We start from the raw sequence: 144,179 nt of genomic DNA on the forward strand, positions 1-144,179 counted from the left end.
TGATTCGGAATTTGTTAGAATACTCTATGTGCTTCACTTATATCTTTTAGAGCACGGCGGTGGTTATATTTTATAGAAATTATTGATCTCTCATGCTTCACTTATATTATTTTGAGAGTCCTTGAGAACAGCATGGTAATTTGCTTTGGTTATAAAATCAGTCCTAATATGATAGGCATCCAAGATAAATACTATAAAGTGCATTGAATGCTAAGAGAAGTTTGATACTTGATAATTGTTTTGAAATATGAAGATGGTGATATTAGAGTCATGCTAGTTGAGTAGTTGTGAATTTGAGAAATACTTGTTCTAAAGTTTGTGATTCCCGTAGCATGCACGTATGGTGAACCGTTATGTGATGAAGTCGGAGCGTGATCTATTTATTGATTGTATTCCTTATGAGTGGCGGTCGGGGACGAGCGATGGTCTTTTCCTACCAATCTATCCCCCTAGGAGCATGCGCGTAGTACTTCGTTTCGATAACTAATAGATTTTTGCAATAAGTATGTGAGTTCTTTATGACTAATGTTGAGTCCATGGATTATACGCACTCTCATCCTTCCACCATTGCTAGCCTCTCAAATACCGTGCACCTCTTCGTCGGTACCATATACCCACCATATACCTTCCTCAAAACAGCCACCATACCTACCTATTATGGCATTTCCATAGCCATTCTGAGATATATTGCCATGCAACTTACCACCGTTCCATTTATTATGACACGCTTCATCATTGTCATATTGCTTTGCATGATCATGTAGTTGACATTGTATTTGTGGCAAAGCCACCTTCATAGTTCTTTCATACATGTCACTCTTGATTCATTGCATATCCCGGTACACCGCCGGAGGCATTCACATAGAGTCATAATTTGTTTCAAGTATTGAGTTGTAATTCTTGAGTTGTAAGTAATAAAAGTGTGATGATCATCATTATTAGAGCATTGTCCCATGTGAGGAAAGGATGATGGAGACTATGATTCCCCCACAAGTCGGGATGAGATTCCGGACTAAATAAATAAATAAAAGAGGCCATAAAAAAAGAGAGAATGCCCAATAAAAAGAGAGAGAAAAAGAGAGATGGGATAATGCTACTATCCTTTTTTCCACACTTGTGCTTCAAAGTAGCACCATAATCTTCATGATAGAGAGTCTCCTATGTAGTCATTTTCATATACTAGTGGGAATTTTACATTATAGAACTTTGCTTGTATATTCCAATGATGGGCTTCCTCAAAATGCCCTAGGTCTTTGTGAGCAAGCGAGTTGGATGCACACCCACTTAGTTTCTTTTGTTGAGCTTTCATACACTTATAGGTCTAGTGCATCTGTTTCATGGCAATCCTTACTCACTCACATTGATATCTATTGATGGGCATCTTCATAGACCGTTGATACGCCTAGTTGATGTGAGACTATCTTCTCCTTTTTGTCTTCTCCACAACCACCGTTCTATTCCACCTATAGTGCTATGTCCATGGCTCACGCTCATATATTGCGTGAAGATCGAAAAAGTTTGAGAACAACAAAAGTATGAAACAGTTGCTTGGCTTGTCATCGGGGTTGTGCATGATTTAAATACTTTGTGTGGTGAAGATAGAGCATAGCCAGACTATATGATTTTGTAGGGATAGCTTTCTTTGGCCATGTTATTTTGAGAAGACATGATTGCTTTGTTAGTATGCTTGAAGTATTATTATTTTCATGTTAATATTAAACTTTTATCTTGAATCTTTCGGATCTAAACATTCATGCCACAATAGAGAGAAATACATTGAAGAATATGCTAAGTAGCATTCCACATCAAAATTCTGTTTTTATCATTTACCTACTCGAGGACAAGCAGGAATTAAGCTTGGGGATGCTTGATACGTCTCCAACGTATCTATAATTTTTGATTGCTCCATGCTATTATATATTATGTTTTGGATGTTTAATGGGCTTATTCATACACTTTTATATTATTTTTGGGACTAACCTATTAACCGGAGGCCCAGCCCAAATTGCTGTTTTTTTGCCTATTTCAGTGTTTCGCAGAAAAGGAATATCAAACGGAGTCCAAACGGAATGAAACCTTCGATAGAGTTATTTTTGGAACAAACGTGATCCGGAGGACTTGGAGTGGACGTCAAGAAATCATCGAGGAGGCCACAAGGCAGGGGGCGCGCCTACCCCCTCGTCGTGCCCTCCACCCTCGTGGGCCCCTCGTGGCTCCACCGACCTACTGCTTCCTCCTATATATACCTACGTACCCCCAAACCATCGAGGAGCACCACGAATACCTAATTCCACCGCCACAACCTTCTGTACCCATGAGATCCCATCTTGGGGCCTTTTCCGGCGTCCTGCCGGAGGGGGCATTGATCACGGAGGGCTCATACATCAACACCATAGCCTCTCCAATGATGTGTGAGTAGTTTACCTCAGACCTTTGGGTCCATAGTTATTAGCTAGATGGCTTCTTCTCTCTCTTTGGATCTCAATACAAAGTTCTCCTCGATTCTCTTGGAGATCTATTTGATGTAATCTTCTTTTGCGGTGTGTTTGTCGAGAGCCGATGAATTGTGGGTTTATGATCAAGATTATCTATGAACAATATTTGAATCTTCTCTGAATTCCTTTATGTATGATTGGTTATCTTTGCAAGTCTCTCACAGGGAAATACTTATGCTACTTTGTTGCATCGCCCTTTCCTCTTCAAGGGAAAACCAACGCAGTGCTCAAGAGGTAGCCGAGAGTATTGTAGACATAGAAATTTGCAAAATACATACGGATCTGAATATTGCAAACCCGTTGACTACAATTTCTCTCACAGGCAAAACATGATCATACCTTATTACTCTTGGGTGTTAATCACATAGCGATGTGAACTAGATTATTGACTCTAGTAAACCTTTTGAGTGTTGGTCACATGGCGATGTGAACTATGGGTGTTAATCACATAAAGATGTGAACTATTGGTGTTAAATCACATGGCGATGTGAACTAGATTATTGACTCTAGTGCAAGTGGGAGACTGAAGGAAATATGCCCTAGAGGCAATAATAAAGTTGTTATTTATATTTCGTTATATCATGATAAATGTTTATTATTCATGGTAGAATTATATTAACCGGAAACTTAGTACATGTGTGAATACATAGACAAAACAGAGTGTCCCTAGTATCACTAGTAGAAAAAGGGTCAAATGTTCAGCTCATTAGTCCCGGTTTGTATTTGAGCCGGCACTAATGTGACCATTAGTGCCGGTTCCAACGGCTAGGCAGGCCGCTCTCATTAGTACCAGTTCGTGCGGAACTTTTAGCACCGATTCGTGCCACGAACCGGTACTAAAGAGAGTGGTGGCAGGATGTTGTCAGACTGGGGCCCCTCCAGCACCTTTAGTACCGGTTCTTGCCACGAACCGGTACTAAAGGGCGTCCTATATAAACCCTTCATCCACCCGAGCTCGCTTTGTTTATCCCTTTCCCCTCTCCTCTTTGTTCTTCCCCTCTACCGTCGAGCTCAGCACACATTTTGCCCAAATTTTGTCAAGATTTGAAGGCCCCCATCCATTCAAGTGATCACAAAGGTAAGCAACTTTCTCCTTTCATCTCTCATTGCTAGATTAGCTCTTGCAATGCTTTATATAGTCATTAATTTGTGGGTTTTAGTAATTTGGGAGGAATCATATGTGGTAGTTTATTTTATTTATATGCAATTTGAGCTCAAAATAACTCTTAGTTTGCATATGTAGGTGTGGTTTACTTAGTGCCTTCCCGTCTCCGTCCTAACCACCGTCGATCGTCCGCACCGTCCTATCGCCGGCACCACCTTGTGGTGAGCCTCTTGTTCTAATATTTTTTTATGTAAAAAAACCTTGTTTGTGTGATTTAGATATATAGTTACTTGTATAATTATCTTACTCGTACGTTGTTTGTTATACATAGTGCCATGGTTTTGATATCCGTCCCTGTCGGCCCTCGTCCGTGTTATGATTCGGATGCGGTATATTCTCTTTTAAAACTATTTGTTGCATTTCGTGTTCATGACAAATTATGCCCATCAAGTTGACATAGATATTTTTATCTAGGAGGTATGTGAACCAGAAATTCCAACCGACCCTATTGTCGAGAGGTTAAATTTAGTTGAAAGAGAAAACAAGTATTTGAAAGAAAAATTGAAAACAATTGAGGGGGAGAAGATGGAATTGGAGTTGCATGTTGCCGATGTCATCGATGATCACAAGATCAAGATGGAGAAATGCGCTTGAAGATTAGAAAGATTAGAAAATATGCCATTGATAGTGAGGCTTGGTATCATTATGCTATTGGATCAATTGTTACCTTAGTTGCGATCTTGATCGCATTTGTTGTTGTATTTAAATGCTTCCACACCGACAAATTATGCCTTGTCCATGTGCCGGCTGTAAGAATGATCGGAATTACTCTAAGTTGAAAATCATTCACATCCACCTGTTTGAGTCCGGTTTCATGCCCCACTATAATGTTTGGACCAACCACGGAGAAAGTGGGGTTATGATGGAAGACAATGAAGAAGAAGAGGACGACGACAGCTATCCTGGCCATGGGTTCCCTGAATACGATGGTACAACAATGGGGGAAGAAGCTGAGCCGGCAATGCGGGAAGAAGCTAAAGAAGAGGCATCAGATGAGCCCGCTGATGATCTAGGTCGGGCCATTGCCTATGCAAAGAGAAACTGTGCAAGTGAAAAGGAGAAGAAGAAGTTGCAGCGCATGTTAGAGGATCACAAGAAATTATTGTACCCAAATTGCGAAGCTGACAAGAAAAAGCTGGGCACCACACTGGAATTGCTGCAATGGAAGGCAGAGAATGGTGTATCTCACAAGGGATTTGGAAAGTTGCTGGTATTTGTCGGTGTGGAACGACACCTATGGGATCACAAGAATGCCTACTACGGTTGTCCGGGCGCGGGGTTGCGAGAAGAGCAGGGCTAGTAGACAGCACAAGGATCGTTTACCTAGGTTCGGGCCGCGAGGATGCATAAAACCCTAGTCCTGCTTTGGTGGGTGTATTTCAGAGAGTTCTTGAGCTCTCGAACTAGCTGTGGTGAGTGTGTGGTTCGAAAGAGCCGAATCCTTCTCCAGTATGCCATGGGCCTCCTTTTATAGTCGGAAGGGGCTGCCACAGTGGCACACAGGAGGTGGAAAGGCGTACACTGCCCTGAGCTTCTCGCTCGTATTACAGGACAAGACGCCTTTAATGTGTAGCTTAGGTGTCCCCCTGCTTTATCGGGGATGGGGGCGAGGCCCGTCTCGTCCGTCGCCGCTCCACCTCGCTTTGACACGCGCCTTGGCCAGCGATGCGTGCGGCGCCATGTAGGCAGGCAGGCAGCTGAGGTGGCGCGGTGGTGGAGCCTTCACGAAGATCTGCATGTCGCCACGCAGGCGCTCGATGAGTTGGCCTGGGGGCTGCATGTTGCCACGCGGGTGCCCGCCCAGCTGGTTGGGCTGGCAGCTGCATGTGAACGGCGGTGGAAGCTTGGTTGGCGTGGGCCTGGCGGTGGCCTTGCTGGCGTCCTTGGCGACGGCCTTGCCGGGTGGCCCGGCAAGGGTCTTGCCGTGGCGCGCTGTCGTCCCCGGCAAGGGCCTTGTCGGGGGTCTGGGGGCCTTCCTCGGCAAGGATCTTGCCGAGGATCGTCGTCTTCTAATCCTCATCTGATCTTGAATATGTCTTCACAAAGATCTGCATGCCACCACAGAGGTGCCTTCCTGAGCCCTGGCCCCACGTGGATGATGGCGTTGAGGACCGTGGGCTCAAGGGTGGCTCGCTCTGTTGGTGTGGGGCGAGCTGCCCCGGCAAGGGTCTTACCGGGGGAACCTGCTTTGTCCCTCTGCTCCTTGTGATCTCGGCCTTGGTGTTGCTCTGATTATCTTGGGCTTCGGTCTTACCTTGGCTCACCTCCCCTGTTCTGCTTGGTGCGACCATGGGCGCGGCTCCGACTGCCCGTGCATAGGTAAAGGGGTACAAAAGCGTGCCCCTTTTTTTGTACACCGACAGGAGCCCCCGGGCCTGGGCCACACATAAGCGCGACACGTTGTTGGGCCAGGCCCAAAACGGTGCGCGGGCAGGCGGGCGGTTTTTACTGTGGTAAGACTTTTCGCGTGCTGTGCTTCCCACGACACACGTGCGCGGCGCGGCATGGAGGGGCGTGCGTGACGTGGGCGGCATGCGTGGGGCGGTTTCCACACGCATGCGTCATATCGCAGTAAAGGGGCGGCTCGCGCCTTCCCTGTAAAAAGAGGCAGGCGTGGAGGCGCGTCTCATTTACTGAACGGGGCTGGGTCGCGGTCTTCAAGGCGTCCACTCCCCACGATCACGGGGTGGGGAGATGTCGCTTCACCCGTCCCCTCAGTTCTACACATCCGCCACGCGTCCTTCATGCGCCTGGGGTGGCAAGCGGTGGAGGCGGGAAAATGGGCCGTCGCTGGTTGGGGCAGCGGGTCGGTCCTGATTCCCTGCGCCTCCGGTGGCTTGATTGGCCGAGCGGGGCGGCCGAGCCCCGAACCCGCCCCTTTATAAAGAGGGGGAAGGGGGGATGGCGTCCCGCATTCTTCTGTCATCTATCTCCTCTTGCTTCTGCTTCTTCCTTTCACTCGCCATGGAGAAAGGGAACCCGGGTCCCTCGACGGTGGCGGCGAGGGTCGCCGCTCGACAGCGCGTCCCTCCTTCTCCTGAGCCCGTGGTGGTGGAACCGGCCGCGAGGGGAAGGGGGAGGGGGCGAGGCCGTGGGCGAGGCCGGGGCAGAGGTCATAGTGCTCGGGGAAGAGGAGGACGGGGCGGCGCGCCGGCTTCGCCCCCGCCAATGGTGCCTTTCCCGATGGAAGGCCATGTCGGAGACCAGCCCCGCGAGTTCTTCATTAGGCTGTGTCGGCCTCCGCGTCACCGTCTCCGTCCTCCCGCCCCATTTGCTCGGGAGATGGAGCGTGACCGGCAACAATCCCTCAGATTGTACATGAGGGGTTGTGGGAATGGGGGCACGCGGGTCGACGTCGACTTCCCGGCTCCTCGGGTCATGTACCTCTGTCGCGGATGGAAGACATTCGCTCACATCCATAGCCTGACGGCGGGGCTCGTCCTCTACTTCAAATTAATGGAGGACGGCCTGCACTCCGTAAAGGTGTTCGGAGACTTCGGGACTCGCCTGAAGTGCTGCGTGGAGAGCTCCTCCGACGGAGATTCCGACGATGGAAGCTCTTCCTCGAGCGAAAGTGATGAGGAGGACAGCAGGGCAGATGACGGGGACGAGTCCGACTAGGCGTCGGATGCCCCGCACCCGGCCGCTCCTCCGGCAGAGTTTTGCCGGGGATGGGGCCAGCTCCTTGAACTTCTCGGGGCCGTCTCCTTGGGCGGCTGGCGTCGGGAGGCTGCGAAAGAGGAAGAGGGCGGGCGGCAAGGCCGTCAACTCGGAGTACGCGGGCACCGACGTCTTCATCGCGTATTGCCGGTCCTCCCGCCTCGTCTTCCAGCTCCTTTCCCAACACCGTCATCACCGGCCCGCCCGTGGGCAGCCACCGAGGTGTTCTCTTGGTGTTTTCTGCTGCTCGTAGCTCGCCTAGGCGCCCCTTTTGCCCTTTAGCCTTCTTGACCTGCCTCCTGAGGAGAGGGACAAGAAAGGGATTACGGGCATCTTATCTCTTTTTTAGTCTGTAAGCCTTCGGGCCTTGTTAAATTTGGAACATGTAATCCCCTTGCTCATGTTTTTCATTCCGTACGAACTGTACCTGTATGGGATGTTTTTAATGAAAAAGGGATGCTTGCCGGGTTTTTCGTTCGTGGGTAAATCCCGCGACAAGGAGCGAATCCTTGTTACTGTTTAAGATAAACGTTTTTCGCCCGGCAACAGGCCTTGCCGTCCCCCCACTCCACTCGACCGTTCTCGCGCTCTTGGCGGAGGCAGGGATGAAGTGGGCTTTAGGCTCCTCGTTCTACCTCCTTGCCGCTGCGGCTACAACCAAATCCGGACCTAGGAAATAATCCTTAGGTATAGGAAAAAGGGGAGCACGGCAGCCCAGAGATAAAAACGAGGTTTCACATGTCCCAGTCCTGTTCCGAAATGCATGACAGAGGATAAAAAAACTTATCTGGATCTGCAGCCCCCGGCAATCTCATCTTGCCGCGGTTGGATCCTTGTGCTTGTAGCCCCCGGCAACTCTGGCTTGCCGGGGTCAGGATGCCGGTCCGTTTTCTTCCTTCCAAGTAGCTCGGCAGAAGTGCTCATGTGCCCTGCAAACCAAAGGAGGACAGAAGAAAAACAGATAGACGCACACTCGACCTCTAAGCTAGGGGTTAGTCGCTGCTGAGCACTATCAACCCTAACCAAGGAAGAGACTCGACCTAGCATGCATGCTATGACTTAGGGCGCCAGCGCTTCATTTATTTATGCTCAGGGTCTGCGCCTGGCTTTGTACAAAGGGTCACATGCCTTGCCAGCAAAGCTTGTACAAAAGGTGGCTTGCCGGGGGCCCCGGCAAGCCGCGCCTTACGGGTAAAACTTGCGAAGATGCTCGATGTTCCAGGAGTTTCTCACTAGGACAGCATCTTCGGTCTCCAGGCGGACTGCTCCGGGCCTGGTGACTCGCATTACCCGATAAGGGCCTTCCCACTTCGGCGTCAACTTGTTGGAATTCTTGGCCGACTGAACACGCCGAAGAACAAGGTCGCCTTCCTCAAAGCTTCGGGCATGAACCTTGCGGCTATGGTAGCTGCGCAAGGCTTGCTGGTAGCGTGCTACTCTCACAGCCGCCCGAAGACGATCTTCCTCAAGGAGCATCGCGTCATCTTGGCGCAACTGCTCATGCTCAAGCTCATCATAAGCGAGCACTCGAGGTGACCTGTATATGAGTTCCGTGGGGAGAACTGCTTCTGCCCCGTATACCAGGGCAAAAGGTGTCTGGCTGGTGGCTCGATTTGGCGTCGTCCTCATCGACCAAAGAGCCGCCGGCAACTCATCAATCCAGCGCCTTCCACTCTTGTGCAGCTTGTCAAAGGTCTTCGTTCTCAGGCCTCGCAACACTTCAGCATTTGCCCTCTCCGCTTGGCCGTTGCTCCGTGGGTGTGCCACGGAAGCAAAACAGACCTTGCTACCGAGGTCTTGAATGTATTGCATGAAGGTGTGGCTTGTGAACTGCGTGCCGTTGTCGGTGATGACTCTGTTTGGCACACCAAAACGGCAGACCAGTCCCTTGAAGAACTTGACGGCTGACTGAGCAGTCACCTTTCTCACTGCTTCCACTTCCGGCCACTTTGTGAACTTGTCGATTGCAACGTACAAGTACTCAAAGCCCCCGAGAGTGCGGGGGAAAGGGCCCATTATATCGAGCCCCCAGACCGAGAATGGCCAGGAGAGAGGGATTGTTTGAAGGGATTGAGCTAGTTGATGAAGCTTCTTCGAATGGAACTGACACGCTTCACACTTGGTTACTAGTGCCGTCGCATCCTAGAGGGCGGTGGGCCAGAAGAAACCTTGCCGGAATGCCTTTCCGGCATGGGCCCTCGACCCTATGTGGGAGCCACATATGCCTCCATGTATCTCTGCCAACAGCTCTAGTCCTTCCTCCCGGGGGATGCACTTTAGTTTCACACCGTTCGGCCTTCTCCTGTACAGGACGTCATCGACAAACTGGTACAGGGGGACCGACGGGCTACTTTCTCCGCTTCTTCCTGCTCCTCAGGAAGCTCCCCTGTTTGGAGGAATTGGACGGTATGCTGCGCCCATGCCGGAGCCTGGGGCTCGATGGCAAGGACCAAAGGCATCTCTTCCGCCATGGGAGCGGCTGTCTCTACGGCCAGGGCTTGACGCCCTGCTGGAGCCAGTTGCTCTTGGGCAGGCCCAGCGTTCGCGACAGCACCCTTGCCGGCGGCCCCAGGGGGCTCGGTAGGAAAGTACTTGCCGGGGCCTGACTTCCTCCGCTTGTTCTGCCCCGTTGATGGCTCGACGGATGGTTGAGTTAACCGGAGCAAAAAGGTACCTGGTTTCATAGGTAGCTTGAATGCAGCACGCTTTGACAGGTAATCGGCGATGTCGTTCTCCATTCGGGGGACGTGCTCCGCTTGGATACCGTCAAACCATTCCTCCAGCTTCCTGACCTCATCTACGTAGGCCTCCATCAATGGGCTCTGGTAATCCTTGTTGACCTGCCTAACAACAAGCTGCGAGTCACCCCTGACGATGAGCTTCTTAACCCCGAGGTCTGCCGCGATCCTGAGACCGGCGAGCAATCCCTCGTACTCAGCAGTGTTGTTGGTGGACATCTCCCTGGGGAAGTGAATCTGGATCACATACTTGAGGTGCTCTCCGGTGGGCGCGACGAGCAGCACACCGGCACCGGCGCCTTGCAGTGAGAAAGCCCCATCAAAGTACATGATCCAGTCGCGGTCTGCTTCCTTGCCGGGGAGAGTGGTCTCCTGGATTTCTTCGTCAGGCGTCGAGGTCCATTCTACAATGAACTCCGCCAAGACTCTGCTCTGAATTGTCGAGGTACTTTCAAACTTTAAACCAAAGCTTGACAACTCCAAGTCCCATTCCACAATCCTTCCAGTCGCATCTGGGTTGTGCAGTATCCGTTGCAATGGGAGGCGGGTGACGACAGTGATCTCGTGGGCTTGGAAGTAATGACGCAGCTTCCTCGAGGCCATAAGGAGGCCGAAGAGCAATTTCTGCACACCGGAGTACCTCGATCTAGCTCCCTGCAAGAGGGAGCTGACAAAGTAAACCGAGTGCTGCATCATCTTCTTCTTCTGCACCACCTCACTTGACTGCATGGGCACTGCCTTGGCGGCATCAGACTCTGCCGGGGGCCTCGCCTTGCCGGCACCAGGCCCTGCCGGGGGAATTTTGGGCTTGCCATCCATTGGTTCTGCCGCCGTCACTGCCTCCTCGTTGATCTCCCTCTGTGCCACCAACGCGGCGCTGACCACTTGATTCGTCGCCGCCAGATACAGCAGCAACGGCTCTTGTGGTTTAGGCGCAACCAGTATTGGCGTGGAGGAAAGGTATTTCTTCAGATCCTGCAATGCTGCCTCGGCTTGTGGGGTCCACTCCATTGGGCCTGCCTTTTTCAAGATTTTGAAGAAGGGAAGGGCGCGCTCGGCGGACTTGGAGATGAATCGGCTCATGGCAGCAACGCAGCCGGTGAGCCGACGCACATCTTTGATCCGCTTGGGCGCCTCAATCTACTCAATAGCCTTGATCTTGTCTGGGTTTGCCTCGATCCCGCGCTGTGACACAAAGAACCCGAGAAGCTTGCCGGACGGAACGCTGAAGACACACTTCTCAGGGTTCAGCTTGAGGTTGATCTTGCGCAGGTTGGCAAATGTCTCTTCCAGATCTTGCACAAGAGTTGGCCCGTCCTTGGTTTTGACCACTATGTCATCCATGTATGCCTCCATATTTCTATGGAGCTGAGGTTCAAAACCAATTTGGACTGCTCTTGCGAGCGTTGAGCCAGCACTCTTCAACCCGAAAGGCATCCGTAAAAAGCAATACGTACCACATGGGGTGATGAATGTTGTCTTCTCTTCATCCTCTTTTGTCATGAAGATCTGGTGGTAGCCTGAGTAGGCGTCGAGGAATGATAACAGATCACACCCGGCTGTGGAGTCAACAATCTGGTCGATGCACGGCAACGGGAAGCGGTCCTTAGGACAAGCCTTATTGATATCCGTGTAATCAATACACAGCCTCCACTTCCCATTCGCCTTGCGCACCACTACCGGATTGGCCAACCACGTCGGGTGGAGCACTCCTCTCACCAAACTTGCCGCTTCAAACTTCCTGATCTCCTCCGTGATGAACTCCTGCCTCTCTAGAGCCTGCTTTCTGACCTTCTGCTTGACGGGCCGCGCGTCGGGGCAGACAGCTAGGTGGTGCTCAATCACCTCCCTGGGAACACCGGGGATGTCGGATGCTTGCCACACAAACACGTCGACATTCGCCCGCAGGAAGGTGACGAGCGTGCCTTCCTATTTGCTGTCGAGGGTGGAGCCTATGGTGAAGGCCCCTCCCGTGCCATCCTCCCTGACGGGCACCTTCTTTGTCTGCGGCGGCTCGGCTCTAGATCTCTTGCTCTTGTCGGTAGAGCTCTCTGGCACGTCCTCGACGGTAGCACAACACTCTGAGGAGGTGCGCTTGCCGGAGTGGGTGCGAGAGGTCTTGTCGGGCTTCTTCTTCCCTCCTGGGCCTTCAGCGGCAGGAGCAGGTGCCTTGGCGGCAGCTGCTGCAACTGCTTCCCGGTAGAGTTGGTCGGCGCAGATCAGCGCGTCCTTCTTGTCGGAGGGGACGGAGATGATGGTCAGCGGCCCGGGCATCTTTAGCATGTTGTAGGCGTAGTGCGACGCCGCCATGAACTTGGCTAGTGCCGGGCGGCCGAGGATCCCGTTGTTGGGCAAGGGGATCTCGGCCACGTCGAAGATGATCCTCTCCGTCCTGTAGTTCAACTCTCCACCAAACGTCACGGGCAGTGTGACCTTCCCCTTCGGCTAGCTCCTCCCCGGATTGACCCCTTGAAACGTGCCTGTTTCCTCGAGGTCTCCATCAGGGATTTGCAATCTTTTGATCACGACAGGCGAGATCAGGTTCAGGCCGGCCCCGCCGTCAACCAACATCTTGTTCACCCTGAGGTTGCGTATCGTTGGTGAGACCAACAATGGCAAACACCCGACCGCGGTAGTGCGGTCGGGGTGGTCCTCGGCGTCAAAGATGAGGGGCGTGCTGGACCACTTCAGCGGCTTCTGAGCGTAACGACGGCTCCGCTGCTGTAATCTCACGCGCCCACTGCTTGAGCTGGCGGTGAGAAGTATGCAGCAAGGCGCCACCATCGACGCACATGGCCTCCGTAGCCTTCTGAAACTCTTGCTCACCGGACTCGTCGTCCTCGTCGTGATCATCGTCTTCTTGTTTCTTGTCACGGCCTCGGGCGGGCCTCTCTTGCTGGTTGTCCTTGCCGCCGCGGCCTCCTTGGCCGCCACGCTTCTTGCCGGATCCCTCGGCACCATCCAGGTCCTTCTCCTTGTCCCGCCTCTCGTACTCAGCTTTTTGCTTCTCAGCAAGCAGCTCGACTTGTCGGCACTTCTGGAGGTCGTGGCCCTTGGTGCGGTGGATCTTGCAATATTGCTTGCCGGAGCTTCCTGGCTTGTCGGTAGCCGCCAAGGCCCAGCAGGCGGCGCACCCGGCAATCTCCTTGCCGGGGGCGTCTGCCTTGACCTTCTTGGCAGCGTCGGTGTCGTCGGATCCTTCAACGGCAAGCACGGCCCTGCCTTTGCATTTCCTATTGCGACGCCGGCCCTTCTTCGTTGGGGCGGCAGCGTCTTCGTCGGTACAATCAGTTTCCGCACCGGCGTCTTCGCCGGGGTACTTCCTTCCCTCTTCCGCCCGGGCGCACCTATCAGCCAGAACGTAGAGCTCGGCCACATCCTTAACCTTGGTCATCGCCAGCTCTTCGCGCATCTTGTGGTTGCGCACGTTCTGGTGGAACGCGCTGATCACAGCGGCGGGATGAACGCCGGGGATGTTGTACTGCACCCGGCTGAATCTCCGGATGTACTTGCGCAGGGTTTCCCCTTCCTTCTGGGGAATGGTATGCAGATCACTGGCCTGGCCATGAGCTTGGTGGCCTCCTGTGAAGGCGCCAACGAACTCATGGCACAGATCTGACCAAGAAGAAATGGAATCCGCCGGCAAGTGCATCAACCAGGACATAACATTGGGCTTCAATGCCAGCGGGAAATAGTTGGCAAGCACCTTGTCGTCGCGAGCTCCAGCAGCCTGCATCACGATGGTGTAAATGCTGAGGAACTCGGACGGATGGGTCTTGCCAGTGTACTTCTCGCCGACATCGGGCTTGAACGTGCGGTGGGACGGCCACTGGAACTGCCGCAGCTCACGGGTGAAGGCCGGGCAGCCCACCTCGTAAGGTAGGCCGCCGGAGCCCCCCGGTGCTAGGTGGTCCATAGCGGGTCCCGCCCGCTTGTCCGAATGGTGGCGTGTATCGCGCCGGTGCGCGATGGTGGTCCGAGCATCTTCATGAGCTCGTTCTCGAAGAACTTGGCGCTGGTCGCGGTGGGTCTGCGGGTCGGACGACGCTATAGAGATGTTATCACAAGCGTCGTCACGACGGGCAGACGCCCGCGGCGGCTGGCGAGGAGGAGGAGAGTGCACCGTGGCCGCAGCTCCCCCGGTCCTCCCAGCGCCAGCACGTGGTGGCTCGGTGGAGCGCCGACCCGAGGAACCCGCTGGTCGTGGATCGTCTTTGTTGGCGACGGCGACGAGGCTCGGGATGGTGGCCCTCCACTCGTCGAGCTTCTCTGCGGCAGGAGGGAAGTCGAGGAGCAGCTGCGCGCGCGCCAAAGCTTCTGCTGGCGTGGGCGGCAGCGACAGCTGCATGGATCGCGCCGCGCTTCGACTTCTAACTATGTTAGAAGGAGCTCCGTTACGACCCAGCGGCTGCGTGCCATTTTCGCCAGCGCTTCGGCGGGCATGCTGAACCCCTTCATCCCACGGATGACGCACAGGGCTCTTCCCACGGCGGTGCCCAGGGTCACCAGCGTGGTGACGCTGCTCGGCGCGCACACCATGGGAAGAGCGCGCAGTGGTCGCCGGCGTGGGCGTCTTGGAGGTCGCTGCACCGCCCGGAGGTGGCACAATGACACCCCTGGAGGGCCCCGCGCCGCCTGCGGGGGGCCCAGCTCCGTCTTTGGATCTGGCGTCGTGCGACCGGTCATCTGCGGCGCGAACGATACCGCTCGCCTGGCTCTGACTGCCAGGGCGATGCTGGTGCTCGCGGACCGCGGCCCGGGTCCTGTCCACGACCGGTCCACTGCTCATGCGCACCGGCACGGGCCGTTCGGCTCCCAACGAGCCGATCGCCGTGGTCGTCTTCTTCTTGGGAGCCATGGCGACGAAGAACCGCTAGGCTAACTACTAGACCAGATTCTCACAATTGCACCCCCTACCTGGCGCGCCAAAGATGTCGGTGTGGAACGACACCTATAGGATCACAAGAATCCCTACTACGGTTGCCGGGGCGCGGGGTTGCGGGAAGAGCAGGGCTAGTAGACAGCACTAGGATCATTTACCGAGGTTCGGGCCGAGAGGATGCATAAAACCCTAGTCCTGCTTTGGTGGGGGTATTTCAGAGAGTTCTTGAGCTCTTGAACTAGCTGTGGTGAGTGCGTGGTTTGAAAGAGCCGAATCCTTCTCCAGTATGCCATGGGCCTCCTTTTATAGTCGGAAAGGGCTGCCACAGTGGCACACAGGAGGTGGAAAGGTGTACAGTGCCCTGAGCTTATCGCTCGTATTACAGGACAAGACGCCTTTAATGCGTAGCTTAGGTGCCCCCCTGCTTTATCGGGGACGGGGGCGAGGCTCGTCCCGTCCGTCGCCGCTCCTCCTCGCTTTGACACGCGCCTTGGCCAGTGATGCGTGCGGCGCCATGTAGGCAGGCAGGCAACTGAGGTGGCGCGGTGGTGGAGCCTTCACGAAGATCTGCATGCCGCCACGCAGGCGCTCGATGATTTGGCCTGGGGGCTGCATGTTGCCACGCGGGTGCCCGCCCAGCTGGTTGGGCTGGCAGCTGCATGTGAACGGCGGTGGAGGCTTGGTTGGCGTGGGCCTGGCGGTGGCCTCGCTGGCGTCCTTGGGAAGGGCCTTGCCGGGTGGCCCGGCAAGGGTCTTGCCGTGGCGCGCTGTCGTCCCCGGCAAGGGCCTTGTCGGGGGTCTGGTGGCCTTCCTCGGCAAGGATCTTGCCGAGGATCGTCATCTTCTAATCCTCATCTGATCTTGAATATGTCTTCACAAAGATCTGCATGCCACCACAGAGGTGCCTTCCCGAGCCCTGGCCCCACGTGGATGATGGCGTTGGGGACCGTGGGCTCAAGGGTGGCTCGCTCTGTTGGTGTGGGGTGAGCTGCCCTGGCAAGGGTCTTGCCGGGGCTGCTGAGGCTGCCCCGGCAAGGGTCTTGCCGGGGCTGCTGAGGCTGCCCCGGCAAGGGTCTTGCCGGGGGAACCTGCTTCGTCCCTCTGCTCCTTGTGGTCTCGGCCTTGGTGTTGCTCTGATTATCTTGGGCTTCGGTCTTACCTTGACTCACCTCGTTCTGCTTGGTGCGACCGTGGGCGCGGCTCCGACTGCCCGTGCACAGGTAAAGGGGTACAAAAGCGTGCCCCTCTTTTTGTACACCGACAGTATTGATAAAGAATATGCTTCCAAAGGACAACGAATTGCTCGAGAGTACGTACGAAGCAAAAAAGGTTATCTACCCTCTAGGGTTAGAGGTGTAGAAGATACATGCATGCCCTAATGACTGCATCCTCTACCGCGGTGAGTACGAGGATTTGAACGCGTGCCCGGCATGCGGTGCATTGCGCTATAAGATCAGTCGCGATGACCCTGGTGATGTCGAGGGCGAGCGCCCCAGGAAAAAGATTCCTGCCAAGGAACCCTCTTCTTGGGGGGCTCGCCGTCAACATCACCAGGGTCATCTCGTCTGATCTTATACCACAATGCACAGCATACCGGGCATGCGTTCAGATCCTTGTATGAACCGCGGTAGAGGATGCAGTCATTAGGGCATGCATGTATCTTCTGCACCTCCAATCCTAGAGGGCGTACGACCTTCTTTGCTGCGTATGTACTGTCGGGCAATTCGTTATCCTTTGGAAGCTTCTTCTTCAATATTTTCAATAGCTTCTCAAATCCTTTGTCAGGCACAGCATTCTCTGCCTTCCACTGCAGCAATTCCAGTACGGTACCGAGCTTTGTGTTGCCATCTTCGCAATTGGGGTACAACCCTTTTTTGTGATCCTCTAACATGCGATCGAACTTCAGCTTCTCCTTTTGACTTTCGCATTGCGTCCTTGCATCGACAATGACCCGGCGGAGATCATCATCATCGGGCACTGGTTCCTCTTGATCTTCAGCAGCTTCCCCCGTTGCAGCATCATTGGGCACATCGTCTGGTTCCTCTTGATCTTCAGCAGCTTCCCCCGTTGCAGCATCACCGTATTCAGGGGGCACATAGTTGTCATCGTCCTCTTCTTCTTCGCCGTCTTCCATCATAACCCCTATTTCTCCGTGCCTCGTCCAAACATTATAGTGTGGCATGAAACCCTTGTAAAGCAGGTGGGTGTGAAGGATTTTCCGGTCAGAGTTAGACTTCGTATTCCCACATGTAGGGCATGGACAATACATAAAACCATTCTGCTTGTTTGCCTCAGCCACTTCGAGAAAATCATGCACGCCCTTAATGTACTCGGAGGTGTGTCTGTCGCCGTACATCCATTGCCGGTTCATCTGCGTGCATTATATATAATTAAGTGTGTCAAAACCATTACATAACATCATGAATAGATAATTAAGTGACCAAATTAATAGAAGTTCATCATCACATTAAAACCAAAGTACATACATAGTTCTCATCTAACAACATATAGCTCTCCAGAGCATCTAATTAATTAAACCATACATTGAAACTATGTAAAACATTTCAATGCGAAAAAAATGCGGTCATAATCGCAACCAAGGTAACAATTGATCCAGCGGCATAATGATACCAAGCCTCGGTATGAATGGCATATTTTCTAATCTTTCTAATCTTCAAGCGCATTGCATCCATCTTGATCTTGTGATCATCGACGACATCCGCAACATGCAACTCCAATATCATCTTCTCCTCCTCAATTTTTTTATTTTTTCCTTCAAGAAATTGTTTTCTTCTTCAACTAAATTTAACCTCTCGACAATAGGGTTGGCTGGAATTTCTGGTTCACATACCTCCTAGATAAATAAAATCTATGTCACGTTGGTCAGCATAATTTTCATAAACAATAAATGAACCAATAGTTATAAAGATAATATATACCACATCCGAATCATAGACAGGACGAGGGCCGACGGGGGCGGATACCAAAACCATCGCACTATATAATAACAAGCAATACAATAGTAAGAAAATTAGACAAGTATCTATCTAAAGTAAGAATTTTTTTCTTTCAGAAAGATGATAAGAACAAGAGGCTCACCATGGTGGTGCCGGCGACGAGATCGGCGCGGGCGATCGACGGCGGTGAAGACGGGAATGGGACGTGACGGGCCGCTAAACCTAGACAAATCTCGAGGAAAATGGAGCGTTGAGGTCGAGCTTTGAGAGGAGAAAGCTTAACTACTGTGGCTCGGGCATTTCATCGAACACCTCATGTGCATAGGAGGTGAGCTAGAGCACCACAAAGCCCTCTCCTCGCCGGCCAGAGAAAAACCGAGCACTGGAGTGCTCTGCTCGCGGGCGACGGGTATATATAGGCACCTCATTGGTCCCGGTTCGTGGCATGAACCGGGACTAAAGGGCAGCCTGTGGTCCCGGTTCAAGCCACCAACCGGGACCAATGGTGGTGGGCCAGGAGCGAGGCCCATTGGTCCCGGTTCGTCCCACCAACCGGGACCAAAGGGGCCAGACGAACCAGGACCAATGCCCCCATGAGGCCCGGCAGGCCCCTGGCCTCACGAATGGGACCAGTGCCCCATTGGTCCCAGTTCTGGACTGAACCGGGACTAATGGACTGACCCGGCCTGAACCAAAGCCCTCTTTTCTACTAGTGGTTGTAAGCTTTTGTTAAGTCATAAGAGAGTAGTGCAGATTTTTTTTACCTTCTTTTGCGTTAAGAGTAGTGTAAATTGTTGGAATGTAATCTCGGATGCTTTCTAGTGGTAAGTTTGTTTGGAACTTGTTTTCAGGTATAAATGTGATGGTAGATTGTTGAAACTTCAGCATGTTCAGATATAAATTTTAGGTGCAGATCCAGTCGAAAGTTTGTATTCATTTTTATTTGACCATCTCAATACTTGTTGAAAGTTGCTGTCTGACAGCTGCAAGTTGATTTTCATCGGAAATACTAGTCGGTAAAATGGTGACATGGCGTTGCGCGTGGACCACATGAAAAAAAAATCACGTGTACAAGCTGTGTGCATGCATGTGTGGAGCAGCATTCTGTAATACTGTTCCAACTCAAAACAAAATAGAATAGATAATAGACGACCCAACGTATCCATGCATGCATGTGTGGGCCACCAATATGTTTTGACCGTGCTGCCGAACTGAAGCACGCGTCGTCGTTCATATTGATCTCTACTCCTATCCTAATGTCTGAGTTGGTGAATAGTATTCACGGTTTATTTTTGCTGGTTTTTTTTCGTCTCCTTTCCCACCACAGCGCTTCCTACGTTGGCAAAAAAAAAACCCATCCCCTGCAAAAAAACGCTCCTCTCGATCCCATCTCCGATCTTCCTGCCCCGACTCTTCGTAGCCGCCGCCCACGTACGAACTCGTTCGTTGCCGCCGCCGCCGTCCGAGGGGAGATGCCGCCGCCGCGTCTCCAGGGCAGGGCGGCTTGAATCCCTGTCGCCGGGATCGCCCCCGCCGAACTCCGGGCCATGGTGAGATCCAGCAGGCCATGGCGGCGACCAGCGCCGGGATAGGACCAGGAGGCCGCCGGCGTCTCCCTGATCCGTGACCCCGACGCCATGGAGCTGCTCGTCAAGGTACGACCCCCTTCCCTTCCCGTCCCTAGCTTCAAGGTCTTCGATTCCCTTTCCTGATGCCATTTGATTTGATTCCATTCCTCTTCCTCACGCACGCACGCAGGCACGCGCGGGTCCAGCGGCAGGAAGGGCAGAGAGGAGGACCGAGCCCGCCGGTGCGCGTGACCAAGGGATGTAACTGCCCGGAGCTACTTCGCCCTCGACGAAGAGGAGACCGCGGGCCAGAGCTCCTGGTCTCCCAGGGCCGCCGAGCGCAAGGAGCTATTGCCATGGCACCTCCTCGCTCGCCCTCGGTGCGGCGGCCGTGTATATGGAATTGTGCCCTGGTGGGGCTCCGAGGGAGGAAACCGATGAGCACAAGGCGCTACTGCCATAGCGTCCGGAGGGAGGCATGACGCGCAGGGCTACAGGGAATCCGCCGACGATATATGTGGCTTCTCCTATGCCTGATGGTGCTGTCATTGCAGCGGCGGCAGCGGATCTGAGTCCCACCTGCCGGGATCGAACGACAGATGGCGTGAGGCAGCTGGATGCGAGTCCCACTCCCAACCTGAGGGCTCGACCTTCTCGATTCCTGGCTGCGGCGGGTGCAGAACTCCGAAGTGACGGTGAACTCGCCGGCCTCGCACTGCCCCCACACAAGTGCCATCAGGTCTGCAAACTCTGGTCGCTTGTCTTGATATCAGCCATGTAATCATATCTCACTTCATTGTGCAATCTTGTTTCTGATTCTTGGAGCTTGGACATCTGAAATTCTTTGTTTCGAAGCATATTTTTTCAGATTGTTTCATCTTAGTTTATTGACAACAAAATTGTTAACCTTTCTTAATCTTTGGATGGACCAACTAATTCACAAGCTTTTAGGTCAGAATTTTCACGAGTACTCACTTAGGCTATAGTTTTTCCTTTTCTTTTCTTTAACTCCCAGAAAAACAACAGCGTGCATTGCATCATATTAACCACTTGATATTACAGTGATCAATATGTAGGAATTTCAACGCAAGAAACAACTAATAAGGTTGCTGAAAGGGTTAGGATTTGAACTTAAGGTTTTTTTTCTTGCTTAGCAGTTCAGTCTATTGAATTAAATAGTTGCATATCTCTTCTATTATAATTGGATTTTTGCAAAGATCTTTTCAGACGAAGAGATCACGGGCTTATTGGCTTAAGCAAATGATCAAATCCTTGGGCACTGATAAAAATTACTGATGTGTGTGTGTATGTGTGTGGTGGCAGCTGGCATGTGAGTTTGCACTGACACATCTAAATATATTTTCTTAACAATTAGTGATCAGGGCAATACTGTTTTCTTAACAACTCGTTTGTTGTGCATGCACACTAAATATGTTTGACACAACTGATGTTAAATTGTTAGAGTATTCACGCTTCCGTTGCGACGCACGGATGATTGCCAGATGAATGTGATACAGTATGTTTTTCCCTTGGGGATCTGTAACATTTTGTACTATATTTATTTTAATTGATTTACCGTAGAACATTTTGTTCTACGGTGTTGGGTCAAAAAAAAATGTGATACAGTATATTTCAAATTTTTGTGCAGTTGCATCAGCTACGACTTGTAAGGTATAAACTTTGGGACTGTATATAGAGAAAAAAAGTGGTTTTCCTGCACTACACACTTAAATCATTATATTGCTAATGCAAGTGAACAATCAGCATTTCTTATTGAGCCATGCTAATGTTTCTCTTTGTTTAATTGCGTACTCCTTTTGTTTACTTCTTCAGAAAGCACTTCGCTCTGTTGCACACAAGCAATAACTATTTCTGCACCAATCTGTCCGAAGATATAAAGTTTGAACCAGCCCTTAGCTTGCATTTGGTCAGTTCATCTTTCAGGAGAATATGCATCTTACTTAGTTCGAGGTGAAATTTTGTTTGTCGCATCAGGAATAAAAAAATATGGTGCCTCCGTATCTTTATATAAAGTCCTTACTATATATGTTGCTCCCTTCCATTGAATTGGATGTAACATTGTGTACACTTAATGTCGAGACTAATGCCTATCGCCAATTTCAGTATAGTCGAAACATATTGATGGCACTGAAAATGATTCTGCTTTTGCAGGTCTGACCTGACTCTTCTTTGTACGTATGTAATTGGTTTATTTCTTGATAGGTTGGTACTCTCTGAATTTCTTGATGAGCGTTCCCGTTGCTGCACCGCATTGTGGCCGAGTCCTCTTCTTGGTCATGCCAGTGACATGAGCAGGATGGTGTATACCGGCTTCCCAGACATGTGTCTGTCGAGGCCGCACCGGGTATAGCTACTCTCCCTCTTTAACCAACAGCAAGGACATTCTGTTTATGATGCGTATATGAAATCAATCAATGTTGCAACTCACACAGGTTTGTGGAGGTGATGGCACGAGTATTTACCAGGATGCTTGGAGATGCGTTGGCATATGTCCAGGTAATGAAATTGTTGGGAGTTATTGCTCAACACATATCTGGCTAGACTAAATAATTCAGATGGATTGAAATTTTTTGTCGGTAACGAGTTACACACATCTGTAATGCAGAACAACCTGGTCCACGCATGGGGTCTGACTTGAATATTTCAGGAGATGACTAGATGTAAATTTGACTTTCAGATAATACATCTGTCAGTTGCGCAGAATCATATAGAGCAGATGGGCATCGTTGACACGTAGTGCATGACACATTGCGTGATTAACATGCTCTTAGGCCAGCTAAGTAACATAAGACAACTTTTGTATGAAGATCAGTTGTTCGGTTTCACTCTGACAGTTTAGAAGCTTTTGTTTGGCGTTTCTCTCAGCCGGATAATAGAGAAAAAGAGACTTACGCAGGGTATGTTTTCTCTCTCTAACAATAATTAAATTTTGTACTAAGAAAACTCGTTAGATGTTCTTACTGCTTGATCTCACATCATATTTACGTGCTAAGAAATGAGTTGTAACTGAAACAATAATGTTAATTTATGTAATTATATATTGTGTTGGATATTAGTTTTTTATAAAATTAATTCCGTGTTCAATTGGTTTTTCTGTTTGTGTGTCAAGAATTTTTTTACAATCTGTAACATGAGTAATTTTTTTGACATACATAAATATATATATTTTTGTATACGTGGAATATATTACAAGATCCATCATAAAACTGAAACAGCATCAAGGCTCTTTGAAGTCATAATATCCAGCTTCACCTTCAAATGTCGACGTTCTACCATGATTGTGCAATATATTTCAAGGCCCATGATAAAACTAAAAGAGCGTCAAGGGTTTTACAGGTCATGGTTGCCGGGTTTTGCTGGCGTTGTGGTCCATGCATACCAATTCTTTGAATCAGTGCCACCGTGCAGTGATGTAAGAAAAAGGTGTGTCGTTTGTCGACTGTGGGCAATGGAGTGATGTAGATGTACTGTAGAGTACATATTCAAGGTACAGAGTGGACTATTTTAGTTCTTTCTTGTGCTATATGCCAATCTCAGATTTTATGCTAGGTCTATTTTAGCTCAACGTTGGTGTTAGTAGTAAAAAACACTTGCAAATGTATGTGTCTTGAATACATAAATTTGTGCTCTAGAAGATAAATGTAGAGAATGGTAACAATAATTTAATTCGTTGTTTACTACAATATTTGTATTCAGAATAAGTAGTAGTTATACGCTCCTGTGTAGTTTTAGTACCTAACTTGAGAAATAAATAATAGCCTTTCTCTAAAGAGGTTTGATGCCTTGCTTTTTATAATTCAAATCATTTGTATTTGTTTTCTAATATTTAAACATAATGGTTTGCAGGGAACAGTGAGGTGACTTTAGATAGCTGTAATGAGCTGATAGAGCCTTTGACCTGAAGTTATATTTGTATAGATTACATGATTTGTTGATGAGGATAAGAAAGAGGAGCTGATGGCAAACCAACCGAGGAAGGTCACCGAAGATTGAGGTTGGGCGCGATGCCACATCAGAAGTTATTTAGGCTATGGGTGAGTTCGGGGCCATGGAGTGAGCCGATAGGAGGGTCGAGTATGGTGCATACATGTCAACGTTGGTAGTCAGAACTTGATGCTGAGTGTGGATGGGAATGATGGGGTGAGGATGGGCGTGCTTTACTCCAGCAATTTGTCATTGCCAAATGGTTCAATCCCGGTGATGTCATTGCTGGATATGCAAGGTCTCACTGGGCAAGGTATTCGAAGTTCTTAAGTGCTTAGGAACCTCGTTGTGCTTTCGTATTCACGTGATTAGCAAGTGTATTTACCGAAGCATAGATGTAATGCGGGTTATGTGTAGCACCGAATCTGAGGTGGCTCCAATCCGGTCGGTTCTGACATTGGAGAGTTAAGACTGAATCAGACTTAATCAGATGGCATCAACACTATGTTAATCATTGGAAGGTTTGCCGAGCGTTTGGGAAGAGAAGCATGGTGCCAATACATACTTTTGGTTCTTAACCCAGATGATCTCATTTAAAATTGTTGGCGTTTGTTATAACCATTCTTGATGAGCTGCACAACGCTTCATGTATTGCACTACTAATGTCGTTTATTTGGTGGTCAAACTCCTGTTCCACTCCTATATAGATGCTATGTAAATAATTTGTTTTGTTGAGTAAAATCTGAATATAAGTGAATCTATCTTAAATTAGTACAATGATTATAATTTGTCTTGCGTTGACACGATGATTATAATTTTGAAGTGTGGGTGTGACAGGGTTGAGGGATTGTGAGTCGGATGTGCCATTAATGGCAGCATGCTTGGATTGGGGAGTGGAGATAGTAAGGAAAAAAGTAGTAATCATGGTATATGTTTGACATGATTAGTGTATTATGCACCGTTGCAACGCACGGACAAGGAGCACGTGAAAGTAGATGTTTTGCTGAAATGCATGGTTGGTGGAGAAACATATTTAGAGAAAAGCGAAAGATTGACAAGAACTATTTGTCACGACATAGTGCTAAGCATGTGATGTACACATTGCATATAATTATATTTTGATATATGTTCCCATAAATAAGTTTGCTGTTCCATAGCAATGGAAGGGCATTTAGCCAGATTTAGCTTTCTTGGATCAGGAACAGATCAAGAAGGTGACATGGTCGGGTTTTTTTTTACCGTTCTAGACAACAAAACAATTGACAAGGTGATGGATTGAGAGGATGAATGATGTATAGACAGAGAAGGTGAGGTGATGTATGATAATTTCAGAGGAAAAGAGCAGTTATAGGAGTGTGTGGTGTTTGTAAGAGAGAGAAGATGCCTGCATTTGTGTTGTGGTTGAACATTGCGTGTAATGGGTGGTGGGGGGGGGGGGGGGGGGGGGGTGGTGGGGGTGGGTTGCAAATTTATTTGTTGGCACGAATGTCGATGCATGGCCAGTGGCCACACACGTACGTACGTAACGTATGGACCGTGGAACGCGGTTACTGCTTGGACCGTTAGTTTGGTGCGAGCAAGTAGCTGGCGTGCTGGTCGTCGAACGTGGACGTCTCTTCCTTGCAAAAGAATCTTGGTTTTGCAGGAAATGGCATGTCTTAGTTTGCCCTGACTTTGCAGCGAAAAAAAACACCATCACGTGCATGTCTCAGTTGGTTCATGCCGACACTACCGGCCGGCGTACGTGTTCGGAAGATCTGTCCGACGTCGACGCTACCGGCGTAGGTCTTGTCTCATGCCCTTGTTCGTTGCACACTGGCTGGCATCTGCTGCCTACTTTGTACACGTGACATTTCCATCTTGATCTCCTTTTTTATGGCAAGTTCATCCGCCACGGTTCCCCATTCGTGTCCGCGGCAGGCATGGCGAGCTCTAGCTTCATCGTCTTGCCTTTCACGGCCGCCGCCTCTGCATGCCTTCCTCCAAGCAAGCCCGTAGCCAGGGGCAAACAGGGCCGCCGCACTCGCTTGTCGTGCCATTGCAAAGCCACGGCGGGTGGTGCCGGGGATGACGACCTGGCGGTGAGTCGTCGGCTCGACCGCCGGGACGTGCTCCTCGGCCTCACCGGGGTGGGAGCCGCCGGCGCCATCAACCTCGGAGGACTCGCGCTGGCCGCGGACGACGCCGTGCCGGCCACGTGCGTCACCGTGCCTGTCACGGACCAGGTCATCAGGTGCGTCTCGGCCGACGGCTTCAACTGCCCCGGCGTGTACCGCCCCGAGGACGTCGTCGACTTCAGCGCGCTGCCGCCACCGAACGGCCCCTTGCGCGTCCGCCGGCCGGCCCACCTCGTCGCCGCGGACAAGGAGTACGTGAGGAAATACGAGGCCGGCGTCCGCATGATGAGGGATCTGGACGCCTCCGGCGATCCGCGCAGCTTCAAGAGCCAGGCCGCCATCCACGAGGCCTACTGCAACTTCCACTACAAGGTCACCGCGGTGGCCGCCGCGGCCTCAAGAACAGCCGGGGGCGGCGGCGGCACGCCGGAGATCGACTTCGACGTGCACTTCTCGTCTATCTTCGCGCCGTGGCACCGGATGTACATCTACTTCTTCGAGCGGATCATCGGCGAGCTCATCGGCGACACCACCTTCGCGCTGCCGTACTGGAACTGGGACGCGCCGGACGGGATGATGCTGCCGCCGATATTCAACAACGCGTCCTCGCCGCTCTATGACGCCAACCGCGACCAGGCGCACGTCACCGCCGTCATGGACCTCAACAAGGGCCCAGGCGCGGACAACGAGCTTCCTCTCTGCAGCGACGACGCCTGCGTGAAGGAGAACAACCTCTCCGTCATCTACCGCCAGATGGCCGTCGACACGGCCCTGCAGTTCCACGGGAACAAGTTCTGCGCCGGGGGCACCCCCGGCTCCCCCGGCTCACTCGAGAACGCCGCGCACACCGCCGTGCACATCTGGGTGGGCGGGGACATGGGGGTGCTCGGCACCGCCGGCCGCGACCCCGTCTTCTACTCGCACCACGCCAACGTCGACCGCATGTGGCACCTCTGGACCACCACGCTCGGCAACCAGGACTTCGTCGGCGCCGGCACCGGCGACTGGCGCGACACCAGCTTCGTCTTCTACGACGAGAAGCGGCGGCCCGTGCGCATCAGCGTCCGCGACGTCCTCGACGCCGGCAGGCTCGGGTACACGTACGAGGAGAGGGAGACCTTGGAGTGGCTGGACAAGCGGCCCAAGCCGGCGACCGGCATCGACAGACCGGCCGGCCCAAGCGTCCCCGCCGCCCTCTCCTTCCCCGTGGCTCTGAAGAAGGGCCGGAAGGAGTACGTGACGGTGGAGCGGCCGGAGGAGGCCCGGGCCAGCGGCGGCAGCAGCAAGAAGGCGCCGGAGGTGCTGGTGGTGGACGTCACCATCGACCCCTGCGAGTACGCCAAGTTCGACGTGCTCGTCAACGTGCCCAAAGGCCAGGAGGCGCGGGTGGGGCCGCAGGACACCGAGTTCGCGGGGACCTTCGAGAACCTGCCGCACGGCGGCGGCGACGGCGGCGGCCGGGGCATGGGGCGGCTGACGCTCACGTACCGGTTCGCGCTCCGGGAGCTGGTTGAGGACCTCGGATGCGGCCAGGACCGGCGGCTGGACGTCACGCTCGTCCCGCGAGCCGGTGGGATGGTCGTGGTAGACGACGTGCGAGTTGAACTTTGTAACTAACTGATATGTGCATGAGTCAGCTACATTAGTTTTTTCAAGACGGATGATATACCCGGCCTCTACATCCCAGTATATAGACGAAAGTAAAATAAAACCTTAAACTTCGAATCCTGAAATCGACACATCGAACTCTCTAATCCAGGTATATTTTAAATTTTAAGAGCGTTTACCTGGTATTCGCTCGCTCTGCTCTTGTTTTCTTTTATTTCCTTTGTCTTTTCAAAGGTATTTCTTTAATTATCTTTTTTCCTTCGTTATACTTTGTTATTTCACTGGTTTTCATTCTTCGTTGCATTTTTATTTTATTGTGTTTCTTCCTTGATTTTCTTCGTATTGTTTTTCCTTTACTTTTTGTTTCTTTGTCGGCTCTAACTGATTTCTTTCTTGACACATGTCTAATATTTCGAAGTACATAATGTACATTTTTAGGTCACACATGAAACATTTTTTATACACTTTCAACATTTTCAAATAGATTATCTACATTTTTATAAAAATACATGTTTTCAACACTTTTTGAGTACATGGTAACATTCTTCCAAATATAGGTTTGCATTTTCTTAATGAAAACACATATTTTTTTAAATTACACAAATATTTTTTACATTTTTAAAAATATACCGATGTATAATTTTTTATTGCTATGACATATTTTTTAAAATTACACAAATATTTTTTACATTTTTAAATATACATTGACGTATAATTTTTTATTGCTATGACATATTTTTAACATTACACAATCATTTTTTTACATTACACAATCATTTTTTACATTGCATACACTTTTTTTAAATGGCACAAACACATGTTTTGAAATCATGTAGATTTTTTAAATGTTTCAACATTTTGAGTGTACGAAACAATTTTATTTTTGAATCACACGAATATATTACGTACATTTTTTTTAAACTCATTACATTTTTTAGATGCCACGAACATTTTTCTTGCCAATTTGTTCAGGTTTCCAAATTTGTTCCTATTTTTAAAAGTTTAAAAATATGTTTGCATTTTAAAATTTGGTTCAAGTTTTAAAATTTGTTATCATTTTTTTCGAAAAATGTCTGTGTTCAAAAAGTGTTCCCTTTTTGAAAGTTGATTGTGTTTTTCAAAAGGTATTCACTTTTTTCAAACAGTACACGGACTTTTAAACAAAGTGTTCACTCTTTTAAAAACGTTCAGGGATTTCCAAATTATTCATCTTTTCAAATTTTGGTCCATGATATTTTCGAGACCCGCACACTCAGGTACACGCACACGGAGAAGGAGACCTTAGAGTGGCAGGACAAGCGGCCCAAGCATGGGGAGGCTGATGCTGACATACCGATTCGCCCCGCGGGAACTGATTTAGGACCTCCGGTGCGGCCAGGACTGATGGTTGGAGATCACGCTCATCCCGTGAGCCGGTAAGATGGTCACGTGCGTGTTGAGCTTTGTAACTGAGATTGCCAGCTATTTTCTGCTCCAGAAAGGGTGATATCAAAAGATGAAAACCGACATACTAATATTACATATTAATAGCTAATTGCTTGTGCGTCACAACAGCATGAGAGTACATATAACATAACAAGTAAAATGGGGATGTCCATTATATAGTCAGCTGTTTTCTTCTCCCATTCCTAAACCTGTACGAATAATCAAAGACCGTTTGTTAATTTCATAAATCAAGTAAAATGAAGTACATGTAAACTTAAATAAAATTTAAATTTATTAATGCATAGCTTAAGATAGTGCATAGACTGGTGTTGCACAAATTTAGCTCCATCCCCAATTGTGAATTATGCAGGTGCAAATTAAAACTCAATCATGAAATTTACGTGGGTAATATAGCCACTATTTACTTATAAAAACGTTTTGTAATAAAAAAGTATAACATTAGAATGTTGCATGCATTTCCGCGGGCCATTTAATTTAAAATACAGCCCAACTCCCAGTCCCAGTAGCTCACTAGTCCATTGTCCCGCTAACCCTAACCCGCACGGACATGCCGCCGCCGCCGCCGGCTCCTGTCCTCCTCCCCCATCGTCTTCAACGTCTGATCGATCGATGGACACCAGCAGGATGCTCTCTGAGTCGTACCGCGATGGCGTGAACTCACGGCGAAGTGCAGCCATTCCGATGTCGCGCTTCGGGAAGGCCGTCCTCCTCTGCTTGGCCCTGTTCGCCGCATGGCGCCTCTGCTCCACCCTGTTCACCGCGGCGCTGCCTGGTCCTAGAGCCGACCCTGCGGAAGGCAGCGACGCATCGTGCCTGCCTCTCGCCAGGGAGGTCGGCGTTCGTGCGGCGGCCGGCACGGGGAGCAACTTCGTCTTCTCGCCGCTGTCCATCCACGCGGCGCTCGCCATGGTATCCTCGGGTCAGCGTCGCTCGACGAGCTGCACCGCGCGCCGGCCAACGAGCTCGTCGGCAGGCTCAACGGCCTGGCGCAGACGTCCTTCGCCTGCGGCGTGTGGGTCGACCGGAGGCTGGCGCTCAGGCCAGAGTTCGCGGCCACCGGCGCGTCGGTACGGCGCCACGGCGGAATCCGTGGACTTCGTGTCGGGGGCCGAGCAGGCGAGGCTGCGCGTGAACACCTTCGTGGCGGACGCGACGAAGCAGCTCATCCGCGACCTCCTCCCTCCCGGCTCCGTCGACTCGACCACGGTGGTCGTGCTCGCCAACGCGCTCTACTTCAAAGGAGTGTGGTCTCACCCGTTCGACGTCTTCACCGCGCCGTTCCACGTCCCAGGCGACACCACCGTGGGCGTGCCGTCCATGACGACGGGCCGGTCACAGTACATCGCGCTCTACCCGGGCTTCAGGGCACTCAAGCTTCCCTACAAGAACGACGCGTGGCAAGCTGATGCATTCTACTCCCTCCGTTCCAAAATAGATGACCCAACTTTGTATAGTACAAAGTTGGGTCATCTATTTTGAAAGGAGTACATGCTTATCCTTCTCCCGGACGGCGGCACTCTCAGTCTCGCTGATCTCTACGACAAGGCGGTGTCGACGCCGGAGTTCATCAGGAAGCACACGCCGGTGGAGGAGGTTCCGGTAGGGCGGGTCATGGTGCCCAAGTTCAAGTTCACGTTTGGGTTCAAGGCGTCGTCCGACATGCAAAAGCTTGGTGTCACCAGGGCTTTCTCAGGCGGTGACTTCTCAGGCATGGTGAGCGGCGGAGATGGGCATGGGCGGGTCTCCATCTCCCGAGTGTACCATAAGGCCACCATCGAGGTGGACGAGCAAGGCACCGTGGCCGCTGCTGCCACGGTCATACTACTGGATGGTGCTGCGCTTGAGGAAAGCAAACCACCGCATTTGGTGGATTTTGTCGCGGATCGGCCCTTCTTATTTGCCGTGGTCGAGGAGAGGACGGGAGCCGTATTGTTCCTTGGTCATGTGGTCAATCCTCTCGCGGGCTAACTGAATACATAATGATTCTGTAATATGTGTAATCCTTTGGTTGCGGAATGGATAATTGAACATGTGGAACCTGCTAACTAATATTGTTCCTTAGTCTTCCATAGAGCATTTGGGTGACACACTGCGCGGTGTAAAATATACTCCTACATCATACATTATTTCAGATGTGTGGTTAAGAAGAGAGATTGAGTGGTTAAACAAATTCAAAAAGAGAACAAGTTTAAGAAGAATTTTTTAGCCTGTCATATTCAGACCACCATGTATGGGCATCAGCCAATTGAACTTATGTAGAGATAATGAATGGAAGCCTCGACATCTTTTTGCAGCCAAGGAATGAGTGCTGGACTCTACATTCGCTGAAACAAGCGTGTGGACGAGAGCACCTTGCTGATTACTGATCGACTGTTGGATCCTCATGTACTTATTCTACAAAGACAGTGCTGGATCTCAGAGATTTGTTCCACTTGCTTCTGGCTAAGCAGGCCTACTGCTAATTCAGTGATCTCTGTCAGACAACCTCTGAGCCACCCTGCATCAGTGTGAACTGGAACAGGAACGATCCTCTACAGCCGTTGGATGGTGATCTCTGTACATATCGATGGCGAACTCACCTGGACAGGTATATCAAGTTCTGCCTGCCAGTCACCTCTGTTTCAGTTGTTAGTTTACGTAGCCCTCCTATGTATGCTCTGTCGTTAGTGTGGGACTTGATCTTTTGGATAATATTTCATCAAACTCTTAAGCAAAGAAGCAAGCAATAATCTTGTTTTGTGACCATCATCACACGCTGGAGCATCTTCAAAGCATTACTGCTGGAGCATCTCCAAAGGATTACTGCAGCCCAGCCTTCATAGATGACTGAAAGTTGGCTAATTCAGATGATTAATCCATGGATTTCACCCTGACTTGAAGCTGCAAAATGAATCTATTCTGCATAAGCTTGTAGCCTTGTACTCCTACATGTGGAACAACAACTGAATGTAATTGCCAGATGTTGTACAACCACATCCTAGCTCTACAGCCAAAAAGGAAAAAAAAAGATTTGTGGAGTCTGTCAGACAACCTCTGAGCCACCCTGCATCAGTGTGAACTGGAACAGGAACGATCCTCTACAGCCGTTGGATGGCACCCATCAGGTGAATCCAAGCCGTTAATCACGCTCTGGCCCAGAGGTCAGAATGCATCAACCAGACATGAGTGCTTGCCTCCTTATTGGTAAAGGATGCAGCGGTACGAGCCTATAGAACAGATCCTGTTCAAGTAAGGTCGTGCTACAATCAGCAGCGTCTCACCTTATAAACTGCTCCAGCATCGTCTAAACTAGCGAGGTGGGACTAATTAAGTAGAGCAGGCACATGCAGCAGTGCCTACTCAGCCAGAGCATGGAACGGCTGGAAGGGTACGCGGGTCATGGCCCATGATCAAAGCCCAACCCATGTGAGGAATTATTTATGATCTCTTTCTTTTTTGCGAATTTGAATTATTTATGATCTCGTTCTCCTTTGTCCATTTTTGTTGCATCAGCTGTGCGAGTCTGGAGATATTGAAGCGGTTTAATATCTACTGCTGCATGGCCTATACTTTCCATTTATATTTACGTAAAATAGCAAATTCTTACCTTATTTTTCAGTGACACCTACTCTTTTTTCTTTTCCAAATTAACTTGCTGTTGGCCATTACTCATTAGAAGTAGCAAGACTACACACTGCCAGATTGGAGACATCACACACAGACAGAACATACACTTGTTTGGTATAGTACTTTGCTGGCATATACAGTATCTTTCTGTTTGAACACTACTTGCTGCAACCTCCATTCGGCGATGCTGTCGTCCTCTGCAACCTCCATTCGGCGACGCTCAGGCAAGCCGAAGCACCGAGGCATGCAAAAACTGCCAGCCTGAACATGGTGGCAGCAGAGCTTTCGAAGGTGGCGACTTGCCGATTTCTCAGGCATGGTCAGCGGCGGGCACGGGCATGGCGGTTCTCCATCGCCGGGGTGTACCATAAGGCCACCATGGAGGTGGACGAGCAAGGCACCATGGCCGCTGCTGCCACAGTCATACTACTGGATGGTAGTGCATTTGAGGAAAGCGAACCACAGCATTTGGTGGATTTTGTGGCGGATTGGCCCTTCTTATTTGCCGTATTGTTCCTTGGTCATGTGGTTAATCCTCTCGCTGGCTAACTGAATACATAAGAATACTAGTTAAAGGGCCTTCTGAACCAGGTTCATGTTCCGGTACAACAAAAGAATGGCAGGAGATGCAGAGCATGTGCAGTCCAGAAAACGTGGACCAGCCATTAATCTTAAGCAAGCAATCAACAAACCTTTTTTGGGAGAGCAACAAGCACTCTTACCCCCTGAAGCATCAGGTACAGATGCCATCTGGGTCAATTTCCTTTCCCAGGTCAGTAGTAAAATTATCTCACTGCTACCCTCACTGTCAGATGATCCATCTACTGGTGTTGTACAGTTGTAGTCAATTACCTTGGGTTGTAGAACACTAACTGGATCTTGTTTACTTCACACACATGGATGCCGTGTGACATGTCGTGTCGGATGAAGGCGTTGAATCGACCTGAACGAGAACCAAACCACTACTAATAATTTCCTCTTCCAATGCTATACTGTGAACTGAATCATACATAATTTGAGATGTATGATCATGGAGGAGATTTGTTGGTTAAACAAGTTCGAAAAGGAAAAAAAGTACCTAGATTCCAGATGCATTATAAAACTGAATCATGCATAGTTTCCAAGAGAATTGGGTGCCACAAGATAAAAAAGAGTTGCAAAAGCAAACAAATTATTGTAGTCTGATCAAAGAGAAATGGTTTTCAGAGAGTTGCAAAAGTAAAAAAAGAATTGTTGTAGTCTGTCAGACAACCTCTGAGCCACCCTGCACCGGTGTGTACTAGAACAGGAACGATCATCCATCAGGTTAATCCAAGCCGTTAATCACGCTCTGGCCCAGAGGTTAGAATGCATCAACCAGACTGAAGTGCTTGCCTCCTTATTGGTAAAGGATGCAGCGGTACGAGCCTATAGAACAGATCCTGTTCAAGTAAGGTCGTGCTACCTTTAGCTGCGCCTCGCCTTATAAACCACTCCAGTGTCTTGTAAACTAGTGAGGTGGGACTAATTGAGTATTGCATGCATATGCAGCAGCGCCTCCTTAGGCAGAGCTTGGAAAGAAGGAGGTTAGTGGCCCATGTACAAGGGCACGAGAATGAGCAACTAGTGTAAGTAAATATATGGCAAATGCTGCATAGCCTCTACTTTTGGACTAGTTTAGCTGCATAGCCTCTCCTTATTTCAAGATAGCTAGTCTTTTGTTTTCTTTATCTTATATATATATATATATATATATATATATATATATATATATATGCCAAATTAAATCCAGTCGGCCTTTAGCAAAGTAGCAGACACATTGCTATGTTTGAAAGAGGAGGGAAAAAAGTGATTGATAGGAACAAAACTAGAGAAAAATGGGTGTGGTATAGAACTCCGGAACATCAAAGACAGAACACGCACTTTGCTGAAGTGTCCTTTTGTTTTGTTTTGTTGAGTCAGCTATTCAAATAGTGTTCCAGTGGGAACGCTGCTTGCTGCAACTCTGCTTGCGATCCAGTACGGCCTCTGACCGCCATCCTTCCTCTGTGGGGCGCACGGCGGTGTCATCCTTGCCGCCGCCCTCGATCGCGCCAGAGGGAGGCGCACGACGACGACGCGGCGGGCCGCAGCTTGTGCATGAATGCATATCAGGGACCAACCAAAGTGAAACCCAAAGTGAGGATGGACCCAGGATGAGCAAAGGCAGTACCAAAACCAAGATCAGCGGTAAGGAACAACTGATTTCAAAAAAGAAAAGGCTGTAAGGAATAATTTCTCAGCATCTCTGAAACAGGCTGTCAGTCACTGCAAAACATGTGAAAGGAAGCGCTGACGACGAACATCGACAACCTGATTGACAACAGATAACGTCGCTCGTCAAGGCCTTGCCAAGCTAATGAATACGGCCCAAGGCGTTGATCGGTCGGTCGACAAGGGGCTCGGCTCTATTCTTCTTCTGCAGAGGGTGCAAGCTTCTTGTTATACCTGAAAAACAGAATACATATGGCAGTGAAAAATGGCACACACACACAAGACAATCAGGCTCAGTACCCTTCAACAAATACATTTTATTTTTCGAAACGGAGGCAAATGATTTGCCTCATCGAGTAATTAAGAAGAAGAGAATTAGTTTCTTTAATCAGAATCGTTTTTGTTGCCCGGGCTGTTCTAGGTTATAAAACAAGATTTAGTCACAATTTTTTGTTGTTGCTATTTAAAAAGAAAAAACTAAGATACCATAATAAAACTAAAAAAGAAAGGATGCACCAGCCGGGAATCGAACCCGGGTCTGTACCGTGGCAGGGTACTATTCTACCACTAGACCACTGGTGCTTTTATCGAGCTGTCACTCGAGGGCGCTTAACTAATCATGATTAGTTGGACACATTTTCCTTCGTCAACATACTTTTTCAGCCACTAGTTCCTTGCCATCTTGTTCAGTTTTCTCTCCCAGTTCAGTAGTGAAACATCTCATTGCTACTGTCACTCTCAGCGGTGGCAAATTTCAGACGCTCATCCACTGGACTTGTAGCAGGAGAATCGTTAGCTGAGCAGTGTGACACGTCGTGTCGGATGAAGACTCCAAATCGGCCTCAACGACGAACCAAGCCAAGCATGTGATCCATGGACTGGTAGGTATTGGATAAAACCTTGAGCTGTGAAGCAAGATCTTTCAGCGATGGAGCTCCTGGAACAGGTGTAGATATATGTATGGATCATGCATGTGGTCAGTTGGCTTCTGTTACCTTCGGTTATATTTGCAGTGACCAGTACTAGTGCAGGTAAAAATAAAGTGGGTGCATCTTATCTTACTGGCACTACTAATACTATACTGTGAATTGAACCATCCATAGTTTCAGATGTGTGGTTAAGGAGGAAGATTTGTTGGCTAAGCAAGTTCAAAAGGAAAATAAAAAATAAAAAATATGTTGTGTAGTCTGTCAGACAACCTCTAAGCCACCCTGCACCAGTGTGAACCGGGCAGGAACGATCCTCTACAGCCATTGAATGCACCCATCAGGTGAATCCAGGCCGTTAATCACGCTCTGGCCTAGAGGTTAGAATGCATCAACCAGACTGAAGTGCTTGCCTCCTTATTGGTAAAGGATGCAGCGGTACGAGCCTATAAAACAGATCCTGTTCAAGTAAGGTCGTGCCACAACAACCCCCGCCTCGCCTTATAAACTGGTCCAGTGTCGCTTAAACTAGCAAGGTGGGACTAATTAGAGAGTGGACATGCAGTGCTAAGCACCTCTGGAAGAGCTTGGGACAAGGGTCGTGACCCATGTAGCTGGGCACGAGAATGAGCAAAGCCCAACCCATCAGAGAAATGTTCAGCTCTGGAGATTTTTGAACTGATTTAAATATCTGGCAAATGCTGCATAGTATATAATTTTGAACTTAGTACATAATTTTGAACAATGCTTATTGTAATATTTTTTTCATGACACCTAGTTTTTTTTTGTTTTCTTTAGTTTTTATGCCAAATGAAATTACAGCCGGCCATTACAAAGTTGTAGACACACTGCTAGGTTAGAGAGAAGAGAAAAGAAATGCAGGAACAAAACTGGAGGGAAAACTGGGCGTGTTGTAACTCTGGGAATATACATTTGTCTGTTGAAGTACTTTCGCTGTTCAAAAGTAATACAGCGGGAAAACTATTTGCTGCAACTTCTATTGGGCGACGCTCACGCCGTCCCCTGCGTGGAGCACGGCGATCCTAAGTACTCGGACCGGCAAGCCGAAGCACCTGAGGCATGCAAAAACTGTCAGCCTGAACATGGTTTCAAACTGAACCCACTTTGTAACATGGTTTCAATAAGATGAAGCCAAGATGAGCAGAGGCAGTAGTACCAAAAACAGAGCAAGCAGCAAGGATTAATACATGTTAATTTTCCTACCAGAACCAGCCTTACGAATAATTGAACATGTGGAACCAGCCTTAAGAACAAGATTCGTTTCTAGGAACTCAGAATCCCAACCAAAGGGGTACAACCAAAGAATGGCAGGAGATGCAAGCTATGTGCAGTTCAGAAAAGGGTGGCCCAGCCTTCTCTATACTTTCCATATATAATTACGAACAATGGATAATTCTAACTTTTTTTTCCAGTGACACCTGGTTTTTTCCCCCAAATTAAATCACAGTCGGCAATTACAGAAGTAGCAGACACACTGCCAGATTGGAGACATCACAGACAGAACATATGCTTGTTTAGTTGTTTACTACGTACTACTTTGGTTGCATTTAAAACATCTTTCTGTTTTATTGGCTCGGCTATTCAAAAGCACTCCGGCGGTAAAACTACTTGCTGCAACTTCCCTTTCTACTAAATCTAATATTAACAATAGAATTGAGATCTAGAATTAGAGACCTCTACGACAAAAGGTTGTAAATCTCGATGATCTGCACTGTAATTTATTCAGTAAATATTTACAAATAAATAATAATCAGATGCACACGGTTACCCACGCGAGCCATCGTGCTGTTAATTAACAATCCATGACCCATCTTGAAGTTGTAACAAGTACAGTACTGGATCTGGATGGATTCCTCCATATGAGACTCTCGTATCCTTCGCGTCCGTGAAGCTTTCCGGTCCAAGTCCAGACCTGCTGCATTCCACACCCTCTGCCACTTGTCTTCCATCTCCTGCAGCAGCAGGCTTGTGCGAGGTGGAGATGCTCCACCAGAGGAGACGACCAACGCGAGGAAAGAGATCAGCTGCCGGTCGCGAGCAAAGCCACCGGCTGGTCGCTCCCCTACGCGGACAGATCCGCTCCGTACCCTTCATTCCTGGTTGCTCGCCTGCCATACAGGTTCATCCCATACAAATCGTATCCACACCTTTGCCTTACGAGCTTCAGAAATTTTTCTTTTTCTAGCGTTATTGTTCGCCTTATTTTCCATTTGTATTTTTCGCGGTTTTGGGAAAGCTGGCCATGGTTTGTATGGAGTTGACCCTTTTCTTACAGATTTAGCCACTGTTTTGACCACTAATTTTTACTGTCAAAGTCTACAGCGCTGTTTTATCTCACATCTGTCATTTAGTTGTGAACTAGGGCGAGTGCGTCCGTCCATAGTGTCATGGGAACTGAGGAAAAGACAATCACATGGAGAGAAAATGAAATAAATGCCCCAGACTAGTTACAGTGGTGGATCCTTGAATCCCCAAAAACAAATCCAACTAAAAACTAAAAACTGGTCGCTGTCTCCTGGTCAACGATGAATGGTTCGGGCCGTGGGGAAGAGGAAGATTCCGGCCCCCGGATCCCTTCGGCATTTACTGTGTGTTCTTGGCGCTCCCGTTATCCCACGGCAGGTGCCAGTGGCGAGGCGAGGGTCTACAAAGTTTAATGCTAAAATATAAGCTGCACTCTTTCCTTTTTCTTGTTTTGTAGTACAAGGTATGCTCTCTGTTTTTTTTTAGAGAGCTGAGCTAGTCAATCTAGCCGGAGATATAGGATACCATGGCATTAGCGAACAAGTTCCAACAGGCAAGTGCGACGGCAAGGAAGTTTACACTCGAGTATTTGGAACAAATTACAAATAATTTTTCTGAGGAGCACGTCATTGGTCGTGGTGCTTATGGAGTAGTTTACAAGGTATACTCATATGCATATTACTTAGATCTTGTAATTTCAAATGATACATAGCTGCAAGGACTCATGTATTTTTGTAACAGGGAGTACTGGAAAACGGGGAAGAGATTGCTCTCAAAAAGCTCTATTGGAGGCCCGATACTGACGACGCGCACTTTAGGAATGAGTTTAATAACCTTATGCGGGTCCAACATCCAAATATTACTCGGTTGGTTGGCTACTGCTACCACCAAGGACATCACCTCATTGAGCACCAAGGTGGATATATTTTTCCCCATGTGGAAGAAAGAGTTCTCTGCTTCGAATACTTGGAGGGTGGAAGCCTTGACAAGAAAATTTCTGGTATGGTGCTACTCTACTCAAACTGTTATTTTGCATGTAAAGAAAAATGATCCATGAAATATGCACCTCTTTGAAGGAAATATGCCCTAGAGGCAATAATAAAGTTATTATTTATTTCCTTATATCATGATAAATGTTTATTATTCATGCTAGAATTGTATTAACCGGAAACATAATACTTGTGTGAATACGTAGACAAACAGAGTGTCACTAGTATGCCTCTACTTGACTAGCTCGTTGGTCAAAGATGGTTATGTTTCCTAGCCATAGACATGAGTTGTCATTTGATTAACGAGATCACATCATTAGGAGAATGATGTGATTGACTTGACCCATTCCGTTAGCTTAGCACTCGATCGTTTAGTATGTTGCTATTGCTTTCTTCATGACTTATACATGTTCCTATGACTATGAGATTATGCAACTCCCGTTTACCGGAGGAACACTTTGTGTGCTACCAAACGTCACAACGTAACTGGGTGATTATAAAGGTGCTCTACAGGTGTCTCCAAAGGTACTTGTTGGGTTGGCGTATTTCGAGATTAGGATTTGTCACTCCGATTGTCGGAGAGGTATCTCTGGGCCCACTCGGTAATGCACATCACTTAAGCCTTGCAAGCATTGCAACTAATGAGCTAGTTGTGGGATGATGTATTACGGAACGAGTAAAGAGACTTGCCGGTAACGAGATTGAACTAGGTATTGAGATACCGACGATCGAATCTCGGGCAAGTAACATACCGATGACAAAGGGAACAACGTATGTTGTTATGCGGTCTGACCGATAAAGATCTTCGTAGAATATGTGGGAGCCAATATGAGCATCCAGGTTCCGCTATTGGTTATTGACGGGAGACGTGTCTCGGTCATGTCTACATAGTTCTCGAACCCGTAGGGTCCGCACGATTAACGTTTCGATGACAGTTATATTATGAGTTTATATGTTTTGATGTACCGAAGGTTGTTCGGAGTCCCGGATGTGATCACGGACATGACGAGGAGTCTCGAAATGGTCGAGCCATGAAGATTGATATATTGGATGACTATATTCGGACACCGGAATGGTTCCGGGGGTTATCGGATATACCGGAGTACCGGGGGGTTACCGGAACCCCCCCGGAGGCTATTGGGCCTCATGGGCCCAATTGGTGGAAGAGGAGAGGCGGCCAAGGGGCAGCCGCGCGCCCCTCCCCCCCAACTCCGAATTGGACAAGGAGGGGGGGCGACGCCCCCCTTTCCTTTCCCCCTCTCTCCTTCCCTCTCCTCTCCTAGTCCAACAAGGAAGGGAGGGAGTCCTACTCCCGGTAGGAGTAGGACTCCTCCTGGCCGGCGCACCTCCCCCCTTGCTCCTTTATATACGGGGGCAAGGGGGCACCCTAGACACAACAATTGATCGTTTGATCTTTTAGCCGTGTGCGGTGCCCCCCTCCACCATAGTCCACCTCGATAATACTGTAGCGGTGCTTAGGCGAAGCCCTGCGTCGGTAGAACATCATCATCATCACCACGCCGTCGTGCTGAAAAAACTCTCCCTCAACACTCGGCTGGATCAGAGTTCGAGGGACGTCATCAAGCTGAACGTGTGCTGAACTCGGAGGTGCCGTGTGTTCGGTACTTGATCGGTCGGATCGTGAAGACGTACGACTACATCAACCGCGTTGTGCTAACGCTTCCGCTTTCGGTCTACGAGGGTACGTGGACAACACTCTCCCCTCTCGTTGCTATGCATCAACATGATCTTGCGTGTGCGTAAGAAATTTTCTAAAATTACTACGTTCTCCAACAGTGGTATCAGAGCCTGGTTTTATGCGTTGATGTTATATGCACGAGTAGAACACAAGTGAGTTGTGGGCGATATAAGTCATACTGCTTACCAGCATGTCATACTTTGGTTCGGCGGTATTGTTGGATGAAGCGGTCCGGACCGACATTACGTGTACGCTTACGCGAGACTGGTTCTACCGACGTGCTTTGCACACAGGTGGCTGGCGGGTGTCAGTTTCTCCAACTTTAGTTGAACCGAGTGTGGCTACGCCCGGTCCTTGCGAAGGTTAAAACAACACCAACTTGACAAACTATCGTTGTGGTTTTGATGCGTAGGTAAGAACGGTTCTTGCTAAGCCCGTAGCAGCCACGTAAAATTTGCAACAACAAAGTAGAGGACGTCTAACTTGTTTTTGCAGGGCATGTTGTGATGTGATATGGTCAAGACATGATGCTTAATTTTATTGTATGAGATGATCATGTTTTGTAACCGAGTTATCGGCAACTGGCAGGAGCCATATGGTTGTCGCTTTATTGTATGCAATGAAATCGCCCTATAATGCTTTAATTTATCACTAAGTGGTAGCGATAGTCGTAGAAGCATAAGATTGGCGAGACGACAACGATGCTACGATGAAGATCAAGGTGTCGCGTCGGTGACGATGGTGATCATGACGGTGCTTCGGACATGGAGATCACAAGCACAAGATGATGATGGCCATATCATATCACTTATATTGATTGCATGTGATGTTTATCTTTTATGCATCTTATCTTGCTTTGATTGACGGTAGCATTATAAGATGATCCCTCACTAAATTATCAAAGTATAAGTGTTCTCCCTGAGTATGCACCGTTGCGAAAGTTCTTCATGCTGAGACACCACGTGATGATCGGGTGTGATAGGCTCTACGTTCAAATACAACGGGTGCAAAACAGTTGCACACGCGGAATACTCAGGTTAAGCTTGACGAGCCTAGCATATAACAGATATGGCCTCGGAACACGGAGACCGAAAGGTCGAGCGTGAATCATATAGTAGATATGATCAACATAGTGATGTTCACCGTTGAAACTACTCCATCTCACGTGATGATCAGACATGGTTTAGTTGATATGGATCACGTGATCACTTAGAGGATTAGAGGGATGTCTATCTAAGTGGGAGTTCTTAAGTAATATGATTAATTGAACTTAAATTTATCATGAACTTAGTACCTGATAGTATCTTGCTTGTCTATGTTGATTGTAGATAGATGGCCCGCGCTGTTGTTCCGTTGAATTTTATTGCGTTCCTTGAGAAAGCAAAGTTGAAAGATAATGGTAGCAATTTCACGGACTGGGTCCGTAACTTGAGGATTATCCTCATTGCTGCACAGAAGAATTACGTCCTGGAAGCACCGCTGGATGCCAGGCCTGCTGCCGATGCAACTGACGACGTTAAGAACGTCTGGCAGAGCAAAGCTGATGACTACTCGATAGTTCAATGTGCCATGCTTTATGGCTTAGAACCGGGACTTCAACGACATTTTGAACGTCATGGAGCATATTGTTGGGAAACGTAGTAATTTCAAAAAATTTCCTACGGACACGCAAGATCATGGTGATGCATAGCAACGAGAGGGGAGAGTTTTCTCCACGTACCCTCGTAGACCGACAGCGGAAGCGTTATCACAACGCGGTTGATGTAGTCGTACGTCTTCAGGATCCGACCGATCAAGTACCGAACGTACGGCACCTCCGAGTTCTACACACGTTCAGCTCGATGACGTCCCTCGAACTCCGATCCAGCCAAGTGTTGAGGGAGAGTTTCGTCAGCACGATGGCGTGGTGACGATGATGATGTTCCACCGACGCAGGGCTTCGCCTAAGCTCTGCAACGGTATTATGAAGGTGTAATATGGTGGAGGGGGGCACCGCACACGGCTAAGAGATCTCAAGGATCAATTGTTGTGTCTCTGGGGTGCCCCCCTGCCCCCGTATATAAAGGAGCAAGGGGGAGGCAGCCGGCCAAGGGGAGAGGCGCGCCATAGGGGGGAGTCCTACTCCCACCGGGAGTAGGACTCCTCCTTTCCTTGTGGGAGTAGGAGAAGGGAAGGGGGAAGGAGAAACAAGGAAGGGTGCGCCCCCCTTCCCTAGTCCAATTCGGACCAGATCATGGGGAGGGGTGCGGCCACCTTTTGAGGCCTTTCTCTCCTTTCCCGTATGGCCCATTAAGGCCCAATACGAATTCCCTAACTCTCCGGTACTCCGAAAAATACCCGAATCACTCGGAACTTTTCCGAAGTCCGAATATAGTCGTCCAATATATCGATTTTTACGTCTCGACCATTTCGAGACTCCTCGTCATATCCCCGATCTCATCCGGGACTCCGAACTCCTTCGGTACATCAAAACTCAATAAAACTGTCATCGTAACGTTAAGCGTGTGGACCCTACGGGTTCGAGAACTATGTAGACATGACCGAGACACATCTCCGGTCAATAACCAATAGCGGGACCTGGATGCCCATATTGGCTCCCACATATTCTACGAAGATCTTTATCGGTCAGACCGCATAACAACATACGTTGTTCCCTTTGTCACCGGTATGTTACTTGCCCGAGATTTGATCGTCGGTATCTCGATACCTAGTTCAATCTCGTTACCGGCAAGTCTCTTTACTCGTTCCGTAACACATCATCCCGCAACTAACTCATTAGTCACAATGCTTGCAAGGCTTATAGTGATGTGCATTACCGAGTGGGCCCAGAGATACCTCTCCGGCAATTGGAGTGACAAATCCTAATGTCGAAATACGCCAACCCAACAAGTACCTTTGGAGACACCTGTAGAGCACCTTTATAATCACCCATTTATGTTGTGACGTTTGGTAGCACACAAAGTGTTCCTCCGGTAAACGGGAGTTGCATAATCTCAGTCATAGGAACATGTATAAGTCATGAAGAAAGCAATAGCAACATACTAAACGATCGGGTGCTAAGCTAACGGAATGGGTCAAGTCAATCACGTCATTCTCCTAATGAGGTGATCTTGTTAATCAAATGACAACTCATGTCTATGGCTAGGAAACATAACCATCTTTGATTAACGAGCTAGTCAAGTAGAGGCATACTAGTGACACTCTGTTTGTCTATGTATTCACACATGTATTATGTTTCCGGTTAATACAATTCTAGCATGAATAATAAACATTTATCATGATATAAGGAAATATATAATACTTTATTATTGCCTCTAGGGCATATTTCCTTCAGTCTCCCACTTGCACTAGAGTCAATAATCTAGTTCACATCGCCATGTGATTTAACATCAATAATTCACATCACCATGTGATTAACACCCATAGTTCACATCTCTATGTGACCAACACTCAAAGGGTTTACTAGAGTCAATAATCTAGTTCACATCGCTATGTGATTAACACCCAAAGAGTACTAAGGTGTGATCATGTTTTGATTGTGAGATAATTTTAGTCAACGGGTCTGTCATATTCAGATCCGTAAGTATTTTGCAAACTTCTATGTCTACAATGCTCTACACGGAGCTACTCTAGCTAATTGCTCCCACTTTCAATATGTATCTAGACCAAGACTTAGAGTCATCTAGATTTAGTGTCAAAACTTGCATCGACGTAACCCTTTACGACGAACCTTTTGTCACTTCCATAATATCGAGAAACATATCCTTATTCCACTAAGGATAATTTTGACCACTGTCCAGTGATCTACTCCTAGATCACTATTGTACTCCCTTGCCAAAATCAGTGTAGGGTATACAATAGATCTGCTACACAGCATGGCATACTTTATAGAACCTATGGCCAAGGCATAGGGAATGACTTTCATTCTTTTTCTATCTTCTGCCGTGGTCGGGCTTTGAGTCTTACTCAATTTCACACCTTGTAACACAGGTAAGAAACTCTTTCTTTGACTGTTCCATTTTGAACCACTTCAAAATCTTGTTAAGGTATGTACTCATTGAATAAACTTATCAAGCGTCTTGATCTATCTCTATAGATCTTGATGCTCAATATGTAAGCAGCTTCACCGAGGTCTTTCTTTGAAAAACTTCTTTCAAACACTCCTTTATGCTTTGCAGAATAATTCTACATTATTTCCGATCAACAATATGTCATTCACATATACTTATCAGAAATGCTGTAGTGCTCCCACTCACTTTCTTGTAAATACAGGCTTCATCGCAAGTCTGTATACAACTATATCCTTTGATCAACTTATCAAAGTGTATATTCCAACTCCGAGATGCTTGCACCAGGCCATAGATGGATCGCTGGAGCTTGCATATTTTGTTAGCACTTCTAGGATCGACAAAACCTCCTGGTTGCATCATATACAACTCTTCTTTAATAAATCCATTAAGGAATGTAGTTTTGTTTATCCTTTGCCAGATTTCAAAAATGCGGCAATTGCTAACATGATTCAGACAGACTTTAAGTATAGATACGAGTGAGAAACTCTCTCATCGTAGTCAACACCTTGAACTTGTCGAAAACCTTTTGCGACAATTCTAGCTTTGTAGATAGTAACACTACTATCAGCGTCCGTCTTCCTCTTGAAGATCCATTTAATCTCAATGGCTCGCCGATCATTGGGCAAGTCAATCAAAGTCCATACTTTGTTCTCATATATGGATCTTATCTCAGATTTCATGGCCTCAAGCCATTTCGCGGAATCTGGGCTCACCATCGCTTCTTCATAGTTTGTAGGTTCGTCATGGTCTAGTAACATAACCTCCAGAATAGGATTACCGTACCACTCTGGTGCGGATCTTACTCTGGTTGACCTACGAGGTTTAGTAACAACTTGATCTGAAATTTCATGATCATCATCATTAACTTCCTCACTCATTGGTATAGTCGTCACAGGAACCATTTTCTGTGATGAACTACTTTCCAATAAGGGAGCAGGTATAGTTACCTCATCAAGTTCTACTTTCCTCGCACTCACTTCTTTCGAGAGAAACTCCTTCTCTAGAAAGGATCCATACTAAGCAACAAAGGTCTTGCCTTCGGATCTGTGATAGAAGGTGTACCCAACTGTCTCCTTTGGGTATCCTATGAAGACACATTTCTCCGATTTGGGTTTGAGCTTTATCAGGATGAAACTTTTTCACATAAGCATCGCGACCCCAAACTTTAAGAAACGACAACTTTGGTTTCTTGCCAAACCACAGTTCATAAGGCGTCGTCTCAATGGATTTTGATGGTGCCCTATTTAACGTGAATGTAGCTGTCTCTAATGCATAACCTCAAAACGATAGTGGTAAATTGGTAAGAGACATCATAGATTGCACTATATCCAATAAAGTACGGTTATGACGTTCGGACACACCATTATGCTGTGGTGTTCCAGGTGGCGTGAGTAGTGAAACTATTTCACATTGTTTTAACTGAAGGCCAAACTCGTAACTAAAATACTCTTCTCCACGATCAAATCGTAGAAACTTTATTTTCTTGTGACGATGATTTTCCACTTCACTCTGAAATTCTTTGAACTTTTCAAATGTTTCAGACTTATGTTTCATCAAGTAGATATACCCATATCTGCTCAAATCATCTGTGAAGGTCAGAAAATAATGATACCTGCTACGAGCCTCAATATTCATCGGGCCACATACATCTGTATGTATGATTTCCAACAAATCTGTTGCTCTCTCCATAGTACCAGAGAACGGCGTTTTAGTCATCTTGCCCATGAGGCACGGTTCGCAAGCATCAAGTGATTCATAATCAAGTGATTCCAAAATCCCATCAGTATGGAGTTTCTTCATGCGCTTTACACCAATATGACCTAAACGGCAGTGCCACAAATAAGTTGCACTATCATTATTAACTTTGCATCTTTTGGCTTCAATATTATGATTATGTGTATCACTACGATCGAGATCCAACAAACCATTTTCGTTGGTGTGTATGACCATAGAAGGTTTTTATTCATGTAAACAGAACAACAATTGTTCTCTAACTTAAATGAATAACCGAATTGCAAAAAACATGATCAAATCATATTCATGCTCAACGCAAACACCAAATAACACTTATTTAGTTTCAACACTAATCTCGAAAGTATAGGGAGTGTGCGATGATGATCATATCAATCTTGGAACTACTTCCAACACACATCGTGACCTCGCCTTTTACTAGTCTCTGTTTATTCTGCAACTCTCGTTTCGAGTTACTACTCTTAGCAACTGAACCAGTATCAAATACCGAGGGGTTGCTATAAACACTAGTAAAGTACACATCAATAACATGTATATCCAATATACCTTTGTTCACTTTGCCATCCTTCTTATCCACCAAATAGTTGGGGTAGTTCCACTTCCAGTTGACCAGTCCCTTTGCAGTAGAAGCACTTAGTCTCAGGCTTAGGTACAGACGTGGGCTTCTTCACTTGAGTAGCAACTTGCTAGCCGTTCTTTTTGAAGTTCCCCTTCTTCCCTTTGCCCTTTTCTTGAAACTAGTGGTTTCGTCAACCATCAACACTTGAAGTGGTCTCGTCAACCATCAACACTTGATGTTTTTCTTGATTTCTACCTTCGTCGATTTCAGCATCACGAAGAGCTCGGGAATTACTTTCGTCATCCCTTGCATACTATAGTTCATCACGAAGTTCTACTAACTTGGTGATGGTGACTAGAGAATTCTGTCAATCACTATTTTATCTGGAAGATAAACTCCCACTTGATTCAAGCGATTGTAGTACCCAGACAATCTGAGCACATGCTCACTAGTTGAGCGATTCTCCTCCATCTTTTAGCTATAGAACTTGTTGGAGACTTCATATCTCTCAACTCGGGTATTTGCTTGAAATATTAACTTCAACTCCTGGAACATCTCATATGATCCATGACGTTCAAAACGTCTTTGAAGTCCCGATTCTAAGCCGTTAAGCATGATGCACTAAACTATCAAGTAGTCATCATATTGAGCTAGCCAAACGTTCATAACGTCTGCATCTGCTCCTGCAATAGGTCTGTCACCTAGCGGTGCATCAAGGACATAATTTTTCTGTGCAGCAATGAGGATAATCCTCAGATCACGGATCCAATCCGCATCTTTGCTACTAACATCTTTCTACATAATTTTTTTTCTCTAGGAACATATCAAAAATAAACACAGGGAAGCAACAACGCGAGCTATTGATCTATAACATAATTTGCAAAATACTATCAGGACTAAGTTCATGATAAATTTAAGTTCAATTAATCATATTACTTAAGAACTCCCACTTAGATAGACATCCCTCTAATCCTCTAAGTGATCACGTGATCCATATCAACTAAACCATGTCCGATCATCACGTGAGATGGAGTAGTTTCAATGGTGAACATCACTATGTTGATCATATCTACTATATGATTCACGCTCGACCTTTCGGTCTCCGTATTCCGAGGCCATATCTGTTATATGCTAGGCTCGTCAAGTTTAACCTGAGTATTCCGCGTGTGCAACTGTTTTGTACCCGTTGTATTTGAACGTAGAGCCTATCACACCCGATCATCACGTGGTGTCTCAGCACGAAGAACTTTCGCAACGGTGCATACTCAGGGAGAACACTTATACTTTGATAATTTAGTGAAGGATCATCTTATAATGCTACCGTCAAACAAAGCAAGATAAGATGCATAAAGGATTAACATCACATGCAATCAATATAAGTGATATGATATGGCCATCATCATCTTGTGCTTGTGATCTCCATCTCCGAAGCATCGTGCTTGTGATCTCCATCTCCGAAGCACCGTCATGATCACCATCGTCACCGGCGCGACACCTTGATCTCCATCGTAGTATCGTTGTTGTCTCGCCAACTTATTGCTTTTACGACTATCGCTACCGCTTAGTGATAAAGTAAAACTATTACATGGCGATTGCATTTCATACAATAAAACGACAACCATATGGCTCCTGCCAGTTGCCGATAACTTGGTTACAAAACATGATCATCTCATACAACAAATTATATCACATCATGTCTTGACCATATCACATCACAACATGCCCTGCAAAAACAAGTTAGACGTCCTCTACTTAGTTGTTGCAAGTTTTACGTTGCTGCTATGGGCTTAGCAAGAACCGTTCTTACCTACGCATCAAAACCACAATGATAGTTTGTCAAGCTGGTGCTGTTTTAACCTTCGCAAGGACCGGGCGTAGCCACACTCGGTTCAACTAAAGTGAGAGAGACAGACACTCGCCAGTCACCTTTAAGCAACGAGTGCTCGCAACGGTGAAACCAGTCTCGCGTAAGCGTACGCGTAATGTCGGCCCGGGCCGCTTCATCTCACAATACCGCTGAACCAAAGTATGACATGCTGGTAAGCAGTATGACTTATATCGCCCACAACTCACTTGTGTTCTACTCGTGCATAGCATCAACGCAAAAACCAGGCTCGGATGCCACTGTTGGGAAACGTAGTAATTTCAAAAAATTTCCTACGCACACGCAAGATCATGGTGATGCATAGCAACGAGAGGGGAGAGTGTTGTCCACGTACCCTCATAGACCGACAGCGGAAGCGTTATCACAACGCGGTTGATGTAGTCGTACGTCTTCACGATCCGACCGATCAAGTACCGAACGTACGGCACCTCCGAGTTATACACACGTTCAGCTCGATGACGTCCCTCGAACTCCGATCCAGCCGAGTGTTGAGGGAGAGTTTCGTCAGCACGACGGCGTGGTGACGATGATGATGTTCCACCGATGCAGGGCTTCGCCTAAGCTCCGCAACGGTATTATCGAGGTGTAATATGGTGGAGGGGGGCACCGCACACGGCTAAGAGATCTCAAGGATCAATTGTTGTGTCTCTGGGGTGCCCCCCTGCCCCCGTATATAAAGGAGCAAGGGGAGGCAGCCGGCCAAGGGGAGAGGCGCGCCATAGGGGGAGTCCTACTCCCACCGGGAGTAGGACTCCTCCTTTCCTTGTGGGAGTAGGAGAAGGGAAGGGGGAAGGAGAAAGAAGGAAGGGTGCGCCCCCCTTCCCTAGTCCAATTCGGACCAGATCATGGGGAGGGGTGCGGCCACCTTTTGAGGCCTTTCTCTCCTTTCCCGTATGGCCCATTAAGGCCCAATACGAATTCCCGTAACTCTCCAGTACTCCGAAAAATACCCGAATCACTCGGAACCTTTCCGAAGTCCGAATATAGTCATCCAATATATCGATTTTTACGTCTCGACCATTTCGAGACTCCTCGTCATATCCCCGATCTCATCCGGGACTCCGAACTCCTTCGGTACATAAAAACTCAATAAAACTGTCATCGTAACGTTAAGCGTGCGGACCTACGGGTTCGAGAACTATGTAGACATGACCGAGACACGTCTCTGGTCAATAACCGATAGCGGGACCTGGATGCCCATATTGGCTCCCTCATATTCTACGAAGATCTTTATCGGTCAGACCGCATAACAACATACGTTGTTCCCTTTGTCACCGGTATGTTACTTGCCCGAGATTTGATCGTCGGTATCTCGATACCTAGTTCAATCTCGTTACCGGCAAGTCTCTTTACTCGTTCCGTAACACATCATCCCGCAACTAACTCATTAGTCACAATGCTTGCAAGGCTTATAGTGATGTGCATTACCGAGTGGGCCCAGAGATACCTCTCCGACAATTGGAGTGACAAATCCTAATCTCGAAATACGCCAACCCAACAAGTACCTTTGGAGACACCTGTAGAGCACCTTTATAATCACCCATTTACGTTGTGACATTTGGTAGCACACAAAGTGTTCCTCCGGTAAACGGGAGTTGCATAATCTCATAGTCATAGGAACATGTATAAGTCATGAAGAAAGCAATAGCAACATACTAAACGATCGGGTGCTAAGCTAACGGAATGGGTCAAGTCAATCACGTCATTCTCCTAATGAGGTGATCTCGTTAATCAAATGGCAACTCATGTAGGAAACATAACCATCTTTGATTAACGAGCTAGTCAAGTAGAGGCATACTAGTGACACTCTGTTTGTCTATGTATTCACACATGTATTATGTTTCCGGTTAATACAATTCTAGCATGAATAATAAACATTTATCATGATATAAGGAAATATATAATACTTTATTATTGCCTCTAGGGCATATTTCCTTCACATATGAGATGTTCCAGGAGTTGAAGTTAATATTTCAAGCAAATGTCCGAATTGAGAGATATGAAGTCTCCAATAAGTTCTACAGCTCCAAGATGGAGGAGAATAGTTCTGTCAGTGAGCATATACTCAAAATGTCTGGGTATAATAATCGCTTGATTCAACTGGGAGTTAATCTTCCGGATGATAGCATCATTGACAGAATTCTCTAATCGCTGCCACCAAGCTACAAGAGCTTCGTGATGAACTATAACATGCAAGGGATGGATAAGACGATTCCCGAGCTCTTCGCAATGCTAAAGGCTGCGGAGGTAGAAATCAAAAAGAGCATCAAGTATTGATGGTCAATAAGACCACCAGTTTCAAGAAAAAGGGCAAAGGAAAGAAGAAGGGGAACTTCAAGAAGAACAGCAAACAAGTTGCTTCTCAGGAGAAGAAACCCAAGTCTAAACCTAAGCCTGAGACTAAGTGCTTCTACTGCAAACAGACTGGTCACTGGAAGCGGAACTGCCCCAAGTATTTGGCGGATAAGAAGGATGACAAGGTGAACAAAGGTATATGTGATATACATGTTATTGATTTGTACCTTGCTAATGCTCGCAGTAGCACCTGGGTATTTGATACTGGTTCTGTTGCTAATATTTGCAACTCGAAACAGGGGCTACGGATTAAGCGAAGATTGTCTAAGGACGAGGTGACGATGCGCGTGGGAAATGGTTCAAAAACGATGAAATCGCGGTCGGCACGCTACCTCTACATCTACCTTCGGGATTAGTTTTAGACCTAAATAATTGTTATTTGGTGCCAGCGTTAAGCATGAACTTTATATCTGGATCTTGTTTGATGCGAGACGGTTATTCATTTAAATCGGAGAATAATGGTTGTTCTATTTATATGAATAATATCTTTTATGGTCATGCACCTTTGAAGAGTGGTCTATTTTTGTTGAATCTCGATAGTAGTGATACACATATTCATAGTATTGAAGCCAAAATATGCAGAGTTGATAATGATAGTGCAACTTATTTGTGGCACTGCCGTTTAGGTCATATCGGTGTAAAGCGCATGAAGAAACTCCATACTGATGGACTTTTGGAACCACTTGATTATGAATCACTTGGTACTTGCGAACCGTGCCCCATGGGCAAGATGACTAAAACGCCGTTCTCCGGAACTATGGAGAGAGCAACAGATTTGTTGGAAATCATACATACAGATGTATGTGGTCCGATGAATGTTGAGGCTCGTGGCGGATATCGTTATTTTCTCACCTTCACAGATGATTTAAGCAGATATGGGTATATCTACTTAATGAAACATAAGTCTGAAACATTTGAAAAGTTCAAAGAATTTCAGAGTGAAGTTGAAAATCATAGTAACAAGAAAATAAAGTTTCTACGATCTGATAGTGGAGGAGAATATTTGAGTTATAAGTTTGGTCTTCATTTGAAACAATGCGGAATAGTTTCGCAACTCACGCCACCCGGAACACCACAGCGTAATGGTGTGTCCGAACGTCGTAATCGTACTCTACTAGATATGGTGCGATCTATGATGTCTCTTACTGATTTACCGCTATTGTTTTGGGGTTATGCTTTAGAGACGGCCGCATTTACGTTAAATAGGGCACCATCAAAATCCATTGAGACGACGCCTTATGAACTGTGGTTTGGCAAGAAACCAAAGTTGTCGTTTCTTAAAGTTTGGGGCTGCGATGCTTATGTGAAAAAACTTCAACCTGATAAGCTCGAATCCAAATCGGAGAAATGTGTCTTCATAGGATACCCAAAGGATACTGTTAGGTACACCTTCTTTCACAGATCCGAAGGCAAGACTTTTGTTGCTAAATTCGGAATCTTTCTGGAGAAGGAGTTTCTCTCGAAAGAAGTGAGTGGGAGGAAAGTAGAACTTGATGACATAATTGTACCTGCTCCCTTATTGGAAAGTAGTTCATCGCAGAAACCGGTTTCTGCGATGCCTACACCAATTAGTGAGGAAGTTAATGATGATGATCATGGAACTTCAGATCAAGGTGTTACTGAACCTCGTAGGTCAACCAGAGTAAGATCCGCACCAGAGTGGTACAGTAATCCTGTTCTGGAGGTTATGTTACTAGAACATGACGAACCTACGAACTATGAAGAAGCGATCGTGAGCCCAGATTCCGCAAAATGGCGTGAGGCCATGAAACCTGAGATGGGATCCATGTACGAGAACAAAGTGTGGAATTTGGTTGACTTGCCCGATGATCGGCAAGCCATTGAGAATAAATGGATCTTCAAGAAGAAGACTGACGCTGACGGTAATGTTACTGTCTATAAAGCTCGACTTGTTGCAAAAGGTTTTCGACAAGTTCAAGGGATTGACTACGATGAGACCTTCTCACCCGTAGCGATGCTTAAGTCTGTCCGAATCATGTTAGCAATTGCCGCATTTTATGATTATGAAATTTGGCAAATGGATGTAAAAACTGTATTCCTGAATTGATTTCTGGAAGAAGAGTTGTATATGATGCAACCGGAAGGTTTTGTCGATCCAAAGGGAGCTAACAAAGTGTGCAAGCTCCAGCGATCCATTTATGGACTGGTGCAAGCCTCTCGGAGTTGGAATAAACGCTTTGATAGTGTGATCAAAGCATTTGGTTTTGTACAGACTTTTGGAGAAGCCTGTATTTACAAGAAAGTGAGTGGGAGCTCTGTAGCATTTCTAATATTATATGTGGATGACATATTGCTGATTGGAAATGATATAGAATTTCTGAATAGCATAAAGGGATACTTGAATAAGAGTTTTTCAATGAAAGACCTCGGTGAAGCTTCGTATATATTGGGCATCAAGATCTATAGAGATAGATCAAGACGCTTAATTGGACTTTCACAAAGCACATACCTTGACAAAGTTTTGAAGAAGTTCAAAATGGATCAAGCAGAGAAAGGGTTCTTGCATGTGTTACAAGGTGTGAAGTTGAGTAAGACTCAATGCCCGACCACTGCAGAAGATAGAGAGAAGATGAAAGATGTTCCCTATGCTTCAGCCATAGGCTCTATCATGTATGCAATGTTGTGTACTAGACCTGATGTGTGCCTTGCTATAAGTTTAGCAGGGAGGTACCAAAGTAATCCAGGAGTGGATCACTGGACAGCGGTCAAGAACATCCTGAAATACCTGAAAAGGACTAAGGATATGTTTCTCGTTTATGGAGGTGACAAAGAGCTCATCGTAAATGGTTACGTTGATGCAAGCTTTGACACTGATCCGGACGATTCTAAATCGCAAACCGGATACGTGTTTACATTGAACGGTGGAGCTGTCAGTTAGTGCAGTTCTAAACAAAGCGTCATGGCGGGATCTACATGTGAAGCGGAGTACATAGCTGCTCCGGAAGCAGCAAATGAAGGAGTCTGGATGAAGGAGTTCATATCCGATCTAGGTGTCATACCTAGTGCATCGGGTCCAATGAAACTCTTTTGTGACAATACTGGTGCAATTGCCTTGGCGAAGGAACCCAGATTTCACAAGAGAACCAAGCACATCAAGAGACGCTTCAATTCCATCCGGGATTTAGTCTAGGTGGGAGACATAGAAATTTGCAAGATACATACGGATCTGAATGTTGCAGACCCGTTGACTAAGCCTCTTCCATGAGCAAAACATGATCGGCACCAAGGCTCCATGGGTGTTAGAATCATTACTGTGTAATCTAGATTATTGAATCTAGTGCAAGTGGGAGACTGAAGGAAATATGCCCTAGAGGCAATAATAAAGTTATTATTTATTTCCTTATATCATGATAAATATTTATTATTCATGCTAGAATTGTATTAACCGGAAACATAATACTTGTGTGAATACATAGACAAACAGAGTGTCACTAGTATGCCTCTACTTGACTAGCTCGTTGATCAAAGATGGTTATGTTTCCTAGCCATAGACATGAGTTGTCATTTGATTAACGAGATCACATCATTAGGAGAATGATGTGATTGACTTGACCCATTCCGTTAGCTTAGCACTCGATCGTTTAGTATGTTGCTATTGCTTTATTCATGACTTATACATGTTCCTATGACTATGAGATTATGCAACTCCCGTTTACCGGAGGAACACTTTGTGTGCTACCAAACGTCACAACGTAACTGGGTGATTATAAAGGTGCTCTACAGGTGTCTCCAAAGGTACTTGTTGGGTTGGCGTATTTCGAGATTAGGATTTGTCACTCCGATTGTCGGAGAGGTATCTCTGGGCTCTCTCGGTAATGCACATCACTTAAGCCTTGCAAGCATTGCAACTAATGAGTTAGTTGTGGGATGTTGTATTACGGAACGAGTAAAGAGACTTGCCGGTAACGAGATTGAACTAGGTATTGAGATATCGACGATCGAATCTCGGGCAAGTAACATACCGATGGCAAAGGGAACAACGTATGTTGGTATGCGGTCTGACCGATAAAGATCTTCGTAGAATATGTGGGAGCCAATATGAGCATCCAGGTTCCGCTATTGGTTATTGACCGGAGACGTGTCTCGGTCATGTCAACATAGTTCTCGAACCCGTAGGGTCCGCACGCTTAACGTTTCGATGACAGTTATATTATGAGTTTATATGTTTTGATGTACCGAAGGTTGTTCGGAGTCCCGGATGTGATCACGGACATGACGAGGAGTCTCGAAATGGTGGAGACATGAAGATGTATATATTGGATGACTATATTCGGACACCGGAATGGTTCCGGGGGTTATCGGATATATACCGAAGTACCGGGGGCTTACCGGAACCCCCCGGAGGCTATTGGGCCTCATGGGCCCAATTGGTGGAAGAGTGTAACGCCCCGGATCCGAGGCGCCAGGTGTCTGCCAGTTATTCGCCGTCCTTGCCATGTCGTGTGCTTGCGTGTTGCATTTTGCCATGTCATCATCTGCATTTCATCTGCATGTTTTTCAAAACTTGCATCCGGTCCTTTTCCCCGTTGTCCGTTTCGCGTTTCGACACTCTCGCACGCGCCCGTCCCCCTCTCAGACCTTGTTTCGTGAGTGGGAGAAAAGCATTCTCGGAATGGGCCCAGATTTGCCGAGTGGCCTTGGTATAGTACCGGTAGACCGCCCGTCAAATTTCGTTCCATTTGGAGGTCGTTTGATGCCCCAACGGTTAACCGCGTAGCCCGAAGCCCCTTCTCTTTGCAGCCCAGCACCCCTCCAAATCAGCCCACTAGCCCATCCAAACCCCCTTCATGCTCTCGGTCGTTCGATCACGATCGTGTGGGCGAAAACAGCACCCCGTTTGGACTCTCCTAGCTCCCTCTACCTACATATATGTGCCCCTCCCCGAAATTTCGCGCAGATGAACCCTAGCCCTGCTCCTCCCGCGCCGCCGGACGAAATCGCCGTTGCCGGACGTGTCCGCCGGACACGTCGCCTCGACCAATCCCGCGTCGCCACCTCAGCGCCGCCGCCCCCGCGCCCAATCCCGAGCCGCCACCTCGCCTCCTCTCTCCTCCCACCGCGCCAGGCCCGCGGGGCCTAGATCCCGCCCGCGCGAGCCCGCGCGCCGCCGCCGCCCTTCGCCGCCCAGCACCGCCGCCCTTCGCCGCCCAGCGCCGCCGCCTCGGTTCCGCGTCGCCGCCCCGACCCCGCCGCCGGTCGCTCCCCGAGCCCCCGCCTTCCGCCGCCGCCGCTGGCCCGCGCGCCCCGGCGCCCGCTCGCCGCCGTCCGCCCGGGCGGCGACCTCGCCCCGTCACCTCACCGACTCCGACCGCCGCCGCCGCTCCCCGCGCCTCCCCCGGCGTCGCGCGCCTCGCCGGAGGTCGCCTCCGTCGCCGGCCGCCGCCTCGTCGCCGGATCCGGCTGGTGGGACGAGATCCACCCGCCCGGCCATCCAAACGCCATCCCGCGACCCGGATCCCTCCGTCCCGCTCCGTCTCTTCCCGCGTTGACTTTTCGCGAGGGTAAATTTCTGCCAAGTCCCAAAATTGTTGCATTATGTTGCTCTGTTCATCATGCCATAACTTCGTGCTTGGTGCTCCGATTCATGCATATAATATATCGAAATGTTCGCCATGAGATGCTCTTCATTTTGTTCCATTATGCCATGTCTGTTTGAGTTCATATTGATGCCTAAATCATCGTTACAAGAGTGCTATATGATGTTAACTGCTGTCTGTTATCGGAACTTGGTGATTTTTCTTTTTCATTGCATTTTGTGTGTGCATCCTATGAGCTTGGTGTCTACATGTGTTTTGACTACATCATGCCATCTTTACAGGGGTGCTTGACTTGTATTTTTGTGATCTATGTGGTGACTAGCACAAGCATGCAAAGTAGCCTCCGTAATGTTGCTGATTTCTGTGACTTAGTGATTTCTGCTAAGTCTGAGTCTGTTATATTTTGTTGCATGTAAATCTGCTGTCACCATGAGTTCTATGCATAATCTGGAGATGTTCACTAAGGATGTTTTGTTATACATGTTATGCTCTATCCATCCATGCCCTGGGTTGTATTTATAACCTGCTGTAGCTTGTTGTAAGCCTGTTAACATGAAGTTCGTTATTGCCATGTGTTTTTCTAGTGATCCATGTACCCTATGAACTTGCTCTTGCCATTCTTAGCTTCATAATAATGCCTTCTTACTGTTGGTTACCTTGCAATGCCATGTAATGCTCTGCAGTGAGTGTTTCAAGCTCACCAACATGCCTACTTATCGTTATTTCTGCCATGCTCTGTTTTTCTTCTAAGTCTGAATCTGTCATATTACTTGCTATGTTTACATGGGTGCCATCATATCTTCTGTGCCTTTTTGGCTCATGAACAGTAAGGGACTTTTGTTCTATGCAATTAGTAGATTCATTTCATGCCTTTGTTTGCTATGATATGTTCCTGTAGCATGTTGTTTGATAGCTCTAAACTTAGCAACCTGATGTTATTTCTGCCATGTTCAGTGAATTCTGCCAAGTCTGTGAACCTGTTATTATTTGTAATTTGCCATGTCTTTTTTAGCATGTTCTATTGATTTCTGGAGATAGCTCAGTGTTCATGTTTTGTAATGCTTTACATGTACATCATGTCCATGCCTTTTGTTTTCATATTGAGTTGCTGTAGCATATTGTTTTGATGCGTTCTAGATGCCTAGTTGCTGTTTTGGACAGATTGTTGCTATATCTTGTTTGGAGTGTATGTGTTGCACCGTTGCTCCGTTTTGAGCATGCTCTATATGAAACTTATCTTGGTGCATCCTTGTTTTGAGGTGTTTGCTTGATGTTTGTATGCATTTTGCATCAATGCCATGTTTAACTTGTTTTGCTCATATCTTCTAGGCCGTAGCTCCGAATCTAATGAACTTTATATGTAACTGTTGGTGATCGTCGCAGAATTTTAAAATTTTCTACGCATCATCAAGATCCATCTATGGAGTTTACTAGCAACGAGGGGAAAGGAGTGCATCTACATACCCTTGTAGATCGCGAGCGGAAGCGTTCAAGTGAACGGGGTTGATGGAGTCGTACTCGTCGTGATCCAAATCACCGATGACCGAGTGCCGAACGGACGGCACCTCCGCGTTCAACACACGTACGGAGCAGCGACGTCTCCTCCTTCTTGATCCAGCAAGGGGGAAGGAGAGGTTGATGGAGATCCAGCAGCACGACGGCGTGGTGGTGGAAGTAGCGGGGATCCTGGCAGGGCTTCGCCAAGCGCAAGCGGGAGAGAGAGGTGTCACGGGAGGGAGAGGGAGGCGCCAGGGGCCAGGGTACAGCAGCCCTCCCCCCTTTATATAGGCCCCCTGGGGGGGCGCCGGCCCCTGGGATCCCATCTACAGGGGGGCGGTGGGCAAGGGGGGAAACTCCCCCCCCCCCCAAGTCAGGTGGGGCGCCCCCCACCCCCAGGGTTTCCAACCCTAGGCGCAGGGGGAGGCCCATGGGGGGAGCACCAGCCCACCAGGGGCTGGTTCCCCTCCCACATCAGCCCATGGGGCCCTCCGGGATAGGTGGCCCCACCTGGTGGACCCCCGGGACCCTTCCGCTGGTCCCGGTACAATACCGATAACCCCCGAAACTTTCCCGGTGGCCGAAACTGGACTTCCTATATATAATTCTTCACCTCCGGACCATTCCGGAACTCCTCGTGACGTCCGGGATCTCATCCGGGACTCCGAACAACTTTCGGGTTTCCGCATACTAATATCTCTACAACCCTAGCGTCACCGAACCTTAAGTGTGTAGACCCTACGGGTTCGGGAGACATGCAAACATGACCGAGACGCCTCTCCGATCAATAACCAACAGCGGGATCTGGATACCCATGTTGGCTCCCACATGTTCCATGATGATCTCATCGGATGAACCACGATGTCGAGGATTCAATAAATCCCGTATACAATTCCCTTTGCCAATCGGTACGTTACTTGCCCGAGATTCGATCGTCGGTATCCCAATACCTTGTTCGATCTCGTTACCGGCAAGTCACTTTACTCGTACCGTAATGCATGATCCCGTGACTAACTCCTTAGTCACATTGAGCTCATTATGATGATGCATTACCGAGTGGGCCCAGAGATACCTCTCCGTCATACGGAGTGACAAATCCCAGTCTCGATCCGTGCCAACTCAACAGACACTTTCGGAGATACCCGTAGTGCACCTTTATAGTCACCCAGTTACGTTGTGACGTTTGGTACACCCAAAGCACTCCTACGGTATCCGGGAGTTGCACGATCTCATGGTCGAAGGAAATGATACTTGACATTGAAAAAGCTCTAGCAAACGAACTACACGATCTTTGTGCTATGCTTAGGATTGGGTCTTGTCCATCACATCATTCTCCTAATGATGTGATCCCGTTATCAGTGACATCCAATGTCCATAGTCAGGAAACCATGACTATCTGTTGATCAACGAGCTAGTCAACTAGAGGCTCACTAGGGACATGTTGTGGTCTATGTATTCACACATGTATTACGATTTCCGGATAACACAATTATAGCATGAACAATAGACAATTATCATGAACAAGGAAATATAATAATAACCATTTTATTATTTCCTCTAGGGCATATTTCCAACAGTCTCCCACTTGCACTAGAGTCAATAATCTAGTTACATTGTGATGAATCGAACACCCATAGAGTTCTGGTGTTGATCATGTTTTGCTCTAGGGAGAGGTTTAGTCAACGGATCTGCTACATTTAGGTCCGTATGTACTTTACAAATATCTATGTCTCCATTCTGAACACTTTCACGAATGGAGTTGAAGCGACGCTTGATATGCCTGGTCTTCCTGTGAAACCTGGGCTCCTTGGCAAGGGCAATAGCTCCAGTGTTGTCACAGAAGAGAGTCATCGGGCCCGACGCATTGGGAATCACCCCTATGTCGGTAATGAACTCCTTCATCCAGATTGCTTCTTGCGCTGCCTCTGAGGCTGCCATGTACTCCGCTTCACATGTAGATCCCGCCACGACACTTTGCTTGCAACTGCACCAGCTTACTGCCCCTCCATTCAAAATATACACGTATCCGGTTTGTTACTTCGAGTCATCCAGATCTGTGTCGAAGCTAGCGTCGACGTAACCCTTTACGACGAGCTCTTCGTCACCTCCATAAACGAGAAACATATCCTTAGTCCTCTTCAGGTACTTCAGGATATTCTTGACCGCTGTCCAGTGTTCCATGCCGGGATTACTTTGGTACCTTCCTACCAAACTTACGGCAAGGTTTACATCAGGTCTGGTACACAACATGGCATACATAATAGACAAGAACCCCTTCTTGGCATACATAATAGGCATAGGGGATGACACTCATCTTTTCTCTATCTTCTGCCGTGGTTGGGCATTGAGCCGTGCTCAATTGCACACCTTGCAATACAGGCAAGAACCCCTTCTTGGACTGATCCATATTGAACTTCTTCAATATCTTGTCAAGGTACGTACTCTGTGAAAGACCAATGAGGCGTCTTGATCTATCTCTATAGATCTTGATGCCTAATATATAAGCAGCTTCTCCAAGGTCCTTCATTGAAAAACACTTATTCAAGTAGGCCTTTATACTTTCCAAGAATTCTATATCATTTCCCATCAATAGTATGTCATCCACATATAATAAGAGAAATGCTACAGAGCTCCCACTCACTTTCTTGTAAACACAGGCTTCTCCATAAGTCTGTGTAAACCCAAACGCTTTGATCATCTCATCAAAACGAATGTTCCAACTCCGAGATGCTTGCACCAGCCCATAGATAGAGCGCTGGAGCTTGCATACCTTGTTAGCATTCTTAGGATCGACAAAACCTTCCGGCTGCATCATATACAATCCTTCCTTAAGAAAGGCGTTAAGGAATGCCGTTTTGACGTCCATTTGCCATATCTCATAATCATAGAATGCGACAATTGCTAACATGATTCGGACGGACTTTAGCTTCACTACGGGTGAGAAAGTCTCATCGTAGTCAACCCCTTGAACTTGTCGATAACCCTTAGCGACAAGTCGAGCCTTATAGATGGTCACATTACCATCCGCGTCTGTCTTCTTCTTAAAGATCCATTTATTTTCTATGGCTCGCCGATCATCGGGCAAGTCAGTCAAAGTCCATACTTCGTTTTCATACATGGATCCTATCTCGGATTTCATGGCTTTTAGCCATTTGTCGGAATCCGGGCCCGCCATCGCTTCTTCATAGTTCGAAGGTTCACCGTTGTCTAACAACATGATTTCCAGGACAGGGTTGCCGTACCACTCTGGTGCGGAACGTGTCCTTGTGGACCTTCGAAGTTCAGCAGTAACTTGATCCGAAGCTTCATGATCATCATCATTAACTTCCTCCCCAGTCGGTGTAGGCACCACAGGAACATCTTCCCGCGCTGCGCTACTTTCCGGTTCGGAAGGGGCGACTATCACCTCATCAAGTTCCACTTTCCTCCCACTTAATTCTTTCGAGAGAGACTCTTTCTCCAGAAAGGACCCGTTCTTGGCAACAAAGATCTTGCCTTCGGATCTGAGGTAGAAGGTATACCCAATGGTTTCCTTAGGGTATCCTATGAAGACGCATTTTTCCGACTTGGGTTCGAGCTTTTCAGGTTGAAGTTTCTTGACATAAGCATCGCATCCCCAAACTTTTAGAAACGACAGCTTAGGTTTCTTCCCAAACCATAATTCATACGGTGTCGTCTCAACGGATTTCGACGGAGCCCTATTTAAAGTGAATGCGGCAGTCTCTAAAGCATAGCCCCAAAATGAGAGCGGTAGATCGGTAAGAGACATCATAGATCGCACCATATCCAATAGAGTGCGATTACGACGTTCGGACACACCATTTCGCTGAGGTGTTCCTGGCGGCGTGAGTTGTGAAACAATTCCACATTTCCTTAAGTGTGTGCCAAATTCATGACTCAAATATTCCCCTCCACGATCTGATCGCAGGAACTTTATTTTCCTGTCACGTTGATTCTCAACCTCACTCTGAAATTCCTTGAACTTTTCAAAGGTTTCAGACTTGTGTTTCATTAGGTAGACATACCCATATGTACTTAAATCATCAGTGAGAGTGAGAACATAACGATAGCCATCGCGAGCCTCAACACTCATTGGACCGCACACATCAGTATGTATGATTTCCAATAAGCTGGTTGCTCGCTCCATTGTTCCGGAGAACGGAGTCTTGGTCATCTTACCCATGAGGCATGGTTCGCACGTGTCAAATGATTCGTAATCAAGAGACTCCAAAAGTCCATCTGCATGGAGCTTCTTCATGCGTTTGACACCAATGTGACCAAGGCGGCAGTGCCACAAGTATGTGGGACTATCGTTATCAACTTTACATCTTTTGGTATTCACACTATGAATATGTGTAACATCACATTCGAGATTCATCAAGAATAAACCATTGACCAGCGGGGCATGACCATAAAACATATCTCTCATATAAATAGAACAACCATTATTCTCGGATTTAAATGAGTAGCCATCTTGAATTAAACGAGATCCAGATACAATGTTAATGCTCAAAGGTGATACTAAATAACAATTATTGAGGTTTAAAACTAATCCCGTAGGTAAATGCAGAGGTAGCGTGCCGACGGCGATCACATCGACCTTGGAACCATTCCCGACGCGCATCGTCACCTCGTCCTTCGCCAGTCTCCGCTTATTCCGCAGCTCCTGTTTTGAGTTACAAATATGAGCAACCGCACCGGTATCAAATACCCAGGAGCTACTACGAGTACTGGTAAGGTACACATCAATTACATGTATATCACATATACCTTTGGTGTTGCCGGCCTTCTTGTCCGCTAAGTATTTGGGGCAGTTCCGCTTCCAGTGACCACTTCCCTTGCAATAAAAGCACTCAGTCTCAGGCTTGGGTCCATTCCTCGGCTTCTTCCTGGCAACTGGCTTACCGGGCGCGGCAACTCCCTTGCCGTCTTTCTTGAAGTTCTTCTTACCCTTGCCTTTCTTGAACTTAGTGGTTTTATTCACCATCAACACTTGATGTTCCTTTTTGATCTCCACCTCCGCTGATTTCAGCATTGAATATACCTCAGGAATGGTCTTTTCCATCCCCTGCATATTGAAGTTCATCACAAAGCTCTTGTAGCTTGGTAGAAGCGACTGAAGGATTCTGTCAATGACCGCGTCATCCGGGAGATTAACTCCTAGCTGAGACAAGCGGTTGTGTAACCCAGACATTCTGAGTATGTGCTCACTGACAGAACTATTTTCCTCCATTTTACAACCGAAGAACTTGTCGGAGACTTCATATCTCTCGACCCGGGCATGAGCTTGGAAAACCATTTTCAGCTCTTCGAACATCTCATATGCTCCATGTTTCTCAAAACGCTTTTGGAGCCCCGGTTCTAAGCTATAAAGCATGCCGCACTGAACGAGGGAGTAATTATCAGCACGTGATTGCCAAGCATTCATAACGTCTTGGTTCTCTGGGATGGGTGCTTCACCTAGCGGTGCTTCTAGGACATAATCTTTCTTGGCAGCTATGAGGATGATCCTCAGGTTCCGGACCCAGTCCGTATAGTTGCTGCCATCATCTTTGAGCTTGGTTTTCTCTAGGAACGCGTTGAAGTTGAGGACAACATGGGCCATTTGATCTACAAGACATATTGTAAAGATTTTAGACTAAGTTCATGATAATTAAGTTCATCTAATCAAATTATTCAATGAACTCCCACTCAGATAGACATCCCTCTAGTCATCTAAGTGAAACATGATCCGAGTTAACTAGGCCGTGTCCGATCATCACGTGAGACGGACTAGTCAAGATCGGTGAACATCTCCATGTTGATCGTATCTTCTATACGACTCATGCTCGACCTTTCGGTCTTCCGTGTTCGAAGGCCATGTCTGTACATGCTAGGCTCGTCAAGTCAACCTAAGTGTATTCCGTGTGTTCTGAGGCCATGTCTGTACATGCTAGGCTCGTCAACACCCGTTGTATGCGAACGTTAGAATCTATCACACCCGATCATCACGTGGTGCTTCGAAACAACGAACCTTCGCAACGGTGCACAGTTAGGGGGAACACTTTCTTGAAATTATTATAAGGGATCATCTTACTTACTACCGTCGTTCTAAGCAAATAAGATGCAAAACATGATAAACATCACATGTAATCAAATAGTGACATGATATGGCCAATATCATTTTGCTCCTTTGATCTCCATCTTCGGGGCGCCATGATCATCTTTGTCACCGGCATGACACCATGATCTCCATCATCGTGTCTTCATGAAGTTGTCACGCCAACGATTACTTCTACTTCTATGGCTAACGCGTTTAGCAATAAAGTAAAGTAATTTACATGGCGTTATTCAATGACACGTAGGTCATACAAAAAATAAAGACAACTCCTATGGCTCCTGCCGGTTGTCATACTCATCGACATGCAAGTCATGATTCCTATTACAAGAATATGATCAATCTCATACATCACATATATCTCATTCATCACATCCTTTTGGCCATATCACATCACAAGGCACATGCTGCAAAAACAAGTTAGACGTCCTCTAATTGTTGTTGCAAGTTTTTACGTGGCTTCTATAGGTTTCTAGCAAGAACATTTCTTACCTACGTAAAACCACAACGTGATATGCCAATTTCTATTTACCCTTCATAAGGACCCTTTTCATCGAATTCGTTCCGACTAAAGTGGGAGAGACAGACACCCGCTAGCCACCTTATGCAACTAGTGCATGTCAGTCGGTGGAACCTGTCTCACGTAAGCGTACGTGTAAGGTCGGTCCGGGCCGCTTCATCCCACAATACCGCCGAAACAAGATAAGACTAGTAGTGGCAAGAAAAATTGACAACATCTACGCCCACAACTGCTTTGTAATCTACTCGTGCATAGTAACTACGCATAGGCCTGGCTCTGATACCACTGTTGGTGATCGTTGCAGAATTTTAAAATTTTCTATGCATCACCAAGATCCATCTATGGAGTTTACTAGCAACGAGGGGAAAGGAGTGCATCTACATACCCTTGTAGATCACGAGCGGAAGCGTTCAAGTGAACGGTCTTGATGGAGTCGTACTCGTCGTGATCCAAATCACCGATGAGCGAGTGCCGAACGGACGGCACCTCCGCGTTCAACACACGTACGGAGCAGCGACGTCTCCTCCTTCTTGATCCAGCAAGGGGGAAAGAGAGGTTGATGGAGATCCAGCAGCACGACGGCGTGGTGGTGGAAGTAGCGGGGATCCCGGCAGGGCTTCGCCAAGCGCAAGCGGGAGAGAGAGGTGTCACGGGAGGGAGAGGGAGGCGCCAGGGGCCAGGGTACAGCAGCCCTCCCCCCTTTATATAGGCCCCCTGGGGGGGCGCCGGCCCCTGGGATCCCATCTACAGGGGGGCGGCGGGCAAGGGGGGAAACTCCCCCCCCCCAAGTCAGGTGGGGCGCCCCCACCCCCAGGGTTTCCAACCCTAGGCGCAGGGGGAGGCCCATGGGGGGCGCACCAGCCCACCAGGGGCTGGTTCCCCTCCCACTTCAGCCCATGGGGCCCTCCGGGATAGGTGGCCCCACCTGGTGGACCCCCGGGACCCTTCCGGTGGTCCCGGTACAATACCGATAACCCCCAAAACTTCCCCGGTGGCCGAAACTGGACTTCCTATATATAGTTCTTCACCTCCGGACCATTCCGGAACTCCTCGTGACGTCCGGGATCTCATCCGGGACTCCGAACAACTTTCGGGTTTCCGCATACTAATATCTCTACAACCCTAGCGTCACCGAACCTTAAGTGTGTAGACCCTACGGGTTCGGGAGACATGCAGACATGACCGAGACGCCTCTCCGGTCAATAACCAACAGCGGGATCTGGATACCCATGTTGGCTCCCACATGTTCCATGATGATCTCATCGGATGAACCATGATGTCGAGGATTCAATCAATCCCGTATACAATTCCCTTTGCCAATCGGTACGTTACTCGCCCGAGATTCGATCGTCGGTATCCCAATACCTTGTTCAATCTCGTTACCGGCAAGTCACTTTACTCGTACCGTAATGCATGATCCTGTGACTAACTCTTTAGTCACATTGAGCTCATTATGATGATGCATTACCGAGTGGGCCCAGAGATACCTCTCCGTCATACGGAGTGCCAAATCCCAGTCTCGATCCGTGCCAACTCAACAGACACTTTCGGAGATACCCGTACTGCACCTTTATAGTCACCCAGTTATGTTGTGACGTTTGGTACACCCAAAGCACTCCTACGGTATCCGGGAGTTGCACGATCTCATGGTCTAAGGAAATGATACTTGACATTGAAAAAGCTCTAGCAAACGAACTACACGATCTTTGTGCTATGCTTAGGATTGGGTCTTGTCCATCACATCATTCTCCTAATGATGTGATCCCGTTATCAATGACATCCAATGTCCATAGTCAGGAAACCATGTCCATCTGTTGATCAACGAGCTAGTCAACTAGAGGCTCACTAGGGACATGTTGTGGTCTATGTATTCACACATGTATTACGATTTCCGGATAACACAATTATAGCATGAACAATAGACAATTATCATGAACAAGGAAATATAATAATAACCATTTTATTATTGCCTCTAGGGCATATTTCCAACAGTAACTTGACTAGAATTTCGTGTAGATCATCTTGGTGCATCTTAACTTGCTGTTTAACAACTTGAACATAAGGTTTATTCAGATCTGGACCAATTTCGAAATTTGCATATGAGGACTTACCGGATTTGTTATATGTTGTTTCCGGCCTCATTTAAACTTTCTTTGATGTGTTGTTCTTGTATGCATCATCTCTTGTCATGAGTAGCTTCATGTAGCCCTGTCATGCATCATACTTGGTTGAGCTTCATGTCTTGTTTATGTGTGGTGTGTTTACCATGTTGTGTGCTTCTACTCGATAGTTCCCGTGTCGTTGCGATCGTGAGTATTCGTTCATCTTCGTGGCTTCATCTTCTTCATGGACTCGTTCTTCTTCCTAGCGGGATTTCAGGCAAGATGATCGTCACCTTGGATCTCATTACTATCATTGCTATGCTAGTTGCTTCGTTCTATCGCTTTGCTGCGCTACCTATTCACTTGCTCTTGAAGCCTCCCAAATTGCCATGAAACCACCTCTAACCTTTGTCACCCTTCCTAGCAAAACTTTGTTTGGCTATGTTACCGCTTTGCTCAGCCCCTCTTATAGCGTTGCTAGTTGTAGGTGAAGATGAAGTTTACTCCATGTTGGATTATGTTTGTGTTGGGATATCACAATATCTCTTATATTATTAATGCATCTATATACTTGGTAAAGGGTGGAAGGCTCGTCCTTATGCCTGGTGTTTTGTTCCACTCTTGCCGCCCTAGTTTCCGTCATGCCGGTGTTATGTTCCTTGATTTTGCGTCCCTTACGCGGTTGGGTGATTTATGGGACCCCCTTGACAGTTCGCTTTGAATAAAACTCTTCCAGCAAGGCCCAACCTTGGTTTTACATTTGCCTCACCTAGTCTTTTCCCTTGGGAGTCGCGCTCCCGAGGTTCATCTTTATTTTGACCCCCCGGGCCAGTGCTTCTCTAAGTGCAGGGCCCCTCGTGGAAACTCGAGGTCTGGTTTTATTCGTAGGATGTCTCATCCGGTGTTGCCTTGAGAACGAGATATGTGCAGCTCCTATCGGGATTGTCGGCACATCGGGCGGCTTTGCTGGCCTTGGTTTACCATTGTCGAAATGTCTTGTAACCGGGATTCCGAGACTGATCGGGTCTTCCCGGGAGAAGGAATATCCTTCGTTGACCGTGAGAGCTTATAATGGGCTAAGTTGGGACACCCCTGGAGGGTATAAACTTTCGAGAGCGTGCCCGCGGTTATGTGGCAGATGGGAATTTGTTAATGTCCGGTTGTAGAGAACTTGACACTTGACTTAACTAAAACGCATCAACCGCGTGTGTAGCCGTGATGGTCTCTTTTTGGCGGAGTCCGGGAAGTGAACGCGGTTTCTGGGTTATGTTTGACATAAGTAGGAGTTCAGGATCACTTCTTGATCTTTACTAGTTGACGACCGTTCCTTTGCTTCTCTTCTCGCTCTTATTTGCGTAAGTTAGCCACCATACATTGCTTAGTCGCTGCTGCAACCTCACCATTTTACCCCTTCCTTACCCATTACGCTTTGCTAGTCTTGATACCCATGGTAATGGGATTGCTGAGTCCTCGTGGCTCACAGATTACTACAACAACAGTTGCAGGTACAGGTTTTGCGATGATCATGACGCGAGAGCGATGTTACTTGTTTTGGCGTTCTTCTTCTGCTTCCTCTTCGATCAGGGGATAGGTTCCAGGTCGGCAGCCTGGGCTAGCAGGGTGGATGTCGTTTGAGCTTCTGGTTGTGTTTCATCCGTAGTCGGATGTTGATCTTATGTATGATGTATTGATGTATTCTTGCGGCATGTGTATGCCTTGTATGTATCCCCATCTATTATGTAATGTTGATGTAATGATATCCACCTTGCAAAAGCGTGTCAATATGCGGTTCTATCCTTGGTGGGACCTTCGAGTCTCTTTAGGATAGTTTCGCATATTGGACGTGACAAGTTGGTATCAGAGCCTCGACCGACCCTAGGAGCCCCCTTGATTGATCGTGTAGTTTGGCCGTTGTTGAGTCTAGAAGAAAACTTTTTCTGAGTCTAGTTATATCGGAGAGTAGGAATTCTTTTTACTCCTCAGCCCCTTCGTCGCTCTGGTGAGAAATCTTGACGTAGGTGTTTTGAACTATTCCTCTTCCCCTTAGAAAATTTTCTTTAGGATCACGCGGTTAGCTTTTGTTCGTTGTCCATCCTCTTTTCAATCCGGTGCACCTCTCTTCGAGTGGTTTCGTTCCTCGTCATCTTTTGCTAGATTAATCCTCATCTCTTTTCAACCGATGTTGTTCCCTGTCCGAAGTTGTCCTTGTTTTTCCCACCCGCCCACCCTTTTTCTTCTTGGAACCGGAGTCCGTAATCGAGTATCCATCCTACTCGTGCGAAGTTTTTGCATTTTCTCCTCAATCATTTCAATCGGTGCTTTCTCTTCAAGTTATTCGTCGGTTCTCCCTTCCAAGTTGCCTTTGTTTTTTTTCCGCCCTCCCACCCCTTTAATTCCCGAAGTCTGAGCCTCTATTTCATTCATGCGGAGTATCTTCAGTCTTTTATCAATTATTTCAACCGGTGAATTCCCGTCTCGTTTGACATTCTTCATCTCTTTTCTTCTCCGATGGATTCAATTCCAATTTTCGGTAGTGATTATATTCCTTCCTCGGCTCAAATGTTTCCCGTTGCTCGTTCCCTTCTCGTCATTTAATCGTTCCGGAGTGATGAAGACATCTCAGGAGATTTGTTTGTGTTCGAATTAATTCGAGGTTATCACCTCATTCAAATAGTTCAATTGTTCCGGTGCATCATCTATCTGTTCAACAGTCCTTTTTTAATGGTGTTTTCTTTTAGTGGGCCCTAACCCACAGGTCTTTTCCCAGGATCTTACCTGACTCTTCTAATTTCCCGGAGCTATTCTCAAATCCTTTTCGAAGTTTGACGTAAGTATGAATTTCATCAGTCAGATGCTTCTCCAAGATCGCTTTCAAATTCTTTCATGATCGGGTCAACCTTTTCCTCCTTTCATTCTCCCGGAGTATCTCATCAATTTTGGTGTTGTTTCTCATCGTCATTCTCAACATTTGAGGACCGAAGAAGAGTTTCTTTTAAATCTTTCCCGTTCTCTCGGAAATTCGAGGTGCTAGTTCGATGGTTATCCTATCAAATTGTTACAAGTCGTGCAATTATTTTCACCCATCCGGAGTATTTCAGGAGTTGTTTTCCGTCTCAATTACCCGGAGGCCTCCAATTCAGATGATTTCTTCGTTCTAAGTTTTCAAATCCGTTCTCCAATTATTCTATATTTGTGCCCCTTCATTCGTTTACATATTCTTCCGGTGCTTCGTTCAAGTATGCTTCAATCAGCTTGCGATCTCTTCTTTCAATTGCATTTTGATTCCCTCAAGTATATTCGTGCTTTTCCTATTTTCCCGGTGAGTCATTCTCCTTCGTCATTCAATTTTGAATTCCTACGGTGGCTCGTTCAAGTTTCTTTCTGTTGTTATCATATCAATTCATTCGTTCTTTCCGAATCCTACTGGTGGTTCGTGAAGACTTTCCCAAATTTTTGCGCTATATCCCCCCCTTAATCTTTCCAACGAGAATAAGTAGTATGCAAATCCATTGTTTCTCATCAATTTAATTGGTGGAGGATAAGCATAACGTAATTCTTATTCTTCTTTCTTCATGTGGATTAATCTCTTCTTTTCGGATATTGATCATCTCATCACATTCTCGGTTCAAAGTGTTTGCATCTTTTCTTTTCCGGAGTTCTAAGCTTCTCGCCGATTTCGTCGCGAACCTCCATCCTAATCATCGCAAGGATTAATCTTATCCCTTTTCTTCCTTCAATTTTTTATCACGTCATTCTTTTGTTACCGGAGTTCATCACAGTGGCTCGTCATGATTTAATTTATTCTTCAAGTGTTCATCAAGATTCTTGTTCAAGGATTTCTAGTATCTTTTCTTCTTGCGTCTTGGGGTGCAATTAATTCTCCGTATTCTTTTGAAGTGGAGTTTTGCATTTCTTCGTTCCTCTCAGCTATTCAATTTTTTCCGCTTGTGGTAGGTTACCACCTCATAATTTTGAGATGTTATCCATAAGTCCACAACAAGCTTATTCTTTTGTTGTTGAATTACCAACAACTCCGTTAAATGTTTCCTTCTAAGGATGCTCTCTATTTCATTCGTGGTAGAAGTTGTCATCTTCTTCACCGTTCTTCTCATTCCACTCTTTCAAGTCTTCCGGAGGTTTTGTGTTGTTCCTCAAGTCAAGTATCGTTCCATTTCTCAAGTTCATGTTCTATTCTTTCCTTGTTTCAGCCGGAGTGCTTCCTAAATCCTTTCAGTCTTATTCGTTTCTTATCTCGTTCTAACCGGAGTGGTTTCAGAGTCTATCTGATTCCGTGAGCATTTGATTCTCGTCATTCTCGTCGTTCCTCTTTTCTTCTCGAGTGTTCTTGACGTTGTTCATCCTCACTGTTTTGTTCTTATTTCACCTCATCCCTTTTTCCCTCCGTCTTGGTCCTAAGATCTCGGGACGAGATCTCTTGTTAGTGGAGGAGTGTTGTAACGCCCCGGATCCGATGCGCCAGGTTTCTACCAGTTATTCGCCGTCCTTGCCATGTCATGTGCTTGCGTGTTGCATTTTGCCATGTCATCATCTGCATTTCATCTGCATGTTTTTCAAAACTTGCATCCGGTCCTTTTCCCCGTTGTCCGTTTCGCGTTCCGACACTCTCGCACGCGCCCGTCGCCCCTCTCAGACCTTGTTTCGTGAGTGGGAGAAAAGCATTCTCAGAATGGGCTGAGATTTGCCGAGTGGCCTTGGTATAGTACCGGTAGACCGCCCGTCAAATTGCGTTCCATTTGGAGGTCGTTTGATGCCCCAACGGTTAACCGCGTAGCCCGAAGCCCCTTCTCTTTGCAGCCCAGCACCCCTCCAAATCAGCCCACTAGCCCATGCAAACCCCCTCCATGCTCTCGGTCGTTCGATCACGATCGTGTGGGCGAAAACCGCACCCCGTTTGGACTCTCCTAGCTCCCTCTACCTACATATATGTGCCCCTCCACGAAATTTCGCGCAGATGAACCCTAGCCCTGCTCCTCCCGCGCCGCCGGAAGAAATCGCCGTCGCCGGACGTGTCCGCCGGACACGTCGCCTCGACCAATCCCGTGCCGCCAACTCAGCGCCGCCGCCCCCGCGCCCAATCCCGAGCCGCCACCTCGCCTCCTCTCTCCTCCCACCGCGCCAGTCCCGCGGGGCCCAGATCCGGCCCGCGCGAGCCCGCGCGCGCCGCCGCCCTTCGCCGCCCAGCGCCGCCGCCTCGATTCCGCGTCGCCGCCCCGACCCCGCCGCCGGTCGCTCCCCGAGCCGCCGCCTTCCGCCGCCGTCGCTGGCCCGCGCGCCCCGGCGCCCGCTCGCCGCCGTCCGCCCGGCCGGCGACCTCGCCCTGTCGCCTCACCGACTCCGACCGCCGCCACCGACCGTCCGCGACCCGCCGCCGCTCCCCGCGCCTCCCCCGACGTCGCGCGCCTCGCCGGAGGTCGCCTCCGTCGCCGGCCGCCGCCTCGTCGCCGGATCCGGCTGGTGGGACGAGATCCACCCGCCCGGGCATCCAAACGCCGTCCCGCGACCCGGATCCCTCCGTCCCGCTCCGTCTCGTCCCGCGTTGACTTTTCATGAGGGTAAATTTCTGCTAAGTCCCGAAATTGTTGCATTATGTTGCTCTGTTCATCATGCCATAACTTCGTGCTCGGTGCTCCGATTCATGCATATAATATATCAAATGTTCGCCATGAGATGCTATTCATTTTGTTCCATTATGCCATGTCTGTTTGAGTTCATAATAATGCCTAAATCATTGTCGCAAGAGTGCTATATGATGTTAACTGCTGTCTGTTATCAGAACTTGGTGATTTGTCTTTTTCATTGCATTTTGTGTGTGCATCCTATGAGCTTGGTGTCTACATGTGTTTTGACTACATCATGCTATACTTACAGGGGTGATTGACTTGTATTTTTTTGATCTATGTGGTGACTAGCACAAGCATGCAAAGTAGCCTCCATAATGTTGCTGATTTCTGTGAATGATTTCTGCTAAGTCTGAGTCTGTTATATTTTGTTGCCATGTAAATCTGCTATCACCATGAGTTCTATGTATAATCTGGAGATGTTCACTAAGGATGTTTTGTTATACATGTTATGCTCTATCCATCCATGCCCTTGGTTTTATTTATAGCCTGCTGTAACTTGTTGTAATCTTGCTCCAAACTTGCTAAATAATGTTGCTGTCAGCCTGTTAACATGAAGTTCGTTATTGCCATGTGTTTTTCTAGTGATCCATTTACCCTATAAACTTTCTCTTGCCATTCTTAGCTTCATAATAATTCCTTCTTACTTTTGGTTACCTTGCCATGCCATGTAATGCTCCGCGGTGAGTGGTTCAAGCTCACCAACATGCCTACTTATCATTATTTCTGCCATGCTCTGTTTTTCTTCTGTCTGAATCTGTCATATTAGTTGCTATGTTTACATGGGTGCCATCATATCTTCTGTGCCTTTTTGGCTCGTGATCAGTAAGGGACTTTTGTTCTATGCAATTAGTAGATTCATTTCCTGCCTTTGTTTGCTATGATATGTTCCTGTAGCATGTTCTTTGATAGCTCTAAACTTAGCAACCTAATGTTATTTCTGCCATGTTCAGTGAATTCTGCTCAGTCTGTGAACCTGTTATTATTTGCAATCTTGCCATGTCTTTTTGAGCATGTTCTATTGATTTTTGGAGATAGCTCAGTGTTCATGTTTTGTAATGCTTTACCTGTACACCATATACATGCCGTTTTGTTTTTATGTTGAGTTGCTGTAGCATATTGTTTTGATGCTTTCTAGATGCCTAGTTGCTGTTTTGGACAGATTGTTGCTATATCTTGTTTGGAGTGTATGTGTTGCACTGTTGCTCCGTTTTGAGCATGCTCTATATGAAACTTTCTTAGAATTGCATGTAGTTTCATATTATCTTGTTGCATCCTTGTTTTGAGGTGTTTGCTTGATGTTTGTATGCATTTTGCATCAATGCCATGTTTAACTTGTTTTGCTCATATCTTCTAGGCCGTAGCTCCGAATCTAATGAACTTTATATGTAACTTGACTAGAATTTCGTGTAGATCATCTTCGTGCATCTTAACTTGCTGTTTAACAACATGAACATAAGGTTTATTCAGATCTGGACCAATTTCGAAATTTGCATATGAGGACTTGCCGGATTTGTTATATGTTGTTTCCGGCCTCATTTAAACTTGCTTTGATGTGTTAATCTTGTATGCATCATCTCTTGTCATGAGTAGCTTCATGTAGCCTTGTCATGCATCATACTTGGTTGAGCTTCATGTCTTGTTTATGCGTGGTGTGTTTACCATGTTGTGTGCTTCTTCTCGATAGTTCCCGTGTCGTTGCGATCGTGAGTATTCGTTCGTCTTCGTGGCTTCATCTTCTTCATGGACTCGTTCTTCTTTCTAGCGGGATTTCAGGCAAGATGACCGTCACCTTGGATCTCATTACTATCATTGCTATGCTAGTTGCTTCGTTCTATCGCTTTGCTGCGCTACCTATTCACTTGCTCTTCAAGCCTCCCAAATTGCCATGAAACCACCTCTAACCTTTGTCACCCTTCCTAGCAAACCTTTGTTTGTCTATTTTACCGCTTTGCTCAGCCCCTCTAATAGCGTTGCTAGTTGCAGGTGAAGATGAAGTTTACTCCATGTTGGATTATGTTTATGTTGGGATATCACAATATCTCTTATATTATTAATGCATCTATATACTTGGTAAAGGGTGGAAGGCTCGGCCTTATGCCTGGTGTTTTGTTCTACTCTTGCCGCCCTAGTTTCCGTCATAGCGGTGTTATGTTCCTTGATTTTGCGTCCCTTACGCGTTTGGTGATTTATGGGACCCCCTTGACAGTTCGCTTTGAATAAAACTCTTCCAGTAAGGCCCAACCTTGGTTTTACATTTGCCTCACCTAGTCTTTTCCCTTGGGAGTCGCGCTCCCAAGGTTCATCTTTATTTTGACCCCCCCGGGCCAGTGCTTCTCTAAGTGCTGGTCTGAACTGAGTAGACTGCGGGGGTATATCCCGCGGTATGACCCGGCCGGACTTGGCGCTTCATCGTAACCCGCCGGAGTATTGGCGGCTCACAGGTCTGGTGGTTCACTGATGTGACGACTCACGAGCCTGGCGACTTAATGATGGCCCCGACGGCGGGTCAGACGGATGACAAGGGCCCAAGGCCCACTAGGCCGGCTCATGTTATTGTGGGTCGGCTTAAGACGGAAGGCATGAGGAATATTTCCTTTACAAGGAAGCAAGTCCCGTACTTGTATCCGACTTGTAATAGAGAATAAGTTAGTTCTAATCCTACTAGGACTCTACATGTAAAGCCGCCTCTCCAACTTATATAAGGAGGGGCAGGGCACCCCAAAGAGGGACAAGGCAACAATCAATAATCTCTAGGGCTAGACACAACTAGAGGAGAGCCGGTTTACGGCGACTCCCTCATGAGCGTATTGAGATCTAGCCTCAAACAGCATGTAGGGCTATTACCGGATGATGTTTCCCGGGGCCCGAAGCTGTCTAAATCCTTTGTCTTGTGTGATGATCCGCCTCGCGTCTCTCGTCCCGATCAACCCCTCTCAAGCTACTACATAGATGCGCTGGCCTCATGACTAAGTCCTTACACCTAGGACATCTGCCGTGACAAATCCACGACAGTTGGCGCCCACCGTGGGGCAGGCGCACGGTGGTGTTGAGTTCTTGGAGGGATTTCTTCAGGGACCGAGATGCTCGCGATGTGCCGGGAAAAGAAGAGCTGGCACGGAACAATCGCGCTGGATAACTCGGCATGAGACAACCCTGGGCACAGCTGACAATCAGAGGAAAATAGGGTTATGTTTATGTGTGCGTCTGCCGTTCATACGATCCGTCTAAGTTAAGATTCAGCCAAGCTCGACGGAAGTTTTTTCATGGAAATCATCGTAGATATCCGCTGCAGGTTCAGCGGCCAGGTCTGATTATTACTGATGCTGCTGTCCGACTCACGCGTCCGCGTGGTTGCTGCCCCTGTACGTTTCAGTTTCCCGAGAAATTCCAAAGCAGCGGCTGGAGGCGAACCAAAGGGGATCTGCTGTGCTATTTGGATATACTCATCGTGATGGAGAAACTAACTAGTATTGGTATGCCACAAACGGACAATCCTAGTACTACTCCATCCGGGAGATCAAACAAATATTAATTAAGTGCTAGTTGCTGCGTGTGGAGCCGAGGTTTACTAAATGCTACTGGTTTTGCCTGGTGGTATGTTGCCTCTGTCTCGCAGCCGGTTTTCTAAAATCACCGTTTTTACCACGGCCGACCAACTTCGCTCTGCTTCGCTGTGGGCTCCCGCTGAACCACCAAGGCCATGACCCGCCGACTTCAACTCTGCTAGGCTGCCGCATCAATTCCTCGCCTTTCCACGACCCCGCGTCACCAAAACCGACCGTGCGCCGGCCAGGTTTGGATGCACGACTGCGTATTCTTTTTCTCGGATGGATCAAGACCCGAGAGACTTTCACTTCCTTGATGTACGGACGCAACATCGCGAGCATACCTGACCGGCTGACTGATGCTGCTCCTCCACTCGTGATCCACTCCCATCAAGAAAAAATTGTGTGGGTCAAGTACTGAGGCAGTCACGATCTCTTGGGTGAAGTAGCACATCCTCAAATACTAGTGGGAATGTGGGGCACACCCTCAAGTACTAGTACATATGTACTGATTGATTTTGGAGAAGTCTGCTTACGTGAAGGTTACTGGTGGTTTGGATTTTGTTGGTTGATCAAACAGTACAACCAGTCGCATCAGTCAAAAAGCAAGCACGTGGCCATCAATTTGTGCTATTTCAATACTAATGGCCACACGCATGTCAGACGAATTGTGGTGACCGTTTTATCCGTCAAAGAACAGTCTGTCAAGTCAGCAGTACCAACTTCATTGTTATACGCTTACAGACATTCTCATGGACAATGCATCACATGAAAATCATCTGTCGTCCGTCCAAATATATCAGGTGATATCTGTCTAATTTATTTTTATTGATACTTATTAATTCTTGTGAGAGCACCTACTCTGTCCTATAGTGTTGTTATACGCAGGGCAATTATTCACTATAAAGGTGTCGTCAAGACCCCGAGTATGGAGTGCGAGCCAATGACATCTCCATTGCTGTTTGCGTGTGTTGCGCTGCCCGATGATACGTGTGCAAGTCGCCGCCCCGCTGTTCAGTTTATGTCAAATGAGGCCGACTCATCCGTCTGCACCTGCGGCCGATTTGTGTGTCCAAATCCGGCTCACAAATGTTGCGGCCGCACCCGACTCTCTCGACCGCACCGGCTTACAACACCGCGGCCGACTATCTGTTGTCCGGGCGAATCCGGTGACATCCTTCTAAATATAATTTTGGCACATATTCCTTTTGTCAAAAAACAATCACTCTGGTCTGTGATATTTTTTAGGCAGGACGGCTATTAAAAGAAAAAGGATGGTGTTATGTCGCGGATGCACGTTCGGTGGTGCTGCATGGCTTCATGGGCACGCGTACCGTGGCCCGGTTTACATCAAACGCGCCAGCTGACTCGCTCGTCCACACCGCCTTACAACGCCACGGACGACTTGCCCGTCCACCCTCGCGGCAGGTTCACGTGTCCGCGCCAGCTTACAACGCCGTGGCCGACTCGCTGTCCGCGCCGGCTTACAACGCCACGGTCGACTCACCCGTCTGCACCGGTTTACCACGCCGCGGCCGGTTCACCCGTGAGCGATTTCAACTTCACCTAGCAATCATTAATTTCATGGCGGATTATTTCCGGCCTGGCACATCAGGTGATATCCATCTAAAATATATTTTATTGGTATATATTATTTTTTATCAAAGAGCAGTTTATCTTTGTCTTGGTCTGCAATATTGTTGATGTAGGACAATTGTTCACTACATCAAAACGATGTGGTTAACTCGCCCATCCGCACCGGCTTACAACGCCACGGCCGGCTCATCTGTCTGTGCCGTCTCCGATGCAACGGTCGTCTTTACCATCCGTCTCTCGCGGGTTGGTCTATATAGACACACTGGGCCGCACCTGTATGCATGAGCTGTTTATTGAATATGAGCGAGTCACTGCTTGGGAAGCCCGGTTTTTCTTCCAACAAATTGGAGGCGAATTATCATGTATTATCAGCCGCCGTCTCCACTGGATGGTTCAATCGGCAGGTGCACAAGTCGCCGCCACTACAGTTTGGTTAACTTCAAAACATCCAGTTGGAAGGAACCATTGGCCGAGTTGCTGACACGGCTCATACGAGATCATTTATAACCCGCCGCAGTCACTTCAACTTTCTGTGGATTCACATCGTGCTATCAACACCAATGATATACACCTTATGCTATGGTCAATATGGAGAATCTCAAAGCCAACTCCTCGAGTCGTCTTGAGACTCGGGGGCTACAAGATATGACTCGGCAGCATTGGTCGGTTTCAATGCATTCAAGAACTCCGGATCATTGGAGGGAAAAATAATCCGGTCCCGGAGGCTACCGCCATATTGGTGAAAAGTTTAAAGGCCGTCAGAAAAATTTCCGGCTTAAAAATAAGGATTCCGGTTTAGATCCGGCTCAAGAGACTTGACATCTCCCACAAAGCACTGAAGCTCTTAAATATCCGGTTTAAAATCCGGTTCAAGGGAAACTTATCTGCCACAAAGTTTTGAAGCTCTCAAATCCGGTTCAAGGTAAATTTGTTTATCACAAAACTTTGAAACTCTCAATATCCGGTTTAAGAATTTCCGGTTCAAAAAGAATTTATCTCTTGCAAAGTTCGAATTCTCAGGAAAAATTAAAGGGACCAAAGAGAGTCGGTTACAAAGCACAACTCAAACATAGGTACCCTGCTTTAATGGCCATTGGGAGCTGATCATATTCGAATTTAGCTTAACCCTTTTGGTGTGACCCTGATCATATTCGAATCTGAGTCGTTAAATATTCTCATGATCACTAGGGGGCTTCCTGTTCAAACATAGGTCGTATTCGAACCAAAGAGAACATAGCTGTCGGTACCCTCTTGATTGGCACACTGCCGAGCTCACTAGGGGGCTTCTTGATCGTATTTGAATCATAGCTCAACCCTTTTGGGAACCGACGTGGATCATATTCGAATCAGCGTCGTTAAACAACTCTCAAGGTCATTTGGGGGCTTCCTGTTCAAACATAGGTCGTATTCGAACCAAAGAGAACATAGCTGTCGGTACCCTCTTGATCGGCAACACCAAAACCACTGGGGGCTATATGATCGTATTCGAATCTTAGCTTAACCCCTTTGGGACGGTTTTCTGATCGTATTCGAATAAGAAGCCTCAAAATATTTGAAGTCTCTTTTTGCAAACAATTTTTTGGATTTTGCTTGAAGTTTTTTTTATCATAGCTAAGTATAAGCGTGGTTTTGTTTAAACCCGGCTTGGCTTTGGACGATAAGTCGCCAGCATGTGACAATCATCATATATTTGGAAGTATTGGCTTCTAAAGATTGGGTTATCACCCTTACTGCACAGGTCATGTAAACCGGCAGTACAAATTCAATATCACAGTGGTTATATGTGAGATATTATAACCCACCCTGCGGTAAACCGCCAAGGGTTCTTGTGATCTACTTGTGTGCAGGATAAGACTACATTTGGGTGGTTACCCGCCCTGGTTTTTGACGTTAAGTAGCCAGGGCATATGTTGTTTAAACTCTGCAGGATTTACAGAGCTATGACTTACATAAACGATTAAATTCAAGCCCATCATCATAGATGGAAATTGGTGTCTCAAAAGGGTTATCAATTCTTGATTTTCTCAAAGGCTATAAGCCGCCGGGTTGTACAAATTCCGGCTTACAATGGAGGCGTATTAAATTGCCATCGGCCAAGAGCCGCCGGGTATTTAAACTCCGGATTTACTTGTCAACATATGAGGTATTCAAAGTCACTTTGGCGCAATGACTATTATTTTATCAATGGATATGATTTATTCTACAATGGAAGGAATAGTCCCGAGTTGCTGCAGGCTTACGACCCGACACTTTGGGGCTACATTATTCAAATTGATATTACATCGAATATGCAAGTCCCATGTCACTGCCAGCATGTACCATGGCACTTGGGGGCTAATGCAAAGTCATTTTTTGCTCAACTCATTGAAGACCCGACTCATCACATTCTAAGTGAGCCGGCCCTTGGGGGCTACCAATTGCTCCTGTCAAAAATTCAAGGTACACAAGCATTAATCCATTATATTGAACGGTCCACTACTCAGTTGGTAGAGTACAAAGCTCTTAACCTTGTGGACGTGGGTTCAAGCCCCATGGTGGAGATCATATTATATGATGTTATTATCAATAAATTATATATAAAGTCCCAGCTCAGTATTATCTTACTGAGCCGGCCCTTGGGGGCTACACGTTGCTGTTCAAGGTTACATGGTTATATTTACAAAGTCCCTGCTCATTATTATATAATGACCCGGCCCTTGGGGGCTACACTGGTTGAAGTTTTTATGAGCATAAGGCAATTACAAGTCCCAGGTTGCTGCAAGCATGACAACCCGACACTTGGGGGCTACATATGTGGAATATTCAGTTTATGACTAATGATTGAGATGAATAACCTGGTTTTCTTCAAGGTTGCAACACTTATATTGAAGCAAGTCTTAAGTTATCACTATGTTCTCCTCTTAAGACTTGGGGGCTACAGGTGATATGCACATAAGGGAGAAAAAATCTTGAAATTCTCAGTTTGGAGCAGACCAGATTGACCCGGTGTTTGCAACAATTATGACCCGGTGTCACCAATAATAATGACCCGGCGTAGGCAGCAGTTATGACCCGGTGTTATCAATATTTACAAGCCGGTAATTTTGGCAATTATAACTAGCCAGCCTCTACATCTTTAAACTGGCGGATCACCAGATGAATCTTGAGTCTAAGATGTTTATTAAGCCGGGGTTTTGGAAACAGACTCAAATGAATTATTTCGTATAATATTTCTTTACAAGAGCCAATGTCAGCAAATGGATTATGAAGCTGGCCTATTGACCCGGATATTCCAGGAGAAAATGTCAAGGACTTAAGGATGATCAGGTGCCGGCTTACAAGAATATTTAACCCGGAGCACAACCTGTCAAATTTGTTCTTGAGTTATTTTACAGGATCAGTTTAACATGGATAAATCCAAATTAAACTGGGGGCTAATGTCAGGGATATACCCCGCGGTATGACCCGGCCAGACTTGGCGCTTCATCGTAACCCGCCGGAGTTTTGGCGACTCACAGGTCTGGTGGTTCACTGGTGTGACGACTCACGAGCCTGGCGACTTAATGATGGCCCTGACGGCGGGTCAGACGGATGACAAGGGCCCAAGGCCGAGTAGGCCGGCTCATGTTATTGTGGGTCGGCTTAAGACGGAAGGCATGAGGAATATTTCCTTTACAAGGAAGCAAGTCCCGTACTTGTATCCGACTTGTAATAGAGAATAAGTTAGTTCTAATCCTACTAGGACTCTACATGTAAAGCCGCCTCTCCAACTTATATAAGGAGGGGCAGGGCACCCCAAAGAGGGACAAGGCAACAATCAATAATCTCTAGGGCTAGACACAACTAGAGGAGAGCTGGTTTACGGCGACTCCCTCATGAGCGTATTGAGATCTAGCCTCAAACAGCATGTAGGGCTATTACCGGATGATGTTTCCCGGGGCCCGAAGCTGTCTAAATCCTTTGTCTTGTGTGATGATCTGCCTCGCGTCTCTCGTCCCGATCGACCCCTCTCAAGCTACTACATAGATGCGCTGGCCTCATGACTAAGTCCTTACACCTAGGACATCTGCCGTGACAAATCCACGACAGGGCCCCCTCGTGGAAACTCGAGGTCTGGTTTTACTCGTAGGATGTCTCATCCGGTGTTGCCCTGAGAACGAGATATGTGCACCTCCTATCAGGATTTTTGGCACATCAGGCGGCTTTGCTGGCCTTGTTTTACCATTGTCGAAATGTCTTGTAACCGGGATTCCGAGACTGATCGGGTCTTCCCGGGAGAAGGAATATCCTTCGTTGACCGTGAGAGCTTATAATGGACTAAGTTGGGACACCCCTGCAGGGTATAAACTTTCGAGAGCCGTGCCCGCGGTTATGTGGCAGATGGGAATTTGTTAATGTCCGGTTGTAGAGAACTTGACACTTGACTTAACTAAAACGCATCAACCGCGTGTGTAGCCGTGATGGTCTCTTTTCGGCGGAGTCCGGGAAGTGAACACGGTTTCTGGGTTATGTTTGACGTAAGTAGGAGTTCAGGATCACTTCTTGATCTTTACTAGTTGACGATCGTTCCTTTGCTTCTCTTCTCGCTCTTATTTGCGTAAGTTAGCCACCATAGATTGCTTAGTCGCTGCTGCAACCTCATCATTTTACCCCTTCCTTACCCATTAAGCTTTGCTAGTCTTGATACCCATGGTAATGGGATTGCTGAGTCCTCGTGGCTCACAGATTACTACAACAACAGTTGCAGGTACAGGTTTCGCGATGATCATGACGCGAGAGCGATGTTACTTGTTTTGGCGTTCTTCTTCTGCTTCCTCTTCGATCAGGGGATAGGTTCCAGGTCGGCAGCCTGGGCTAGCAGGGTGGATGTCGTTTGAGCTTCTGGTTGTGTTTCATCCGTAGTCGGATGTTGATCTTATGTATGATGTATTGATGTATTCTTGCGGCATGTGTATGCCTTGTATGTATCCCCATCTATTATGTAATGTTGATGTAATGATATCCACCTTGCAAAAGCGTGTCAATAAGCGGTTCTATCCTTGGTGGGACCTTCGAGTCTCTTTAGGATAGTATCGCATATTGGGCGTGACAAAGAGGCGGCCAAGGGGCAGCCGCGCGCCCCTCACCCCCCCCCTCCAAGTCCGAATTGGACAAGGAGGGGGGCGGCGCCCCCCCTTTCCTTTCCCCCTCTCTCCTTCCCTCTCATCTCCTAGTCCAACAAGGAAGGGAGGGAGTCCTACTCCCGGTAGGAGTAGGACTCCTCCTGGCGCGCCTCCTCCTGGCCGGCCGCACCTCCCCCCTTGCTCCTTTATATACGGGGGCAGGGGGGCACCCTAGACACAACAATTGATCGTTTGATCTTTTAGCCATGTGCTGTGCCCCTCCACCATAGTCCACCTCAATAATACTGTAGCGGTGCTTAGGCGAAGCCCTGCGTCGGTAGAACATCATCATCGTCACAACGCCGTCGTGCTGACGAAACTCTCCCTCAACACTTGGCTGGATCGGAGTTCGAGGGACGTCATTGGGCTGAACGTGTGCTGAACTCAGAGGTGCCGTGCGTTCGGTACTTGATCGGTCGGATCGTGAAGACGTACGACTACATCAACCGCGTTGTGCTAACGCTTCCGCTTTCGGTCTACGAGGGTACGTGGACAACACTCTCCCCTCTCGTTGCTATGCATCACCATGATCTTGCGTGTGCGTAGGAATTTTTTTAAAATTACTACGTTCCCCAACACTGTTAGATATCCCTTAACCTCCTTGCAAAAAAAGAAGAAGATATCCCTTAACCTACGTCTTGGTAATACACTGCATGTTTACTTCTGCAGATGAATCACGCGGACTTGATTGGCACACACGTTTCAAAATTATTAACGGAGTTTGCCTAGGTTTGAATTATCTTCATAATGGGTGCAAAAATCCTATTTACCATCTTGATTTGAAGCCTGCTAATATATTGCTGGACAAGAACATGGTCCCAAAAATTGGAGATTTTGGCTTGTCAAGACTCTTCCCGTCAGCACAAACTTATATCACAAACAAAAATATAGGAACACTGTAAGTGGATACCTCTTGATAAATAATCAACTTATGCGTTTTTAACTATAGCAATAATTGTATTGCATTTATACATGCAGTGGATACATGCCACCAGAATACATTGATAGAAACGAAATCACATCAAAGTATGATGTATTCAGTCTGGGTGTCATAATGATACGAATAATAGCAGGAGATGAGGGCCACTCCAAATATACAGATATGTCTTCACAAGAATTTCTTGAGCATGTATGGAAGATATCTTTCTGTCATGAACAAAAATCCTTTTTCACAAAAATATAATAATCATCTTGTGCCTTACTTGGCATGCCACCTTTTGCCATTGTGTTCCAACTTTGCAGGTACATGAAAACTGGACAAAACGGATGCAGGCAACAATGTTGTCACATATATCAGATCAAATTAAGAGATGCATCAAAAGAGCATTAAGGTGTGTGGACTTTGATCGTAAGAAAAGGCCTACCATAGCTGAGATTGTCAGTGAACTAAACAAGGTTGGTACCCTAGAAAGTTCAGCTGCAGGACAGGCATAACCAAATGTTAACCTTTGCATATTCATACTCTAGTTAACCACTAACTTTCTACTTACCATAAATGCCAACTCTTTTAATTTCATTTTTTTTTGCTTTACCTACTCCTTAAAGTCCAGCCATCATACCTAGTCTTTTTTTAGGGACCAATAAGCCGATAAATAGCAAAAAGTTTGATAATGGCTCCATCTGCCTGTAAATAGATAAGTCTAGTGAAGTTATTTTCATGCTTCCACCTGACCAATATTCTATTTGTAATTGTTTTTCTAAGATGAAAAAACAGCTTTTTTCATCGACATGGACATCTCTAAGGATTTAAAAATAGGGCACCAATTGTTTCATGCATGTTCCGCCCAACCGAAATTTTGGTTATTAGAAGTAATAAGTTCTGTAAAGAGTAAAATCCATTTTGTACACAACCGTGACAAAACTTCTTACTGCAGGTCTCCGACTTCCAAAGCAAGCCTGCCTTAAACCAAAACACACAGCCAGGTAAACATCCTGACTAAACCTATAAATATGATTCGCACAAAATGAATAGATTTAGTGGGGATGGTGTGGCTGAATGTGGAATAGTTTGTGGGATTATGATGTGGCTGAACAGGAAGGCATGAAGAAATTGCCATTGAGGGGCAACTATATCATATGTCAAGGTTAATTTGTATGGTGTATTAGGGAGTATAAGTTTTAGAATTTTTTTTCATTTAAAAAGAGTAAATGTGCAAGATGGGTTTGCATGAAGCTCTAACTTGTATTTCTACGTTTACATACCAGGCAGCCAGCGAAATTAATGTTCCCTAAATCATATCAAATTAGAAAGGATTCTCCACACTTTTCCATTTTAATACGTATATGAATTTGGAGTTTTTATCTAACCACTTGTTTTATTAATTACTGGATTCCAGAATGCCGAAGCAGAACGCCCCCGCTGCCATTCCACGCTTGGTCCATTCAAGACGAGGTCCATCTCACCGTTGGCGTGTCGTCCCCCGTGGAACCACAAAACCCGGCAAGGACATCCTTCTATACATCGGGGTTGGCTATACTGGCTGCGCAACCTAGCTAGACTAGCAGCCATAGTGGGCCTATTAGCAGCAGCACGAGCAATCATATTACTGATCGCTGAAATTGGCGTGGTCAAACTTTTATTGGTTGGCCTTGGGGGTGGCATTGGATATGTCCTCCTACGTGTGTCACTGGGTGCATTGTTTTGTTTCATTACAAACAGCCCCATGTCTTTCGATGCGTTGCTTGGCGATTCAAGTGGATGTCTGGATGTAAGGAGTACTCTTCGGGGTTAATTGCACAATGATACCACATTTCGGGCAATGTTAGCGGATTGATACCAGTTTTCGAAATTTTTACGTGTCAGTATCAAGTTTCGAGCAAGCCGTTGCAAATCGGACTAAATCGTGTATAAACACGTATTGACCGTGTATCTCACCAGCCGGACCCGCCTGTCAGATGCCTACGTGGCATGTTTTTTGCAGAAAACCCCCTTACTTTATATACTCAATCACATAAACACCCTTTTTTTTGCGGGAAAAAGGTCATCTAAGACACTTTTTTTTAGTTCGTAAGTTTTACACGGACTCGGTTGAAATTTTCGTCAAATTGGACAGCAAAATAAAAGAAACAAAATTAACACCCTGCCACTAAACCACAGACGCGCTCATGCTAGACTAGACGCGCGACATTTTTTATACTAGGAAAGCTGGGCCGGTGGTTGGGCCTGCTCAGCCTGCAATTTGGTATTCCTGCAATTTGGGCCACATTGGGGCTCGCTCGTTGCCCAGGTTTTTTTTAGGGGTGCCCATCTTTCTTTTTCATTTCACTTCTCTTTGTATGCTTTAGTTTTGTTTCTGGTTTTGGCTTATTTTTTGTTTTTTATTCCTTTCTTTTTTCTTCTTCTTTTTTCATTCACTAGATTGGTTATTCTCCTGGATTTTTAACATACTTGTTGTACATTTTTTCAATATAATGAACTTTTGTTGGTCTACGTTGAAATTTTTTGTAATATATGTTGAATTTGTTTTTTAAGATATGATGAACATTTTACATAATGCCGGTGAACTTTTTGTAATTTATGGTGAACATTTTCTTAATACATGATGAATTTTTTCGACAATGTTTATTTCGAAATATGTTCAGCATGTATTAAATAATTATTTCGTAAAATCATTCTTGCATTTCAAGAAACACGTCCATTTGTCTAAACAATTTTAATGCATTTCTAAAATTTATTATGATTACACAATTCTTTTGAGTACATGTTATCAACTTTTGAAGTAACTGTGCATTTAAAAAATTCAATCAACATACAAGTAACTCAAAAACAAACTGTGTGTTGGGCATATTTTTCTAATAGTTGTGTATATGAATAATATAAGGAGGATACACAATAATTGTGCATGCTTGTGGTCCTGAGTGAATACACATAAATTTTAGATGCGTGTGTTCTAGTCTGGTGCTTGACACTTAATACTAATATGTAATCGCAGAAACAATATGTATTAATATCATGATTAAAAAGATGAGTAACTCAGCGCGTAGCAGCCTCGCTAGGCCCAACCGCCGGCCCAGCGTGTGTATTCTAGTATGAATAATGTCCCGCCTGGACGTTAACATGGGTATAGCTGTGCCGTGTTGGTTTGCGCGCGGGGCCTCTCTATGACAGGTCGCAGGTTTGAGTCCCACCGGAGCATGTTTTTCCAGTTCAGAGGACTTTTTTCCGAATAAAGGGTGTTCATGTGATTCGAGTATAAAGTAAGGGGGTTTTCTGAAAAAACATGCCATGTAGGCACCAGACGGATGGGCACGGCTGGTCAGATACACCGTCGATACATGTTTATACGTGATTTAGCCACTAAGCATGCAACCCACTAAGCAAAAGCGTGAGCATGCAGCTGGCGTATGCAGCACCTTGCCATAAGCATGCAGGCTAATATAAAATAGGATGATGTCACCAATAGATCCTCCTAAAATTTCAAAATATTTTGTAACTCAAACCGTTGGTTGAATCGGAAAAACGCTTTGACATAAAAAAAGTCGTCCTGACCAGACCTTTGGAATTAGATTTCATGTTGATATGTTTGAACAACTTTTTTTGGGTCAAAAGTTACCACACATGGTACCACTAAATTACCATGCATGCGTAGTGTACATTATCACATTGTTTGCAGAGAAGTCACCGGGATTATGTTTTTAACAATCCCTCTCCTCAGTTTACCCATGGTGTATGTATTGAAGTGAATCATTGCATGGAATATATAAAAAATTCTACGAATTCATCCAAGATTTAATCTACTAGATGCCAGCAATGAGTGGGAGAGTGTCTACATACCCAGCAGAAGTGGCATCATCAATAACATGCGACATATCAGAATGAATAGCAGGAGTAGGTGTCGCAATTTTACTCATAACAGAAGGTGAATCAAGTGCAGAGCTAGATGGTAGTTCCTTATCTCCCCCCCCCCCCCCCTAGTTGAGGGATAAATCTTGGTTCTTTCATCTTTCAAGTTCTTCATAGTGATCAACAGATATAAATCCCAAGTGACTCAAAGAATAGAGCTATGCACCCCGGCAACGGCGCCAGAAAATAGTCTTGATAACCCACAAGTATAGGGGATCGCAACAGTTTTCGAGGATAGAGTATTCAACCCAAATTTATTGATTCGATACAAGGGGAGCCAAAGAATATTCTCAAGTATTAACAGTTGAGTTGTCAATTCAACCGCACCTGAAAGACTTAATATCTACAGCAAAGTATTTAGTAGCAAAGTAATATAGAAGTAACGGTAACGATGGCAAAAATAACAGTATTGGTTTTGTAGTGATTGTAACAGTGGCAATGGAAAAGTAACTAAGCAAAGATCAATATGTGAAAAGCTTGTAGGCATTGGATCAGTGACGGATAATTACGTCGGATGCGATTCCTCATGCAACGGTTATAACATAGGGTGACACAGGACTAGTTCCAGTTCATCAATGTAATGTATGCATGTATTCCGAATATAGTCATACCTGCTTATGGAAAAGAACTTGCATGACATCTTTTGTCCTACCCTCCCGTGGCAGCGGGGTCCTATTGGAAACTAAGGATATTAAGGCCTCCTTTTAATAGAGTACCGGAACAAAGCATTATCACTTAGTGAATACATGAACTCCTCAAACTACGGTCATCACCGGTAAGTATCCCGATTATTGTCACTTCGGGGTTAACGGGTCATAACACATAATAGGTGACTATAGACTAGCAAGATAGGATCAAGAACTCACATATATTCATGAAAACATAATAGGTTCAGATCTGAAATCATGGCACTCGGGCCCTAGTGACAAGCATTAAGCATAGCAAAGTCATAGCAACATCAATCTCAGAACATAATGGATACTAGGGATCAAACCCTAACAAAACTAACTCGATTACATGATAAATCTCATCCAACCCATCATCGTCCAGCAAGCCTATGATGGAATTACTCACGCACGGCGGTGAGCGTCATGAAATTTGTGATAGAGGAAGGTTGATGATGATGATGGCGGTGGATTCCCCTCTCCGGAGCCCCGAACGGACTCCAGATCAGCCCTCCTGAGAGAGATTAGGGCTTGGCGGCGGCTCCGTATCGTAAAACGGGATGAATCCTTGTCCCTGATTTCTTTCTCCCCGAACGTGAATATATAGAGTTGGAGCTGAGGTCGGTGGAGCATCAGGGGGTCCACGAGGCAGGGGGGGCGCGCCCCCACCCTCGTGGACAGGGTGTGGGCCCCCTGACGTTAATTCTTTCACCAGTATTTTTTATATATTTCAAAAATATTCTCCGTGAAGTTTCAGGTCATTCCGAGAACTTTTATTTCTGCACAAAAATAACACCATGGTAATTCTGCTGAAAACAGCGTCAGTCCGGGTTAGTTCCATTCAAATCATGCAAGTTAGAGTCCAAAACAAGGTCAAAAGTGTTTGGAAAAGTGGATACAATGGAGACGTATCAGATGACAGAAAGGGTTGAAAGTTGATGACGTGGCCTTGAATCGTGCATACTGAACGCAAAAAAAGTCCAGAGTTGTAATAAGTTTAAAAAAATGAAGTGCCGGTGTAACAGATGAGTTTTTTCATCCGAAACCCTGATACTTCGAAAGAGATTGTCCAGTTTGTACATGAAGTGCATCCAGTTTTTGTCGTAACCCTCTCTACTTTTTTGCACATGCTATGTGGGTGAAATGACGATACCATGCAAGTTTCAACCTTTTCAGAGTTCATTTTGTAGTGCTTTTCAATTTCACGGTCATTTAGCTCTCAAAACAAATCAGTAAAATGAATGAAAAATAGCAAATGATGCCAGAAAGGGTTCAAATTTGATGACATGGCCTTGAATCATGCATACTGAACACAAAAAAAGTCCGGAGTTGGAATAAGTTTAAAAAAATAAAGTGCCGGTGTAACAGATGAGTTTTTCATCCGAAACCCTGATACTTCGAAAGAGACTGTCCAGTTTGTACACGAACAGAACAGAACAGAAGAAGCCGCGGCGGTGGCCCTCTCCACTCCCTCTCAATCCCCTCTCCCAAATCCATCAGATCTGATGATTTGGTCCGTGGATTCCTTCACCAATCCATCCTAGAAGGTACCCTCCTCCGATCCCCTTCTTTCTATCCATATAATGTATGCTATTTTGAAGATTTTGAGGAACCCTTGTTTGGTTTGATTAGATTTGAATGTTGCATGTATTATAATCTTGCATGTACCTAATTTAGCAACCCTAGTTTAGTATATTTTATTGAAAAGATATGGTTTGGATACATAGGTTGACATGTTATTTATATGGAAAAGATATTTGTATTGAATCTTGCATGAAGTAGGCCTAGTTTAGTTTATTTGTGTTGAAATTATATTTGTATTGACAAGAATGCTTTGGATACATATGCTTTGAATTTTGCATCTAGTAGGCGTACTTTAGTTTATTTGTATTCAAAAGATAATCGTGTTGACAAGAAAGCTTTCTTTCAAATTGTTAGGATGGTTTGCCTTCTCGATGATCACTGGGACAAACAACACCAGTCGTACGCTATGTCGGTGGAGCAGCGGGTAATAATGAAAGTTGCCGGTGTTATGAATTTCGTGTTTATTTCAAACACAAATGCCCCATATGTAATGATTTGTTTGTTTGTTTGTAGGAGCTTGCACCTCTGAAGCTTCGGTCTCACGGGGTCACCCTTGGGTGGATGCGCTATGATGAGCGGCACACACCGTATGTAAGGGAGACAGGACTTCTCCCTTTCATTCAGTTGGTCAGCCGGTCGACGCGACCCAACAATGCTGCAGCACTCACCGCGCTTATTGATAATTGGAGGCCGGAGACACAGACTTTCCATCTTCGGACCGGGGAGATGACCGTGATGCTCCAGGATATTGCTATGATCATCGGTCTTCCTATCGATGGGAATCCTTTATGTATGAACACCGATTCTGATGGGTGGCGCGCGCAGATGCATGCCCTTATCGGTATGGTTCCTCCAGAGCCTCGGGAACCAGAAGTAGAAGATAAGAAGAAGGAAAGAGTCGCAGCCGGTGCTCCTTTCACGTGGATTACATCGCACTTTGGTACTTACCCTGAGGATGCTAATGAGGACACGGTCAAGACATATGCTCGTGTCTACATGTGGTACGTGATATCCAGGACTATGTTTGCTGATGGCACAGGCAAGAATGCTCCATGGATGTGGCTGAAGGTGTTGACCGTCTTCGATAGCAAATGGAGTTGGGGTTCGGCGATAATGGCTTACTTGTATCGACAGGTATGAAGTTGTTTCCTTTTCACTTCATTGATACATTATCAATGCGATCTTGCTGTTAATTCAACCATGTTCTCTTTTATGTGCAGTTGGACGAAGCCTGTTGTAGGCAATCTGGAGGTATTGGTGGTTGTCTGCTCGCACTTTCCATATGGAGCTGGGAGCGTTTGTCGGTTGGACGACCGAAGACCGTGAAGTACGAGGATTAGGACGACAAAGATGACCCACTACGGCTCCCCACTTGGGCTCACAAGTGGGATGTGTTAAATGATACGACGGATGATCCCTCGGTCATGTACAAGTTGTACAAGAGCGAGCTGGACGTGATCACGCCTGAGCAGGTGAATCGACGTTGCATAAGTGATTATCATGCTTCTATCGTAACTCGATATCAATTTTGCATTCTATCCCATTTTGCAGGTGGAATGGGAGCCGTATGGAAAAGGAGAGAGTTTTGGTAACCCTATAGAGTTCAGGCTGAATCCGATGTGCACTAGGGATAGGGATCTCTGGCATATGCGGTGCCCACTGATATACAACTGGGCGGTTGAGCTTCACCTGCCACATCGGGTGTTCCGCCAGTTTGGTTTGTTCCAGCCACACCCGCCGGAGTGGGAGGACACGGACAAGTTGCTACATGTGTAAGATATAATTAACCTTGAGCACTTAGCGGCTTCTCGGCGGTTTCGATGGTGCTAATATTCTGTTTCTAACTTCCAGGTTGGATAGGATAAAGCAGCGGAAGATCAAGGATTGGGCCAAGCATCACAGGAAGTATGTCATACAGTTCGCGCTTTGTGTGGAGCAAGCCAGGGCTGGAAAACGAGCCCAGCTTCGTGAGCACTGCCCGATCGCGTTCAAGAACTATCTCACATGGTTTCTTGCAAGTACCCGTGTGGAGGTATGCAAGCTGGCGTATGCTGAGGAGATTTTGGAAGACCCCACCGTTTTGATGAGGTAGCCCAGCACCAGTACAACGCATTAGTCAGGAAAGGCAACTCAGTGATCCCTTCAGCTCCAATGATGAACTTTGTGGTATTTGTCCTTTTTGCTTTTGCATTCGCACTATTCACATCTTCGCTTGCCTAACACTTTAATACCATTTCTGTTCGTAGCGTTGATAACCCACAAGTATAGGGGATCGCAACAGTTTTCGAGGGTAGAGTATTCAACCCAAATTTATTGATTCGACACAAGGGGAGCCAAAGAATATTCTCAAGTATTAGGAGTTGAGTTGTCAATTCAACCACACCTGGATAACTTAGTATCTGTAGCAAAGTATTTAGTAGCAAAGTAATATGGAAGTAACGGTAACGGTAGTAAAAGTAATATTTTTGGGTTTTGTAGTGATTGTAATAGTAGCAACAGAAAAGTAAGTAAGCGAAGAACAATATGTGAAAAGCTCGTAGGCATTGGATCGGTGATGGAGAATTATGCCAGATGCGGTTCATCATGTAATAGTCATAACATAGGGTGACACAGAACTAGCTCCAATTCTTCAATGTAATGTAGGCATGTATTCCGAATATAGTCATACATGCTTATGGAAAAGAACTTGCATGACATCTTTTGTCCTACCCTCCCGTGGCAGCGGGGTCCTAGCGGAAACTAAGGGATATTAAGGCCTCCTTTTAATAGAGTACCGGACCAAAGCATTAACACATAGTGAATACATGAACTCCTCAAACTACGGTCATCAACGGGAGTGGTCCCGATTATTGTCACTTCGGGGTTGCCGGATCATAACACATAGTAGGTGACTATAGACTTGCAAGATAGGATCAAGAACTCACATATATTCATGGAAACATAATAGGTTCAGATCTGAAATCATGGCACTCGGGCCCTAGTGACAAGCATTAAGCATAGCAAAGTCATAGCAACATCAATCTTAGAACATAGTGGATACTAGGGATCAAACCCTAACAAAACTAACTCGATTACATGATAGATCTCATCCAACCCATCACCGTCCAGCAAGCCTATGATGGAATTACTCACGCACGGCGATGAGCATCATGAAATTGGTGATGGAGGATGGTTGATGATGACGACGGCGACAGTTCCCCTCTCCGGAGCCCCGAACAGACTCCAGATCAGCCCTCCCGAGAGAGTTTAGGGCTTGGCGGCGGCTCCGTATCGTAAAACGCGATGAATCCTTGTCTCTGATTTTTTTCTCCCCGAACACGAAAATATGGAGTTGGAGTTGAGGTCGGTGGAGCTCCAGGGGGCCCACGAGGCAGGGGGCGCGCCCAAGGGGGCAGGCGCGCCCCCCACCCTCGTTGAAAGGGTGTGGGCCCCCTGGCCTTGATTCTTTCGCTAGTATTTTTTATTATTTCCAAAAATAATCTCCGTGAAGTTTCAGGTCATTTCGAGAACTTTTGTTTCTGCACATAAATAACACCATGGCAATTCTGCTGAAAACAGCGTCAGTCCGGGTTAGTTCCATTCAAATCATGCAAGTTAGAGTCCAAAACAAGGGCAAAAGTGTTTGGAAAAGTAGATACGTTGGAGACGTATCAACTCCCCCAAGCTTAAACCTTTGCTTATCCTCAAGCAATTCAGTTGATAAACTGAAAGTGATAAAGAAAAACTTTTACAAACTCTGTTTGCTCTTGTTGTTGTAAATATGTAAAGCCAGCATTCAAGTTTTCAGCAAAGATTATGAACTAACCATATTCACAATAACACTTAGGTCTCATGTTTACTCATATCAATGGCATAATCAACTAGCGAGCAATAATAATAAATCTCGGATGACAACACTTTCTCAAAACAATCATAATATGATATAACAAGATGGTATCTCGCTAGCCCTTTCTAAGACCGCAAAACATAAATGCAGAGCACCTTTAAAGATCAAGGACTGACTAGACATTGTAATTCATGGTAAAAGAGATCCAATCATGGTCATACCCAATATAAATTAATAGTAATGGATGCAAATGACAGCAGTGCTCTCCAGCTGGTGCTTTTTAATAAGAAGGTGATGGCTCAACATAAAAGTAAATAGATAGGCCCTTCGCGGAGGGAAGTAGGGATTTATAGAGGTGCCAGAGCTCGGTTTTGAAATAGAGATAAATAATATTTTGAGCAGTATACTTTCATTGTCAACATAACAACCAAGAGATGGTGATATCTTCCATGCTACACACATTATAGGCGCTTCCCAAACAGAATGGTAAAGTTTATACTCCCCCTCCACCAACAAGCATCAATCCATGGCTTGCTCGAAACAACGAGTGCCTCCAACTAACAACAGTCCCGGGGGAGTTTTGTTTGCAATTATTTTGATTTGATTTGCATAAAGCATGGGACTGGGCATCCCGGTGACCAGCCATTTTCTCGTGAGTGAGGAGCGGAGTCCACTCCTCTTGAGAATAACCCGCCTAACATGGAAGATACAGACAGCCCTAGTTGATACATGAGCTATTCGAGCATACAAAACAGAATTTCATTTGAAGGTTTAGAGTTTGGCACATACAAATTTACTTGGAACGGCAGGTAGATACGGCATATAGGAAGGTATAGTGGACTCATATGGAATAACTTTGGGGTTTAAGGGATTGGATGCACAAGCAGTATTCCCGCTTAGTACAAGTGAAGGCTAGCAAAAGACTGGGAAGCGACCAACTAGAGAGCGACAACAGTCATGAACATGCATTAGAATTAATAAATATTGAGTGCAAGCATAAGTAGGATATAATCCACCATGAACATAAATATCGTGAAGGCTATGTTGATTTGTTTCAACTACATGCGTGAACATGTGCCAAGTCAAGTCACTCGAATCATTCAAAGGAGGATACCACCCTATCATACCACATCACAACCATTTTAATAGCATGTTGGCACGCAAGGTAAACCATTATAACTCATAGCTAATCAAGCATGGAACGAGCAACTATGATCTCTAATTTTCATTGCAAACATGTTTATTCATAATAGGCTGAATCAGGAACGATGAACTAATCATATTTACAAAAACAAGAGAGGTAGAGTTCATGCCAGCTTTTCTCATCTCAGTCCGTCCATCATATATCGTCATAATTGCCTTTCACATGCATGACCGAACAATGTGAATAATAATAATAGTGCACGTGCATTGGACTAAGCTGGAATCTGCAGGCATTCAATAAACAGAAGAAGACAAGGCAATATGGGCTCTTGGTTAAATCAACAATAATGCATATAAGAGCCACTTTAACAATTTAATCATGGTCTTCTCCTATCGACCCCCAAAGAAAAGAAAAGAAATAAAACTATTTACACGGGAAAGCTCCCAACAAGCAAAAGAAGAACATGAAATATTTTTGGGTTTTCTTTTAATTACTACTACTACAACATGAAAAGTAAACTAGCTAAAAGCTACAACTAATTTTTTTGGTTTTTCTTAAGGTTTTTCAAACACACAAGAAGAAAGTGAGAAAAAGAAAATAAACTAGCATGGACATTACAATGAAAGAGTATGAGCACCGACAACTAGCATGAGTGTGTGAACATAAATGTAATGTCGGTGAGAAATACGTACTCCCCCAAGCTTAGGCTTTTGGCCTAAGTTGGTTTATTGCCACGGCTGGCCTGGCGGATATCCAAAGTTGTAGTTGGGGTCGTACTGAGATGCATCAGTCATTGCATCGTGGGCTGCAGCTTGGAGGCGAGCTATCTCAGCCCTCCTGTTATACTCATCCGCCTCCTCTCTGGTTATTAAATATCTCCCTTTTGTCTGAAAATCAAAGAAAGTAGAAGCAGGGAGAGCGACGTGATAGGTGCCTCATCTATCAAAGATTAGTCGGTACTGGAGGAACTGATCGTTCCTCTCAACAAAACAATGACGAACCATAACCTCATAATCTAAATAAGAAGGAGGCAACTCAATATCATCCTCACGTATGGTTACACCAAGAAAATTAGCTAAACGGGTGGCATAAATTCCACCAAAGAAATCTCCATTAAATCTATTATTATGCAACCTACGTGCAACAATGGCTCCCAAATTATAACGTTTATCTCCTAACACAGCACTCCTGAGAACACTGAGGTCAGGGACATACATGTGACATGCTTCATCCTTACCATTTATGCACCTACCTATGAAGAGAGCAAAATAATGTATAGCAGGAAAATGAATGCCCCTTATGGTAACTTGTGCTATGTCTCTAGATTCCCCCATAGTTATACTAGCAAGAAAATCTCTAAATTCAGATTTGAGAGGTTCACTAGTACTACCCCATTGTGGAAGTTTGCAAGCAGTGGTGAAATCCTCTAACTCCATGGTATAAGAATTTTCATAAAGATCAAACAGGACAGTTTGAGAATTGTGCGAAGATGAAAATTCAAACCTTCTCACAAAGGAACTAGTGAGACAGTGGTACTGACGGCGCTTATCTGCCTCGAAGCTCACAAGATCAGCGTTACGCACATATGCGTTAAATTCTTCCTTGATTCATGCTTGATCCATGAAGTCATCTGAAGGCCATTCACAAGCCCGCACTGGAGCGTCCCTTGGTGGTTCATCGGAGGCATCGCGCATTGCGAGCCTGGGTCCTTGCTTCCTTGAAGGGCCACCTTGGTACATTTTCCTAAACATATTTCTTCCTCTGAAAAATTTCTCAAAATTTTAGTAACTTCAAATAAAAGTGAACCAAGCTCAACAAAATTGATAGCAACTACTCCTACAAGTGCCTAGAGCCTATATCATGCATTAGAACTACTTGGAACCATATAAATTTGACATACAAGCTCAAGAGCATGGTCACCTAGGCAGCACAAATTTGCAATGAATAAAGCACTAGAACAAAAACTAATTGGACCAATGGAGGAGTCACATACCAAGGAACAATCCCCCAAAGCAGTATTGTGAGAGGTGCTTTGAGCTAGGAGATCGAAAATCGCAGCAAAATGAGCTAGAACTCGTGCTTGAGCTGGATGGTGATTTTTTGGGAGGAAGAAGGAGTGTGTGGGTGCAGGAATAAGTGGAGGGGAGCCACCATTGGCCCACGAGGCAGGAGGGCGCACCCATGGGGGTTAGGCGCGCCCTGGACCCTCGTGCCCAGGTGCTTGCTCCCCCTGCTATGTTCTCAGTGCCAGATATTCTCAAATATTCCCGAAAAAATCATATTTCAATTTCAGGGCATTTGGAGAACTTTTATTTTCGGGATATTTTTATATTGCACGGATAATTCAGAAAACAGACATAAAATACTATTTTTACTTTATTTCAACTAAATAACAGAAAGTAAAAGGAGGGTACAGAAGGTTCTGCTTTCTAACTTCATCCATCTCATGCTCATCAAAAGGAATCCACTGTTGGGGACGTAGTAATTTCAAAAAAATTCCTACGCACACGCAAGATCATGGTGATGCATAGCAACGAGAGGGGAGAGTGTGTCCACGTACCCTCGTAGACCAAAAGCGTTAGCGTTAGCACAACGAGGTTGATGTAGTCGTACGTCTTCACGATCCGACCGATCAAGTACCGAACGCACGGCACCTCCGAGTTCAGCACACGTTCAGCTCGATCACGTCCCTCGAACTCCGATCCAGCCGAGTGTTGAGGGAGAGTTTCGTCAGCACGATGGCGTGGTGACGACGATGATGTTCTACCGACGCAGGGCTTCGCCTAAGCACCGCTACGATATTATCGAGGTGGACTATGGTGGAGCGGGGCACCGCACATGGCTAAAAGATCAATGATCAATTTTTTTGTCTCTGGGGTGCCCCCTGCCCCCGTATATAAAGGAGCAAGGGGGGAGAGGCGGCCGGCCAGGAGGAGGCGCGCCAGGAGGAGTCCTACTCCCACCGGGAGTAGGACTCCCTCCCTTCCTTGTTGGATTAAGAGAAGGGGGAAGGAGGAGGGAGAGAGTTAGGAAAGGGGGGCGCCGCCCCCCCCCTCTTTATCCAATTCGGACTAGAGGGGGAGGGGCGCGTGGCCTGCCCTGGCCGCCCCTCCTCTTCTCCACTAACACCCATGTAGGCCCATTAAACGCCGGGGGGGTTCCGGTAACCCCCGGTACTCCGGTATATATCCGATAACCCCCGGAACCATTCCGGTGTCCGAATACAGTCGTCCAATATATCAATCTTCATGTCTCGACCATTTCGAGACTCCTCGTCATGTCCGTGATCAGATCCGGGACTCCGAACTACCTTCGGTACATCAAAACTATAAACTCATAATATAACTGTCATAGAAACTATAAGCGTGCGGACCCTACGGGTTCGAGAACTATGTAGACATGACCGAGACACGTCTCCGGCCAATAACCAATAGTGGAACCTGGATGCTCATATTGGGTCCCACATATTCTACGAAGATCTTTATCGGTCAAACCGCATAACAACATACGTTGTTCCCATTGTCATCGGTATGTTACTTGCCCGAGATTCGATCATTGGTATCTCAATACCCAGTTCAATCTCGTTACCGGCAAGTCTCTTTACTCGTTCCGTAATACATCATCCGGCAACTAACTCATTAGTTGCAATGCTTGCAAGGCTTATAGTGATGTGCATTACCGAGTGGGCCCAGAGATACCTCTCCGACAACCGGAGTGACAATTCCTAATCTCGAAATACGCCAACCCAACAAGTACCTTCGAAGACACATCTAGAGCACCTTTATAATCACCCAGTTACGTTGTGATGTTTGGTAGCACACAAAGTGTTCCTCCGGTAAACGGGAGTTGCATAATCTCATAGTCATAGGAACATGTATAAGTCATGAAGAAAGCAATAGCAGAATACTAAACGATCGTGTGCTAAGCTAACGGAATGGGTCAAGTCAATCACATCATTCTTCTAATGATGTGATCCCGTTAATCAAATGACAACTCATGTCAATGGCTAGGAAACATAACTATCTTTGATCAACGAGCTAGTCAAGTAGAGGCATACTAGTGACACTCTGTTTGTCTATGTATTCACACAAGTATTATGTTTCCGGTTAATACAATTCTAGCATGAATAATAAACATTTATCATGATATAAGGAAATAAATAATAACTTTATTATTGCCTCTAGGGCATATTTCCTTCAGTCTCCCACTTGCACTAGAGTCAATAATCTAGATTACACAGTGATGATTCTAACACCCATGGAGCCTTGTTGCTGATCATGTTTTGCTCGTGGAAGAGGCTTAGTCAACGGGTCTGCAACATTCAGAACCGTATTTATCTTGCAAATTTCTATGTCTCCCACCTGGACTAGATCCCGGATGGATTTGAAGCGTCTTTTGATGTGCTTGGTTCTCTTGTGAAATCTGGATTCCTTTGCCAAGGCAATTGCACCAGTATTGTCACAAAAGATTTTCATTGGATCCGATGCACTAGGTATGACACCTAGACCGGATATGAACTCCTTCATCCAGACTCTTTCATTTGCTGCTTCCGAAGCAGCTATGTACTCCGCTTCACACGTAGATCCTGCCACAACGCTTTGTTTAGAACTACACCAACTGACAGCTCCACCGTTCAATGTAAACACGTATCCGGTTTGTGATTTAGAATCGTCTGGATCAGTGTCAAAGCTTGCATCGACGTAACCATTTATGACTAGCTCTTTGTCACCTCCATAAACGAGAAACATATCCTTAGTCCTTTTCAGGTATTTCAGGATGTTCTTGACCGCTGTCCAGTGATCCACTCCTGGATTACTTTGGTACCTCCCTGCTAAACTTATAGCAAGGCACACATCAGGTCTGGTACACAGCATTGCATACATGATAGAGCCTATGGCTGAAGCATAGGGAACATCTTTCATCTTCTCTCTATCTTCTGGAGTAGTCGGGCATTGAGTCTTACTCAACTTCACACCTTGTAACACAGGCAAGAACCCTTTCTTTGCTTGATCCATTTTGAACTTCTTCAAAACTTTGTCAAGGTATGTGCTTTGTGAAAGTCCAATTAAGCGTCTTGATCTATCTCTATAGATCTTGATGCCCAATATATAAGCAGCTTCACCGAGGTCCTTCATTGAAAAACTCTTATTCAAGTATCCCTTTATGCTATCCAGAAATTCTATATCATTTCCAATCAGTAATATGTCATCCACATATAATATCAGAAATGCTACAGAGCTCCCACTCACTTTCTTGTAAATACATGCTTCTCTAAAAGTCTGTATAAAACCAAATGCTTTGATCACACTATCAAAGCGTTTATTCCAACTCCGAGAGGCTTGCACCAGTCCATAAATGGATCGCTGGAGCTTGCACACTTTGTAAGCTCCTTTTGGATCAACATAACCTTCCGGTTGCATCATATACAACTCTTCTTCCAGAAATCCATTCAGGAATGCAGTTTTGACATCCATTTGCCAAATTTCATAATCATAAAATGCGGCAATCGCTAACATGATTCGGACAGACTTAAGCATCACTACGGGTGAGAAAGTCTCATCGTAGACAATCCCTTGAACTTGTCGAAAACCTTTTGCAACAAGTCGAGCTTTATAGACAGTAACATTACCGTCAGTGTCAGTCTTCTTCTTGAAGATCCATTTATTCTCAATGGCTTGCCGATCATCGGGCAAGTCAACCAAAGTCCACACTTTGTTCTCATACATGGATCCCATCTCAGATTTCATGGTCTCCAGCCATTTTGTGGAATCTGGGCTCAACATTGCTTCTTCATTGTTCATAGGTTCATCATGGTCTAGTAACATAACCTCTAGAACAGGATTACTGTACCACTCTGGTGCGGATCTTACTCTGGTTGACCTACGAGGTTCAGTAACAACTTGATCTGAAGTTTCATGATCATCATCATTAACTTCCTCACTAATTGGTGTAGGTGTCACAGAAACCGGTTTCTGTGATGAACTACTTTCCAATAAGGGAGCAGGTACAGTTACCTCATCAAGTTCTACTTTCCTCCCACTCACTTCTTTCGAGAGAAACTCCTTCTCTAGAAAGATTCCAAATTTAGCAACAAAAGTCTTGCCTTCGGATCTGTGATAGAAGGTGTACCCAACAGTCTCTTTTGGGTATCCTATGAAGACACATTTTTCCGATTTGGGTTCGAGCTTATCAGGTTGAAGCTTTTTCACATAAGCATCGCAGCCCCAATCTTTAAGAAACGACAACTTTGGTTTCTTGCCAAACCACAGTTCATAAGGCGTCGTCTCAACGGATTTCGATGGTGCCCTATTTAACGTGAATGCAGCCGTCTCTAAAGCATAACCCCAAAACGATAGCGGTAAATCAGTAAGAGACATCATAGATCGCACCATATCTAGTAACGTATGATTATGATGTTCGGACACACCATTACGCTGTGGTGTTCCGGGTGGCGTGAGTTGCGAAACTATTCCGCATTGTTTCAAATAAAGACCAAACTGGTAACTCAAATATTCTCCTCCAAGATCAGATCGTAGAAACTTTATTTTCTTGTTACGATGATTTTCAACTTCACTCTGAAATTCTTTGAACTTTTCAAATGTTTCAGACTTATGTTTCATTAAGTAGATATACCCATATCTGCTTAAATCATCTGTGAAGGTGAGAAAATAACGATACCCGCCGCGAGCCTCAATATTCATCGGACCACATACATCTGTATGTATGATTTCCAACAAATCTGTTGCTCGCTCCATAGTTCCGAAGAACGGTATTTTAGTCATCTTGCCCATGAGGCACGGTTCGCAAGTACCAAGTGATTCATAATCAAGTGGTTCCAAAAGTCCATCAGTATGGAGTTTCTTCATGTGCTTTGCACCGATATGACCTAAACGGCAGTGCCACAAATAAGTTGCACTATCATTATCAACTCTGCATCTTTTGGCTTCAATATTATGAATATGTGTATCACTACTATCGAGATTCAACAAAAATAGACCACTCTTCAAGGGTGCATGACCATAAAAGATATTACTCATATAAATAGAACAACCATTATTCTCTGATTTAAATGAATAACCGTCTCGCATCAAACAAGATCCAGATATAATGTTCATGCTTAACGCTGGCACCAAATAACAATTATTCAGGTCTAAAACTAATCCCGAAGGTAGATGTAGAGGTAGCGTGCCGACCGCGATCACGTCGACTTTGGAACCATTTCCCGCGCACATCGTCACCTCGTCCTTAGCCAATCTTCGCTTAATCCGTAGTCCCTGTTTCGAGTTGCAAATATTAGCAACAGAACCAGTATCAAATACCCAGGTGCTACTGCGAGCATTAGTAAGGTACACATCAATAACATGTATATCACATATACCTTTGTTCACCTTGCCATCCTTCTTATCCGCCAAATACTTGGGGTAGTTCCGCTTCCAGTGACCAGTCTGTTTGCAGTAGAAGCACTTAGTCTCAGGCTTAGGTTCAGACTTGGGTTTCTTCTCCTGAGAAGCAACTTGTTTGCTGTTCTTCTTGAAGTTCCCCTTCTTCTTCCCTTTGCCCTTTTTCTTGAAACTGGTGGTCTTATTGACCATCAACACTTGATGCTCCTTCTTGATTTCTACCTCCGCAGCCTTTAGCATTGCGAAGAGCTCGGGAATTGTCTTACCCATCCTTGCATGTTATAGTTCATCACGAAGCTCTTGTAGCTTGGTGGCAGTGATTGAAGAATTCTGTCAATGACGCTATCATCCGGAAGGTTAACTCCCAGTTGAATCAAGTGATTGTTATACCTAGACATTTTGAGTATATGCTCACTGACAGAACTATTCTCCTCCATCTTACAACTGTAGAACTTATTGGAGACTTCATATCTCTCAATCCGGGCATTTGCTTGAAATATTAACTTCAACTCCTGGAACATCTCATATGCTCCATGACGTTCAAAACGTCGTTGAAGTCCCGGTTCTAAGCCGTAAAGCATGGCACACTGAACTATCGAGTAGTCATCAGCTTTGCTCTGTCAGACGTTCATAACATCTGGTGTTGCTCCTACAGCAGGTCTGGCACCTAGCGGTGCTTCCAGGACGTAATTCTTCTGTGCAGCAATGAGGATAATCCTCAAGTTACGGACCCAGTCCGTGTAATTGCTACCATCATCTTTCAACTTTGCTTTCTCAAGGAACGCATTAAAATTCAACGGAACAACAACACGGGCCATCTATCAACAATCAACATAGACAAGCAAAAATACTATCAGGTACTAAGTTCATGATAAATTTAAGTTCATTTAATCATATTACTTAAGAACTCCCACTTAGATAGACATCCCTCTAATCCTCTAAGTGATCACGTGATCCAAATCAACTAAACCATGTCCGATCATCACGTGAGATGGAGTAGTTTCAATGGTGAACATCAGTATGTTGATCATATCTACTATATGATTCACGCTCGACCTTTCGGTCTCAGTGTTCCGAGGCCATATCTCTTATATGCTAGGCTCGTCAAGTTTAACCTGAGTATTCCGTGTGTGCAACTATTTTGCACCCGTTGTATTTGAATGTAGAGCCTATCACACCCGATCATCATGTGGTGTCTCAGCACGAAGAACTTTCACAACGGTGCATACTCAGGGAGAACGCTTATACCTTGATAATTTAGTGAGAGATCATTTTATAATGCTACCGTCAATCAAAGCAAGATAAGATGCATAAAAGATAAACATCACAAGCAATCAATATAAGTGATATGATATGGCCATCATCTTCTTGTGCTTGTGATCTCCATCTCCGAAGCACCGTCATGATCACCATCGTCACTGGCGCGACACCTTGATCTCCATCGTAGCATCGTTGTCGTCTCGCCAACTTATGCTTCTACGACTATCGCTACCGCTTAGTGATAAAGTAAAGCATTACAGGGCGTTTGCATTGCATACAATAAAGCGACAACCATATGGCTCCTGCCAGTTGCCGATAACTCGGTTACAAAACATGATCATCTCATACAATAAAATTTAGCATCATGCCTTGACCATATCACATCACAACATGCCCTGCAAAAACAAGTTAAATGTCCTCTATTTTGTTGTTGCAAGTTTTACGTGGCTGCTACGGGCTGAGCAAGAACCGTTCTTACCTACGCATCAAAACCACAACGATAGTTTGTCAAGTTGGTGATGTTTTAACCTTTGCAAGGACTGGGCATAGCCACACTCGGTTCAACTAAAGTTGGAGAAACTGACACCCGCTAGTCACCTGTGTGCATAGCATGGCGGTAAAACCAGTCTCGCGTAAGCGTACGCGTAATGTCGGTCCGGGCCGCTTCATCCAACAATACCGCCGAACCAAAGTATGACATGCTGGTAAGCAGTATGACTTATATCGCACACAACTCACTTGTGTTCTACACGTGCATATGACATCTACGCATAAAACCAGGCTCGGATGCCACTGTTGGGGAACGTAGTAATTTCAAAAAAATTCCTACGCACACGCAAGATCATGGTGATGCATAGCAACGAGAGGGGAGAGTGTGTCCACGTACCCTCGTAGACCGAAAGCGGAAGCGTTAGCACAACGCGGTTGATGTAGTCGTACGTCTTCACGATCCGACCGATCAAGTACCGAACGCACGGCACCTCCGAGTTCAGCACACGTTCAGCTTGATGACGTCCCTCGAACTCCGATCCAGCCGAGTGTTGAGGGAGAGTTTCGTCAGCACGACGGCGTGGTGATGATGATGATGTTCTACCGACACAGGGCTTCGCCTAGGCACCGCTACGATATTATCGAGGTGGACTATGGTGGAGGAGGGCACCGCACATGGCTAAAAGATCAATGATCAATTTTTTTTGTCTCTGGGGTGCCCCTGCTCCCGTATATAAAGGAGCAAGGGGGGAGAGGCGGCCGACCAGGAGGAGGTGCGCCAGGAGGAGTCCTACTCCCACCGGGAGTAGGAGTCCCTCCCTTCCTTGTTGGATTAGGAGAAGGGGGGAAGGAGGAGGGAGAGAGGAAGGAAAGGGGGGCGCCGCCCCCCTCCTTGTCCAATTTGGACTAGAGGGGGAGGGGGCGCAGCCTGCCCTGGCCGCCCCTCCTATTCTCCACTAAGGCCCATGTAGGCCCATTAAACCCCCGGGGACTCCTCGTCATGTCCGTGATCACATCTGGGACTCCGAACTACCTTCGGTACATCAAAACATATAAACTCATAATATAACTGTCATCGAAACTTTAAGCGTGCGGACCCTACGGGTTCGAGAACTATGTAGACATGACCGAGACACGTCTCCGGACAATAACCAATAGCGGAACCTGGATGCTCATATTGGCTCCCACATATTCTACGAAGATCTTTATCGGTCAAACCGCATAACAACATGCGTTGTTCCCTTTGTCATCGGTATCTTACTTTCCCGAGATTCGATCGTCGGTATCTCAATACCTAGTTCAATCTCGTTACCGGCAAGTCTCTTTACTCGTTCCGTAATACATCATCCCGCAACTAACTCATTAGTTGCAATGCTTGCAAGGCTTATAGTGATGTGCATTACCAAGTGGGCCCAGAGATACCTCTCTGACAATCGGAGTGACAAATCCAAATCTCGAAATACACCAACCCAACAAGTACCTTCGGAGACACCTGTAGAGCACCTTTATAATCACCCAGTTACGTTGTGACGTTTGGTAGCACACAAAGTGTTCCTCTGGTAAACGGGAGTTGCATAATCTCATAGTCATAGGAACATGTATAAGTCATGAAGAAAGCAATAGCAGAATACTAAACGATCGTGTGCTAAGCTAACGGAATGGGTCAATTCAATCACATCATTCTTCTAATGATGTGATCCCGTTAATCAAATGACAACTCATGTCAATGGCTAGGAAACATAACCATATTTGATCAACGAGCTAGTCAAGTAGAGGCATACTAGTGACACTCTGTTTGTCTATGTATTCACACAAGTATTATGTTTCCGGTTAATACAATTCTAGCATGAATAATAAACATTTATCATGATATAAGGAAATAAATAATAACTTTATTATTGCCTCTAGGGCATATTTCCTTCATCCACTAACAAGGTTGATCAAGTCTTGTTAACAAACTCATTCCGAATAACATGGAACCGGAGAAATTTCGAATAACACTATGTTGCCTCAACGGGGATATGCACATCCCCAATAATAAGAATATAATATTTCTTCTTGGCAGTAGGAAGAGGAAATTTGAAACCTCCAAAAATAATCGATGGAAAATTTTCCAATAGAGTTGATACTATGAACTTGAGGTTGTTTCCTCAGAAAGTGTACCGTATGCTCATTGCCATTAACATGAAAAGTGGCATTGCCTTTGTTGCAATCAATAACAGCCCTTGCAGTATTCAAAAAGGGTCTTCCAAGAATAATGGACATACTATCGTCCTCGGGAATATCAAGAATAACAAAGTCTGTTAAAATAGTAACATTTGCAACCACAACAGGCACATCCTCACAAATACCGACAGGTATAGCAGTTGATTTATCGGCCATTTGCAAAGATATTTCAGTAGGTGTTAACTTATTCAAGTCAAGTCTACGATATAAAGAGAGAGGCATAACACTAACATCGGCTCCAAGATCACATAAAGCAGTTTTAACATAATTTCTTTTAATGGAGCATGGTATAGTGGGTACTCCTCGATCTCCTAACTTCTTAGGTATTCCACCCTTGAAAGTGTAATTAGCAAGCATGGTGGAAATTTCAGCTTCTAGTATCTTTCTTTTATAGTAACAATTTCTTTCATATACTTAGCATAAGGATTCATTTTGAGCATATCAGTTAATCGCATACGCAAAAAGATAGGTCTAATCATTTCAGCAAAGCGCTCAAAATCCTCATCATCCTTTTTCTTGGATGGTTTGGGGGAAAAGGCATGGGTTTCTGAACCCATGGTTCTCTTTCCTTACCGTGTTTCCTAGCAACAAAATCTCTCTTATCATAATGTTGATTCTTTGATTGTGGATTATCAAGATAAACAGCAGGTTCAATTTCTACATCATTGCCATTACTAGGTTGAGCATCATCATTAACATTATCACTAGGTTAATGCTCATTACCAGATTGTGTTTCAGCATCAGAAATAGAAATATCATTTGGATTCTCATGTGTGTCAGCAATAGGTTCACTAGAAGCATGCAAAGTCCTATCATTTTTCTTTTTCTTCTTTTTAGAAGGACTAGGTGCATCTACATTATTTCTTTGAGAATCTTGCTCAATTATCTTAGGGTGGCCTTCAGGATACAAAGGTTCCTGAGTCATTCTACCAGTTCTAGTAGCCACTCTAACAGCAAAGTCATTATTCTTACTATTCAATTCATTGAGTGGATCATTCTGAGCTTTAAGTACTTGTTCTACTTGAGTGGTAACCATAGAAGCATGTTTACTAATGAGTTTAAGTTCACCTTTAACTCTAGACATATAATCACTCAAGTGTTCAATCATATAAGCATTGCGTTTTAATTCCCTACCAAAATAAGCATTGAAGTTTTCTTGCTTAACCATAAAGTCATCAAACTCATCTAAGCATTGGCTAGCAAATTTAGTAGGAGGGATTTCAGCTTTATCATATCTATAGAGAGAATTTACCTTTACTACCTGTGTCGAGTTATCAAGACCATGTGTTTCCTCAATAGGTGATGGATTAAAACCGTGTATTTCTTCAACAGGCGGTAAATTAAGACCATGTATTTCTTCAATCGGAGGTAAATTCTTAACATCTTCAGCGTTTATACCTTTTTCTTTCATAGATTTCTTTGCCTCTTGCATATCTTCAGGACTGAGAAATAGAACACCCCTTTTCTTCGGAGTTTGTTTAAGAATAGGCTCAGGAGTTGGCTCAGGAAGTGTCCAATTATTTTCATTAGTCAACATATTATTCAATAGAATTTCAGCTTCATCTGGTGTTTCTTTCCCTGAAAACACAACCAGCACAACTATCCAAGTGATCCTTGGAAGCATCGGTTAGTCCATTATAAAAGATATCAAGTATTTCATTTTTCTTAAGAGGATGATCAGGCAAAGCATTAAGTAATTGGAGAAGCCTCCCCCAAGCTTGTGGGAGACTCTCTTCTTCAATTTGGACAAAATTATGTATGTCCCTTAAAGCAGCTTGTTTCTTATGAGCAGGGAAATATTTAGCAGAGAATTAATAAATCATATCCCGGGACTACGCACACAACCAGGATCAAGGGAATTAAACCATATCTTAGCTTCCCTTTAATGAGAACGGAAATATTTTAAGGATATAAAAGTAGTGAGTTCTCTCATCATTAGTGAATAGGGTGGCTATATTATTTAATTTAGTAAGATGTGCCACAATAGTTTCAGATTCATAACCATAGAAAGGACCAGATTCAACCAAAGTAATTATATCAGGATCAACAGAGAATTCATAATCCTTATCAGTAACAAAGATAGGTGAAGTAGCATAAGCAGGATCATATTTCATTCTAGCATTCAACGTTTTTTGTTTCAGCTTATCTAATAATTTCTTAAGATCACTTCTATCATTGCAAGCAAGAAAGTCCCTAGCAGTTTTTTCATCCATAACATAGCCCTCAGGCACAACATGCAATTCATACTTAGGGGGAGAGTCTTCATCATCACTTTCATCAATATTATCAGTTTCAATAATTTCATTCTCTCTAGCCCTAGCAAGTTGTTCATCAAGAAATTCACCAAGTGGCACAGTAGTATCAAGCATAGAAGTAGTTTCAGCATAAGTATCATGCATAGCAGAAGTGGCATCATCAATAACATGCGACATATCAGAATTAATAGCAGAATCAGGTTTAGGTGTCGCAAGTTTACTCAAAACAGAAGGTGAATCAAGTGTAGAGCTAGATGGCAGTTCCTTACCTCCCCTCGTAGTTGAGGGATAAATTTTAGTTTTCTCGTCTTTCAAGTTCCTCATAGTGACCAGCAGATATAAATCCCAAGTGACTCAAAGAATAGAGCTATGCTCCCCGGCAACGGCGCCAGAAAATAGTCTTGATAACCCAAAAGTATAGGGGATCGCAACAGTTTTCGAGGGTAGAGTATTCAACCCAAATTTATTGATTCGACACAAGGGGAGCCAAAGAATATTCTCAAGTATTAGCAGTTGAGTTGTCAATTCAACCACACCTGGATAGCTTAGTATCTGCAGCAAAGTATTTAGTATCAAAGTAATATGGAAGTAACGGTAACGGTAGTAAAAGTAATATTTTTGGGTTTTGTCGTGATTGTAATAGTAGCAACAGAAAAGTAAGTAAGCGAAGAACAATATGTGAAAAGCTCGTAGGCATTGGATTGGTGATGGAGAATTATGCCGGATGCGGTTCATCATGTAACAGTCATAACATAGGGTGACACAGAACTAGCTCCAATTCATCAATGTAATGTAGGCATGTATTCCGAATATAGTCATACATGCTTATGGAAAAGAACTTGCATGACATCTTTTGTCCTACCCTCCCGTGGCAGCGGGGTCCTAGCGGAAACTAAGGGATATTAATGCCTCCTTTTAATAGAGTACCGGACCAAAGCATTAACACATAGTGAATACATGAACTCCTCAAACTACGGTCATCACCGGGAGTGGTCCCGATTATTATCACTTCGGGGTTGCCGGATCATAACACATAGTAGGTGACTATAGACTTGCAAGATAGGATCAAGAACTCACATATATTCATGAAAACATAACAGGTTCAGATCTGAAATCATGGCACTCGGGCCCTAGCGACAAGCATTAAGCATAGCAAAGTCATAGCAACATCAATCTCAGAACATAGTGGATACTAGGGAGCAAACCCTAACAAAACTAACTCGATTACATGATAGATCTCATCCCACCCATCACCGTCCAGCAAGCCTACGATGGAATTACTCACGCACGACGGTGAGCATCATGAAATTGGTGATGGAGGATGGTTGATGATGATGACGGCGACGGATTCCCCTCTCCGGAGCCCCGAACGGACTCCAGATCAGCCCTCCCGAGAGAGATTAGGGCTTGGCGGCGGCTCCGTATCGTAAAATGCGATGAATCCTTCTCTCTGATTTTTTCTCCCCGAACACGAATATATTGAATTGGAGTTGAGGTCAGTGGAGCTGCAGGGGGCCCACAAGGCAGGGGGCGCGCCCCCCACCCTCGTGGAAAGGGTGTGGGCCCCTTGGCCTTGATTCTTTTGCCAGTATTTTTTATTATTTCCAAAAATAATCTCCGTGAAGTTTCAGGTCATTCCGAGAACTTTTGTTTCTGCACATAAATAACACCATGGCAATTCTGCTGAAAACAGCGTCAGTCCGGGTTAGTTCCATTCAAATCATGCAAGTTAGAGTCCAAAACAAGGGGAAAAGTGTTTGGAAAAGTAGATACGTTGGAGACGTATCAAGCGTGCCCAGATTAAGAAAGCAGCTGATGAGACCGAGACTATTCTGGAAACAACCCCGGTTGGCAAAAGTGATGGGGATGGTGCACTTCAAGCATTCATTAAGGTTCACATCTCCTTCAAATTAGAACTTCACATGTGTTGCTACGTTCGATTTCTCATTCACTTGTACATGTTGCAGCGCCAGGGCCAAAAGTTAAGGCGGCTATCAAACCTTTTCGGTTGTCGTGACCCCGAGTATGTATCACCAAAATGGTCTAGGTCGGCGACACCATCAGATCCCACTTCGGGCCAGGGCCATGTTGATCCTTTGGAGGATGAGGATGTGGGTGTGGTCACCCAAGAGGTATGGCTTGAGCATATATCCAATTGTTGATGCATTGCTAACTATATCCTCACACACGGTCTTTCCATATCTTTTGTTGATGCATAGGTTGCTGATGATATGACCTTGGGGACGTACCAGGTTCGATCTGCATACGAGTTAAAGCCTAGGAAGGGAATCAACAAGTACACACCTGAAGACTTCACCCAAAGAGGCAAAAGGACGGTCGGCACCTCGCGGATGGTGGCTTTGGATGACTATTTGGATGATGATGTGGATGACATGGAGGAACCACAGTCGGAGCTAGAGCGGGTTGCTCTTCCTAGGAAGGCAAAGAAGATATCCAGCAAGAGGGGGGGAGGAGCCAAAAAGCGCTCAAGGAACTAGTCATCGTCCTCTATTTTTAATGGTAGCTCTATGTTGGTGGTAGCTCTATGTTGAACTCTATGTTAGTGGTAATGTTGAACTTGTCGTGATGGTCACTCTATGTTGAACTCTATGTTGGTGGTAATGTTGAACTTGAAGCTCTTAGTAATGTTGAACTTGTCGTGATGGTTGATACGTCTCCAACGTATCTACAATTTATGAAGTATTCATGCTATTATATTATCCATCTTGGATGTTTAATGGGCTTTATTATACACTTTTATATTATTTTTGGGACTAACTTATTAACCCAGAGCCCAGTGCCAGTTTCTGTTTTTCCCTTGTTTCAGTGTTTCGCAGAAAAGGAATATCAAACGGAGTCCAAACGGAATGAAACCTTCGAGAAAGTTATTTTTGGAACGGAAGCAATCCAGAAGACTTGGAGTGTACGTAAGGGAAGCAACGAGGAAGGCACGAGGTAGGGGGCGCGCCCACCCCCCTGGGCGCGCCCTCCACCCTTGTGGGCCCCTCGTGGCTCCCCTGGCCGACTTCTTTCGCCTATATATATGCATATACCCTAAAAACATCGGGGAACAGAATAGATCGGGAGTTCCGCCGCCGCAAGCCTCTGTAGCCACCAAAAACGAATCGGGACCCTGTTCCGGCACCCTACCGGAGGGGGGATCCCTCACCTGTGGCCATCTTCATCATCCCGGCGCTCTCCATGACGAGGAGGGAGCAGTTCACCCTCGGGGCTGAGGGTATGTACCAGTAGCTATGTGTTTGATCTCTCTCTCTCGTGTTCTTGAGGTGGTACGATCTTGATGTATCGCGAGCCTTGCTATTATAGTTGGATCTTATGATGTTTCTCCCCCTCTACTCTCTTGTAACGGATTGAGTTTTCCCTTTGGTTATCTTATCGGATTGAGTCTTTAAGGATTTGAGAACACTTGATGTATGTCTTGCGTGGGAAACCCGTGGTGACAATGGGGTATTCTATTGATCCACTTGATGTATGTTTTGGTGATCAACTTGCGAGTTCCGCCCATGAACCTATGCATAGGGGTTGGCACACGTTTTCGTCTTGACTCTCCGGTAGAAACTTTGGGGCACTCTTTGAAGTACTTTGTGTTGGTTTGAATAGATGAATCTGAGATTGTGTGATGCATATCGTATAATCATACCCACGGATACTTGAGGTGACATTGGAGTATCTAGGTGACATTAGGGTTTTGGTTGATTTGTGTCTTAAGGTGTTATTCTAGTACGAACTCTATGATAGATTGAACGGAAAGAATAGCTTCGTGTTATTTTACTACGGACTCTTGAATAGATCGATCAGAAAGGATAACTTTGAGGTGGTTTCGTACCCTACCATAATCTCTTCGTTTGTTCTCGCTATTAGTGACTTTGGAGTGACTCTTTGTTGCATGTTGAGGGATAGTTATATGATCCAATTATGTTATTATTGTTGAGGGAACTTGCACTAGTGAAAGTATGAACCCTAGGCCTTGTTTCAACGCATTGCAATACCGTTTGTGCTCACATTTATCATTAGTTTCCTTGATGTTTTTATATTTTCAGATTACAAAAACCTATATCTACCATCCATATTGCACTTGTATCACCATCTCTTCGCCGAACTAGTGCACCTATACAATTTACCATTGTATTGGGTGTGTTGGGGACACAAGAGACTCTTTGTTATTTGGTTGCAGGGTTGTTTGAGAGAGACCATCTTCAACCTACGCCTCCCACAGATTGATAAACCTTAGGTCATCCACTTGAGGGAAATTTGCTACTGTCCTACAAACCTCTGCACTTGGAGGCCCAACAACGTCTACAAGAAGAAGGTTGCGTAGTAGACATGAAGCTCTTTTCTGGCGCCGTTGTCGGGGAGGTGAGTGCTTGAAGGTATATCTTTAGATCTTGCAATCGAATCTTCTAGTTTCTTGTTTTATCACTAGTTTAGTGTATAAAAGGAAACTACAAAAAAATGGAATTAAGTTTGCCTCATATGCTTCATCTTTTTAATATCTTTCGTGAGTATGATGGAAAGGAAAATTGTGCCAAAGTGTTAGAAGAAGAATGCATTAAAATGTTTGGCACTAAATCTTTGAATGATGAGCATGGTTGCAATGTTGTTAGTATGAACTCTTTGAATATCCATGGTACTAATGATGATTGCACTGTACGGTGTGGCGCCTCCAAGCTAGGCCCCGCACAAGTCTGTAACTTGCCCTGCCTTCTGTTGCTCTCTGGATAGTTACATACTTGTGTGGCGCCTAGCTTGCAGGCGCCACACTGTACAGTGCAACGCCTAGCTCGTGGGCGTTGCACTGTACAGTGTGGCGCCTCCAAGCTAGGCGCCGCACAAGTCTGTAACTTGCCCTGCCTTCTGTTGCTCTCTGGATAGTTACAGACTTGTGTGGCGCCTAGCTTGCAGGCGCCACACTGTACAGTGCAGCGCCTAGCTCGTGGGTGTTGCACTGTACGGTGTGGCGAGTCTGTAACTTGCCCTGCCTTCTGTTGCTCTCTGGATAGTTACAGACTTGTGTGGCGCCTAGCTTGCAGGCGCCATACTATACAGTGCAGCGCCTAGCTCGTGGGCATTGCACTGTACGGTGTGGCGCCTCCAAGCTAGGCGCCGCGCAAGTCTGTAACTTGCCCTGCCTTCTGTTGCTCTCTGGATAGTTACAGACTTGTGTGGCGCCTAGCTTGCAGGCGCCACACTGTACAGTGCAGCGCCTAGCTCGTGGGACCACCACCACGAGCTCTACCACCACCATGGCCTCTTGTAAGTCCTAGTTGCCGACCTCTTTGTTGCCTAGATCCTCTTTGGCTAACACTTGGTTGGCTTGGCACTTGTTGGCTACCACTTGGTTGCCTTGGCACTTGTTGGCTAACACTTGGTTTGCTACCACTTGCTTGGCTTGGCACTTGTTGGCTACCACTTGGTTGCCTTAGGACTTGTTGGCTACCACGTGGTTGCCTTCGCACTTGTTGGCTACCTCTTGGTTGGCTTGGCACTTGTTGGCTACCACCTGGTTGGCTCTCTTGTGTAGCTCCTTTGTTGGCTTGTGCTTGCATCATTTTTCTTGGACCTTTTCCATGGTTTCGTAAATTTTCTTTTGTTGTGGCCATGACATTTGCACTCCCCACAACGGGAGCTCTCACGAGGCTCTTGGAATTGGTCGTTGCCCGCTTCGCGGTGGCCACCATGGCCCCATCCGTCCATGTCGCCTCTAAGACACTTTGTCTTACGTCTACCCCGTTTAACAACCTTCAACTCCGGATCCGGCCATAGTTGAACTCCATGATACTCCGGCCATTGTGATTGGTCAAAGTACGGGTGAAAGAGGGGAGCCCATGTTTTCTTGACCGTCATGATTGGGAACTCCGACTCCCTCAGGGTGCGTGGGTGATTGATGTCCACATTCCTAACGCGACCGGCGGTATACAAGTGTGAGTATGGGAGATGAAGCAACAATGGCCTCCCGCAAGTGCAATCACATTGTGTTAACAAGACCTTGAAAGCCCGATCTCCATGTTGCCGGCCATCGTTTTTGGTTCCTCCTGGCTCTTTCCCTTCATACATCCACTCTTCGTTGTCATATAATATAGCTTCTTCTGATTCCGCCTTCCGTGATTGAAATACCAACCATTCATCAACCTTGGGTGGGAACTTGTACTTGTACTTGCGTGGGTTCTCACCCGCTATCTGTGCATCCATTTCCATCGAGTACTTTACAAAGTACGCATTCATCTTGTCAAATGTGTATTGAACTATTGCCGTCACGGGTAATCCACGTGCACCTTTGAGCACCCTATTGAAGCATTCGGCCATATTGCTTGTCATTTGACCGTATCTCCGGCCATCTTCATCAAAAGCACGTGCCCACTTGTTCCGGTATCGAATGTGCCTATTGAGAAAGTCTTGACCCCTGGGATCAAGTTTTTTGTGTGCGAGCAATTTGTTGTACAAAGTGGCGAAGCGCTTGTCGGAGAAAGCGAGGCAACAATCTTGAAGATCATCGACCAACTCCTTAAGGCCACATGCCCTATAGAAGTTCGAACAAAAGTGCCTCATGCACCATCGATGGTGCAACGGAGCATGCCCGGGAATGTCAATCTCCACCGCATTAAGAATTCCTGGATGCCGATCCGATATGACACAAATTTCCCTTTGAGCGGGTAACACCTTCTTCCTCAAAAGACGCAAAAACCACTCCCAGTTGTCATTGTTCTCCACCTCAACCAAAGCAAATGCCAATGGCAACACCCGGTTGTTGGCATCACTTGCTATCGCAACCAACAAGGTGCCCTTGTATTGTCCGGTCAAGAACGTGCCATCAACTGCGATGACCGGCCTACAGTGTTCGAAAGCCCTCACGCATTGCTCGAACGCCCAAAATGCACGGCCAAATACTCGGACTTTCCTTCCTTCATGAACCGTTGTTTGGTGCCCATGAGGCTTGACCACATGAACCATGCCCGGGTTTGTCGCGGCCATGGCTAACAACAACCTAGGGATTCGGTTGTATGCTTCCTCCCAAGTACCATACAACATCTTAAATGCGGCTTGCTTCGCCTTCCATGCCTTGCCGTACTTCACCTTGTAATGAAAGATGGCTTTCACAAGGTCAATGACATGTTGGACGCTCATTGTTGGAAGTGTGCATATTGAGTTGGAGAGCCTGTAAGCGATGAACTCGGACATGAGTTGTTTGTGGTCTTGGGACACAATCTTGCCATCCACCCTTTTGCCTTGGCACATGTGAGTTGGCACACAACTCACTACATGCCAAGTTGGACCTCCTTTCCATGGTCTTGCACGCACAATCCACGGACATATTTCATCTTCACATGCACATGCAACCGTGTAGCGCACATTGACGTCTGAGTTCACCACCTTGTGTGGACGATAATGCGTAACTGATAACCCACAAGTATAGGGGATCGCAACAGTTTTCGAGGGTAGAGTATTCAACCCAAATTTATTGATTCCACACAAGGGGAGCCAAAGAATATTCTCAAGTATTAGCAGTTGAGTTGTCAATTCAACCACACCTGGATAACTTAATATCTGCAGCAAAGTATTTAGTAGCAAAGTAGTATGATAGTAACGGTAACAGTGGCAAAGGTAACGATAGAAAAAGTAATACTTTTTGGGTTTTGTAGTGATTGTAACAGTAGCAACGGTAAAGTAAATAAGCGAAGAACAATATGTGAAAAGCTCGTAGGCATTGGATCGGTGATGGAGAATTATGCCGGATGCGATTATTCATGTAAGAGTTATAACATAGGGTGACACAGAACTAGCTCCAATTCATCAATGTAATGTAGGCATGTATTCCGAATATAGTCATACGTGCTTATAGAAAAGAACTTGCATGACATCTTTTGTCCTACCCTCCCGTGGCAGCGGGGTCCTAGCGAAAACTAAGGGATATTAAGGCCTCCTTTTAATAGAGTACCGGACCAAAGCATTAACACATAGTGAATACATGAACTCCTCAAACTACGGTCATCACAGGGAGTGGTCCCGATTATTATCACTTCGGGGTTGCCGGATCATAACACATAGTAGGTGACTATAGACTTGCAAGATAGGATCAAGAACTCACATATATTCATGAAAACATAACAGGTTCAGATCTGAAATCATGGCACTCGGGCCCTAGTGACAAGCATTAAGCATAGCAAAGTCATAGCAACATCAATCTCAGAACATAGTGGATACTAGGGATCAAACCCTAACAAAACTAACTCGATTACATGATAGATCTCATCCAACCCATCACCGTCCAGCAAGCCTACGATGGAATTACTCACGCACGACGGTGAGCATCATGAAATTGGTGATGGAGGATGGTTGATGATGATGACGGCGACGGATTCCCCTCTCCGGAGCCCCGAACGGACTCCAGATCAGCCCTCCCGAGAGAGATTAGGGCTTGGCGGCGGCTCCGTATCGTAAAATGCGATGAATCCTTCTCTCTGATTTTTTTCTCCCCGAACACGAATATATGGAGTTGGAGTTGAGGTCGGTGGAGCTCCAGGGGGCCGACGAGGCAGGGGGCGTGCCCAGGGGGCAAGCGCGCCTCCCACCCTCATGGACAGGGTGTGGGCCCCCTGGCCTTGATTCTTTCGCCAGTAGGTTTTATTGTTTCCAAAAATAATCTCCGTGAAGTTTCAGGTCATTCTGAGAACTTTTGTTTCTGCACAAAAATAACACCATGGCAATTCTGCTGAAAACAGCGTCAGTCCGGGTTAGTTCCATTCAAATCATGCAGGTTAGAGTCCAAAACAAGGGCAAAAGTGTTTGGAAAAGTAGATACGATGGAGACGTATCAACTCCCCCAAGCTTAAACCTTTGCTTGTCCTCAAGCAATTCTGTTGACAAACTGAAAGTGATAAAGAAAAACTTTTACAAACTCTGTTTGCTCTTGTTGTTGTAAATATGTAAAGCCAGCATTCATGTTTTCAGCAAAGATTATGACTAACCATATTCACAATAACACTTAGGTCTCATGTTTACTTATATCAATGGCATAATGAACTAGCGAGCAATAATAATAAATCTCGGATGACAACACTTTCTCAAAACAATCATAATATGATGTAACAAGATGGTATCTCGCTAGCCCTTTCTGAGACCGCAAAACATAAATGCAGAGCACCTTTAAAGATCAAGGACTAACTAGACATTGTAATTCATGGTAAAAGAGATCCAATCATAGTCATACCCAATATAAATTAATAGTAATGAATGCAAATGACAGCGGTGCTCTCCAGCTGGTGCTTTTTAATAAGAGGGTGATGACTCAGCATAAAAGTAAATAGATAGGCCCTTCGCAGACGGAAGCAGGGATTTGTAGAGGTGCCAGAGTTCGATTTTTAAAATAGAGATAAATAATATTTTGAGCGGCATACTTTCATTGTCAACATAACAACCGAGAGATGGCGATATCTTACACACATTATAGGCGGTTCCCAAACAGAATGGTAAAGTTTATACTCCCCCGCCACCAACAAGCACACTCCACGGCCATCCGAAACAACGAGGTACCGTCCAACTAACAACAATCCTGGGGGACTTTTGTTTGTAATTATTTTGATTTGATTTGCTTAAAGCATGGGACTGGGCATCCCGGTGACCAGCCATTTTGTCGTGAGTGAGGAGCGGAGTCCACTCCTCTTGAGAATAACCCGCCTAACATGGAAGATACGGACAGCCCTAGTTGATACATGAGCTATTCGAGCATACAAAACAGCATTTCATTTGAAGGTTTAGAGTTTGGCACATAAAAATTTACTTGGAACGGCAAGTAGATACCGCATATAGGAAGGTATGGTGGACTCATCTAGAATAACTTTGGGGTTTAAGGGATTGGATGCACAAGCAGTATTCCCGCTTAGTACAGGTGAACTAGCAAAAGACTGGGAAGCAACCAGCTAGAGAGCGACAACAGTCATGAACATGCATTAAAAATGAACATTGAGTGCAAGCATGAGTAGGATATAATCCACCATGAACATAAATATCATGAAGGCTATGTTGATTTTGTTTCAACTACATGCGTGAACATGTGCCAAGTCTAGCCACTTGACTCATTCAAAGGAGGATACCACCCTATCATACCACATCACAACCATTTTAATAGCATGTTGGCACGCAAGGTAAACCATTATAAACTCCCAGCTAATTAAGCATGGCATAAGTAACTATAATATCTAATTGTCAATGCAAACATGTTTATTCATAATAGGCTGAATCAGGAACGATGAACTAATCATATTTACAAAAACAAGAGAGGTCGAATTCATACCAGCTTTTCTCATCTCAATCAGTCCATCATATATCGTCATAATTTCCTTTCACTTGCACGACCGAATGATGTGAATAATAATAATAGTGCACGTGCCTTGGACTAAGCTGGAATCTGCAAGCATTCAATAAACAGGAGAAGACAAGGCAATATGGGCTCTCGGTTAAATCAACAATAATGCATATAAGAGCCACTTCAACAATTTCATCATGGTCTTCTCCTATCGACCACCAAAGAAAAGAAAAGAAATAAAAACTATTTACACGGGAAAGCTCCCAACAAGCAAAAGAAGAACATGAAATCTTTTTGGGTTTTCTTTTAATTATTACTTCTACAGCAAGGAAAGTAAACTAGCTAAAATCTACAACTATTTTTTTTGGTTTTTTCTTAAGGTTTTTCAAACACACAAGAAGAAAGCATAAAAAAAGGAAAGTAAACTAGCATGGATAGTACAATGAAAGAGTATGAGCACTGACAACTAGCATGAGTGTGTGAACATAAATGTAATGTCGGTGGGAAATACGTACTCCCCCAAGCTTAGGCTTTTGGCCTAAGTTGGTTTATTGCCACGGCTGGCCTGGCGGATATCCATAGTTATAGTTGGGGTCGTACTGAGATGAAGCCTCGGATTGCCATTGGTTGGCAATCATCTCCGGATCCCACTGGTAATCAAACTGTCATGGAGGATCAAATTGTGGTTCCGGCTCTGGCTCTGTAGCTGATGTGGGGTTTCGGTAGGCGTGGATGGCCGCCAGTGGAACGAGATACTTGCCTGCAGACAAATCAAACAACGAAGGAGCAGGCAGGGTAATAATCTCAGGGTGATTTTTACCGAATATTAATTTGTACTTAAGCGCCTTTTCTCTATTCTTAACAATAAAATCATGCGCTACCATACTCTTATAGTCTAGAAAAACAGAAGGCAGCAATTTTTCTTCTTTCTCATAATGCCTAATAGGTATGTTATAGTATGCAGCGAGGCGCGAGGCGAAGATGCCTCCCAAGATGGGGCCCTTAGTACGGTTAAGGTTCAACCTCTTTGTAATAATAGCGCCCATACTAAATGAATCATCCCGAAACAGGGCATGGAACAAAATAACAATATCAGGGGCACTCAGGTTTCCATAGTTTCCGCGACCAATTAAGCATCTACTAGAAAATATAGCAAAGTAACGTAGAACAGGAAAGTGTATGCTAGTGATTCGTGCGTCGGAAACCTTCCTCGTTTCCCCTACAGCAATTGTATCAATAAACCCCTCCACATCGTCATGATGTGGTTCCTCTACGCTGCACGGAAAGGGCAACTTGCAAACCTCACAAAATTCACGAAGGGACATCTCCTTATACTCATCATATAAATAAAAATCCACCATAGGTGGTGACCTCCTAGAATGGAAATGAAAATTTTGCACAAAGATATTGGTGAGTAAGAGATACTGTTCGCGTTGGTCGCGGAGGAAGTCGGTGAGGCCTGCATTCTCAGCCAATTCATACAAATCATCATAAATCCCGGCTGCTCTCAAGAAATCATCACAAGGCCATTCACACGGCCGAACTTCCGTGGTGCGTGGGAGATTATATTTGGGACGATTGTCTTCTTCACTTTGCTTATCCTTCGAGCTTCGGCTCGAAGAGCCCCTCAAAAATCTCTTCATTATTTTCTAAAAATTTCTGAAATTTTTAGTAACTTCAAATAGAAGTGAACCAAGCTCAACAAAATTGATAGCAACTACTCCTACAAGTGCCTAGAGACTATATCATGCATTAGAACTACTTGGAACCATATAAATTTGACATGCAAGCTCAAGAACATGGTCACCTAGGCAGCACAAATTTGCAATAAATAAAGCACTAGAGCAAAAACTAATTGGACCATTGGACGAGTCACATACCAAGGAACAATCCCCCAAAGCAGTTTTGTGAGAGGTGCTTTGAGCTAGGAGATCGAAAATCGCAGCAAAGTGAGCTAGAACTCGTGCTTGAGCTGGTTGGTGATTTTTTTTTGGGAGGAAGAAGAAGTGTATGGTGGCTGGAATAAGTGGAGGGGAGCCACCGTGGGCCCACGAGGCAGGGGGCGCGCCCTGGACCCTTGTGGCCAGGTGCTTGCTCCCCCTGCTCTGTTCTCAGTGCCAGATATTCTCAAATATTCCAGAAAAAATCATATTTCAATTTTGGGGCATTCGGAGAACTTCTATTTTCAGGGTATTTTTTTATTGCATGGATAATTCAGAAAACAGACAGAAAAAATACTATTTTTACTTTATTTCAACTAAATAACAGAAAGTAAAAGGAGGGTACAAAAGGTTATGCTTTCTAACTTCATCCATCTCATGCTCATCAAAAGGAATCCACTAACAAGGTTGATCAAGTCTTGTTAACAAACTCATTCCGAATAACATGGAACCGGAGAAATTTCGAATAACACTAAGTTACCTCAACGGGGATATGCACGTCCCCAATAATAAGAATATCATATCTCTTTTTGACAGTAGGAAGAGGAAATTCAAAACCTCCAAATATAATCGATGGAATTTTCCAGTAGAGTTGATACTATGAACTTGAGGTTGTTTCCTCGGAAAGTGTATCGTATGCTCATTACCATTAACATGAAAAGTGACATTGCCTTTGTTGCAATCAATAACAGCCCCTGCAGTATTCAAAAAGGGTCTTCCAAGAATAATAGACATACTATCGTCCTTGGGAATATAAAGAATAACAAAGTCCGTTAAAATAGTAACATTTGCAACCACAACAGGCACATGCTCACAAATACCGACAGGTATAGCAGTTGATTTATCAGCCATTTGCAAAGATATTTTAGTAGGTGTCAACTTATTCAAGTCAAGTCTACGATATAAAGAGAGAGGCATAACACTAACACCGGCTCCAAGATCACATAAAGCAGTTTTAACATAGTTCCTTTTAAATGAGCATGGTATAGTGGGTACTCCTGGATCTCCTAGTTTCTTAGGTATTCCACCGTTGAAAGTGTAATTAGCAAGCATGGTGGAAATTTCAGCTTCCGGTATCTTTCTTTTATTAGTAACAATTTCTTTCATATACTTAGCATACGGATTCATTTTGAGCATGTCAGTTAATCGCATACGCAAGAAGATAGGTCTAATCATTTCAGCAAAGCGCTCAAAATCCTCATCATCCTTTTTCTTGGATGGTTTGGGAGGAAAGGGCATGGGTTTCTGAACCCATGGTTCTCTTTCCTTACCGTGCTTCCTAGCAACAATGTCTCTCTTATCATAATGTTGATTCTTTGATTGTGGGTTATCAAGATCAACAGCAGGTTGAATTTCTACATCATTATCATTGCTAGGTTGAGCATCATCATGAACATCATTATTAATATTATCACTAGGTTCATGTTCATTACCAGATTGTGTTTCAGCATCAGAAATAGAAATATCATTGGGATTCTCAGGTGTGTCAACAAAAGGTTCACTAGAAGCATGCAAATTCCTATCATTTTTCTTTTTCTTCCTTTTGGAAGGACTAGGTGTATCTAAATTATTTCTCTGAGAATCCTGCTCAATTCTCTTAGGGTGGCCCTAAGGATACAAAGGTTCCTGAGTCACTTTACCTCCCCTAGTTGCAACTCTAACAGCAAAGTCATTATTCTTACTATTTAATTCATTGAGCAAATCATTCTGAGCTTTAAGTACTTGTTCTACTTGAGTGGTAACCATAGAAGCATGTTTACTTATGAGTTTACGTTCACCTTTAACTCTGGACATATAGTGACTCAAGTGTTCAATCATATAAGCATTGCATTTTAATTCTCTACCAAAATAAGCATTGAAGTTTTCTTTCTTAACCATAAAATCATCAAACTCATCTAAGCATTTGCTAGCAAATTTAGTAGGAGGGATTTCAGCTTTATCATATCTATAGAAAGAATTTACCTTTACTACCTGTGTCGGGTTATCAAGACCATGTGTTTCTTCAACAGGCGGTAAATTAAGACCATGTATTTCTTCAACAGGAGGTAAATTCTTAACATCTTCAGCTTTTATGCCTTTTTCTTTCATAGATTTCTTTGCCTCTTGCATATCTTTGGGACTGAGAAATAGAATACCCATTTTCTTCGGAGTTGGCTTAGGAGTTGGTTCAGGAAGTGTCCAATTATTTTCATTTGTCAACATATTATTCAATAGAGTTTCAGCTTGATCAACTGTTCTTTCCCTGAAAACACAACCAGCACAACTATCCAGGTGGTCTCTGGAAGCATCGGTTAGTCCATTATAAAAGATATCAAGTATTTCATTTTTCTTGGGAGGATGATCAGGCAAAGCATTAAGTAATTGGAGAAGCCTCCCCCAAGCTTGTGGGAGACTCTCTTCTTCAATTTGCACAAAATTATATATATCCCTTAAAGCAGCTTGTTTCTTATGAGCAGGGAAATATTTAGCAGAGAAGTAATAAATCATATCCTGGGGACTACGCACACAACCAGGATCAAGAGAATTAAACCATATCTTAGCATCACCCTTTAATGAGAACGGAAATATTTTAAGGATATAATAGTAGCGAGGTTTCTCATCATTAGTGAACAGGGTGGCTATATCATTTAATTTAGTAAGGTGTGCCACAACAGTTTCAGATTCATAGCCACAGAAAGGATCGGATTCAACCAAAGTATTTATATCAGGATCAATAGAGAATTCATAATCCTTATCAGTAACAAAGATAGGCGAAGTAGCATTGAAAGTGCGTTATATCGACTAGAGGGGGTGAATAGGCGCTTTTTATGAATTCTTCACTGAGGAATTTGCCGGTGAGGAAATTCCTTAGCGAAGAACTACTTGCAGCGGAATAAGTACTCAAAAGTAAGCATAACAGAATACAAGTATGGTCATCATGATGAAATGAAGACAAACACAGAGTACAGAAAGCGTAAACACAGGATAACACAAGATGAAGACAAACAGACTGAAGAAATTGAACTGAGGAAATTGAGAAAGTCTTCAGTCAAAGTCTTCAAACACATATATGAACAAGTGCACAACACAGTTATGAGGAAATGAAAGAGTTGAGGAAATAGAACCAGTTGTGTTGAGGATATAACCCTTAGAGTCACCCGCCCGGCGGGGCCGGGTTACACATAAGGGTCATCATCTGAAGCCCGGTGCCAAGCTTGAAGACGGTGGGCCAAGGATGGGCTTAAGACCCAGAGATGGCTTAAGGCCCGTAGTTACAACCGTCATTATGGTAGAACTTGTAGTATAAGGCAAGAACAGTTGAGAGTCCGAGTCGGACACTCTTATGAGCCGGCCGGGACTCTCAGAAGCCGCTGGGCGTCAACCTCTCTATATAAAGGGACGACCCGGCAGCGGTTTAGAGGAGAGAAAGATCTCGTCGAGAGCCAGGCATAGCAGTTAAGCTCCCTGGTCATCGAAACCCTAATCAATACCACCTCAACTGAACGTAGGCTTTTACCTTCACCGTAAGGGGCCGAACCAGTATAAACCCTCGTGTTCCTTGTCCCGTTTAAACCCCTTCAAGCTTCCTAGCGGCGATGGCTCCACGACTAAGTCCTAGCTTGAGGACATCTGCCGTGACAATTCCACGACAGTTGGCGCCCACCGTGGGGCCAGGGCACGGTGGATTTGAGTTCTTGAAGGGCAGCTTCGAAGGGCTCAAGGGATACGCTGTGGGCCGGATGACCAAGAGTCGTCGCGGCAAGCTCTACATCGACGATGCAAGCTGGGGCCCCGACGCCGGCTCAATTGAGTACAGATACCGGGTCCCCTTCGGCGGAATTCATGTTTTCATTGGCAAGATTGGTGAGCCAGGCCCTGAGCCGGATCTCTGCACCGATCTCATCGAGACGGCTCAGCGCGCGCGACCCGCCCGGGCCCTGCCTGCCTTGAAGCATGCTTTTGTGGGATGTATCCATGGAGGGCTCTCTGGTGGATCTGGATCTGGTGATGAGATGGCCGCCGGCTCTGACGGCGAATCATCCACAGATGAGTCAAACTCGTTGTATCAACTTCAAGATGGCAGGCTAATGGGTTGTTCCGATGGCGACAGTATTCCGGACCCGTTTGAGCTGCCGAGCCGGGTTGGAATTTTCATGGCCGGTGCGCAACCTGTCAGAACCCTGCTGCTGGGGCGGGAAACCCGGTGCCCTCGCCGGCTCAGGTGCTGATGGATCTCACGGACAAGATGACGGTCCTGTTGACCGCCGCGGTTGACCCGGCGGATCAAGCTCAGCATGACACGGAGGTGGCGCAGTTAAAGTTAGATCTCGTGAAAGCCAAAGATGATCTGGCAGCGGAAGGGATCAGGATGGCTGCGGAGAGGGCGGCTCTCGACGCCCAAACTCAGTTGATTCAGGCGCAGTCCTTCCGGCTCACGATGGATCAGAACGCGTCCAATGAGGTCATAAGAAGGAGGCATCAAAAGGCCCAATCTCGACTCCCTCAGGTCTACGATCCCCGAAACCTCTTCAACACGCCAGGTGCAAGGTCTAGTAACCCGCCAGGGGTCATAGTGCCCGGGTCTGGGACCCCTGTTCAGCCACAAGTGATGGGGCCTCCCCGGGTGAACCCTGCCCCGCCTCAGTATGTGCCAATACCACCGGGTCATTATGCTAACCTGCTGGAGAACATGGTCGCCGCAGCAGCACGGCTGGCGGCCCTCCCAATTGACAGCGACTCTCCGACGGCTATTGAAACCCGCCGGGTCAGGGAACTCCTTCAGACAGCACTGGCGCAGCAAGAGGCGTACTCTTACAGCCGGGACAGGATCCACTCGACCCCTCGTCCGGGCCGGAGCCCGAGTTACAGCAGACACATGGTCTCAGCGACCGGCTCAAGTAATGTCCGACGCTATGACCCGCCCCCTGGCCATGGCCCGGCTCATAACGGAGCCTTTCACGTAGCAGACCAAGACAGAGCGCGGCAAGAGGCGGAGCAGGTGCCTCAGTTGACGGCTTACCAGACTCCCCCGGTTTATCCGACGACCTCCGTCGACGTGGGTATCCCTACCAGGACCGGAGGTGTCCCTTGTTTAGTGCCAGCTCTCCGCAATGAGCGTCTACCCAAGGACTTCAAAGGCCCTAGGAAGGTGCCTAATTACACGGCTGACCTACAACCCGCCGCCTGGATCGAAAGTTACGAGATGGCCATGGAACTGCTGGAGGTCAGTGAAGCGGCGATGGCCAAGTACTTCACCATGATGTTAGATGGGACTGCCCGCACTTGGTTGAAAGGGCTACCACCGAATTCCATTGGGTCTTGGGCTGAGCTGAAAGCCCGGTTCATCCAAAATTTCAAGGATACCTGTAGGCAGTCTATGTTAATTGTGGATTTGACTAACTGTAAGCAGCAGGAGGGCGAGTCTACGACACATTGGGTTCGCCGGGTTAAGGAGATAATACATTCATCTGATAAGATGGATGCCGGCTCTGCAGTCTTAATGTTGGAACAGAATTGTCGTTTTCTGCCCCTGAAGATGAAACTTGGGCGGCTCAAGCGTGATTGTAATGATATGGGTACGCTGATGGCGGCTCTCGTCAAGTATGCCGATTCTGATAGTACCAAGGACCCCGCTTCAGATGATGAAAGGACAGGGAAGGGAAAGAAGAACGGCAATGGCAAGGGTCCTCAGCATAACCCGGGGAACCAAGGAGGTGGCAAGCGCAAGGCCGACAGTAGCCTAGAGTTCGTGGCCAATGCCAGTTCACAGGGTAATAACCAGCGACGCAAGGGGAGGCCACCTCCCCGAGCCGGCGGGTCAGGCCCGACGCTGGAGCAGCTGTTGAATGAACCTTGTCCGAGGCACGGCTCTAGGGAGAAGCCAGCTACTCATTTATGGAAGGATTGTGCGATCATGAGAGCCTTTAAGAATTCCAATACCTTTAATGGCAACAACGGCCCGGGCGGCGGCTCAGGCGCTGGCGGTTTTCATGGCCCGGGCGGCGGTTCAAATTCTAATCCTCAGAACGGTCAAGGGGGCTTTAATCAGCAGTCTGGCCAGGGTCATCAACAGCAGCAGGGGGGTTATCAGACCAATCCAAAGCATCTCAGCGGTGGACAGTATCATGTATTTACCACCAGTCTGTGTAAGCGAGATCAGAAGCTTCATAAGAGGGTTGTGAATGCTGTTGAGCCGGCGGTTCCACGCTATTTACGATGGTCTGAGCAGCCCATAGTGTGGAGTAGGGAGGATCACCCTCCCCGGATGGATAATCCGGGTCACTTGGCCTTGGTGGTGGCTCCTCAGGTGGGAGGATATAAGTTCACTAAGGTGCTCATGGATGGAGGTAGCAGCATCAACATCCTCTATTATGAGACTTTCCGCCGCATGGGATTGATTGATAAGAACCTCAGCCAGTCAAACACTATTTTCCATGGGGTGGTACCTGGTAAGTCGGCTTATCCAGTCGGCAAGATCGAGTTGGAAGTGGCCTTTGGAGACGAGCACAACTACAGGGTGGAAAAAATTGACCTTTGAGGTGGTCAAGATAAGAAGCCCGTATCATGCCATATTTGGGCGGCCGGCTTACGCCAAGTTCATGGCACGGCCGTGTTACGTGTATTTACAGCTCAAGATGCCGGGTCTCAATGGGACCATTACAGTTCATGGCAGCCGTAAGGTGGCCTTGGAGTGTGAGGAAGGCGATGCAGCTTATGCAGAATCTGTTTGTGCAACAGAGGAGCTAAAATTTTACAAGGACAATGTGGACCCAACAGATATGACCTCTCTGAAAAAGCCGACTACGGAGCATGAGCCGGCAATGAAATTTAAGTCGGCTGATGAGACTAAACTTGTTGATTTCGTTCCAGGTGATTCATCTCAGCAGTTTAGCATCAGCGCCAATCTAGATCCAAAATAGGAAAGCGCGCTCATCGAGTTCATCCGTGAGAATAGGGACATTTTTGCATGGAAGCCTTCTGACATGCCAGGTGTACCTAGGGAACTCGCTGAGCACACTCTCAATGTTGATCCAAAATTTAAGCCGGTCAGGCAATTCCTTCGGCGGTTTAATGAAGAGAGACGGAAAGCTATTGGTGAAGAGGTGGCCCGGTTCTTGGCGGCCGGGTTTATTGTTGAAGTCTTTCACCCAGAGTGGTTAGCTAACCCGGTGCTCGTGCTCAAGAAGAACGGCACCTGGCGGATGTGTGTGGACTACACGGACTTAAACAAGGCGTGTCCGGCTGATCCTTTTGCCCTTCCTCGTATTGATCAAATCATTGATGCTACGGCGGGTTGTGAGAGCTTAAGCTTCTTGGATGCTTATTCCGGATATCATCAGATCAAAATGGCAGTTAAGGACCAGGAGAAGACGGCGTTCATCACTCCCTTTGGAGCCTTCTGCTATGTGTCTATGCCCTTTGGACTCAAGAGTGCACAGGCGACTTATCAGCGTTGCGTGCAGAACTGTCTTCATAACCAGATTGGGCCACTACAAGGATATCCTCTGTAAAGCAACACAAATTCAACAACGTGTTGACCATATGTTGCAAAATTTTCCATAGATACGCATATAAGCGATGCAGCATATGCGATGTAGAGTTGCAGCTCATTACCCTATCGTGGTACAATATAGAAAAAAAACTGAGGAAAGGAGAGAGAGAAAGAGACGCGCGAGAAACAGAGCCCCCGCCCTTTATCTCTCCCAAACCGCCGCCACCACCACTTTGTCTTCCTCCTTCGATCCACCTCGCCGCCGGCCCTCCCCCTCCCCTCCTCCTATCTCGCAGCTCCGGAGGCTGCCGGATCCACATCATCCCTACCCACCCATCCCTCTCGCGACCCATCTCTCTCTTCACGCGGCTCCTCGCTGCTCAACCTGCGGCGGCTGATTCAAGCGACGTCCGGCGAATCTCGCCACCGCGAAGCACAGCCCCAGGCCCCCTCGCATTGTGGCGCCCTCCCATATGGCTAGATCCGGCCCTCATGGACACCAAAGCCTACCCGCGACCCTACCCCATAGCTAGGGTTCGGGCGTCGGCTCCGACGCCGGTGGCCATGTTGTCCTCCTCTCGTTCGGTGAGTGCACCCCTCCCCTGGTTTCATCATTTATCTCCCTCTTTCTCTAACCTCTGCTCTTTTCTTCTCCTGTAGACGTGCAACCAACTGGCTGTATATCCCTTCTCTCTACAGGGAAAACCAATCCCAAGTGAAAACCAATCCTAACCATAGGTGCTGCCTACGACATGGTGACATGATGGAAGTAACCAAGTCCTCCATTGTCCAGTCATGGACGTGACTCAGTTCCTATCTTCAGGTTTGGCCCCGTTAGATCAGGTAAGATGCTCATGTCCCCATTGAAGAAAAATAAACGTATGTGTAAAATCCTCTTATCAATTTGACCATTAGATTTTTTTTATTTTCTTTACTGAAAAATACTGCTGCTTTGTGGAATTTCTTCATCTTATAATGTTCTCCCGTGTAATTTGAACAGATGAAGCATAAATATACTATTTCTGTTGTACATCTTAACTTAGTATACGATGGCTTGCTGTGCACATGCTACAGCCACGATATGTATATGGTTCCTTATGTATTACCACGTTGGTTTGAAACTGCACAGAATTATTTCTTTTGCTGTTTAATGGTTAGTTATTGATTTATATTTTGAAGATTCTGCTCTTGTTTCCCTTCCGAAATAAAAGTTGATCTTCAAGTTTCCTTAGTCACACATATGATTATTATGTACGACTATAGCATCAGCAAGGTGTTTTTAATTATTACCAAGTGATGAATATTTGAACCACTATTTGGCGGTAAGTTAGAAGCTTTCCCTTGCTTTCCGAAAATAATATGGGTACTTCTGTTACAGCTCGGAGCTGATGTAGTGTTATCTCAGTACAGTGTCCAATATAAATTTTGTTCTGTATTCATATCCACTTCTAGTCAAAATAATCACAGTTGTATTATCTTTTTGACTGCCTTTTTGTCAACATGGTATCTCGATGTATCCTTTAAAAATCATGAATAATATTTAAATATTAGAAGTTTGCCTTTTCAACTAAAAAGGATATTGTTATTGTGGTTAACATGAGTTCAGGACACGGTGTTTCTATAGATGTATTTCTTCGGATACTATTCCCCACTAATAGTCAGGAATGACTTCTATTCTGCCTATTACATGTATAAAATCTGGAAAGAACTAATGGTTTAGTTCTGCAAATTCTATACGGAAAGGGAAAGAACAAACTAGACACAAGGATAACCTTGATGGACTATTATTTTTTAATACTATCAGCCTGTACTCATGAAATACACTACAAGGAAATAATCACCTACAAGTTGTCCCTATATAAGGTACTCTTTTGGCTATTCCACTACAAATTAGTTACTCTTTCAGCAATTTCAATACAAATTAGTGTGTTTTGCCCAATATTATGTACCTAGAACAGTATACACCCTATCGATTTACAACCATCCATTTCTGGGTCTAGAGTTTGAACCATCTCTTTTTGTTCATTGTCCCAAAAAATATTTACTCATCGTTGAACAATAACGTAATGCCTGCCATAGTAAGAATTTGAACAACAGTGTGCATGTTCTTGATGATGATCCCATGATAAGTCAGCATTATCTTTTTTGAATTGGCAGGTAAGGTCGTACCGACGACAATATTTGACTTCGTTGTATTTTTGTTCCTCTCACGGGACATCATACCAGAGTTGAAACCGAACTGAAGGTACAAGGCATGGCCTGGTAGACAACCTACTTCTTTTTTTTTGGTTGGATTTCAGAAACTGCGGGCCTATATTGTGTGCTGCATGTATTAGTTCCACTATTTAGTTTCACATGAAAGAATCTTAGCATAATTAAAATCAACTAGTTATTCCAACTCAATGCAGGGGGACGCCATGGAGCAAGTCGAGTTCGTGGAGCAAGTCATTGACGATGCCAAGGAAGGTACACTCTCTCCCTCTCCTTACCGTGCTACTGCTCGTTGTGTCCATGGCCATTGAGCTGTGCTGCTGTCGACGCACATTTATAAGATTGGGGGCTGTAGGTTTCAGTGGATTTATTTAGAAATAAATAGATCTGTTGGTTCACTGAAAACAGTTTTACTGTAGATGTAAAGAATTAGCAATGGATCTCTAGGCTGGTGATGACCATGTAAATTCATTTTAGTGGATTTGGGGCTGTAGGTTTGTTTCAAAGCGTGGTGAGCACTTATAGGTTTCCCTATTTCCTGTTGGATGACTGAAACCAACTAGAAATATATATTTTGGTTCAGTTTCAGATGACAAACCGTTTTGGTCCAGTTTGCTAACTAACTAGAGAAGAAACGAGAAGTGGTACTGCCAATCACATTGCCCTATGCACATCAGCACTTAGGCTAATGTCCATATAATTTTATTTAGCCATGTTTTCTGCAGGTTGTGTCGTATATTGTGGCGTCTGGATTAGTCATCAAGGACAACTAACACTCATGCTGGTATCTTCTCATAATCACATACGAATTTCTGTTCAAATTGTAGTGCTATCTTGTTTATTTTTTTCTTCTTATTTGCTATTAGACTGTTGTCCAGACCAAAAAAAAAGTGCTGATGAGCAGTAAGTTTGCGCAAAGTGGTTCTTACTTCTTAATGCACTGTGTGTTAACGGTTCATTTTGTTATTTTCTTTGTAGATTCAAAAGATACATGGATGATTATATGGGTGCATGGCAAGTACACTGCAATGTGATGATGATGATGATCTTCCAGTTCATGATGATGATGATGGATGCATTCAGTTTTAGTTAAGTTGTAGGGATGTTGTTCCTCGGTTATGTTTTAGTTAAGTATCAGGGATGTTGATGGATGCTTTTAGTTTAAGTTTCTTTGTCGAGAAAATATTTAGATATGCATCACATTTGGATGCTCTTCCTCCTGTAATATCCACTACTGTAATCCAACAATTTTATCCAATATATGATTTCTTCCTCTTGTGAGTATATTGTTTCTTGTCTTTTCCTAGCTTGGTATACATAATTATCACCATTATGTGGATCATTAATTCAATTGCTGTTATATAAATATATTATTATTATTATTATTATTATTCACACTATATATGTACAAACACCTAAATCGTGGCAAATTATCTATTGTCAATCAATGAGATTTGGATTCTGGTATATTCAGCACCAACGTATAGAAGTGTTGTAGAAGTCTGTTTTATGTGTTGTACTCTTGCAACTCCCTTTTACCAACGGTAGTATATGCGTTGCATTATGCGCTAGCAACGCTGGCTAAGGCAACGCATCCCAAACCATTGGTAAAGACACAAGCAACGGATATATGGACTTTTAGATACGGAAAAAAGCGTTGCTATAGGTGAGGTCATGTTGTAATGGGCGCAATGTTCATGCTTATGTGGATGATACTGTGGTTAAATCCAGGAAGGAGGAAACCTTGATAGATGATCTGAGGGAAACCTTTGATAATCTCCGGGTCTACAAGATGATGCTTAACCCGGTCAAGTGTGTTTTTGGTGTTCCTGCAGGCAAGCTCTTGGGTTTCTTGGTTTCGAACAGAGGCATTGAAGCTAACCCGGAGAAGATCAAGGCCATCACCTCCCTGGCTAAGCCGGTGTGTGTAAACGACGTCCAGCGCTTGGCGGGTCGTATCGCTGCTTTAAGCCGTTTTATAAGCCGTTTGGGGAGAAGTCCATGCCATTATATCAGTTGATGAAGAAAACTGATGACTTTGTCTGGAATGATGCAGCTAATACTGCTTTTGAGGATTTGAAGAGACAGCTGGCGGAGCCCCCAGTCCTTGCTGCTCCGGTTGACAAGGAGCCTTTATTGCTGTATGTGGCTGCTAACACACGAGCCGTCAGTGTGGCCGTGGTGGTGGAGCGCAAGGAAGAGGGTAAGGAGCATCCGGTTCAGCGGCCGGTTTATTATGTCAGCGAAGTACTCATTGAGTCCAAGCAGCGGTATCCGCATTGGCAGAAACTTGTTTATGGTGTGTTCATGGCAAGCCGGAAGCTTAAGCATTATTTCCAGGGTCACCCCATCACTGTGGTCAGTTCTGCCCCCCTTGGAGATATCATTCAAAACAGAGAGGCCACAGGGAGAGTGGCCAAGTGGGCTATAGAACTCTGACCTCATGGTCTGAAATACGTACCACGCACGGCTGTTAAGTCTCAGGCCTTGGTGGATTTCATCAATGATTGGACAGAGCTACAAGTGCCCGAACAAAAGCCGGATAACACATATTGGACTATTCACTTCGATGGGTCCAGGCAATTGGAGGGCTCGGGGGCTGGAGTCATATTGGCTTCCCCTAAAGGTGACAAGTTCCATTATGTGCTACAATTGATGTTTCCTTGCACTAACAACGCAGCTGAGTACGAGGCCTTGCTCCACGGTCTTTGGATGGCTAAGGAGATGAGCTTGAGCCGGGTAAGGTGCTTCGGCGATTCAGACTTGGTGGCTCAACAAGTATCAGGAAAGTGGGACTCCAAGGACCCTCTCATGGCGGCTTATCGCCGAGAAGTTGATACCATTGCTGGGCACTTTCAGGGTTATCAAGTAGAGCACATCGATCGCAGGAAGAACGAGGCGGCGGATGCCTTAAGCCGGCTGGCCTCTCAGCGAAAACCGGTGCCGCCTAATATTTTCCTGGACGTCCTGCATAACCCTTCTGTTAAGTTGCCTACAGAGGAAGACTTGGCTGTCCCTGGCCCGGAGGCACGACTGGTGGCGGCTCTCCACATCGTCCCGGACTGGACAGTGTCGTATTTGGCTTACATGACCCGGGGAGATTTGCCTGAGGATGAAACTTTGGCCAGAAAAATAACCCGGCGGTCTAAGTCAATGGTTGTTATCAATGGTGAGTTGCATCGCCGCAGTGTTACGGGAGCGTTCCAGCGCTGTGTCTCCCCTGAAGAAGGTCAAGAGATCTTGCGTGAGATTCATGAAGGGGATTGTGGCCATCATGCCGGCTCAAAGTCTCTTGTAGCCAAGGCTTTTCGTCATGGTTTTTATTGGCTGACGGCTCATGCTGATGCGGAGGACTTGGTCAGTAAATGTGATGGTTGCCAAAGGTTCTCGCGACGGGCTCATGTGCCGGCTCAGGAGCTGAGGATGATCCCAATTACTTGGCCCTTTGCGGTCTGGGGGCTTGATATGGTTGGGCCTTTTAAAAGGTCCAAGGATAAGAAGACCCACCTCTTGGTGGCAGTTGACAAATTTACCAAGTGGGTTGAAGCGGAGCCAGTTAGCAAGTGTGATGCAGCTACGGCAGTTCAGTTTATGAAAAAGGTGATCTTTCGTTTTGGCTTTCCACACAGCATTATAACTGACAATGGTACCAATCTATCCAAAGGCGCCATGGAGGAGTTTTGTCAACGAGAGCATATTCGACTTGATGTTTCATCAGTGGCTCACCCTCAATCCAATGGTCAAGCTGAGAGGGCTAATCAGGAGATTCTGAAAGGCATCAAACCCCGGCTTTTGGTCCCTTTACAACGGACGCCGGGTTGTTGGGTGGAGGAATTACCCTCCGTGTTGTGGAGCATCAACACTACTCCTAACAGGTCTACAGGTTTCACGCCTTTCTTCATGGTTTATGGAGCGGAAGCAGTCCTGCCCAGTGACATCCGTCATGACTCGCCTCGAGTGGCGGCTTATGTGGAGGTGGATAATGAACAGGCGCGCCAAGATGCTCTTGACTTGTTGGACGAACAGCGTGATGTGGCAGCAGCTCGCTCAGCGATTTACCAACAAGACCTGCGCCGTTATCATAGTCGCCGGGTTAAATCCCGGGTCTTCCAGGAAGGCGATCTGGTGCTCCGGCTCATCCAAGATCAAACAGATGCGCACAAGCTATCCCCGCCTTGGGAAGGGCCCTTTGTGGTCAGCAAGAATTTGCACAACGGGTCATATTACCTCATTGACATTCGGGAGCACAAAGATTCACGTAAGTCGGAGGAAGAGACCCGTCGGCCGTGGAACATAGCTCAGCTTCGGCCTTATTACACTTGAGCCACCGGCTCTCATAATGTACATATTTCTCTAAGCCATGTATATATTATGATAAGCAATAAAGCAGGACCTCTGTCCTTTTTTTCTCCTCCAAAGGTGAACGTGTTGTTTTCATTGCAAGATCACATGATAAATTGAAGGGGGATCCGGCTTATGATCGTATTCGAATCTAGCCATACGCAATATAGTCACTTGGGGGCTTCCTGTTCAAACATAGGTCGTATTCGAACCAAAGAGAACATAGCTGTCGATACCCATTTGATTGGCAAAGTGCCGAGCTCGTTGGGGAGTTTTCTTTGATCATATTTGAATCATAGTTCAACCCCCTTCAGGAACCGACGTGGATCGTATTCGAATCAGCGTCGTTAAACAACTCTTAAGATCATTTGGGGGCTTCCTATTCAAACATAGGTCGTATTCGAACCAAAGAGAACATAGCTGTCGGTACCCTCTTGATTGGCATCGCCACACCCACTGGGGGCTATGTGATCGCATTCGAATCCTAGCATAACCCCTTTGGGACGGGTCTCTGGTCGTATTCGAACCGGAAGCCCCTAAGTTTTTCTGATTTATAACGAGTTCTTTTGATTGTTTCAATAGTGTGCACGGCGGGTCTCACTTTGCCGGCTTAACTTTGATTCACAGTACTAGTCGAACACAATCGGCGTTATTAAGACTGGTAAACCGGAGTTGAGGTACCAACCATTATTACCCGGGTTATATAAACCGGAAGTGAGCTTGAAGGCCGGTCAGTGTGTTATTACGGTTATATCAAGGACATAATTGAGGACCAGTCTTTTGTGATTCATCTTTCGGGTTATATGTATAAGACTATGATTCTCAGTGCGGTAAGCCGCCTAGAGACTTGTGATTTGTTTTTCTATGCAGGATAGTAAAAGACAACTATTTGAGCTTAAGGAAAATGAATGATCGATTATGACCCGGAGAAATATAAGGAAGCAACTTCAATGGAATTCAGCATTCAACACGTGCACGATGGCACGGCAAAGTTAAAGTGTTGATCCTATTCTATTACAAGACTCATCGAGTCCAAAAGGGTGAAGCATTGTTTAAATAAGCCGCCTACAAAGTTAAGATGCTTGCTGGGTCGACGCTTCCGGCTCATCCCTCTCCGCTCCTCCGGCTGTTCCCAAGACCTGGAAAGTTGACGATTTCCAGTCAATGCCGCTCAGAGCTTCGAATTGAGCTTCCTCGTCAATTAACCCGGCCGGGTCAATCTCCGGGGTAAAGGTCTGCTTACGAGTCGGCGGGACTAAGCTGATGGCTTCGTAACGCGGAGTGGGGATCCTCTGATTCTCTGCATCGTAACCCGGCTGGTACTTGGTCAGATCCATGTCATTTCCAATCAGGGTGGCCACCGGGCGCACGATCTTCACGCAGGCTGCAAAGTCCCTTTGGTCGAAGGGGGTGCCGTCTTCCTTCAAGCTGGGATAGCCAAGAGCAATGTCCGCCGGGTCTAACTCTGGAAGGAACGCCTTGGCCCGGCTCAGAGCAGCTATGGCTCCGGCTCTTGCAGAGGCCCGTCGCAGCTCTTGGACACGCTGAGGAAGAACAGCAAGCCGGCGAAGAACTTCCGCCAGGTGAGTCGGCACCTCATTGGATAGGGCCACCACGGCCAAGGCGCGCTGTGACCCGGTGTAGAGTTGTTCCACCAGGGTGTACACGGCCTTCAACTTGGTCACCACACTTTGGTTGAGGTTGATGCTTCTGGGACCTGTTTAACAGAGTAAGATAAGCCGCTGGCGATGATGGGTTATGAGACATAAAGATTATAAACTGGACGAGAGCCGGTGGAATGACTTACCGAAGATTGCGGCAACCATCTGGGACACGTGGCGCTTTAAGCCGGAGAGTTCGGCGGTTCTCTCCATCAGAGTTTTCTCCGCCTGTCCGGCCCGGTTCACCAGAGTAGCCTTCTCTTCGGCCCAAGCTTTCCGTTCAACTTCAAAGTCCTTTTTCAGTTTCTCTTGAGCAGCAATACTGGACACAAATTTGGCGTTGGCCTTCCGGGTCTCAGTTTCTTGCGTCCTCAGGCGGGTCTTCAGATCGGAGATGTCAGCATCAAACTTCTTGCAAGCAGCCTGCATAATTTCCAGGTTATAGTATGAACAGTTATTATGCAATTTTAAAAAGTCCCAAGCACTTTCCAAGCAAAGACACTTGGCACTTGGGGGCTAATGCATATCGAACGTTTCTATTTACAAGTTACCGGTTCATGCGAGTAAGCCGGGAGATAAGTCTACAACATATTCTATCATAAGTAGTAGACTTGGGGGCTAGAGTATGGTAAAGACAACAAGATAACTATGCAGTAAGCAAGAAGAGTGGTACCTCAGACTTCTGCTGAATCTGATTCACCATGTCGATCTCTAAATCCCGGCTCTTGTGCACCTGACTGACATAGCCGGAGACGATTTCTCCGATGCTCAGATTGGCATAGTCGGTGAGGTCCAGATTGGCCCGGCGGCGCTCCAGCAACTCTTCCTTGGCGGAGCATTTGGCCAGCGCAGTGGGTCTCCCCGGCTCAACAAACTCCGTCCGGGTGATTACCACGTCCGGGTCATCGGCCAGCTGAGCCAGGCTGGAGGTCTCCGGGTTAGCAGAGGTTTCTGCGATTGGCTTGTCGGTTGGAGCGGTGGCTGCAGAAGCAGAGGCAACTGGCGGTTCTTGAGCTGCAACCTCCGGTTCAGGCAAGTCCGGCTCTTCGACCGGCTTGTTCTTTTTTGCCCTCTTGCTGAGCTTTGCCTGGGCACTGAAAGGACAAAAAGGTTAGTACAAAAGTATGAATAAAGATAAAGCACAGTAAGGGATGATCATCATTACCCGGGTACGGTCTTGAAAGCCGGCAAATTTGACTGCATCGAGTCACCAGAGGAAGGAGATGTTTCCTGATAATTTGAATCAGAAGAATTGAGAGGTTGACGTATAACACCCGCCAGAGGATGAAAAGGATATAAGTTGGAGATAACCTCGGTCCGGCGCTTCCTTGATGCCTCAGGTAAGCCGGAGGAGAGGTCAGCATCCTTGTTGGTCCGGGTGTGCCGCCGGCTCTCGTGAATCTGTTGCTTCAAAAGAAATTGAGGATCTTGATAAGCTAAAGGATGTGAAAAGCTTACTTTCCGGGTTACCCTTCGGACTTTCAGCCTTGGCAAGGGCTCCGAGTCGGAGGAAAGTGTCATTACCTCTTCAACCACCGGGTTACTTGCTCCGGTGTCATCCTGTTGATGAACAATATTGATAAGGTGGACAGAAATAAATAACAAATACAACAAGAGCTTACAGGTTCAGGGGTTACCTCTGACTCGGAGCTGTCGCTTAGTTGCAGCAGCTCTGAAGCAGTAGGCCTACTTCCCTTCTTGCGGGGAGCGGCTCTCTTGGCGACTTTCTTAGCCTTCCTGGCCTTCTTGGCCGCCTCATGGTCATATTTGACCTTCCAGAATTTGTCATCAGCCTGAAAAATACAATGACGATTTCTTAAGGTTCAGATGAAAGCTATCTACAGAAGAAAATGAGATGTTCAGATCAGCGGCTTACCGCTGGGGCCGGGTTGGTCTTGCAGAAGGGGCTTAAGCCGGTCCTCCCGCAGTCTGCCAAGCTCTCGTTCAAGAGAGCCTTGGTCATGTCCTCAGCAACGTCTTCAGGAAGATCGTTGCGGCTGTGTCTCAGGGGGTCATCTTTCCGACCCGTGTACTCACACATTAAGCCGGGGCGGCGGCTTAAGGGGATCACCTGCCACGAGATCCAGACTCGGACCAGATCAATGCCATTAAGGCCATTTCCCAGGAGAGCCTTGATTTTGTTGATGGTGGGGATCAGAGGTTGGCGCTCCGCCTGAGTTAGCTTGTCCGACAGAGGATGAGTTGGTTCCAGACGTGAAGGACGAAAGCCGAGCAGCGGGCTCTCGTCAGCCGGTGACGTGTCTTGGCAGTAGAACCACGTCTGGTTCCAGTCCTTTGGGTAGCTTGGCGGCTCGGTGTAAGGAAAAAGGCAGCCTCTCCGTCGCTGAATGGAGATTCCACCAAGTTCTAAGCTCGGCCCGTTGGCGCACTCGTTCTGGCGGTTCAAATAGAACAGCTCTCTAAAGAGCAGAAGGCTGGGCTCCTCTCCAAGGTAGACCTCGCAGAACACTTGGAAGTTGCATATGTTTGACACCGAATTGGGTCCTATATCTTGTGGCCGCAGGTCAAAGAAATTCAGTACATCTCTGAAGAACTTTGAGCCGGGCGGTGCGAAGCCCCGGCTCATGTGATCCACAAATATTACCACCTCCCCGTCCTTTGGCTGTGGTCTCTCCTCTGATGGGCCAGGGGCGCAGTAAGACATGACGTCCTTCTTGGGCAGGTAACCCGTCTTCACAAAGTCTGCTAAGGTTTCGTCGGTGACGTTGGACCTCATCCAGTTGCAAGTGATGGGTGCTTTGGGAGCTTTGGGAGGCATGGTGCAAGTCGGAAGCCTATGATAAAAGGAAATGTCCGATTTAATTATAAGCCGGAGGGAATTTACAGTTCAATGTTTAAAGGGGCGGCTTATGAAGGGGCCTAATGACATGTTGCTAAATCCATCGGGTTATCTAAGCCGCTGAAGGAAGCAAGAGTAATTCAAATTGTCTACAGCGTTATTATAAATGAGCCGGCAGAATTTCACGGCGCGTGGCTTCTTTGAGCCGGAAATGTAAGCCGCCATAGCTCAGCAGATGCAGTTTTTTACTAAGTGTGGTGAAAACAAGTTTCACAGATCGTGGTGAAAATTTTGGATCAAAATGGTTGAATAAAAGGAAAGATTTCTAGATCTAAAACAGACGCCGAGGAAGTTCATAAGCCTGAACAGAGCCTGTACGCGGTAAGAAGGGATCTATGAACATTGGAATGGGCGTAAAACAACTACCGCAGTAGTCCTATGCAGTTGGAGATCAAGAAAGGCGGTAAAAATAAAAACTACCGGGACTTGAGAGGAACAGCGAAGAACACGGGAAGAACTGCGGAAGCCTAATGTGGATCTACTCTACGGAGTGGCGAAGACTTACGGCTGCTGGTGAGTCACGGGGATCGCCGCCGTTCTCTCTGGACGCAACAGGTCGATGCAGCGGCCGGAGTCGGTGAGGACGAGGAGACCCGCGGTGGCGACGGCGACGGAGCTCGAGCGGAAGAACAGTGGCGCGAGGAGGAAGACGGGCTGCTGGAGCCTCATCGGGCCAGACTATTTATAAGGGCAAGCTCATAAGTGGGCGCGAGAAACGAGGAGGCCACGGCGCGGTTATCTCACCATAAAACGCCTCAATTTTCGGGATGGCAGTAAAGAATAAGATCCGTTGCGGATATGGTGGAGTAAAAAATGGACTTAATGGAAGATGACGTCACGGCGGATTACCCGGAATCCAGAGGATGACGTCACGCCGGGTTATGGCCTTCACACCATTGTAAGCCGGAGCTTTTCTGTCGAAAGAGTTGAAGATTGACATGAGCCGGCTCAAATCAATCTGGGGCCTAATGTTGAGGATATAACCCTTAGAGTCACCCGCCCGGCGGGGCCGGGTTACACATAAGGGTCATCATCTGAAGCCCAGTGCCAAGCTTGAAGACGGTGGGCCAAGGATGGGCTTAAGACCCGGAGATGGCTTAAGGCCCGTAGTTACAACCGTCATTATGGTAGAACTTGTAGTATAAGGCAAGAACAGTTGAGAGTCCGAGCCGGACACTCTTATGAGCCGGCCGGGACTCTCAGAAGCCGCTGGGCGTCAACCTCTCTATATAAAGGGATGACCCGGCAGCGGTTTAGAGGAGAGAAAGATCTCGTCGAGAGCCAGGCATAGCAGTTAAGCTCCCTGGTCATCGAAACCCTAATCAATACCACCTCAACTGGACGTAGGCTTTTACCTTCACCGTAAGGGGCCGAACCAGTACTCGTGTTCCTTGTCCCGTTTAAACCCCTTCAAGCTTCCTAGCGGCGATGGCTCCACGACTAAGTCCTAGCTTGAGGACATCTGCCGTGACAATTCCACGACAAGTTGGCTTGGTGAAGATAATGATTTGGTAGACCAGTTCCAACTGTTGTCTCAGTTGTACGTCTGGTTAGGACGGCTAGGTATTTAAACCTGAGGACACACAGTCCCGGACACCCAGTCCTGAACACGCAGTCCAGGACACGTAGTCCTCACCGTATTCCCCTTGAGCTAAGGTCACATAGACCTCGCCCAATCACTCGTGGTAAGTCTTCAGGTGACTTTCGAACCTTCACAAACTCGGTCACTCGGCGATCCACAATTTCCTCTTGGATGCTCTAGACCATGATGCCTAACCGTCTAGAAGAAGCACAGTCTTCAAAGGTAACAAGCGTCGGATCCACGCAGGATCAATCTCTTCAATGATGCTCAATCACTTTGGGTTTGTAGGTGTTTGGGTTTGGGTTTTCCTCACTTGATGATTTTCGCTCAAAGTCCTCAGAGGATGGGATGCTCTCAAATGACAAATGTCAGTTGCTCTCAGAGCAGCCAACTAGCTAGTGGTTGTAGGGGCGGCTATTTATAGCCTAGGGAGCAGCCTGACATGATAAGACATAAATGCCCTTCAATGATATGACCGTTAGGTGGGTAGATATTTTGGGACAGCTGGCGCATAGCACAGCAACGGTCGAAAATTTGAGTATCAAATTCCTCAGTGCTATCATGTTCCTCACTGTGTACGCAATCCGCACTGGTGAATTCCTAACTCCTCAGTCAGAACAAATTCCTCAGAGACCAGAAGAACTTCGTCTCTGTCACTGAAGAATATGACTGAACTGTATGAGATTTCCAATGGCTTCACTCGAAGGGATTGGTAGGTGTAGGATTTTGAGTAGAGCATCACATGGAAATTTTTCCATAGTATTTCCTCGACCCCCTTTAACAGTACGGTGTTTCCTATGACTCAAGAAAGAGAAAATGAAACTACGAAAACAAAAGTATTCACGTTTCATGTTCCTCAGATGAATATCAAGTCCTCAAGGTCACACCAATTTCTTCACTTTCAAAGTCTTCAGAAAGTCTTCAGAAATCCAAAGTCTTCAGTCGAAGAACTTCATTTTTAGGGGTCGACTTTCTCTGTAAATATCAAACTCCTCATAGACTTATAGACCTGTGTACACTCATAAACACATTAGTCCCTTAACCTATAAGTCTTCAATACACCAAAATCACTAAGGGGCACTAGATGCACTTACAATCTCCCCCTTTTTGGTGATTGATGACAATATAGGTTAAGTTTTCAACGGGGATAAACATATGAAGTGTAAATACTGATATTGAGGAATTTGATTGCAAGATATAGAAGAACTCCCCCTGAAGATGTGCATAGTGAGGAATTTGCTTTTGAAGCAATGCACACTTGAAGAGTTGAATCATGGAGATCTCCCCCTATATCTTGTAATTCATACACGCATTTGACATAATATATGAAGAATTGAAATGCATGATGAAATATGGTGACTGATGTAATTCAGCATGCGTGCAATAACATTAACGAGGAATAAGCATACAGAAGAAACAGCAAGAGTATCAGGCCACCATAGAGTTTTAAGTTTACAACTCGATCCAACAAAGTCATCAGAAGAACGAGAGTTGTAACTTAGAAAAAACGCCCATAAAAGATAGACCCGCTTGAAGACTAACTCAAATTTCTCCCCCTTTGTCATCGAATGACCAAAAGGTTTGAAAATGAGGACTAACGCCCCTGAAGAATATCAAGTTGATGAAGGAGCGCCAGCGTTGTTGGGGTCGTTTGTTGATGTAGGGCCTGCCGCGGTGTCGTCCAAGTCTTCATGCTCATCAGTTTCGCGCGATGAAGAACAGGAGCTGGCCACCAAGGAAGGAACCTTGACCTTCTTGTATTTCTTCGGTGGAGGTGCAGATCAGTCAAAGTCTTCCTTGAGACCCATTTTCTTCAGATCTTCTGCGCTATAAATGTGAGACAGAACAGCCCAGGTATGGTTGAAGGTTTCATGGAGGTAGTAATTGTTTTTCTTCACTGCATTGTGGGTAGCAGTCATGTTGTGAAGAATTGAACCAAACTGACGCTTGACCCATTTGTGATTGCGATCAGCCTTCTGGGGAAGACTGAGGAGAAGCTCACGGTCAGTCATCACCCTGGGAGTTGTGCCTTGAGGATTTGGCTTGGTTGCGTTGGCGGCAGAGTCATGAGTGGCAGAGTCATCATTGGTGGAATAAGATGCAGCCTTGCGAAATTGACCATCCAATGGACGAATGCCTTCATCAATAACAGCAGTAGCCTTGCCCTTTTCATCAGATGAGGAAAATGTCCGTTTGAGGGCTTCAATCGGGGGCAAGTAGCTGCAATGGTTCAGTGTATCAGCTTTGTAGTTGAGTGAAGACCTTGTTCTGATGAATCTCATAATCCACGGAGCATAAGGCTTCAACTCAAACGGTGACATTGCGACATTCGCCAGAGTCCTCATGAAGAAATCATGGAAGTTGACGGGAACGCCATGAATGATATTGAAAAGCAGATTCTTCATGATGCCAACGACTTCTTCTTCATTCCAGTCGTGGCCCTTGATAGGATTCAATGTCTTCGTCAGAATGCGATAGAGAGTCGGAGGCACATATAATAATTCCTTCACAAGGAATTTAGTTCTTGGGGCCTGACCTGGCTTCAATGGCTTCATCAGCACTTGCATATAGTGATCTGTAAGCTCAGGTTCACGGTAGACGCAACGAGCAGCTTCAAGGGGAGGACTGAGAGGCAAAGCACGAAGCAATTCAGTAGCTGGTGCCTTGTAGTGAGCATTTTCAGACATCCTGTCCAGCACCCATGAATTCACATCTTTAGAGTCTCCGGTGATGTGCAGAGTTGCATAAAATTGAAGAATGAGCTCTTCATTCCAATCACATATATCAGTGTAGAAATTTAACAGCCCAGCATCGTGAAGAACACTAAGGACTGGCACGAAGCACGGCAGAGATTCCATATCCACGTGAGGAATGTGCTCATGATCGAAGACTTTGTCTTTGTTGAACGGCACTGAGGAATAAAAATTTGCCTGGCTGGCAGTCCAGAAACGCCTCTTCCTAATGCGAGCAGAGTCACAGGGGTTGTAATCAGTGAAGAATACGTGCTCGCCGAAGAAATCATTAGCCTTGAATTTTTGCTTCCTTGAGAATGAATCCTTTGGTTTGGGCAGAGGAGTGTCAGTCAGTTGCATTACAACCTCAGGAATCGCAATCTCAGGTTCTTCAGGCTGAGGAATTTCTGGTTCCTCTTCAGTGGCAGCTTGGGTCTTCAATTCTTCATGTACATTTTCTTCAGCACTAGTGGCTGGAATTTCTTCATGGACAGATGGTGTCGTGGTTTTGTCACGGCAGATGTCCTAGAGAAAGGACTTAGTCATGGAGCCATCGCTACGGGTTAGCTCGAAGGGGTTAAAGCGGACAAGGGACGCAAGAGAGTTTTATACTAGTTCGGCCCCTTTGATGAAGGTAAAAGCCTACATCTAGTTGTGATGGAATTGATGGGGTTTCGATGACCAGGGAGCGAATACGCTTTGCCTGAGTCTCGAGTTGTTGTTTGTTGTCCCTGAACCGCCGCCGGGTCGT

General features: G+C 46.1%; 2 protein-coding genes, 2 long non-coding RNA genes, 3 other non-coding genes and 2 pseudogenes across 21 annotated transcripts; 5 read left to right on the plus strand and 4 right to left on the minus strand.

Annotated features, from left to right (window-relative positions):
- The first annotated feature begins 19,226 nt into the window (after positions 1–19,226).
- Positions 19,227–24,196, plus strand: LOC109735376 (uncharacterized). Of its 14 annotated transcripts, none has more exons than XR_006664945.2 (8): positions 19,227–19,552; positions 19,656–20,204; positions 21,299–21,436; positions 21,638–21,830; positions 21,919–21,982; positions 22,092–22,383; positions 22,823–22,973; positions 23,333–24,196. It is a non-coding gene; the product is annotated as an uncharacterized lncRNA (long non-coding RNA). The 14 variants fall into 14 exon arrangements; XR_006664946.2 differs by having other exon boundaries at positions 21,689–21,830; XR_012187021.1 differs by having other exon boundaries at positions 21,299–21,392; positions 22,702–22,973.
- A 1,075-nt stretch (positions 24,197–25,271) lies between these two features.
- Positions 25,272–27,320, plus strand: LOC109735375 (polyphenol oxidase I, chloroplastic). Its single transcript, XM_020294590.4, has one exon. The coding sequence runs from the start codon at positions 25,333–25,335 to the stop codon at positions 27,142–27,144; it is 1,812 nt and encodes a 603-aa protein (XP_020150179.1). The 5' UTR covers positions 25,272–25,332; the 3' UTR covers positions 27,145–27,320.
- A 1,870-nt stretch (positions 27,321–29,190) lies between these two features.
- On the plus strand, positions 29,191–31,140 carry LOC109735380 (putative serpin-Z12; annotated as a pseudogene).
- Positions 31,141–31,597: 457 nt separating this feature from the next.
- LOC120967705 (small nucleolar RNA U3) lies at positions 31,598–31,819 on the minus strand. Its single transcript, XR_005761430.1, has one exon. It is a non-coding gene; the product is annotated as a small nucleolar RNA U3 (small nucleolar RNA).
- Positions 31,820–33,424: 1,605 nt separating this feature from the next.
- On the minus strand, positions 33,425–33,626 carry LOC120967714 (small nucleolar RNA U3; annotated as a pseudogene).
- Positions 33,627–34,930: 1,304 nt separating this feature from the next.
- Positions 34,931–35,001, minus strand: TRNAG-GCC (transfer RNA glycine (anticodon GCC)). Its single transcript has one exon. It is a non-coding gene; the product is annotated as a tRNA-Gly (tRNA).
- A 602-nt stretch (positions 35,002–35,603) lies between these two features.
- On the minus strand, positions 35,604–35,823 carry LOC120967706 (small nucleolar RNA U3). Its single transcript, XR_005761431.1, has one exon. It is a non-coding gene; the product is annotated as a small nucleolar RNA U3 (small nucleolar RNA).
- Positions 35,824–82,144: 46,321 nt separating this feature from the next.
- On the plus strand, positions 82,145–85,110 carry LOC109735379 (cysteine-rich receptor-like protein kinase 44). The gene is made up of 7 exons (XM_073500881.1): positions 82,145–82,202; positions 83,287–83,515; positions 83,596–83,746; positions 83,860–84,012; positions 84,492–84,540; positions 84,653–84,701; positions 84,954–85,110. Exons 1-7 carry the CDS (start codon positions 82,145–82,147, stop codon positions 85,108–85,110), a joined length of 846 nt encoding a protein of 281 aa, XP_073356982.1.
- Positions 85,111–128,619: 43,509 nt separating this feature from the next.
- LOC109735384 (uncharacterized) lies at positions 128,620–131,536 on the plus strand. Of its 2 annotated transcripts, XR_002226112.4 has the most exons (4): positions 128,620–130,286; positions 130,450–130,507; positions 130,978–131,036; positions 131,231–131,536. It is a non-coding gene; the product is annotated as an uncharacterized lncRNA (long non-coding RNA). The 2 variants fall into 2 exon arrangements; XR_006665797.2 differs by having other exon boundaries at positions 130,450–131,536.
- Positions 131,537–144,179: the final 12,643 nt, after the last annotated feature.

The sequence above is a fragment of the Aegilops tauschii genome, chromosome 6, assembly GCF_002575655.3.
Source record: "Aegilops tauschii subsp. strangulata cultivar AL8/78 chromosome 6, Aet v6.0, whole genome shotgun sequence".
Lineage (NCBI taxonomy): Eukaryota > Viridiplantae > Streptophyta > Magnoliopsida > Poales > Poaceae > Aegilops > Aegilops tauschii.

Excerpts from the sequence above, each read along its gene's own strand:
- LOC109735375 (XM_020294590.4), top strand. The coding sequence starts at position 25,333 with ATGGCGAGCTCTAGCTTCATCGTCTTGCCTTTCACGGCCGCCGCCTCT.
- LOC109735379 (XM_073500881.1), top strand. The coding sequence starts at position 82,145 with ATGGTAATGGGATTGCTGAGTCCTCGTGGCTCACAGATTACTACAACA. Across the intron at positions 83,516-83,595 it reads AACAAAAATATAGGAACACT|TGGATACATGCCACCAGAAT; the intron begins GTAAGTGGATAC and ends TTATACATGCAG. Across the intron at positions 84,702-84,953 it reads CAACTATATCATATGTCAAG|AATGCCGAAGCAGAACGCCC; the intron begins GTTAATTTGTAT and ends ACTGGATTCCAG.